General features: G+C 38.2%; 5 protein-coding genes across 5 annotated transcripts; all 5 read left to right on the top strand.

The window, feature by feature from the left end:
- Window positions 1-3,006: 3,006 nt before the first annotated feature.
- Window positions 3,007-11,161, top strand: LOC107326561 (vomeronasal type-2 receptor 26-like). Its single transcript, XM_088143957.1, has 5 exons — window positions 3,007-3,270; window positions 4,759-5,613; window positions 7,071-7,298; window positions 9,655-9,781; window positions 10,260-11,161. The coding sequence occupies exons 2-5, from the start codon at window positions 4,957-4,959 to the stop codon at window positions 11,159-11,161; spliced, it is 1,914 nt and encodes a 637-aa protein (XP_088000083.1). The 5' UTR covers window positions 3,007-3,270; window positions 4,759-4,956.
- A 23,824-nt stretch (window positions 11,162-34,985) lies between these two features.
- LOC148215257 (vomeronasal type-2 receptor 26-like) lies at window positions 34,986-41,683 on the top strand. The gene is made up of 5 exons (XM_088143958.1): window positions 34,986-35,129; window positions 36,828-37,688; window positions 38,233-38,337; window positions 39,197-39,323; window positions 40,758-41,683. The coding sequence occupies exons 1-5, from the start codon at window positions 34,986-34,988 to the stop codon at window positions 41,681-41,683; spliced, it is 2,163 nt and encodes a 720-aa protein (XP_088000084.1).
- A 4,964-nt stretch (window positions 41,684-46,647) lies between these two features.
- On the top strand, window positions 46,648-62,627 carry LOC148215258 (vomeronasal type-2 receptor 26-like). The gene is made up of 6 exons (XM_088143959.1): window positions 46,648-46,865; window positions 47,646-47,937; window positions 49,037-49,894; window positions 53,749-53,875; window positions 55,859-56,390; window positions 62,252-62,627. Exons 1-6 carry the CDS (start codon window positions 46,648-46,650, stop codon window positions 62,625-62,627), a joined length of 2,403 nt encoding a protein of 800 aa, XP_088000085.1.
- A 6,364-nt stretch (window positions 62,628-68,991) lies between these two features.
- LOC148215259 (vomeronasal type-2 receptor 26-like) lies at window positions 68,992-77,099 on the top strand. The gene is made up of 5 exons (XM_088143960.1): window positions 68,992-69,279; window positions 70,489-71,349; window positions 73,765-73,992; window positions 74,613-74,739; window positions 76,198-77,099. Exons 1-5 carry the CDS (start codon window positions 68,992-68,994, stop codon window positions 77,097-77,099), a joined length of 2,406 nt encoding a protein of 801 aa, XP_088000086.1.
- A 9,010-nt stretch (window positions 77,100-86,109) lies between these two features.
- LOC148215260 (vomeronasal type-2 receptor 26-like) lies at window positions 86,110-94,099 on the top strand. The gene is made up of 5 exons (XM_088143961.1): window positions 86,110-86,342; window positions 87,474-87,765; window positions 88,968-89,828; window positions 92,723-92,849; window positions 93,189-94,099. The coding sequence occupies exons 1-5, from the start codon at window positions 86,110-86,112 to the stop codon at window positions 94,097-94,099; spliced, it is 2,424 nt and encodes an 807-aa protein (XP_088000087.1).
- Window positions 94,100-107,903: the final 13,804 nt, after the last annotated feature.

A 107,903-nucleotide genomic window follows, 5' to 3' on the forward strand; every position in this document is an offset into this window, starting at 1 on the left:
CAAATACGTACATACAGATTCATACAATATATATACAAGTCCATTTCCTTGATGCCACAGTAGAACTACACAATGGACAAAAGGACACCATGTTATGCAGGAATCCTATACATTGCCATGCATACCTACATGCTTTCAGCTTCCATCGAGAACACACCACTAAATATATCATCTATAGCCAGGCTACATCCTACAACTGCATTTGTTCTGGCCCACTTGAGAGAGATACTATACTCAGTTGGTAGAATCCAAGCAAGCATTCAAGAGACTGAGCTACCTACCCAACAAAATCAACAGACAAATCAATAGATCCAGATTAATTCTAGGGAGGACCTATTAAAAGACAGATCACACAAAAAAAAAAAAAAAAAACCAGAACAATGAATATCACCAGTTGTTACCTACAGCTCACTGCTCAGGTCACTAACACATTATTAATAACCTACAGCCAGTACAATACAAATGCAATGACACTGCACTTTCTCAGACCCATACTTGTGTACAGACAACTATCCAGCTTGTGATATATGGCACCATCAGCCAGCAATGCTCCTCTAGATTCCACATCAACAGACCAGACTTTGTGCGAATGAATGAATGAATATATCTCTAACTCTATCTCTATCTCTATCTCTATCTCTATCTCTATCTCTATCTCTATCTCTATCTCTATCTCTATCTCTATCTCTCTATCTCTCTATCTCTATCTCTCTATCTCTCTATCTCTCTATCTCTCTCTCTATCTATCTATCTATCTATCTATCTATCTATCTATCTATCTATCTATCTATCTATCTTTTGCACAAAGTTTGGTCTGTTGATGTAGAATCCAGAGGGGTATTGCTGGCTGATGGTAGCATATATCACATTAGAGGAAGAGCCTCTAAAATCACCTCTAATCTTATGTGTGAATTTGTCAGGGCCTGTGATGGTGCTCTTGGTGCAAATGTGGGAGCAAAGTAGACATCTGGGTTTGTTGCAGGGACTGCTTCAAAATTTGCTTCAAGCTGGGTAGTTTCATGGATAGAAACTCCTTTTTTGAGTATTATGAAAATTATAACTCAGGTTATCTTGAGACACAGGAGACAAAACTATTTTGCTGCTATGATTGTCTTTCAAGTACAGAAATGAGAGAAAACATCATAGAATGTAAAGTGTTTCTACGAACATGAATTGCACCATTTCTCCACATTAAGATTCTCAGTACTGGATATTCTACATTTTCTTTTCTCACAATTATAATGATTTTAGGATGAATCATAGACACATTCCCATTGCCAGAATGCATAGTAGGGATGTTTACATTATAAGAACCAGGTGTTTGGGAAATCTGCATAGGAGAACAAATGTGGATTTTCCAGTCCTGAAAAAAATGGCAAAAATATGACTGAATGGAGTAATAAGTTAATAATGATGACACCAACAAGAAGTGGATTTAGACAAATCCAGTTCATAATAAGAAAGACAAGCAAGTTGGTAGGTAGATAGAAAAGTGGATTATAGATAGATAGATAGATAGATAGATAGATAGATAGATAGATAGATAGATAGATAGATAGATGGGTTACAATACAGGAAATGCTAAACCTTTTGGAGGTTGTAGTATTTTACTTTTGACATCATCCAAAATGTTGTCTTTGTATGTGTAGGTGGATGTGTAATGCAGTGTGTTTTTTTTAAAAAAAACATTTTTTTTCCACACTGAAGGGTTCTTTTAAAATTCTTATCATTGGGGGATTTATCTTTCCCTGATCCACAGCACATGAAACATTTCCATTGTTTCTTCTTTAAGGTGAGACTGAATGAAAAACTGTGAGTATGTGATTATCTACTGTACCTTGTAATTATCCAATTAGACATGATTATCTTCACTTCTTTTCCAAATCCTTGAGAGTGGAAAACATGAACAAAGACAAAGGATGTTATTAATATTCCCCCAAACATTCAGAGCTGGGGTTGCAGGCAGACAAGTGTTTGTCCCTTTGATCATTGATACGTTACATTGTCCAGTTTGCTCTTCAAAACAGTTGAAAGAATTATGGCGCACTCTGCGATTTGGAAATATGTACTTGCCAAAGTGGAAACAGGTTCTTTTGTATACAGAAGGAAGACTTTCAGGCAATATGGTGGTATTTATTGTTTCATTATTAGTATCAATGCCTGGGTGATGTGTAAGGTCCATAATCATAATTGCAATATTAGTAAACCTCTCCCTATTTTTCATAAGTACATTCAATCTGGAGATCTCAGAATTGCTGGCATTATTTCTCAGCTGTATGTCTTTTCCAGCCCTGTTACTTTCATTCAACATCCTTCTTTGGAACTTCTTGATGATTTGGGGTAAGTCTTGTATTTTTACCCTAGTGTTGAGTCAAATGATTCTCAAGGCTATCACCACTACAGCTATCATCACCCAGTAAAACACAAGGTGCCTTAATCTTTTTAACCATTTTCTTAACCATTAACATTCTGATGTGGAAACTCTGTCAATGCTGGCATTCTTCTGTTGAATGAATGAATGAATGAATGAATGAATGAATGAATGAATGAATGGTACCAAACCACCTTGATAATAATGTTTATGAAATAACCACTAAGGAGAAACAATCAAGGACTCAGATTATGTTTGATTTAAATTTATGTATAGGTCTAGGATTAGCTAAGATCAGCTATGATTTCTTTTTTTCATTATTGGTATCTTAACTCTTAGTTCCCATCCACTATTATGAAGCTGGTTTGTGATAGTATGAATTCTATATACTGTACATATACAATGCAAATTATATTTACTAAAACAAAGTCAATGCTTGCTGGTTCAGAAAAGTCCAAAGGCAAGGGGCTTTTGCATTTATTTGGGTGATAATCAAATAGCATATTTTTATATAATTTATTAAATGCTCAGTATTAAAGTGAATTTAAGCATAAATTCAGGAAATACTTTTGGAGCCATTTGCTTTAAAAACAGCATGCAGTTTTCATTGCAGAGTATTGTTTCAGAGTTACCAACACATCCTGGCCTTAGTTTTTGCTATAAAGGAGATCAATGAAAATCCCCAGATTTTACCCAATGTCACCATGGGATTCAACATCTATAATAGCTACTTCAGTCCAAGCTGGACCTACCTTGCCTCAATGGAGCTTCTCTTTGCTGAAAATGGATTCATCCCTAATTTTAAGTGTGGTGTCCAAAACAATCCAGCTGCAGTCATTGGTGGACCTGACATCTGTCTCCACATGGCAACCATATTGGGCATCTACAAAGTTCCCCAGGTAAAGTGTGCTGATGACACGTAAGAACTGAACAAGCCATTTTCTATTCTTGTGATTATTTTGATGCAATTTTCTGGTTGAGGGTTGGGAAAGGGTATGATTTAACAAGAAAGCCTATATTATGCTGGAAGAAGAAATTCTTGATTAAAATTATACATAAACTTTCCAATTTGTTGAAGCATACTTGTAATTTGCATTCATTTACAGATATGGACATTACCTGGTCTTTGTTTTAGGCTTCATCCATCTAATGGCTTCACTTCAGAATCCATTTCTGGATCACAAAGTAATGCTTCATTTTAGTCTGAAGGTCTCTGCTTGAAGTTATGAGTGATTCTTCCCAAATGCAAACATTTCCTTTAAAGCTAAAAGATGTCCATTTTTAGGAAAAAGCTCTCAGACTTTTGATTGACTTTTGATTGGTTGCGTAATCAGTGTTCACACTTGGCAAGGAGGTGAATCTTTGTGAAACCAGAAGACAGGTTGCTATATATTAATATTTGTATATTTATTTATTTTATTTATTTATATTTCAAATTTAGATACTGCCCATCTCACAAAAAGTGACTCTGGGTGGTTCACAATAATATATTTAAGTGTTATCCTGCTGCATTCAATTACCAAAAGTCTTGGTCATTCAGAGAATTTTGGAGCAGTGTGGTAAAAGTCATGTTCAAAGTGTGCAAGAATATCAACCTAAGCACACAATCAGAAATTCCATGATTAATTTTTTGTTGGCACAGGATGTCCAATCTGGATCTAGGCCGTGTTGCATGGGGTTTTAAGCCTTTGAACCTTCACTACATTCTTATGCTTATTGTGTTCTTTGCAGAAAAGGTTTCCATTCATTATTAATGGGAACTTATTCCCAATGCAAAAGCCTTAATGCATCTGTAATTCCAGGGCTGTGATTTGAAAGATCCCCTGAAATTTGCTATTTATTTTTCAAAAGACACTTATGCAATTGTTAAGGTTTTTTTTTTAATTTATTTAAGCCAATAGGCTTTAGTTCTTGTTCAGATATTTTCTACAATACATTCATAATGCTCTCATGTTCGCAATATATGGAAAAAAGTTGAAATAGTCCAGTTTGTTGATAATCACTATAGACACACATGGAATCCATGATTCATCCCAACTGATATTTGAAAATAGGCATTATAATTTAGAAAGTGTAACACTCTTCAGGGACTCAGTCTGGTGTAATGGTTAAGGCACTGGGCTAGAAATTGGGAGACCATGAGTTCTAGCCCCATCTTAGGTGCAAAGCCAGATGGGTGACCTTGGGCCAGTCTCTCTTGCTCACCCGCCGGAAGCAGGCAATGGCAAACTACTTTTGAAATCTTGCCAAGAAAACTGCAGGAACTTGTCCGGGCAGTCACCAGGAGTTAACAATGACTCAGAGGCACAATTTAAAAAAAAAAGACACCACTATTCAGGATGAAAAATAGCCTTAAATTGTTCATTCTTCCCTTTCACTTTTTGTAGCTGACATATGGGTCTGCCCCAGCCATGGATAAAGAGACCCAAGGTGTTTTTTTTCAAAAAATGTTTCCCGATGTGTACCACCAAAACAAAGGTATCCTCCAGGTACTGCTGCATTTTAAGTGGATCTGGATTGGCATTCTTGCTGTGAATGATGACAAAGGAGAGAAAATTGTAGAGGTTGTGCTCACCATGTAGTCCATGAATGGCATCTGCTTTGATTTTGTAAAAGAGTTCCCAAATATAGCTTTTTACAGTGACTTTACGGATGTGATGGATGAAGCATACAAAACCTACTATATCATTGTGAAGAGCACAGCCAAGGTGATAGTCTTATATGGTGCAATGGAGTCCATGACCTTTTTGAAAACAATAGTGCAGTATTCAGAAGTGGAGAATATATCAGTGGAGACAAAGGTCTGGATCATGACTGCTGAAATGGATTTCACAACCATTTCTCTTCAAAGAGATTGGGATGTAAATTTCCTCCGAGGTGCTTTATCCTTTGCAGTTCATTCAAAGGAGGTGCCAGGCTTCCGGGAATTTCTTCTAATCAGAAATCCCACCATAGCAGAACATGATGGGTTTCTAAGGAATTTCTGGGAGCATGCATTCAGGTGTTTGTTTCACAACCCTGATCCAGATAATCAATATGGCACAATCTGTACAAGAAGGGAGAAGATGGCAACCCTTCCTGCATCTGTGTTTGAACTTAGCACATCTGGCCACAGCTACAATGTATACAATGCTGTCTATGCTGTAGCACATGCTTTGGAGTCAATGCATTCATCAAAAATCAATCACAACAGTATTGTGGGTGGAAGAAAGCAGAAGCTTCAGAACCAACCATTGTGGCAGGTAATGTTCAGAGCAGAGATACGCAGGAGATTTGCAAGTTTAGTCTGTAGGCCACATAGAAGGCTCATTCGAAAGGCGCCATGTCTACCACCAATTGCATTCTTGCAGCATCTTAGGATCACAGAGGACATAAGAAGCAGTTGTATATTAACATTATGTATCATAGTTCTACACCATAATCTCCTTATATAGATTAGACCCTTGGTTTGGTCAAATTTTGAGAGAAACAATAGAAGACATCCTCTGCATTTATAACATCTCCAGTGCCCTCCAAACAAAGAATATGTCAGGATTTTCTTTCTCATGGGAAAGGATTCATCCCGTTATCTTTACAACAATAACAAATAATATTTTGGCTATAGAGATCATGTGAAAAACACCTGTTATTGTGTGTTGTGTATTGTGCTATTTACTGCCACCTATTGGCGTGTGTATGCTAGGTATCCAGTGGGGGTGGCATAGAGCTATAATACAAGGAGAGGAAAATGTTCAACCTCTCAGAGTAGTTGTTAGTTGTTTTAGTGTTAGCCACTATGTAAGTTGTATGGGCTACGTAGTTGTAACAAATTACCAAGTAGTGTACCTCTTCTCTAAGAGTTTGTAGCTAGAGATTTTGTTAAGCTTGTGTTGCTAATAAGTCTTGGATGCTACAATATAATGAGAAGATGTGTTTTTCTTTATATTTTGTATGATATTTGCATTTTATGGAATTTTGCATTTTTATCAATAAACACCAGTTAGTATATATTTTCTGACTGGATTTCTTTGGGAAACAAGAAATGGACATTGCATTGTGTTTGCTTTCATGGCTAATATTTTCCTGGAGTTTTTGCTGTGCTCTGCACAAACAGGAGTGTTTGTGATTATCACTCTGCACGACAGAATATCCTGATGCTGATTGCTACATATGGCTCACACACACTGAAGGAGAAAATGAACTCATAGTAATAAGGGCACATCATTACTTAAAATCTTGGAAATTGATGCTACAGTGCTAGAGCTCTTCATGACCCTGCTAGAGATGGTGTCCTATAGTCAGGTATTCATATTCTCATATTATTTTCATATTCAATATTCTTCACTATTGCTCAGAAAAGCAACAATACAAACCCCATGAATACTTACTGAGAAGGATACCTGCTGGTAACAAATACGTCCCTCTAAGAACATAGTTTCAAAGTCATCAAGGGAGGAAAAACATTTTTAACAATCAGGATACCCACTTTCCTCATGTACTAATACTAACATCTTCCAAGGCCTTACTTGGTATTACAGAACAATACATTAAAATATATGTGTACATATCTGTTCATGTGTTTGAAAGACTCACAGGTTAATAATGAAATATGATGGAACAATCTAATAGACTGAATCCATATGAAACAGATTCTGACCAGAAATAGAATGATGAATGATTATTACATATTTTATCTTCTCCCTCTCTCTTTTCAACTTAGCTTCATCCTTTCCTGAGAAGGGTCTCCTTCAACAACAGTGCTGGAGAAAAGATTTCATTTGACGAAGATGGGAAACTAATTGGTGGATTTGATATTAATAAGTGGGTCACATTCCCAAACCGATCATTTTTTAGGATCCAGATTGGTTGGGTAGATCCTATGGCTTCCCCAGATAAGTTCTTCAACATTTCTGAGGATTCCATCATGTGGCCAAAAAGCTTTAACCAGGTGGGGTCTGACTAGTTGTGTTGTCTTTCATTTAAACAACATTAAAACATTCTGGATTGAAATATGTTTCTTAGCCCCTTTTCTGGGACAAGCAAATATTTAAATTTCTCTGAAGGGTGGTTTTTTTTTTTTTGATGGCTATGATTTCCTAGGAACAGAAAATGATTCCTACATATCTCATGTTTGTAGATAGATACCAAGCATTTTATAAATTACTACAATTTACATGATCAAAAAAGCTTAGTCATGGATTCCGAAACCTTGGTTTTGAAATTTAGGCTGCAATCTTATATATTGGTTTTCCTCAAACTATTATCTCCTATATATTCAGATTAGTGTCCCCTATACATGTCAGCATGTAGGTCCCACCATCCCTTTTCAACTCGGCCACGGTCTTCCTGGATGGGAATGATGCATAATATTCTCCAATCCATCTAGATCAATGTTTTTTGAACTTGCAACTGGCTGGGGAATTCTGGGAGTTGAAGTCTACATATCTTAAAGTTGCCAAGTTCAAAAAACACTGATCTAGAGAGAACTAGGTTGGGAAATGTTCCTTTAAAGCATACTTGGAAGTAACACAGTGAGTCTTGTTTCTTGGTCAAAATATACATGATTGTTTTGTAAGTTGTCACCTCACAAATAGTACTTTATAGCAGTTTCTTTCTTTGAATTCATTCTCAGGCTGCCATTCTATCAATGCATAAAAGGCAAAAATCAGAGTAGATAATGGAACTTTGATTTTAGAAATAAACAGGAAACCAGAGATGTATGAAGACCTGAAGAGGTGCTTTGTTTCAATGAAACCTCAAATGAAACTTCCCTTCAGACAGCTCAAAGAAACAGAATGTCCCCTCACTTGTAAGAGCAAAGCCAAGTGACCATGTATTTTACCTTCTCTGTTGGGAGGCTCCTCTCAGCCTTCTTCCCCAGAACTTCAATGTCAGGAACAGCTGAAATTCCTTTCACCTTCTGCCTCCTTGCTTCTGGCTGAGGTGCTTCCAGGCTTGGTGGCTTCAGCAAGTGTGCACTGAAGGTGACTACTCTGGAGGTCTCTCACTGTGTGTTGATGGTCTTCTAGGCTGGCCTGCTTTGGCAAACCATGCAGGATTGTCTGCAGCATGAACTAAGGGCAGCCAGCTTGGAACCCCTTTAGTATCTGCTGACATTCTTCCAGGTTGGATACTTTGGTGTGAACTGCAGGCAACCCATAACATGCACTTAAGCCACTCAGGATAGAGCCACCTCTGGCCTGGTCCCCAAGCTTTGGTCAGGTCTGCAAAAGGGTGTTGCTTGCCTTCTCCTCATCATGCTCTACATGTATAAGCCATTGGAAGGAGGTGAGAAACATTTCTCCATTACTTGGCAAAGGCTCTGATCAGTGCTGCAAAGGAGATATCATTTGTCCAAAGCTTGGCCTCCTTCATGGCACTGGCCAGAACTTTTGGTCATCTCTCTGAACCTTAGTCTTCCAGGCTAGTCAGCTCCATAGTGTGGATTAATCCAAAAGTGCACCAAGATAGAAACTCTTCAGTCAGTCAGTATTGAGGAAGAAGGTTGAGAGAAGGCTTCTTTTTCAGCACCGACCCACAATCATTTGATACTATCCAAATGCTTCATTGATCCCAATCAGGTGACCTCTTCACATCAGAAAAGTGAATAATGTCACCTCCATGCCTCAAAAGGCTTCACTGAAGCAAATCTACATGGCTTCTGATAGGACTACTATAATACAAAGAAAGTCTTTTCCCACTACAAAATCAATTACAAATAAAAATGTTTGCAAATATAAAGGTAAAGAAGGAAAACCGAATGGCAAAGTATACACAGTATTGTAGCTGCATCAACCTGGGAGGTTATATGCATAGTCCAAGTGGGCTTAGCCACAGCAGTAGCCTCAGGATGGGTCAATATGTGCAAAATGGTGGTCATGAAATAATGATTAAAGCACTGCCTCTTTGTACATGCATGGCACATTGATGCAGATACAAAAGGAGGGGGGCAACAGATAATGCTGCTTAGTAATTTGGCAGCTGAGCAGGTGCTAAGAATCTTCTTCTCTCTAGTAGAGGATCTCAGCTGCAAAGATCAACTGCATTCAGTTGATAGAAATCCAAGGATAAAGAACTACTTGGCCTCAGGAGCCATCTAAAGAAACTTTGGGGGAAAAGATTCCAAGAAGCGTGGATATTCTATCACACCGTTGCAGATCAAGTATTCTTTTCCAATGATGTCTTTATTGTAGTTCAACAGTGATCATTACTCCATGTCTAAGCTTTTAATTCTCCAGCAAAATAGACATTGCTTAAATACTTTTTAAAAAATGTTAACAATATTCCCCTTAATTTCTGGATAGGCACATCCCATTTCTTTGTGTAATGATCCTTGCCAAACAGGGTATAGCAAGATGAAGAAGGAAGAGAAACCATTTTGCTGCTATGATTGCCATCCATGTCCAGAAGGGAAAATTTCAGATAAAGAAGGTAAATGTTTTCGAGAAATAATGGGACAAGCTACCATACGAACAGGGTTATTTATTTATTTGGATTATTTATATGCCTATCTATCTCACACAAGTGACTCTGGGTGGTGTACAAGGATTAAAAATACATCCTTCCATAAACAACATACAGTATGTGTGTTAATTTTCTCGCACTTAAAGCTGTTTACAGTGAAAAGGATTGTGAAAATACACTGCATGCAGATTTATACCCAAGAATGATATACAAATAATATATATTATTTGATATTCAATATAGAATGGGTAAAGGATATGGGCCAAGGTTTCTGGCCCTAGATTTTTCTCTGTGAGTATGGCTTCATATTAAAATGGTTAAATATTCAATGTCACTATTGATATTAGTTTCTCTCTCAGAATTGTGCAACTCTCTCAGAACTGTGCAACACTAAGAGTTGATGACTGAATGGCATTGTACACAGAATTGCTGTTTTCTTTTTCAGATATGGAAGACTGTTCTCAGTGTCCAGAAGGTCATTATCCAAACCATGACAAAGATGCATGCATTCCAAAATGCATAACTTTCTTATCCTATGAAGAACCCATGGGGATCAGTTTGGCTGTTTGCGCTTTTTCCTTTTCTTTTATGACAACACTGGTGCTTGGGATCTTCATTAAACACAAAGACACTCCCATCGTCAAAGCCAACAACCGGAATCTCACCTACACTCTCCTTGTTTCCCTCCTCCTCTCTTTCCTTTGTGTGTTTCTGTTTATTGGGAGACCTAATAAAATTGTGTGTCTCCTTCAACAACCAGCTTTTGGAATCATCTTCTCCACGGCAGTTTCTTCTGTGTTGGCCAAAACCTTTGTGGTGGTTCTAGCTTTCATGGCCACCAAGCCTGGATCTAGAATGAGGAAATGGGTAGGAAAAGGAATGGACACTTTCATTGTTCTTTTTTGTTCCCTTGTTCAAACCACTATTTGTATATTATGGTTGGCAATTTTCCCACCATATCCAGATTTTGATATGCACTCAATGTCTGAAGAAGTCATAATAGATTGCAGTGAAGGATCAGCCACCATGTTCTACTGTGTTTTGGGCTTTATGGGTTTTCTGGCCATGGTCAGCTTCTCTGCTGCTTTTCTAGCTAGGAAGTTACCGGACAGTTTCAATGAAGCCAAATTTATCACCTTCAGCATGTTGGTCTTCTGCAGTGTTTGGTTATGCTTTATTCCAACCTATCTAAGCACAAGGGGAAAATATATGATAGTCGTGGAGATCTTCTCCATGATCTCCTCCAGTGCTGGCTTATTGGTGTGCATCTTTTTCCCCAAGTGTTTTATCATTGTGATGAGATCCGAACTGAACAATAAGCATCAGCTAATGAAAAGAAAGTTTTAAAAGTCAGCTATGTCAATCTCAAATCATTTATATACACTCAAAAATTGTGGACATATTTACAAGCAGTTCTTCTATAAAATTGTGATTTTAGGTTGAATTGAGGAAATAGGGAGCCTTCTCACTTATGGTTCCCATTTCTTCTGTTAGTTCCAACTCTTATCATTTAGTACTACAATTTCCTTCCTTCTGTCCTTCCTTCCTTCCGTCCATTTGGCACATGTCAAGAATTCTTATCCATAAAAGGAATACAGGTTTTATTAATTTAGTCAGCTGAGTTTCATGATTTGCAATTTTAACAATAGCATTTTTTAAAAAAAGTATTCCAAAAATTATATTGGTACAATTCTTGATATTTTAAATTATTACCCTAATCCAATTATCTCAATGAAAAGGCAAATCTTTAGTAAGTCAGTGTGGGATAGTAGTTAAATTGTTGGCTAAGACCAGGAAAATCCAGGTTCAAATTTATCCATAGACACAGAATCTTACTGAATGACCAGCCATGCTTCTCAAGCCAACTTACCTTACATGGATGTGAAGAAAAATTGGAAGCGGGAATGCAATCTATAGCATGTTGAGGGCCTGGAGGCAATCTAACTAGTAAATAAATAAGTCCTTTCTTAAACAGTGGCATAAAAAGAAAAAAGGCCTCACGAAAGACCTTTCCTGAATCAACTGCTGAATGGCGATGAGAAGTAGAGACATCTGTCTGTTAGTCAGATGCAAAGTAACTTCCTTCATGCCTTCTCCTACCAAGCTGGCCTAGAAGATGGACAGGTAGAGTCAGGTTAGAAGCTTCTGGGTGATGTTTTTTTCATAAAAGCAAGTGCACCTGCAGCAACAGTCCACAATTTACTGCATTCCATCACTGAAAGGATATAAAATATTGCATTAGTTTCCTACTGGCCTCCATGTCTCTTACTGGCTTGGAGACATTTCTGATGCATACATTCACTGCTGCTTTACCCTGTCAACCCCTGTATGGTCCTTGCCTGGCCTATTTTTTTCTGCAATAATTAAGACAATTCTTCCCAAAAGGGAATGTCAGAAATGAAGAAAGAAAGGGAAACATCCTCTTTCTATTATTTACAACTTCCTCTTCTTATTTTCTATTTTCCTTTCTTCAAGTTTTCTTTCCCATTCTTTCATACCTTCTTCCAAGATCATCTTGCTGTGGAGTTGGGAGAGAGAAGATGAATTCTATATATCATTGAAATAAAGACTTTAAATGGTTCATTTATTAGTTAGCTAAAAGCAGTTGCTGTATGAATTAGGAGTTGAAAAATAGGTTAGAAGTGGAGTGTTTGGTTAGTTTTGTCCTCATCCTCCTCTCTCTCTCTCTCTCTCTCTCTCTGTGTGTGTGTGTGTGTGTGTGTGTCCATGCTTTAAAACAATTTATACAGTGGTGCTTAAAAGTTTGTGAACCCTTTTCAACATTCAATAGTTCTTCATAAATATGACCTAAATTATTATCTCTTCTCTACATGTCCTAAAACTAGATAAAGAGAAGCCAATTTGACAAATGAGTCAAAAACATTATATTTTTTCATTTATTCATTGAGGAAAATGATCCAGTGCTACATATTTGGATGTAGCAAAACTACACGAACCTCTGAAATTATCAAATCATTTGAAAGGGAAATTAGTGTCAGATGTTTCAATCAATAGGATGATAATCAGGTGTAAGTGTGGAAGGTCCTGCCTTATTTAAAGAACAGAATTCTGAGTATTCACTATCAAAGTCTGATCTTCACATCACAGGTATGTGTAAGTGCGTCATGGCTTGAACAAAGGAGATTTCTGAGAAACTCTGAAAAAGAGTTGTTGATGCTCACCAGGCTGAGAAAGGTTACAAAATTATTTCCAAAGAGTTTGGACTCCACCAGTCCACTGTCAGGCAGATTGTGTACAAATGGAGGCAATTCAACACCATTGTTACCCTTCCCAGAAGTGGTTGACCAACTAAGATCACACCAAGTGTAAGGTATGTAATGCTCTGGGAGGTACCAAATAATGCAGGGTAATGTCTAAGGAACTAAAAATCCTCTCATACATGTCAGTGCTCATGAGACCACCATCAGAAGAACATGGAACAACAAAGCTATGTGTAGCATGGTTGCAAGGGGAAAGCCACCACTCACCAAAAATAAAATTGCTGCCCATCTACAGTTTGCAAAAGACAGTATGGATAAGCTAAAAGGCTATTGGAACAATGTTCTGTGGATGGATGAGACCAAAATGGCTTGGCTTGGCTCTGCCATCTGGCCTGGGGCGGGGAGGGAGGATGTCAGAAATGGGGTTAGCTAGCCCCTTAGCGGCCTGGTGTGGCCTCTATCGGCCTCTTGGATCTTTTAATGTCTTTTTTTATCTCTGTAAGTGTGGTTCTTTTATAACTTTGAATCATGTATTTATGATCTTAATTTGATGTAAGCTGCCCAGAGTCCCCCATTGTGGGGAGATGGGCGGGGACAAGTCCACTAAATAAATAAAATAAATAAATAAAATAGAACTTTTTAGCTTGAATGAAAAGCATTATTTTTGGTGAAAGGCAAACATTGCATTCCAGCGTAAGAACTTTATTCCATCTGCAGTAGTGGCAGTATCATGATTTGGAAGTGCTTTGCTGCCTCTGGACCAGGATGGCTTGCCATCATTTATAGAACTCTGAATCCTGAATTGTACCAGCAAATTCTACAAGAAAATATCAGGGGTATCTGTCCATGAACTGAAGCTCAAGAGAAAGTGGGTCATGTAGCTAGACAGCAACCCAAAACATGCAAGTTGTACAATCAAAGAATGGTTAAAGCAGAGAAAGTTAATGTTTTGGAGTGCCCAAGTCCAAGTTTTGACCTTAATTCTATAGAAATGTTGTAGAAGGACCTGAAGCAGACAGTTCATGCAAGGAAGCCCACCAACATCCCTGAGTTGAAGCTGTTCTGTAAGGAGGAATGGGCTAAAATTCCTCCAAGATGATGTGTGTGGTTGATCAACAGTTATTGGAAACATTTAGTTGCAATTATTGCTGCCCAAGGGAGGCACACCAGTTACTGAAAGCAAAGGTTCTTATACTTTTGCCACACACAAATATGTAGCTTTGGATCATTTTTCTCAATAAATCAATGAACAAGTATAATGTTTTTGGCTCATTTGTTTAATTGGGTTCTCTTTCTTTAGTTTTAGGACTTGTATGGAGAAGAGTTCACATTTTAGTCCATGCCAGCTTGAAGGCAAATTTGCTTTTACGTTTGTCTTGTAACATTTAAAATAACCAAAATAATCAAGTTTATATCTTGAAAAGCTCAGTACAGTTAGATTTGGTCAGTATTTGGACGGAAGACAACCAGAAAGTCCATGTAAAGTAGCTTAGATTGAGCAGTCTAACAATTCCAGAAGAAGACAATGAAAGCCCACTTAAAAATTGTTGCAAAGAAAATTATCCAGTTGTGCCTACGTAATCATAAGAAGTAAAGTTTGACTGTAAAGAAATGTTAACTATACCTTATATATACTATACCTCTTTCTGTATTTGTATTTCTCTCTCTCTCTCTCTCTTTCTCTCTCTCTCTCTTTCTCTCTCTCAAGTGTGTGTATCTAGGCAGAGTTTCCTAATTTTAATTAAATTTTCTTGATATGGATCACTGCCTATTGTGTCAGGGGAACCTGACATGTTTTCTTTTGAGTAGTGGTAAACTTTTTCTCAGTTGAAGAGCTCAAATCTCTGGGTAGGTTATTATCTCAACTATAATTAAACATTGGTTACCTATTTTCTCTTCCAAACCCATGGGATTCTGAGGCAAATGGAGAAACTGACCCTGAAGGATGCTATTAATATTCCCCATGGCATTCCAACCCATGACTGAAGCCCCAAAGCTCTGTGGGTTGATTCGATAGTATGTTGCACTATTTCTGCCTAAAAAACATCTGAAGAAATCAGGTCAGTCTGATCTGCTTGGAGACATTCAAGGATCATGTTGCAGACAGGGGCATTTGTATGAAGAAAAAAGACTTTTATGAAAGATGCTAGCATTCATAGAGTCACTGCTGATATTAATGCCTTTAGTGGTGTGCAAAGATCCTAGTGTTCAATGTGAACTTGATGAGCCTCTTCCTATTTGTCATACATATCATCAGCTTGGAGATGTTAGCATTGCTGGTATTTTTTCTGTGTTCTTTACATTTTCTAATCCCATTGATTTTGGTCAACATCCTTCCAAAGAACTTCAGGATGGACTTATGTAAATATATCATTTATTTTCAAGTTCTCTACCCTGCTGTTCAATCTCACAATGCTTTAACTGTTTCCCCAGAAGCTGTAATAATGAAAGCTACAGAAACACCCTTCTCAAAAACAGGTTGCTTTGATCTATTTTCCAGCTAAATTTCACTTTCCTAAGTGAAGTGGAATGATTCTATCATTGTAAGTAATTCAGGGCAAAGGCCCAAACTCCACTTTAAGAAATGACATCCAATTGTCTCTAAAGTTATAATGTGGATTCAGATGAATTTATGTAAATGCGATAACTATTAACATTTGTGAGACCTAAATTAGTATGATTAACTTTTTTCAATTGATTTTATTGGTATCAAATGAAGTTACTTTCTTCTACATATATGAGAAATATGGGCATTTCTCACATTTCTCATGTTTTAAAAAATGATGCTTCCAACCTCAAGCCTGTGTTTGTCTTGCATTAAAGAGAGAGAGAAAGAAAGAGAGAGATTCTGGAGTGGTATATACATAATTCCATTTTACTAGGCCAATTCAAGGATCATAGCTGAATACTAAATGTATTGCACTAGAATACTTCAACAAATTATAGTATAGAAATATTACAAATGCCATAATCTGAAGCAGGTGCTTCTTAATGTAATTTTTGTTTCAGAATATTGTTTCAGAGTTACCAGCACATTCTGGCCATTGTGTTTGCTCTCAAGGAGATCAATGAAAATACCAAGATTCTACCCAATGTCACGCTTGGCTTCCACATTTATAATAGCAATTTTAGTCCAAGTTGGACTTACCTTGCCTCAATGGAGCTTCTCTTCACCCAGGGCAGATTCGTCCCTAACTACAAGTGTGGGGTCCCAAAAAATCTGGCTGCAGTCATTGGGGGGCCTGACATCTGCGTCCACATGTCAACTCTACTATGCATCTACAAAGTGCCTCAGGTAAGGTGTGCTGAAAATGTATGCCACTACCTGAACAAGCCCATAATGTTACTTAACACAATCAGGATAGTTAATACTGATAGTTCAGCCGTCTGATAGTACTCATTAAGGAAACCTTAATGATGGCAAATGGTCCATGTTGAGGAATTGAACCCAGTTACCCCACAATCAGCCTTCTCTTGAAATTCAGTGAACATTTATGAACATAGATAAAAACATAGAATCAAAGTAGTGAAACAATTTCTTTGGCAAATAGCAAAGATACCTCAATTTCTAACGCTCTAATTGGAGCAAACTCTCAATATAGTTTCAGATTCCAAATACAAAGTAGTAGGTAATCAACAATAGAAAAAGGGAACGTACAAACATTGACTGAATGAGAATGTGAGGAGGCTTCAAATTGGAGACAGAAATATTTGCTGAAGATCAAGTTGTATTTTGAAACTATCAGGTTTCCTAAGCATCCCATTAAATGAAATAGTAGAAAGAGTGCAATAGTAAACTGGATGTACATTACAAAATATACAAAATAAATAAATAAATAAATGCAAAAGATGGATGAACCCAGCAAGTCAAAGCTCTGGGATTCCATATCCTGCCCTTCCTGGTAAAAGTAACTGAATTCTAAACCTTGGAAATTTCCCTTTCCTACTATCACAGCAGCATTGTTTATTCCTCCAAGAGGGAAGCATACAGTTCTGGCCTCTTTAAGTGGGATGCAAGTTGGGGTTTTTCTGGGGGGAAAAAACCCCCAGGACATTTGTCTTGGATAGGTTTCCATAAGCATTTCTTTCTCTCAGCTGGTAGTGTCTAAGAGAGAGGTTGGGGATCCCTGGACATTCATTAATGCTGGAGTGCATTAGCACAGAATCATGAGTATGGATAACTCTGATAATCTGATAGTGGACATGCTTGACAAATGTAAATATTCTCCAATACCACATAATAAATTAAGGTTCAGTTTTAGCCTTTCCTTTTCCAAAAAGGTCATCTTAACATTTCTTGTGAATTATGAGACTGAGATTTTCCCTCAAAGCATATCCCTAAAAGAAAAGCTGGGCTGAATTTCAGGTGAAGCTTAGAAATAAGCAAGTAAGATTTGGGGAAAGTTTCACACCTGAAGGTCAAGGATACATAAAATGCAAACACATGTGTACATTTTGATAGACTCACACAGACCTTCTTTATTGCCTATGTTTTTGCTTTCTTTAGTTGACATATGGCTCTGCTCCAGTCATGGATAAAGCAACTCAAGCTGTTTTTGTCCAACAAATGTTTCCAGATGAATCCCACCAACATAAGGGCCTCCTCCAGCTATTGCTGTATTTTAGGTGGACGTGGATTGGTGTTCTGGCTGTGAATGATGACAACGGAGAGAAATTTGTACAGGATGTGCTCCCCATGTTTTCCCAGTATGGCATCTGCTTTGATTTCATATCAAAGTTCCTAAATGTAGCTTTTTACAGTGACTTTATTGATGTGATGGATGAAGGACTCCAAGTATACCGAGTTATCATGAACAGCACAGCCAGCGTGATTGTCTTGTACAGTGAAATTCAATCCATATCAGCTTTGAGAACATTCCTCCAGTTTTCCGAAGTGGAAGATGCACCAAAGAAGGCAAAAATCTGGGTTACAACAGCTTAGACAGATTACACCTCAGTTTCCTTTCACAGAACTTGGGACATTAATTTCCTGCAAGGTGCTTTGTCCTTTGCAGTTCACAGAAAGGAGGTCCCAGACTTCTCAAAATTTCTTGAAAGCATCAATCCAATCAATAACCAACATGATCACTTTAGGGACGATTTCTGGGAACAGGCATTCAACTGTTTCTTTCCCAGTTCTAAAACAGAGATGCCATCTGAGAGAAAGTGTACGGGAGAGGAAAAACTTGTAACCCTTCCTACCTATATCTTTGAATCACACATGAGTGGTCAAAGCTACAATACTTACAATGCAGTGGCACATGCTTTGCAATCTATGCATTTGTCCAAATCCAGGAAAACAATATTAAAAGAAGGAAGGCAACAGTTTCAGAATCAAGAGTTGTGGCAAGTATGAACTTAGAAAATTATTTTAGAAAATTATCTTCTAAATTACTACATTCCCCCCCCCCCGAAATTAAATAAGACTATCTTTCTGTAACTCAGATCATTATACTGTAACTTTTACTGTGGAATGAAAGGTAAAATATATTGGATGTGTTCCTTTTACTTTCTCTGATTGTTGTACTAGTTGCTAGTCTTGTTTTCTATTGGAAAATGGCCCAGTAAATGGGAGTGAATGCAACAAAATAAACAAACAAACAAACAAATAAAACAAAACCACACCTTGAGTTTGTAATTTATGGATATGACCTACTGAATCCATGGAAAGGGTTGATTCATCTGATCATTTCAAATCATGAAGTGTGCTTAGGGTGGTTTCTTCATGTGCAATGGGAGGGTAGTTTACCTTATTACCACCCTAAAGTTCTTGAACTAATTGACAGAATTATGAAAGTATTCCAGCACTGTCTGCATAGAGTAGAACAGAGATGTGTCTTCCAGCAAGTTTTGGGGAGTGAAAGTTTGTGTTGAGAAGATGGCCCGCCATGGAGCTGACATAGAAATTGAATAAGGGTGGGGCCAATATGCAGCCTTGCTGGATGCCTTTCTCAGTTCCAATGGCATTGGTGAGATGACTGTGGGGGTTACATCTTACTTTGAGTGAGGTCCCTTCATGAAACATACATATTAGATGAAGTAAACATCAGTCAGTCAAGGAGGCCTCCAGTTTTTCCCATAGTTTAGCTTGGGATATGGAATTAAAAGCTGCTTTGAAGTCTGTGAAAGTGAAGGAGGCTGTGTTGTGGGTGTCAGGTTCGGTCAGCACGGGGCTTCGGGGAAGCTCGCAGCCAGACCACGCGAACTCCACCGGCGGTAGCTAGCGAGGAAAAGAGGAACTGAAAGCGCCGCTAATTAATGGGCCACCTGCGCCCAGCCAAACAGGAAAACCACAGCGGAAGCTTTAACTATACACTGATAACGGCGCGAGCCAACAATGAACGGGGCCGCAGGCAGCGAAACAAGATCGCCACCCAGCACAGAACCCTCGGGCTTGCACGTAACGGGGAGGGACCAACCCAAGCCGGAGGGGACTGCCAATCAAGGACAATGGACCCTGACCGAACCTGCCATCATGGACAATCAAGAGGGATTATTGGGGGGCCGATAATCCGCAGCGGTAACGCAATCGCGGGGCGGAAAAAAGCGCGGGAAGGGGGGAATATAACGAGTGATGCAATTGTACCAAGCCAGTCCTGGCTTTGCTTGTGACTGCTACGTTACGCATGAGTAAACCTCTTTTGTGAACCACACGTGTCACGGGAGTTTCTCTGTCGAATGGGGCAAACCTTACATAAAGCCAGGACTCACCATTAGCGCTACCCGGTACCACCGAGGAGCGTTTCCCTTTCTAATACAGGCATGACCAGTGACGAGGAATCCATGGGTCAGCTGGAGCACGAGGAACCCAGGCTCAAGGAAGGACGGTCAGAGCCACCCGGGAGCGACGGGACAGCGGCCAGGGCCGGGTACCCTCCAACCAAGCGGTGGTCGATGTGCGTGAACCAAGGGCCAGACAGCTCAGGCATCACGATGACCCGGGGTTCGGGGCCCCGGAACCGCGAGTGGGACGAGAAGCTCGCCCGACTAGAGGAGAGGGTCGAGCGGCGCCTAGACGCCGTGGAGGCGATGCTCCAGACCTTGCTACAGAGAGTGGGACCATCGGCAGTGAGCGATGGCACGAGCAACAGGGGTGGCAGTCTGGCACCCCAGGCGGCACCGCCCACGATGCCCCGGTCGGTGGACCGACGGGCGGCGGACGCCCTGAGACTTCGAGGCATCACCGGGAAGTTCTCAGTGGACCCTGAACAGCTGCCGCATGTTTTGACGCACATCAGGGGTTTTATGCAGAGGGGTGGTCACCTATTCGCTAGGGATGAGGATAGAGTATCCTACGTGGCCGAGCTGTTAGACGGCCAAGCAGCTAGCTGGGTGATCGGACTATAGGACGCCAACGCGGCGGAACTGCGGAGTTTCCCGGACTTCATGCAGGCGCTCCGGGACAGATTCGAGGACACATTGAGCGCCAAGCAGGCTGAGGACGACATCCTGCAGTTCAGACAGCGGGACAAGTCGGTATCGGAGTACGCCCTGGAGTTCCGGAGGTTGGTAGAGAAGCTCACGGACTGGCCGGAGTCCATGAGGGTGAAGTATTTTAAGAGGGGGCTCAATCCAGAGATCCTGGAGTGGGCACTGGGACGGGATGACCCGTCCACAGTGAAAGATTGGATCTGGCTGGCCAGAACGGCGGAGTCGGTGTGGCAGCAGATTCAACAAAGCGCGAGGCGACGGGACCAGACGAGGGACCGGCCAAGGGAGAGACCCCCAGAGGAAAGGCGGAGCAGTCGGCGGCAGTCCACCGGGGGGCGAGAGGTGACCAGAACCCCGAACCTGTGCTTCCGGTGTGGAGGCAGAGGCCACCGAGTGGCGCAGTGCCCGACGAAGCGGGAAGGAGCCTCACCATGGCCCGAAGTCAAGCCCCCGCGTCCTACCGGGAAAAGGGCCGGCGACCGACCGCGGAAGAGTGCAGTGGTGGCGGTGACCGAAAGAGGACGGCGGGGGTGGTCGACCCCGGAGACGGCGTCCTCCGGAGAGGACTCGGAGCCGGCGGGAAACAAGGTGCGCTCGCACTGAACGGCGTCCCAGTGCGAGCAGGGGAACCGAGGCGCGCAGACCCAATCGGGGATGAGGACTGCCCTCCGTTCTGGGTGAGGATACACATCCGGGGGGTGAGATCCAGAGGGGAGGCACAGCTGCGGGCGCTGCTGGATTCAGGCTGCACCCACTGCTTGATGCACCCAGCTGTGGTCTCGGGACTCGGACTATAGCTGAGGCACCTCCGGGAGCCCATTGCATTCAGCCAGCTAGACGGCACGCTGGCGGGGGGGGCCAGCTCAGTATTACACCGAGCCGGTCCAGATGACGATCGGGAGCCACCGGGAAGAACTAAGATTTGCGGTGGTGCTCGGCTTGGCGTAGCTGCGGCGACGGAACCCACGGGTCGACTGGACGGCGGAGGCAGTGCGATTTGGGGTCGGCAGGCCGGCAGAGTGCGAGAGCAGAGGGGACCGGGCCGTGGCAACGGGTGCGACCGCAACCACAGACGGTCAAGTGGAGGATCCGAGACACAGGGAGGCGGGGCGAGAGCAGACGGGGCCCAAGACCCGGGCGGCAACAGCAGCAACAGCAGTGCCGGAACCCCGGAGACTCGCAACGATCCCGAGGCGTGGGGAGGCAGCGGCGACTGGCGGAACAACTGCAAAACGAGAGACAGAGTCCGGGGAACCCATGATGAGCGGCGGAATCGCGAGGCAATATCGAGACCTGGCGGCGGTGTTCGGGGAAAAGGAGTCCGACCAGCTCCCTCCACACCGACCCAGTGATTGCCCCATCGAGTTAGAGCCAGGGGCAACGCTGCCCAAACCGAAAATGTACTCCTTGTCAATGAGGATGATGGGGCTCTGCGGGAGTTCATAGACAAGAACCTAGTGCGGGGATTCATCCAACCCGCGAAGTCACCATTAGCGGCCCCGGTACTATTCCGGGAGAAGAAGGATGGCTCGCTCCGGATGTGCATGGACTACCGGGGGCTGAACGTAATCAGCACCGAGTACAAATACCCCCTCCCCCTGATGAAGGACTTAATGTCGCACCTATCTAAGGGGAGGGTGTTCCCAAACTGGACTTGCGCGAAGCTTACTTTAGGGTCAGGATCCGCGCTAAAGATGAGTGGAAAACGGCGTTGAACACGCCGCTCGGAAGCTACCAGTTTTCCGTGATGCTGTTTGGATTAAAAGGGGCCCTGGGGGTGTTTATGCAGCTAATAAACTAGGTGCTGCATGACCTACTCTACCGGGGCGTCCTGGTCTACCTGGACGACATCCTCATCTACACCGAAACCCTGGCGGAGCACGTGAGCCTGGTGCGCACGGTGCTCCAGAGACTGCTGAAGGTGCAGCTGTACATGAAGCTATCAAAATGCGAGTTTCATCGGGAGCAGCTAGACTACCTCGGCTACCGGATATCCAGTCGGGGAATTGAGATGGATTATTGAGATGGATTAAGAGGGATTATTGGGGGGCCGATAATCCGCAGCGGTAACGCGATCGCGGGGCAGAAAAAAGCGTGGGAAGGGGGGAATATAACGAGTGATGCAATTGTACCAAGCCAGTCCTGGCTTTGCTTGTGACTGCTACGTTACGCATGAGTAAACTTCTTTTGTGAACCACACGTGTCACGGGAGTTTCTCTGTCGAATGGGGCAAACCTTACAGTGGGAGGAGTATTTTTCAATGAGATGTTGGAGTACTAGGCACTGATCAATAGGGGATTGGCTTTCTCAAAGCCAGCTTGCTTCTCTGCAAGTAAGTTTTCTTGTTTCAGCAAGTCCAGGAATTTCCATTGCAGATGTCTTACATAAGGTTTGCTGATTGTGTTGAGAAGACTGATTGGTCTGTAATTAGCAGGATCATCCTTTTCCCCTTTTTACATATAGAGACAATGATTGCAAGACCCCAATCCTTGGGACTTGGTCATAGGTGTTGATGCAGGTAAAGAGTGAGGCCAGAGTGGGGGCCTAGAAGCCCAAGTTGTTTTCAATGGCTTCTGGAGGGATTAGGTCTTCTCCTGGGCCCTTCCCTGGTCTTAGTTGAGCAACAAGATTCTTGATTTCTGTCTGTGTCACTGGAGCCCACAGTGGCAGATTTTCTATAGTTTGGCTAGGATGTCCATTTCCAACAGAGATGTCCATATAGAGTGCCTAAAAATATGCCTCCCAGGTCCTTGGGAGGATGTGACCATCCACCATGGATGGTCCATTGCTTTGGGAGCTTGATGTGATAGGCCAGAAAGAGACTGAGTCATTGGATTTGATTGTACATTGGCTATGTACAGTTGTTTTTCATGACTCCCTTTTTCTTGATGCCAGTAGTTGTTTGTAGCATCTCTTCTGCTAGAGGAGATCCTGTGCAGCTGTCAGTTTAGTATTGGATAGAAAAACCTGGTAAGTGGCAAAAAGAGCTTTTTTGGCACTAACACAGTCCTTGTCAAACCATGGCTTTGAGTGGTGCTGTTGTTGCTTCACGGGTGCACTGTTACTACAAGTTAGTTGCTGGTGGAGCTCTTGGATAAGGGAGTTATAGTTCTCCAAGCTGTCAGGGCAGACTGAAGGCTCTGTAGGTGATCTGAGGCCAGTAGCTCGGTTATAATTTGATTTAGATGGGAAATTTGCAACATTTGATTTCTGATCTTTTGAGCAAGCAATAAGATTATCTTCCTGTAACTCAAATCCATTATACTGTAAATTTTACTCTGTAATGAAAGATAAAATATATTGGATGTGTTCTTTTACGTTGTCTGTTGTGATTGTTGTACTAATTGCTGGTCTTATTCTCCGTTGGAAAATGGCCCAATAAATGGGAGTGAATGCTACAAAAAATAAAACAAAACCACATCTTGAGATGGTAGTTTATAGATATGATTTACTGAATCCATGGAAAAGGTTGATTCATCTGATCATTTCAAATCATGAAGCATACTTAGGATGTTTTTTTCCTGTGCAATGGGAGGGTAGTTTACCTTATTACCACTCCTAAAGGTCTTGAACTAATTGACAGAATGATGAGCAAATGGGATGGAACATGTCATCAGAATAAATTATCCTGACAGTGATTGTCAAAAGCATGGAAATAACCATCCCTTATGAATGTTTTCCCTCCCTCCCTCCCTCCCTCCCTCCCTCCCTCCCTCCCTCTAATTTAGATTCATTCATTTCTGAGAAGCATCTCATTCAACAACAGCGTTGGTGAAAGGATTTCATTTGACAGAAATGGAGAATTCATGGGTGGATTTGATATCATCAACTGGATCACATTCCCAAACCAGTCCTTTCTTCGGGTCAAAGTTGGAGTGGTAGATCCCACAGCTCCACAAGACAAGTTCTTCAATATCTCTGTAGATTCCATCACATGGCCAATAGGCTTTCATCAGGTTACATGTGACAACATCTTTCTCTCTCTGTTTAACTAGCATTCTTTTTTTTCTAACTGATAATAGTTCCATAGCATCATCCCTGAGATAACCTAGGCACAAATGCATGGGGAAAGGAAGAAAATACCTGTTAGGGATACCGAAGTTTGAAGTATTTAATATAGAATTTTTCACCCTCTCTCTCACACTAATTCTTGGCCCAAGATTTTGAAATGTACGGTCCTTGCTACTAAATTTCTTCAATCTAGTGATTTCTAAATGAAGATTACAGTGCCATCATCCCTTTCCAGCACTGAGATGATCTATTGAGGAAGGGGATGATGATTATAACTATACATGACTAGAAGTCCATAGATGCCTACAGTTGTAGATGTGTAATGAAACAGTACCAATAGAAGAGAATATGTGTAGCTCAGGGTTGAACTGTGGAGTCCTTGGGGTTCTCTGAACTTGGTTGTTTTCTTGCAAATGTTTCGTTACCCGGCTAGGTAACATCTTCAGTGCTAGAGTGGAATGGGGTTTGCTCTCTGTTTATATACAGTGGCATGCCCTTACAGTGTTGATGGGGGTGTGGGTTTTGTTTTGTTTTTTCCTCTAGTAGTTCCTTGATTAGGGTATTGTTTACTACTTGATTGTATGTCTGGTATTAATCTCTGATTATCTGGGTGATGATTGCTGGTGAGGAGATGTTCTGGCCTTTTGTTTTGCTTTTTATTGTCTCTTTTGAATAGTGTGTAGATGTTGTTTATCTATGTGCCTGTTGATGGCTGCCTTGTCAGAATACCAAGCTTCCAGGAATTCCCTCACATTTTTGGATTTAGCTTGGTCTAAGATGCTGACAGTTTCCCAGCTGAAACTATGGTTAAGTCTGTCCATGTGTTGTGAGATTAAGGAATTTTCATCACGTGTTTTGACTGCTAGTTGGTGTTCATGGGTGCACTCTGCTAGCCTTCTGCCTGTCTGTCCTACATAGTGGTTGTTACAGTCCTTACACTGTATGTTGTAGATGACTCCTGTTTTTTCTTCTTGTTCTACTGGGTCTTTTGGCTTGCTTAAGATGTTTTGGAGGATGGTTTTTATGTTTTTTATGCTTTTGTTTGTTTATGTATGTTTGTGTTTGCTGTAAAAAAATAAAAAACTTAAAAAAAAAGATGTTTTGGAGGGCTTTAGTTGGTTTGTGTGCTACAGAGATGTCAAGTCGTTGTAAAACATTTTGGATGTTTTATGTGTTTTAGATGTATTTATAGCTTTAATGTTTTTTGTAAGTCACCCAGAGTCCCCTATTGTGGGGGAGATGGGCAGCGGAGAAATCCAATAAAATAAATAAATAAATAGCCTGTTGGTAGTTTTTGAGACATTTCTCATGTATGGCAGTGTTATCCTTTTCATAGCTTGTGTTGGTTGTGTTGTAGTAGGTTGAGTGGTCAGACACTTTTAATGAAACAGTTTTAATGAAACAGTTTCAGACCAATTACCTCTCAGAATGTCTTCCTACAATTTAAAATTGTTTATCAATCCCTTTTTAATCTGTTGATTCCCCAGTAAGAGTATTTCTCCAAGCACTTCCTTTCCCCTCTATATCTTAAAATATTCCTCTTTATTTATGTATAGGCACCTTTTTCTTTGTGTAATGATCCTTGTGAGGCAGGACACAGCAAGGCCAAGAAAGAAGGGGAGCCGTTTTGCTGCTATGATTGTCTTCTGTGTCCAGAGGGGAAAATATCAAAGGAAAAGGGTAGGAAGATTCTAAATATAAAGGCACTAAGCCATTTGGTATAACTGTGTTAAACACACCTCTGTTGCATTCTTTTTCAGATACGGATGACTGCTCTCCATGTCCTGAAGATTATTATCCAAACTCTGAAAGAAATATATGCATTCCAAAGCGTATCACTTTTTTGTCCTATGAAGAACCCATGGGGATCAGTCTCACTGTTCTTTCACTTTGTTTTTCTTTTATGACAACTTTAGTAGTTACAATCTTCATTAAACACAAAGAGACTCCCATTGTCAAAGCCAACAACCGGAATCTCACCTACATTCTTCTTGTTTCACTCCTTCTCTCTTTTCTTTGTGTGTTTCTATTTATTGGGAGACCTGATGAGATTGTGTGTCTCCTTCGACAACCAGCTTTTGGCCTCATCTTTTCTGTGGCAGTCTCTTGTGTATTGGCCAAAACCTTTGTTGTGGTTCTAGCATTCATGGCCACCAAACCTGGTTCAAGAATGAGGAAATGGGTGGGTGGAAGAATAGTCAGTTTCATTCTTTTTTCCTGCTCCCTTATTCAAGCCAGCCTTTGTGCTGCATGGCTGATAATGTCCCCACCATACCCAGATTTTGATGTGCACTCAATGTCTGAAGAAGTCATGATGGAGTGCAGTGAGGATCAGTCACTATGTTCTACTGTGTCTTGGGCTTTATGGGTTTCCTGGCCATGGTTAGCTTCTCTGCTGCTTTTCTAGCTAGGAAGTTACCGGACAGTTTCAACGAGGCCAAATTTATCACCTTCAGCATGTTGGTCTTCTGCAGTGTTTGGCTGTGTTTTGTTCCAACGTATCTAAGCACCAGAGGAAAATATATGTTGGCTGTGGAGGTCTTCTCCATGATCTCCTCCAGTGCTGGCTTACTGGTGTGTATCTTCTTTCCCAAATCTTTTATCATTGTGATAAGACCTGAACTGAACAATAAGCATCAGCTGATGAAAAGAAGGATTTAAAAATCTGTTTGCCTCCAACCCTTTGCATGTACAAGTCAGAGAATTTTTCCCAGTATACATTTAAGCTGGAAAGCGGAATTCAATTTTTCTGTTGTTGTTCTGCCCTATGGAGCCACCTACCCCCGATATGTGCATGGACCTAATCCTTTTTGCCTTCAAGACCTGCATTGTCTTCCATGTGTTAGCCCTCAGATATTAGGATGTGTTTGGTCATGAGTTTGTTATATGGTATCTTGGGTTTTTTCTTTGTATTGTATTATTTTGACTTTGGTTATAATTTTGATTTTTTTGTAGATTGGTGGCTAGCTGCCCAGAGTTATGTATTTAAGAAGGGGATGATATAAATGTTATAAATAAATAAATAAAGCCACAAATTGATTTATCGATACCTTTCAGTATGGGGACATGAGGAAGTGGAGGAGTTACTAGCTCTTTTTATAGACCTATGTGTTTTTTCCTTCTTTATTTGATTTGTTACAACAATGAGCTATACACAGCAGTCATTCACATAATTCGATTTAATGTGAATAATAAGTTTAACTTTACTGATTGGGATTTATTCATATGTACATACACAGAAGCCTTTCATTTCAACAAAGATGCCTATGTATTTTTCCTGAAAAAAATCAGACACTGGAAATTCTCAGGTACATATTGTGTGATGTGGTCACCCACAAAGAGGGAGGTAAATTGAAAAGATCTTCCAGTTGGCCACCTGGCTGACCTTCCATCTTCTGCTCTGTAACTGGGACCAGGAAATCTCTGGCAAAGAAATTTCTGATAACTCCAAAGCCACTCCATCCAAAGTACAATACATTTTAGTATCAGATTTACATCTTGGTCCCTTTCTAATAAATTTGTTATAGTGTGCTCATCAAAGAGAAAAGCATGCTCTGTGGTCATAGGACCAAACTCTGTTTTAGCAGGTTCGATGAGGAAATGAGAAGCAGGGTGTCTCTCTACCCCAAACACTTGTATAGATTTCCCTGAGGTATGAGGGTCAGAGAAAAGAAGTTGTAAAACAAAATATGTTGCATCAGGTATCAATTAAGAAGTTTTCTGGCCAGAGACGGGTACACGTAGTAAAGGACCACTTTGATCAAGAGTTATAAAAATGCATTCTTTGCTAGTGGAATGGGGGTCCCAGCCTTCCTAATAGAACAGAGCAAGGCTGAAGATTTGCTCTAGAGCGTTGCATTCAAGTGATGGTGGTGGAGTAGTATAAGTCTGAAAATGTGTTGCTGGGAATTTGGGTAAAAAAATTGGCACTTAAATATCGCATCTACTTTCTAGGCAGTAAGGTTTCCAAGGTCAAGGTTTCTTACCGTAAAAACAGCCAGAGACAGGAGTCTCAATCTCCAGTGCTTAGTTTCCTCATCTATTATTAGGACAGAAACTATTAGGACAGAGAGTTTTTGACTCTCTAAAGCTGATAGGCCATTACAATCAATCTGGGCTTTTAGGCTACCACTTTCCTTTCTGCTACCAACCTCTCCCAGGTGTGGGTACCCATTTTCACTACAGCTTCCAACTCTCAAGTTGTCCTGTGCAGAACTGCTTCCTTTAATTCAGTATGTGCATTAGCAACATACTCGGAATGAATGACTGGGTTGATAGCAGAGAGGTTGATAGCAGAGTAACACTGGAGAGCAGTTCATAAGTTGGTTTGGTAAACACCAAGGTATTCCTCCAGTCCTTGGATGACCTTCTGAACTTTACAGCAGTTGGGTTGATCAGGTGCCATGGCTCTAATAGACTCAAAAATATGATTTTGATAGTCATAGCATCTTTCTTTTAGAGCTGGACATCATGTCCTGGGTTTTGTAGGTAGCAAGCTGGATGAAATGGAATGGAAATATTTAAATTCACTTCCCAATCTTGACTCATTGATATTCCCTCCCCCCCCACACACACACACTGCAGTCAGTCTATTGATTGGACCTTACAGATATCTGTGGCTCATTGACCAATAAAAAACATGTAGTTCTTTCCTTCTTTCCTATCCTTTACTCATGCACCATATACATCACTCACAATGGGACAACATAATTTACCTCATTATTGGTTAGTAACATATTACATACATAAGGGGAAAAAAACATACCTATGATCGAGATTTATTTGTTTGTTTGTTTATTTGTTTATTTAAAACATTTCTATGGCCACCTATCTGAAAGCCCAACTCTGGCAGCTTACGACCCCAAAATAAAACAACATGTAGAATAATAACAACAAAAGAAACAATAAAACCAGCAAAACCAAAAACCAAAAAACCAGGCACTATAACCGCACTTCCCTGAAGCAACTCCCAAACTTCTCTTCCCACTCTAACCTCATCCGATCCCAATGCTTGGGGGAAGAGCCAGTTCTTAAGTGCTTTTCTGTGGGTTAAAAGGCTGGGGACCTGTCAGGCCTTGGGAGGTGGGGTTTTCCATAAGGCAGGGGCTGCATCCAGAGTCATATCCCCAGACCCTGGGTGAGCCAAAACCCCAAACCCATTCCGTCTTGCCGGGGTTGATTTGAAGTTGGTTCCTTCCTGTCCAGTCTCAGATCACAACCATTGCCCCCAGGCCTCTACTTCAGCCCCAGTCCTGCTGCTACCACCTCCGAGGACTGCCTCTCAGGCCCTGCGCCTTAGAAGCTTTCTGAAGGCCTTCTGCAGCATCATAAAAATGGGGCACACTATTTGAAGAATGGTGCGAGCAACCTCAGGAAGAAGGCCTGGTGCATCATATAAGGCTGGGCCAGGCACGCCTTGTCAGTAGTAGGAAGAAGATGGCTGAGGTCAGCTGGGTGCAGCAGGGCCTGCAGGGTGCAGGGCAGCAGAGGCGGTGGGTTCTTTGCTCTGGGGTGCTGGATTGGGTGGCCATGGCACAGGGCTTGAGGCTGCATTCCTTGGCAGCAGCAGCACTGAGGTTGAAATAGAGGTCTGGGGCAATGGCTTCTGGCTCCCCACCAGCTCCCCCTCCCCACACTCCCCTACCCCCAGAGCAAAGGGACTCATTCCAACACCTGTAATGGGTCATAGGAATAACCTTGAGGAAGAGGGGAAAGAACTGCAACCAAGGCAACAGTCAGATAAAAGAAATTTGAGTCCAGGACAGAAATGTAATTTGATTAAGCTCTCAGACATGACCCTCCTTAGTTCTCAGGAATGGAAAGGCAGGGGTACGGGGAAATATTTTCAGACTTGCAAGATTCTGTTACTGTAATCCTAAAATAAAGTACTATTAGTATTCATAACTCTGGCATCCTAGTCCTGTCAACCATGCAGGGCTGACAATACTCACAAACAAACAAAAACAGGCAGGCACCACTCTGGTTAATGGTCCTTCCACCTAGTGTTAAGCGCCTCCACTGGGGCAGCTCTCCCTCCGTCAATCAAGCCACAATCTCCTTCCCATCCAAATCAGCCCTTCCCCCCAGACACCCTGCTTTTAGTCAGGTAATGGGGTGAAGCCTCACACCCAATGGGCTCTGCAGGCAAAGCCCCTCTCCTCCCCCATCTCTCACACAATGGTCAAAGAGAGCAAGAAATTCAAGCAGCAATGGTTCAGAATTCTACTCTTTTCTTGCACCTAATATCTTGCCAGGTTTCCAGAGCTTCTACCCCCTTGGATTCTTATATACCTCCTGAAGCCTGGGAAGTGCATTTTCAGAGGATGTATGAAGATCCCTCTAGTGAGTCCTCAACGCAAAAGAGGACTTACCTGAGTGGCTCCTGGTATCTGCATCTGAAATTAAGTCCCTGATTGGTCAACTCAGGAGGGCAAAGGTCCCTGGACCTGACCTTATTCCCCCAGAACTATTGAAGAATAACATAGAGTGGTGGGCTCCAATCCCGGCTTAGCTCTTCACCAATATTGATACCACTGCAAGCATTCCTGAGAACTGGGGCCTTGCAATTATAGTTCTGATCTTTAAGAAGGGAAAGAGAGATGACCCTGCTAACTACAGGCCAATTAACCTGCTAAATATAATGAGCAAACTTTATGTTAAGTGCCTCCATGATAAACTTAAAGACGGGCTGGATCAGGAAAATCTGATAGTGGAAGAGCAGGCTGGCTTTAGAGAAGGTAGAGGCACCATCGATCAATGTTTGCTTGATTGACAGCACTTGATTGAAAAATATTCAACCAACCATGTGGTATGATTGTATACTGTCTTTATAGATCTTAAGGCAGCCTTTGATTCTGTATCTAGGACCAAATTATGGGAGAAGCTGGAAGCCTCATCAACCGACCATAGGCTTCTCTATTAATCCAAGCCCTACGCACTAATACGACTCTTAAGGTTAGGTGCAATATGCAAGGGTTTCTCTTGAAGCCAGTTAAACTCAAAAGAAGGTAAAACAGGTTTGCCCCCCTGCTTTTCAATTTTTATATCAATGGTATGGTGACGTGTCTAAATAATCCAAATTTCCATCCCCTTAAACTAGTGGATCGCAGCATTGTCCAGCTGCTTTATGCAGACAACACTGTAGCTCTTTACAAAACACCAATAAGTCTTAAAAGAGCTCTGAGAACTGGTCCAATACTGCAACAATGATCATTTAGAAATAAACTATCAAAAAACCAAGATTATGGCATTTGCCAAAAGGGCGAATCTCCGTTCATGGAACGTTAATGGCCATAGAATAGAACAAGTGACTTGCTTTAGGTATTTAGTAGTAGTCATGCATGCCACTGACTCAAGGAAAGCCCAGTGTGAATATGCTGCTCTACTGGACAAAGATCTGCCAATACCATCCTCAAATTTTTCCGCTCCAAGGGAGGATATTATGTTCTAGCCGCACTTAAGCCTGAAACTTTTCAGGCTAAGCCACTAGCCCAGCTCCTTTATGGGACCTTGGTTGACCCCCCCAGCTTTTTGTTTCACCTCCTTGGAGAGAGTACATCTAAATTCATCAGAGCAGCCCCCCAGATGCCTCACTGTGTCTCCAATGCACATTTACATCTGGAGACAGGTATGATAAAAGTTGATTCAAGAGTGTGTTTAGCTTCTATAAACCATTGGTTAAAGCTTAAATTTTACCCTCAAGGCCTAGCGCCATTAATTCTCCAGGACAATTTCCAATCCACATGGATCAAGGCTGTTGAATCCAAACTTTTAAATCTAGAGTACTCTCTCTCCTTGGTTCTTAAGATGAAATATGATCAGGCAAAACAAACCTTGAAGCAAAGGATAAAGGATGCGAAGTGGCAAGTAGATCTAGGGAAGGCCCCAGCCTTCCTGTCACCAGTTCACAACAGATACATTGTCATGGCTGCCAGCTTCCTTACAAAGCCATTGGAAAGCTTTCTTTCTTGCCCGATGTCACGCTCTCCCCTCTGCAGTATTGGATGGTAAATATAAAAAAATACCATTGGCTGAAAGGCTGTGCCCCTGTGATTTCAGAGGAGTGGAAACTACAGAACATGTTATTTGTTGCTTCTTTTACAGAAGCGTTTGAACCAGATTCATCCTACCTCTGATTAGTAGATATCCTGGTTGCTCAGATTCAGCCTATGACCAGATGCTGCTCATAGACGGACTGCCTTCTGTTACAGTTCAAGTGGCTAAGTTTTGTGCAGCAGCATGGAAGATCCACTGGACCCTGATCAGCCAATGTTCCACTAGCTAAATTCATTCTATGTAACAGAAATTCACTTAAATTTTAGATATTATCACTTTTTGGTAATTTTAGATGTCATTATACTTTGTATAATTTTAGTGTCTATTTCATAATTTAAATATAGACTATATCCTGGACCTCACTCATTAGCTAGTTAGGTTGTTTTATAAATGTATTTTAACTTTACCTTAAATTTTATTTCATTTACCCTCTATTAAGATATATATTCACAGAGTGCTCTGCTTGTACTGGTCCACAACTGTAATAAATAAATAGCATTGCATTGCATTATGCCAGCATAATTTCCCATCAACTCAAGGAGGGATGGATGGCACTTCAACTCGATAGTGGAAAAGGCCCTGAGCATATGATTGCTAATGTATCTTTCTTGCAATTTTATAATGAAAGATGATTAATATATTCCTGTAACATCTCATAGGGCCTGTAATCCTGAACAGTTGGTTATTTTTGTGGCAATTATTCAGTTAACCCCAATTACTTTTGCTTCATCTCCAAGTCTCAAGGGAGCTTTATTAACCATCAGCAAAACTGAAACCTAAGACAGAACATTGTTATTTTTTTTCTGTATAATGTAAAGAAGGAATATATATATATATTTCTTGGTGTTGCTCTTTAATGCATTATAAGGGTGTCATAAACCAACCAAGTGGTCATTCCAGTCAAGCTGTGTTATTCAGGCAAGAATTTATTAAAGGAAAAAAGAGGACAGATGAAAGATGCAAAGATGGAAATATATCATGCAAATTAATGAAGTTTCTGTACTCGTACTGGACTTAATGCTGTTGTCGGGCATACTCTGTGAGATTCCTAACATGAACTGCATTGTCAGTGATCCTGTCCCAATTCTACATAAATACTATCAATCAGGAGATGTCATTGTGGCTGGTATTTTGTCTCAGATCTATATATTTTCAAACACAATAAACTTTCATGAAAAGCCTTCTACTGACCTTTTCTATGATGCTGAGTAAGATGCTCATGTATCTAAAACTTCAATTATTCAGAAATTGTGTTCTGTGGATTGGTACTGGTTCCAGGGAATGGATAAAGAATATTTTGTCTTGTGTAATACCAACCCACCCTTCCTTCCTTCCTTCTTCAGAAATGTATTGTATTACCCCTTTTTCCATAAAGACTGAAACTGTTTAAGGACATCTTGGTTGTAAAGGTCTATTCAATAATTCATTAGGTATAAACAGATTCTATTCAATCTCATTCATATGGATGAATTCATAATTCTGATATTTAGTATGATTTGGCAGGTCAAATTCTCAGTTCACTTTGGAGGAATCTTTACGAATCACATATAATAAAATATTGTTTTCTACTGTATTCCTAGCCTGTTGCATGAGGATGAGATATTAATGAAATAATAATTATTTTTAAATAAAGTTTCACCAAGGATAGTCATAAATCCATTTTGGGTTTTTTTGTTTTTTGGGGGGGATTGAAATCTTTCTTACAGCAATTTTTTTTCACTAATGAAGCATCCCTTTTTACTTCAGGATTCCCTTATTCCTTAAAAATAATTAGAGTAATTTAGTTGCATGGCTAAATAAATTTATTACTGAGTAATGAAATGCCTGTATATTTGTGAAAATAACAATTTTCCCAATTTTTAAAAAAATCTTTCATCTAGTCATTTATGCTGAGACTTAAAGTTGTTCTGATTTTCACTGTTTCTAAAATGAATATCAACAGATTGAATTTATTACCAATAATTTCCTGGAACTTCAATTATTTATAATAATATACTGCTTAGTTGTTTCAGTCTTGCAAGATTTCTGTGGCCAGGAGAAACTTTGTTTAGATTCAGTCATGATGATGATGATGATGATGATGATGATGATGATGATGATGATGATGGAGGATAAATTTTAATTGATGAGCTTAATTAAGGAGGGGAGAACAACCTGGCGGATGTGACCCCTGAATTTATCTGATGTAATCATCTGATGGTAGAAATGAGTACGATATGTTCAAAGCTATGAGTTGAACTAAACTATCTTGCAGTTCTTTTTCTGAAACCAATGTGTTCAAATCAGCATGTAATTTTCATTTCAGGGTGGTGACTCAGCTCTACCAACACATTTTGTCTTTGGTATTTGCTGTAAAGGAGATCAATGAAAATCCCCAGATTCTGCCCAATCTCACTCTGGGCTTCCATAACTATAACAGTCATTTTATAGCAAGCTGGACATATCATGCCTCGATGGAACTCTTCTCCACACAAGGCAAGTTCATCGCTAACTACAAGTGTGATACAGAGAACAATCCAGTGTCAGTCATTGGAGGACCTAATTCAGAAATCTGTATCCACATGGGACCTATCCTGTCCATTTACAAGATTCCACAAGTAAGATTTTCCTCCTATGTTTTAAATCTATATCTATCTATCTATCTATCTATCTATCTATCTATCTATCTATCTATCTATCTATCTTATCTATCTATCTATCTCACACTGAGACATGCATAGACACATAAACAAAGAGAGGTAGTTTTGTGAATTGGAAATTTAAAAATGACATTTGGGTGGGTGTTTTCATAGACATAAAGAGGAACATCATGTTTTTATGCTAAGAACAAATTGTTTTCAAATACATGTCTCTTTGAGCGGAATTGGATGACATGGATGCTTCTCCTTTAAGTTCAAATTCTCCCCCATTTGGAACAAATAGGATAGGAAAGGATGCAGCAATTCCCGTTCTCTTTACTATGAACTGTTAATGAAAACCTCCAGAGAACATAGATTTGCCTTTAGTGAGAAATTAGCAAATCTGTAAAATAGTGGGGGAATATTTTTGTTTTTATACATACATGCAAACAAAACCATGACATTATTGCTTTTCAGCATATGCAATGTTATACTGACTGAACTCCATCCCAAATAATTTCATGACTTCCATTTTAATTCAGTTCAATCTGTTGGAGATTCTTTGTTTATTCCTCTTTATCTACTTCCAAAGTATTTTTTTTTTTACATTTCTGTTGTATGTTCTCATTGATTACATTCAAACTATCACCACTGTAATTTGTCATTTATTCTTGAGTCTCTGTATGACTAAATCACTTTTTACCAAAAGAAGAGAATCGTTTTATCAATATTATCAAAGGAATTTTAATTTTAATTTTGTCAATATTATCAATAGAAGAGCATCATAAATAACTTTTTCTGTACTCGCTAATCTTGTTCTCACCCATCCATACTTATCACCAGGCAGAATAACTTCTTTCTTTATATTGCAGTCATTCAAAAAGTTGCACAACTTTCCACAAAACATAAGTCTACATTATGACCATTCACTGGAGGGTAACATGCAGTTATCACCAACCTATGGATTGCTTTTTGGAATATCTCAATAATAACATCAAAGACACCAATTTATATGTTCTGACATATATTTTATCCTTTCCATTCATAATTAAATTTATGCCTTCAGTTCCCCAAATATATCCATCAACTGCATAAAATCAGTCTATCTTCTTTCAGCTCCATTCTTTTTTCTTTTAGTTTCAGTGATAAACAACCTATTTATTTATTTCATATGTTAATTCACACTCTTTATGGCAAGCTACTCTTACATTCCAAGGTCTAATCTTTTATGTGCTGGGATCATCACAAGATGGTCCTATATATATTGACCACTGTTGGCTTTGGTTAATCAATGCATATTTGGGATACTTGTTGTTTGTAATCAGGATAAAGCACATTTGCCTTAAAGACCAGTGTAATTAAGCATTTTGATTTGGGGATGTTTTTCTAAAAACATGAACAGCTAATGTTCTCTTATGGCATGTGTAATGAAAGATATACCATCAAGGGAAAAATGTCCCTTGTTTATTCAAACATAATACCAGTGTTTTCATTCACTGTTCAATACCAGTAATAACAAGACATCTGTTCCTCAGCACATTTAGTCTACAGAACTTGATTTCGCAATCTTTTTCATGTAAGAAAGAAATGATATCTTGGTCACACTCATTGGGGAAAAAAAATAAAAATTTATGTAGATATTAATACTATAACACATTTTCCCTTTATTTGCTATAGTTCACTTATGGCTCTGCTTTTGAGATGAATAAGAAAACTCAGGCTATTTTCTATCACCAAATGTTTCCAGATGTACACAGACAATATAATGGGATTCTCCAGTTACTGTTGCATTTCCAGTGGACATGGATTGGGGTATTATATGACAATGATAACAATGGAGAGAGATTTGTTCAGGATGCACTTCCTATATTTTCTCAAAGAGGAATCTGCTTTGATTATATTGAAAGATTCCCTGTAATTACCTCAGTTAGTGACATTGATAAGATGGTGACAGAGGGGTTAAATATGTATGGTATTGGAATTGAAAGCATTGCTAATGTATCCATTGTTTATGGTGAAATTGAGACCATGATATTTCTCAGAATGTTTCCCACCATATTAAAATATGAGGATGTATCAATGAAGGCAAAAGGAAGGGTTTTCTTTATGACAGCTCAGATGGATTTCACATCATTCCCCTTTCAAAAGAATGAAGACATAGACTTCCTTCATGGTGCCCTGTCCTTAGCAATTCATTCAAAGGAGGTACTGAGATTTACTGAATTTCTTCAATTGATAAATTTTACCTTTGAAATAGAAGATGGCTTCATTCAGGTTTTCTGGGAAGAGGCCTTTGGATGTTTCTTGTCCGGGTCCACGAGAGACAGGGAAGCAAGGGTTCCCTGCACTGGTGGGGAGAAACTGGACAATCTTCCAGCATCTGTGTTTGAAATGAGCATGACTTCCCATAGCTACAGCATCTACAATGCAATCTATGCTGTGGCATATGCTTTGCACAATATGCTTTCATTTAAATTAAAAAAGACTGCAAGTGTCCATGAAGCAACCCAAAGCCTACTGGCTCAACACCTGTGGGAGGTAATGTCTTGGACAAACTGATTTCAGTTAGGTCAGTAGGTCTCAGGGGAGAGATTCTAGACTAAGGAGAAAAGCATTGTTTTGACTTGCACTTCCTTTGTATTTGAGGACCATTTCATAAAATAGCTCATGTGGTTTAAAATTTCCAAAGTAAATGTGGGCTGAGTGGAAATGGAAAGCTGATTCACAACTGTGGCTGGCAAGGTGGTCTGTTACATACGGTTGCCAGTGAAACATCAGGAAATCTCTTGTCTAGAGCATGGTCACTAACTCTGAAGCCCAACACTGCCCAACAGATACCATCTGTGAAAATCTACACCAGTTTATTGATTCCCAGATTGTCAGGTGAACACCTTTCTCACAGCAGTATGATGTGCCTTCCTAAATAGGATACATTTTTATTTAACTCTTCCATAGTTGTTCTATAGAGGTTGTAATTGTGAATCTGGTCAGTTCCAAGCAACTTCAGTTTACATGTAGAATGGAAAAGAACAATGTCCTTAAATATATCCCGATAAATTGCAATCTCATCTCTTCTCTTCAGCTCAACCATTTTGTGAGAAGCATCTCATTTAACAACAGTGTTGGAGAAACAGTTTTCTTCAATCAAAATGGAGAAATGGAAACTGGATTTGATATTATCAACTGGGTAATATTCCCAAATCTTTCCTTTCTTAGAGTCAAAGTTGGAGACATACAACCCTTGCCTTTCACAGAAAAAATGTTCACCATTTCAGAGGAAACCATAACCTGGCCAAATTGGTTTAACCAGGTAGGGTCCTGTAAACTTTTACGTTCTATTCAGGAGTTATGAAGATTGAAAGAATATTTTGTTGAAATAACTCTTCTTCAACCATCTCAGACAGTCATCTGAAAATACAGAGAAAAGGTAGAAAGAAATGTCAGATCACAAGACACAGGAGAAAGAATCCAACAATAAATGAAATGTCCAAATATTAAATGTTTCCTTTTACATAGAATATCAGTATGCAGGAACTTCATATTTCAGGACCAGCATATGACCTCTGCTTGCTTAATATGCCCATGCAGGGATGTCATGTTTGTTCGATTGCATTCATTTAAACCATAATTGCCATCCAAAATCATGATTTAGAAATAGTTGGAAGCTATATTTATTCATATGATTTGTTATCAAAAATTGAAGAATTTCTGATTATAAAATTGTGAGAGGAAAATCAATAATAAACAAAATATCCCAAGGAATGCTAATAAAATGCATTCAAAACACCACATTTAAATGGCATTTAATTGATGCTGACATAAGTCAAGTGACTTTTTTCCCCTTCTGACTCACTGCCTATCTGCCTGTCACTCTGTGTATGAACTTCTGGTTACACAAACAATTTTCCCCTAAAGGACTCTGCGTTATAAGTTATCATATACGAATTATTTCTGAATGATTCATACAGTATATGAAAGTACAAGCAGCTGTGGATATTTGCAGATATGCAAGATGGAAAACATCCTTCTCTTTCTTCTATCTATAGACAAAGCCTCTTTCTCTTTGCAATGCCAATTGTCCTCCAGGTTATAGGAAGGCCAAAAAGGAAGGGAAACCATTTTGCTGCTATGATTGCCTTCGTTGTCCAGAAGGGAAGATATCTAATCAGAAGGGTAAGCTTGCTGTTTAGTTTGGATGAAAGAGTGGGTGACACTGAGAAACAGAAGGCTATTGGACAAGGGCATGATGTGACATTCAGATGGCATGGCCCTTTATGGTATGACAAAATTAAAGTTAATGTAGATTTCAAAAATAATTTTATTAGGTATGCCATTTTGAGAATTCGGAATATATATAAATCTAGATTGTGTCAAAAAATACTTTTGTGGCTATCACCACAAGAAGCCTATTATAGAAGAGAAATGGCAATTAAGCAGAAATGGTTAACATTATGGTGACATTTTAGATTTCTACCAGGGTGAATTTAAAATAAGAGCAAAGAGAAGATTTGACATCAGAAGGATATGTGTCAATGGTTTTCACATGTACAGTTAGTAGAAAGATTTAAAGTTGATAAAAAGATATATGGTTCTGAACATGATAACATTGTATTTGAAACTGAATTATGTACTAATGATGAACATCTTATTGTTAAAATATATACATTTTTGTTGAGATTTGAAACAGAAGATGAACAAGTTAAGGACTGTATGATAAAATGGGCTAAAATTTTTGGACATAATATAGAAATAGAACAATGGGAAAAATGTGGAAGAAAGGGTTGAAATTTACATTATGTTATAATCTTAAAGGGAATGTATATAAAATAATGTATTGATGGTATCTGTCACTGGAAAGGCTGTCTAAAATGTATAAAGGGACTTCAAATATATGTTAGAAATGTGAACAACAAGAAGGGACTTTTATCATTTTTGGTGGACATGTAATAAAGCTAAAACAAATTGGATTCAAATGCGTATATAATTCAGAAGATTTTGAAGATTAATATGCAATCAAAACCACAAGACACAGGAGAAAATTTGGGGCTGATGGATGATGCAGGACATTTCTTTTGGGGCTGATGGATAAACAATTGGAAAAATCACATGGTCCTTTGTTTTTATATATGATAACTGCAGCAAGACTTGCATATGCTCAAAGGTGGAAAGACTTGATATAACCTACAATGGAAGAATGGATTGTAAAAAATTGACAGCTTTGATTAGAGAAAAGACATTGGCTAATTTTAATGCTAATTGGAAGCCCCTTATGTATTATTTGTGGGAAACAGAAAAAAAATGAAATTATGATATATGGATATGATGATTAGTAAAATTAATATATTATAGAAAAATAGATGTTAAATTGAAATCTTAGAGTAAGAGTTTAATGTATGTTTTACTTATATGTGCTGTAAAAGAAGTCAAAAGTCTTCTTGAAGAGGAATAATTACCAACTTGTAGTCTGCGATCTCAGCTGATGATCTGCAGAAGTATTCAGGTTGTCCATCACACAGATGTCTTCAGCTAAATTAGATTTGATTATTTCAGTATCATTTCCTAGAACAGCTATATATAGAATAAAACCCTGATTTTCTTTCCCCTCAGACATGGACAACTGCTTTCAATGTTCAGAAGATCACTATTCCAACAAGGCCCAAGATTTCTGCATTGCAAAATATGTAACATTTTTGTCCTATGAAGAATCTTTGGGGACCATCTTCATCAGTTTTATTCTTTCTTTTTCCCTCACTACTATTTTGCTGCTCTGGCTCTTCATTAAACACAATGACACCCCTATTGTGAAAGCCAACAACGAGACCCTCACCTACATCCTTCTCATCTCCCTCCTGCTCTCATTTCTTTGCGCTTTGCTATTTATTGGCCGGCCTCATCAATGGACATGCCTTCTTCGGCAAGTTTTCTTTGGAGTCATCTTCTCTGTGGCAGTTTCTAGCATTTTGGCAAAGACTATCATAGTAATTCTAGCTTTCATGGCTACCAAGCCAGGGTCCAAAATTAGAAAATGGTTGGGGAAGAGACTGGCTCTTTCTATTGTTCTTTCTTGTTTCTTTATTCAAACCATTGTTTGTGTTGTATGGCTATCAATCTCTCCCCCATTCTTAGATGTTGACAAGTATTCCATGCCAAAGGAAATTGTATTGATATGTAATGAAGGGTCAACCATCATGTTCTACTGTGTCCTTGGTTTTATGGGCTTCCTGGCAATTATCAGCTTCACAGTGGCTTTCCTAGTCAGGAGGTTACCTGACACATTTAATGAAGCCAAATTTATTACCTTCAGCATGTTGGTCTTTTGCAGCGTCTGGCTGTCCTTTGTTCCAACATACTTGAGCACAAAGGGGAAATATATGGTGGCCGTGGAGATCTTTTCAATTTTGTGCTCCAGTGGTGGGTTACTGGCTTTTATCTTCCTCCCAAAATGTTACATTATTGTGGTGAGGCCTGATTTAAATAACAAGGAACAGCTAAGAAGGGGAAGGATTGAAGAATTTAAAGTTAGCCATAAGTAAATAGTTTGTATTAAAGTATTTTCATTTATACGTAACAACTTTGCATTTTGAATGGATTGGTTTCTGTGTTTTTAATGTGTAATTTCCCTCCTCTAAAACTGAAATAGAATAAAATTCTGAATTTCATGAAAGACAATCTATGTTAATGTGATTTTGGTTCATTTCTTGCAATTTCTCCTGACCTATAACCAGATATCTGTAAGAAGATAATAACGCTTCTGTCACCTGTTGAAATGTTTGGGAATTATTATTATTATTATTATTATTATTATTATTATTATTATTATTGAAGCAGTAGCACTATTTGGTACATTCTTTTTATTCAACTTTTTTCAAGAATTTGAGAGACTGCAGTGAATTTTATTGGGATGTTCAGCACAATTACTTTAATACTTTGAATCAATACAACTCTTTAAAGAAAAGCAACATTTTAGTGTCGGTGTCATTGATTGAAAGGTGTATTTCTTCTCTTACTTCATATTCATTAAAAAAAAAAGTTGAAAAATAAAGAAGCAAAAATATGCATTCTTGGAATCTGTCTCCTGAATAATACTTCCAAAAAATTTGGCCAAAAATACTGAAATTGTTGATCCTTTGCCAGATTAGTAAGTAATTAGAAGGTAAGGATGCAAGTTCAATTGAAAATGTCCCAATTAAATGTATATAGATTGTACGTATCAATAACATATTACTTTAACTGCAGATGATGTCAGGTGATGATTCTTTCAGCCAACTTGAAATATTCACTTTTCTACACTAAGGCTCTACCGTATCATATCCATCAAAGGGCCTTCAAATTTCTTGCAATGCCAAGACAAAGGATCCAACAATCACTTTTGTTCAAACATTCTTTGAGGAGTCCAGTAAACATAAAGCGTTGTTTTCTGATGGGTTAAGTTCATTCTTAAATCATAAAAGTAACTTCACATTTTCTAATACTTGGACCCATTGATTTTCCAAAATTGCAAAAGAAGTTAAACCTCGGTCATAGTTTTATCACATCTGTCATTTGATTGCATCCTATCACTTTCAAACACTCCATGTAAATTGGACTGGTTCATTCTCTCATATGTAAGGTTTGCTACATTCCGCACTGAACAGACCCTCACGAGGCACAGGCTCAGATGAAAGGTAGTTTATTCAGGCATAATGCGTAGCGGTTACAGACAAAGCCAGGATTGGCATGGCACAGTTCCTTACAATCGTTTTATAGGGCTCCCCCCTTGACCCGCAGTTATCCCTCAGTTCCGCCCCTTGCCCTTGCCCTTGCCCCGGGCTGCCCATCTGTTTGTGGCGATCTTCCTTCCCCTCGCCTTGATCGCAGATTCAGCCGGTTTCTATTGTGTTCTGACCGGCTTCTTTTCTCTCTCCTGCCCTTGCGTTCCTGGGGCTTTTCTTGTGGTGGTTGTTTTAATCTGGGTTTGAATTGCCTGCTGATTGCTGTGCTTCTGGCGTACTGTAAGCCGGAGTTGCCTGGGGCGCCTGGGGAGCTGGCTGCACTACAGTGTTGCCGCTTCTAATTGCCCACCCCTACCAGTAGTTAACTTGTGGTTTCATTGTTTACTTGCCCTGATTACCTTTTGCCTGAGGCCGTGAAACTGACCAACAGCTCTTCGCTGCAGTGTGCGCTATGCTGAATCTGACATCATATTCCTAATCTCCAACACGTTTCTCCTGTGTTTGCTCTTCAGGTTGCTCTTGCTTCAACCACCAAGGCAGGATCTGAATTAGTTGCAAGTCCTCTAATACTAAAAAAAAAATTCATAAACAACTCAGTGAGAAATTCTAGTGCATTACTCTTTTAATCCAAAAAGCCTCAATAGGATGTTTGTCAACGTTGCTTTGTGTCTTCCTTTTCCTTATTTTACTTGTAGTCCAGAAGAAAGAAAAATAATACTTCAGCCTTAATAAAGCCATCATTTCTTGGGGAAAAGAACAAATAAACAAACAAAAACACAAAGTACTTCATAGCCATTGTCTAAATCTGCATAGTGTTAAATCACTGCCTTCTTTCTTACTTTTACTGTAATTAAGACACTTCCTGCTACCCAGATTCCTCTGCGCTCTCTCTCTCTCTCTCTCTCTCTCTCTCTCTAATTAACATCAACCATTATGCACAACATCCATGACAATAGGACAGTAATATGAGGTAAAATTTGTAAATATTGGTCTATCCAATCTAGTCCATTCAGAAGCATTTTCTGAACATAAAATCTTGTCCAAACACAAACATTTTCTGCTTCATTATGGACAGGCCGTGCCACTTTCTGTAATAACAGATTCCATTCAGGATATAGCAAGAGCAAGCTAGAAGGGAAGCCATTTCACTTTCACGGCCACCAAGCCACATTCCAAGATGACCAAATGGGTGGAGGAAAGACTAGGTATGTTCATTGTATCCTGCTGCTTCTTTATTGAAAGTATTATATGTGCTACATGGCTGTCAATCTCTCCCCCATTCCTAGATACTGACACGAGTTCAATGGCAGAAGAAATAGTTCTGGAATATAATGAAGGATCAGTCTTCATGTTCTACTCTGTCTTCGGCTATAGGGGCTTCCTTGCCATTGGCCCCAGTCTCGATGGCAAAGGCAGGTTTTTAGAGCCTTGCAAAAGGCCAGCAGGGTTGGAGCAAGTCTAATTTCTGATGTTCCAGAAACAGGTGCCAGAGCAGAAAAGGCTGTCCTCCTGGGTCCTGACAGATGACACTCTGTTGCAGATGGGACCTGAAGCATGCCTCTCCTGCCAGATCTAACGGGATAGGTAGACACCACTGGGCAGAGACCATCCCATAAGAAACCTGGCTCCAAGCCATGAAGGGCTTTAAAGGTAACCAACAGCACCTTGAATTGCACCTGGAAGCATACTAGTTTCCAATGCAGCTTGTAGAGCAGAGGTGTCACATATGCTGAATGACCAGCACCCATAACTACCCATGCCACCACATTTTGCACCACCTGAAGCCTCCAAATATGCTTCAAGGGTATTCCCATGTAGAACACTTTGCAATAATCCATTCAGGAGGTGATTAAGCCATGAGTGACCATGAGCAGGACTGGTGCATAATGCAAAGCTGTACAAAGGCACTCTAACCATAACTGCCACCTGCTCTTTGAGCAATAGCCACAAGTCCAGATTGTGCACAGGATGTGTCTGGGCCAGTGCAATCCCATCTAGAACAAGAGATGGAAGGTCTCCAGCACCAGGATGTCCTAAGACCCAAAGCCACTTCATCTTACTAGAATTGAGCTGAAGCCTGTTGTTCCCCATCCAGATTGCCACAGCCTCCAGAAACTGAGACAGAACCTCCACAGCATCATTTGGACAACCCAGGGTGGGGATGTATAAGTAGTTATGATCAGCAAACTGATGATGCCTCACCTCAAACTGATGGATGACCTCCCCCAGCAGGATGACCTCCTGTTAACATCATGTAGATGTTAACAGGAGAACAGAGAGCACTGAGCCCAGTAGCAACCCACATAGCAAAGGCTATGGACTGCATCTCTCCTCTATCAACACCAACTGGAACCAGATTTAAAGGAAGAAGGAGAACCAGCACAACACGTGTTGCCTACCCCCAACCCTGGTCCAGAAGAATACCATGAAAGCCACTGAGAGGTCAAGAAGAGCAAGGATGGATGCACCACCCCCATCACGCTCCTACCAGAGATCATTCAATAGTGCAATTAAGGGAAGGTTGGAAACTGGATAAAAATTGTCCAGTACCATTGGATCTGGTGATGGCCACCTGAGGAGGGGGTAGATCAGAACCTCAGTTTGAATTAAGCCTAATGAATTCCTCCACTCTTTGCTAGAGTTGTTAAGACATTTGACTAGGCCCAGGAGATACCAGATTCTCTTAACGATGGATGACTTTGGGGCAGTTATCCTGTCTTGGATCAATCTCCTTACAGTGTGATTGTTGTTGAGAGAAAATGAAGGGAGATAGCCCAGTAAATCACATTGAACGTTATAAAGTTAATAATATATCGAACAAGTAAAGAAACACATAAAGATCACCTGCAATCTTACATATAGCTATATTCGATGAAAACTGATTACGTTCTCGATTGAATACATTTGATGTATTCAATATTATACAATCAAGACTTGGAATCTAAAACTGTACAGAAGCTTATGCACAGGTTCTGTATGCTGCATTTGTTAGCACCTTCTTAAAGAAGCTGTATCTTTTCCAGGGATCACATAGTAGCTATGTGACAGGCACAGTGTGTCCATGTCCATGTTGAAGGATGTTTTTAGAAATAAAATTTAAACATTCTTGATTTACAGTCAAAATCATTATACATATTACCCTGGGGATCCTTAATATTACAATATTAAAATTGCATTAAACATTTGATAAACATTTTAATATTAAAATTGTAATATTAAGAGTCTTATTTCCAGACTTGTCTGAAAGGATAAAATATCCAACATATCCAGTCCAATTTTCAATCTTATTCTTCCCATAATACACAAAGAATTCTACTCTGGAACTCAGAGAAACTGATACCAAAGAAATACTAGTGTGTTATATTTCTTTCTTAAGCTCTTTCTTTCTTGTTTTCTAGAACTTTTGACTATACATTGGTAATATCTCCACTGTAATTACTAATTTAATCAGACTTATTTCAACTTCATCTCTTAATTCCAAGAGAATGCTTGTACCACTCAAACAGGTACAATTATCAAGTAGTTCCCTGAAAATGCTTTCTGTTGGGAAGGATCTAACAGGCTTTCCTATTCATTATTTGGTTTTATCTATAATTCTCAGCTGGTGATTCCTTCTCTACAATTATCCATTTAAACATGATAACTTCTGAATTCCCCACAGATTTCAAATGACTTGCAAGAACCACTAACACAGAAATATAGTACAACAAAATAAAATGATAGGCGAATGAAAGACAGTCCTGGAGGAATGAATTGGCTTAAAGAAAAAAACTGCTTCATTCAGGATGGTGGTATTTGAAGCATTAATTACCATGCTTTTGCCCCGAGTGATGTGCCTGATTCCCAGTGCTAAATGCAGCATCAGTGAGCCTCTGCCTGTTCTTCACCAGCAGTATCAGCCTGGAGACTTTATCGTTGTAGGCATTCTGTCTAAGATCTACATATTCTATACAGTGATGGACTTCAGTGAAGCACCGTCTAGTAATCTCTTTGATGACATCCTGTAATTTTATCTGAAACATAGAGACACATATTCATTTCTAATCTATTCTGAGATAGTTTCCTCATAGCCAGTGAATAACATTCCGAATAATGAGGGGAAAAGGTTATGTATAATCCATATATATTGAGCTGTGACTTCTCACCACATTAACATTTTGTGGGTCCAAGAACTCAGATTTTCAAAGGAAACACTTATGTGTTCCTTTCATAATGTATAGATAATCAATTATATTTCATTCAATACAAACTAATGTTAATTTCACTGGGGCTACTCTGCAAAGGCTTTTAAAAAAGACTGGGGCCTTTATCAAATATCTTATGTACACGTTTCCATATTTTACTATAATGATGGTAAGGATAAAATTGAAAACTGAAGAGATGGAATGAAAAAAAAGTTTGGGTAAATTGTGTTTTCATGGTAGTGTGCAGAAAAATGAACAAGAAAATTATTTTAAGAAATTTTATAAAAACTGTGCTGGCATGTCCTCCAGCACCATGTATTTTAAATACTTCAGGTTCCAAAATGATTTATTTGTGGGAAATTGTATTACAAAAATTGTATTGGGGAGCGAGAGAAATCATTCTTCTAACCAGTATATTTCAAATGTTTTGAGTATTGGGCTTGTAAAAACTGGTCAGATATATCCAGTTTAAGATGATAGTATTTCCCCACAGTCATGTATATGAATGCCAAACCTTTCAAATATGTTGCAATGAAACCTGCTAAGTGTCATATCTTGAACTGAATGCTGTGTGAAATAATATATAATTCTCCTTTCAGAGTGATCACACCAATCTATCAGCAATTCCTAGCTTTGCAATTTTCAGTCAAGGAGATCAATGAAAATCCCCAGATTTTACCTAATCACACCCTGGGCTTCCATATCTATAACAGTTATTTTACTCCAACATGGACCTATCGTGCCTCTTTAGACCTGTTCTCTACCAAGGAGAGATTCATCCCTAACTACAGGTGTGACATGCAGAAAAGACCAATAGCTGCCATAGGGGGACCATCTTCTGCAGTTGGAGCCCACCTGACCACCATCCTGTCCCTCTACAAGATGCCACAGGTGCAATGCCTGTATGGAAAACAGGAGGTTTTGAAGACTTTTGTGTCTTCCTTTCAGTGGTGGGGATTTGTCATGGGGTTGGGTTGGGGGGAAAAGGTTAGGGAATAAATGGGTCCACTGGATCTTGCAAAGTCTTAAGCTTTAAAAAAAAAAATTAAAAATGCACTTTGCTTGGTTTAATTAGTTATATATTAGTAGTAGGTTTTTTTGGGTCTACTTCATCTATTCTTTTTATTGTAAAGTGTTCACCTGTTTCATATGCAATCATTCTTATAGAGTTAGAGCTGCTTAGTCTTGTAATATTCTACCTTAACTGACATTTTTATTTTTATCTCTCTTAAATGTCAATGGTTATTATTGTAATTGTTGTTGTTTTTGTTTTTTAAAACAATCACTTCTCTTACTTGTTGTTTGAAAAGGAAGAAAAGAAAGAAAAATGTGAAAGGAGAAGGAGAAGAAAAGTATATTTTGTAAACTGAATTGTAGAGAAAGAAACCAGATAAAACTGATAGGGTATTTTGGTTTCATAATAGCCACTGGATAATGTCTTCTTAGAGTATAAAAATGTTCTTAGTGGTGAATACACTAGACCACAACAAGCTGCGAGCTAATGGACCACAGAGTCTGTTGAGTATACTTTGTTATCTCTGAAGGTAAAATTATTTCAACATATATCACACTTGATACTAGAGGATGCAATGTAAGTTCTGCTTTATTAATAAAATGCAGATATAACTGTTCCATGAAATATAATCAGGAGGAACTGCATCGATGATCTGATGGAAAGACTACCACTGGATCAACTGCACTGAAGCAGCCCTACCAATGCAGTAACTGACCAATTGTTTCAATGTGTAATTAAATTCTAGATATCTTCTGCTCATTTAGTTCCATTGAAAACTAGATCATTCATAACATCTCAGCAACTTCCCTTAACATTTCCTGAATTCACATGTAAAGTATGGCTAGAACAGAAGTTTGAAATCACAATTAAATCTTCATTACTAATTTGTGGGCTATTATTATATGAAACTTTTTCTTTTCCCAATAAAATTGAAAATGATTCTTCCCCATTTCACTTTTCCATCCATTTCTTCAGTTCATATACGGCTCAACTCCAGAGACAAATGAAAAAGCACAGGCTGTTTCATACCAACAGATGTTCCCAAATGCGAACCATCAATACAATGGAATTCTCCAGTTGATGCTCCACTTCCGCTGGACTTGGATTGGAATGGTGTATACAAATAGTGAGAATGGTGAAAGGTTTGTACAAGATGTGGTTCCCATGTTTTCCCTACGTGGCATCTGTTTTGCTTTCATTAAACCTTTGCCAGCAATGACTTATTCTAATAATATTTTGACTTCTGTGGAAGCTGGGATTGAAACATTCAATGTTGTTATAAGAAGCTCTGCCAATGTAGTGTTAATCCATGGTGACGCTGAAGATATGATTATTTTGAGGATAATCCCCACCATATACCAAATGGAAGATATACCACTATTGGCAAAAGCTAAAGTGTGGGTGCTGACAGCTCAGATGCAGTTCACATCACTTCCCTTTCAAAGGCATGAAGACATAGACTTCCTCCATGGTGCTCTATCCTTTGCAATTCACTCAAAGGAGGTGTTGGGATTCCGGGAGTTTCTTCAGATGGCAAATCCTACCTTTGACAGAGATGATAGCTTTATCAAGCTGTTCTGGAAAAATGCATTTGAGTGTTCATTCTCCAGCTCCATGACAGAGGAGAAAGATGCAGTCGTCTGCTCTGGTGAAGAAAAACTGGAAAACCTTCCTTCATCCTTATTGGAAACGGACATGACCAGCCCCAGCTACAGTGTCTACAATGCGGTCTTTGTGGCAGCACACGCTTTGCATGACATCCAGGCATCCATACTCAGATACCAAGCAGATCAGGAAGCCAGACGAAATCTTCTGAAACAACAGCTATGGAAGGTAAAGTCCTAAGCAAATGAACTAAATTGCAGAGAGCTGACCATATTTGCAAGAAAGTAAGAGAACCTAGATTGGTGAGGATGCGATTTTCCTAAGATTTCTTAGAGCCTAAATATGAACATTTATTGAGACATAAGGTTCTTTCTAACTGTAGCTTTAAAATTATGTATTTTAGTGTGAGTGAGATATATGATAGGTTTTTGTGGTTTAATGATTTTAGGTTTTGATGATTTACTGATTTCATTCCACCTTAAATGAAAACATTAGATTAGCACACTGCCCTTCCATAATGTGAAATGTGTCATAGTTCCCATTACTAAGATATCACAGTTCCCAGCAGTTACCCAGTTCCAAATTCTCTAAAAGGAAATCCATTAAAAAAAAAATGAATACCACTTAATGCTTAAAAATGAAACTGAAATATCTACAGTATTTGTCCTTACCTGCTCCCAAAAAGTTAAGCAGGACCTATTAATTTATTGGATAGGAAACCCCAGGGAAAAACAAGTATTGTCTGGGAACTTGAAAAACAGCTTCTATATTGATAGATTTCATTGATTATGAGACCTCAAGTCATTGTCGACTCTTAGCAACCACATAGACAGATTTTCTCCAGGATGATCTGTCCCTAATCTGGTCTTTCAGGTCTTCTATTGGTGCACCCATTGCCACTGTATCTGAGTCTACCCACCTTGCTTCTGGTCTTCCTCTTCTTCTCTTTCCTTCTACCTTTCCCAGCATTAGAATCTTCTTTAGGGAGCTAGGTTGCCAGATAATGTACAATAATTACTGTATTGACCCCCACAAAAATCTACAGTGCTACTTCCATGAATTCAGAAGGATTTCAGCTTATCTTCAAGGGAATGCATTTTTTGATTTATCAGTTGAAATTTGAGATATTTAGAGCTTCTTATATTTCAGCATTGAAAGTAATTGCAAATTATTCTCCTTACCAAAACATGCTCAATATTCTTATCCACTAATCATTTTAATGCTCTCCCAAAATAAACTGGAAATCAGGAATGTTTTATTCTCTGTTTTTCTTTTTGGAAGTGGTGATTATTCTCAAGACTATACACTAAAATTGCAATGGGTAATCAACTAGCATTACCTTGCCTTCTAGATTTCTTAAAGCTGTTAAAGAGTTTATTCTCTGCATCCTCCGAGAGGAAAGAACAACAATTTTAATGTACTGGATTGTCCACTGTACTCTTTTTGCTTTTTCTTCTTTTTTTAAATTTAGCTCAACCACTTTGTAAGAAGGGCGTCTTTCAATAACAGTGCAGGGGAAAAAATTTCCTTCAATGAAAATGGAGAGTTAGAGGTTGGATTTGATATTATGAACTGGATTGTATTTCCAAATCAGTCTTTTCTGAGAGTCAGAATTGGAGGGATAAATAGCATGGATTCTCAAGAGATAATGTTCTCTTCTTCTGAAGAATCTATTGTGTGGCCTAGGAGATTTAACCAGGTATGGTCCAATTACATTTTAGATTATTTTCCATATTTATTCCACTCGTAAAAAGGTTTACAGATCCAACATCCCACCCACCAGTTACATTCAGAAACAGAATCCTCTATGGCTTTTCTCTCTCCCACCGATTGTCCAGGCCATGTATCATTGTGTGAATGGAGGAATGTGGAGGTGTGAAAAATTGTGGGGGTTATGTGAACTTGATACAAAGAAATGATGGTTTGGGTTCCCATAAGTGACATGCATTGTTTATAATAATTATAATTTGTATTTATTGTCCAAAGACCCAAATTGCAAAATGTAAATATAATTAAAAGTTTGGAATAAGATAAAATAGTTTAACAGATAAAATAAATTCACAAATATTACAAAAAATGTAATCGATGGAGGCGTCTGGAGTTGGGCGGCCAATAAATTTAAAGAATTAACAATAATAAAATAATAAATCATTTAAAAACTCAAACTTACTAATTTATTAATGAAGACCTTGTTTCACAACCATTGTTAAAAATTTGGCTATCACAATTCTAATTTTGGGATTTGGAGAGTAAACTTTTACCATAGTCCCACCTTCAAAGTGCTTCAGTTAAATATTCAAATAGATTTTCCATATTATTATTATTATTATTATTATTATTATTATTATTATTTCTTTTTATCAAGTTCACATAACCCCCACAATTTTTCACACCTCCACATCCCTCCATTCACACAATGACATATGGCTTGGACAATAGATGGGAGAGAAAGAAGCCCTAGAGGGTTTTGTTTCTATTATTATTAGGGAATTGATAGTGCTTAATAAAAGTGGATAAAGTGCCAAATCCAGTCTAAACATCTGGCTCACTGTGCAACCAACTATAATAAAAATAATAATTCTTTAAAAGGGTTCCTATCTGATTCCCCCAGGAACAAGAATTAAGCATGCGTGCAGAAAGAGTTAATGAAATCGCTCTACCCACATTATCTCTTACTTTGGTAATGAAAAAGTTCTAGCAATGCTTGGATTTCCTCATGATATTTCATAGATGGAAGTAAAGGGCCAAGGAAAGATTGGATCAAAGAAATAATGGATCAAGGAAATCCTGATCCAATCAAGTCCTATGCCAAAGCTGCCTCTGAGCCTGAAAGTCTCACTAGGAGCTCATCAATATTCATTTGTGTCTGCCTTTTTCTCCTTTTATATATGGCAACTCTGACCTCCTGCAATAACTTACTGCTCTGGAATATCATAGTCAACCATCCAAAGGAAATTCTGCCACATTTACAGAAAGTTGTATTCCAAAGAAGGGAAAAATACGGCAGCAAAATTATATAACTCTCTCTCTCTCTCTCTCTCTCTCTCTCTCTCTCTCTCTCTCTCTCACACACACACACACACACACACACAGAAAAATAATCCAGATCAGTTGTGAGATGTCAGGGGGACATAGAGAGAGTGCTTTCTATGGTGGTTCCCAATGTGTAGAACATCCTGTCCCCAGGATGTTTTGGGATACTTAAAATGAGACTCATCCACAGTGTTATGCTATCTTTTCTTCCTGTATAGCTACTTTATTCTTGTTTTATTGATTTTGAAACCACCAGGAGCCAATCTTGATTGTGGCGGTATAAAATGTTGTAGATTGAAAAGATGGAACTCAACACTGAAGAAAAAGATCACACTTTATTACAAGCCATGATCACTGGGTTCCAGTTCATAAGAGAAGCAGGAACAAGAACAAAGAACAAAAACAAGAACAAAAGAAGGGGAAGGATTTTGATAGGAGCTGTGACTTGGGGAGCAGGAAATTCTTAGGCTCTGATTTGCTGGTGGGTTTCTAGGGCCACAGAGGGTGGGTCAAATTATTTTTATTTCATGAGATGAGGGAAGCTCACACCTTTGCTGAGGAGAGAGCAGTCTATGGAAATGCTCTTTGTTGCTCATGCTAATGACTGGTGAGAGATGAGGTGTGTGCCCTTAAACTAGAACTGGAAAGTCTGTGATTTTCCACATGGCTACAGTGTTACAAGATCCTTAGTGGGTCTGCTGCTGGACGCTTGCAAAGGCTGAGTCCTGATTGTCTTCTGTTGGTTTTGTCCTGGTGAGTGATGCTTCTTTTCTTCTGGCCTGACTGGATAAAGAGGGCTTTGTTTTGGGGCAGGAAGAGTCTCTTCAGGTCTGATGGGGTTATGTTAAGGAGGGAGGGAAGCTGGGCATGGACCTGATCTTGTTTCTGAGGGCCTGGGAGGGATCCTCCATTTCTGGTTTGCCACAACAAGGTGTAATAACTAAATAAATATACAAATAAATAATGAAGGGTATTATCCAATCAAATGTCAAAAAAAAAATCAAAGAATATTATCCAATCAAAAACATTCTCTTCTTCATAATGGACAGGCCCAACCAATTTCTCTGTGTAATAGCAAGTGCCGTCCAGGATACAGTAAGAAAAAGATAGAATCAAAGCCATTTTGCTGCTATGATTGCCCTCGATGTCCTGATAGGAAGATTGCTAACCAGGAAGGTAAGAGTTGTTGTGCAGAAAGCTGAAAGATTTACTGACATCAGTTCTCAAAGGCATTTCTTCTCTTATTAGCCAAAAACAGATGATGATGGTGATGTTTTAATTCATCAAGGAATGTCACAGTATAAAAAAAGAAACAAAAAGATTCACTGTTGGGTTGTCTGAGTTTGTTTTTCTTGCTGCAGATTTTTCATTATCAGGCTCGGTGACATCATCAATGCATGGGGAGTTATAAACTACATATAGATAGACAGCAAGCTCCGGTTTCCCATGAAGTGATGATGTTACCTAGCCTGGCAATGAAATGTCTGCAGGAAGAGAAGCAAGGTCAGACAGACCCAAGAACCCAACCATTCAGCCTTGAGCTACACGGACAGTATTCTCCCCTATGGCAAAATGAATCCCATCTTTCCCTCGTGTTTTTCAGAAACACGAGTTCCAGCCAGGAATCTCATGGAAATTGCAAATTATCAAAAAAACTATCGAATATAACATATGCACAAGGGATGTGTGTGGAGGGGGAGAAACCCCACAGTTGATATAACTGAAATATTTAGTTCTGTAAACATTACTTAATCTGTGTGCTATTCCTCCTAATTCACCAATAACTGTATGGATAATTTTGCAGAGTCTTCTCCATAATCTGCCCATTTCAATCATTAAATCTTTATATTTTGACTTCTTTTTTCAATTCTATTTCCTTCATTCTGCTCTCCCTTGGCATTGCCCCAGCAACAAAAACTACTCTTTTCAATTATTGTTATAGCTGGTGAATTATGTTCTAGATTGACATCAATATATATAGAAAAATCTCATAAAATTTTAACACCACCATTTCCAACTTCTTCAATTTTGCACAGATGACTATTATTATTATTATTATTATTATTATTATTATTATTATTATTTCTTATTATTCTTCCACTGGTATTTATGGTTGCCTTTACAATGATATAAGTGGGTATGACAATTATGTTTTCTCAACTGTTTTAGAAAAAGAAGTATCAAATTGGTTAAACAAATTAAAATAAAAGCAGAGATGACATTGGACTATTTGATCTTTCTGAACTCCTAAATTGGAAAATCACTCTTAATGTAGTGATTCTTACATTATGAGTTAAGATCCATCACTGAATTTCGGACTTGATTCAAGTGACTATTGGAGCTCATTTACTGTCCAGCTTATCTGCATCTGGTAGCATCATCAGAAAGGATCTATATCTGAATGGTCTTGAGGTGCTGTGAAGAACTTAGTTCTTTAATGTATTTTTCAAAATTAAAAAGAACAGTGCTATAAAATATTCTGTATTTTTTTTGCAATAGGAATAATTATACGTTCTGTCCTCATGAACCCCAGCTGTCAATTAGTGAATTTTGTATCTGTGATATTTATTTAGTAGTCCAAGTGAGATTTCAGGCTAGAAAGCCATGCAGAAACAGAATTGAATTAAATTAGGGCTATACATGAATACAAATAAAATAATATTTTCAAACTACAAATTCAAATTCCAGTTAGGTTTCCAGCTACAAATGCCACAAGTTCACAAACCTACCCATCACAACTGCTTCTTAATATACAAGAAGGAAATGTGATGATTTTGGTTCTGAAGAAACATTTTCAGAGATACTTGGGAATTCCATTTACTTGAAATGCAACATATGTCGTAGATTATTACCTATTTCTGGTGATAGATGTGTATGCAAATTACAGAAATTTGTTTGGTTTTCGATTCTAAGTCAACAATCATCACTTGATGACTGTTATGTTCTCATTTGATTACTCAATGGAATTTCAGAACTACCCTATATCTAAACTAATGATTTATTTTATAGATATGGATGACTGTTTTCATTGTTCAGAAGATCAATACCCAAACAATAGCCAAGATCTGTGTCTCCCAAAAGTTTTAACATTCCTGATGTATGAAGAATTTTGGGGAACTATTTTGGCCAGCTCTGCTCTATTCTGTTCTTTCATTACAGCTGTAGTCCTCTGGATTTTTATTAAACATCAGGATACTCCTCTAGTTAAAGCCAATAACCGGAACCTGACCTACATTCTCCTTGTTGCTCTTTTGTTGTCTTTCCTTTGTGCTTTGCTATTCATTGGCCAGCCATCCAGGGTGACATGTGTCCTTCGTCAAACTGCTTTTGGAGTTATCTTCTCAGTGGCCATTTCTTGTGTTTTAGCCAAAACTGTCCTTGTGGTTCTGGTTTTTATGGCCACTAAGCCTGGGACCAAGATCATCAAATGGGTGGGGAATAAACTTGCCATGTCTGTAGTATTTGGCTGCTCCTTTGTTCAAGGTATTATATGCACTATGTGGCTGACAACTTCACCCCCATTCCCAGATGCTGACATGAATTCATTGGCCGAAGAAATAGTTCTGGGATGTAATGAAGGATCCAACTACATGTTCTACTGTGTCTTGGGCTATACGGGCTTCCTTGCCTTTGTTAGCTTCATGGTGGCTTTCCTAGCAAGGAAATTGCCTGATGCTTTCAATGAAGCCAAGTTTATCACTTTCAGCATGTTGGTCTTCTGTAGTGTTTGGTTGTCCTTTGTCCCAGCGTATCTGAGCACAAAGGGAAAATATACAGTTGCTGTGGAGATCTTCTCCATTATACTCTCTAGTGCTGGGTTACTAATTTGTAACTTTTCTCCTAAATGCTACATCATTATGTTGAGGCCTGATCTGAACAAAAAAGAAAAACTAAGAATATAAAACAATATAAGAATATAAACCTGAATGACCCTTAATCCTTCTGAATTAGTCAATAGTGCCTTAGACATATATTGACTTTCTTTCTTTCTTTCTTTCTTTCTTTCTTTCTTTCTTTCTTTCTTTCTTTCTTTCTTTCTTTCTTTCTTTTTCTTTCTAAATAATTTATATAGCTGCCCATCTCATATAGATGATTCTCACTGACTTATAAAATTAGAACAACAGCCTCACCAGACAACCCCTGGTGCCCAAGAAAACATTGATTCAACTCACCCACAACAACAGCAGAGGTCATCCATCCCCTGACCCAAATGCCTGGTGTTCTTCAATGTCTTGCAAATGGCTAACAGGGTTTGCCTCCTGGGTGATGCTGTTCCATACGGAAGGTGCTGCCACTGAGAAGAAACAACTTCAAGGTCCAACAAGATGACATTGGTTAATAGAAGGGATTTGATAGAGTTAAGCTGTGTGGGACTTATTCCTCAATATACCTGAAAAAGAATTTAGTCTAAATCATCAAGATAATAGAAATAGAGGAAATGAATTGCCTTCCTTGCCATTTCAGTGATATACTCAGCACTGAAACAGCTGTTTTCCTTGTCTTTATTTCTGTTGGTCTCTTTTAGTGCTTTGGAATCTGTACTGTATTTTGGATTTATGCTGCTTATGTAGTGTTGCATGCATAAAGTATAATTAAAATGTAACAAAAGTGATATAATACCTAATTATTCAAACTAGTCTTCCCTTCAGTTCTGTTTCAGAAACCATGCTGGATTATTGCAACTTGATTTCTAGGTTACATCAGTAGTTGTCCATTTGATCTGGATTTTTCCCCCCTGACCATTCCAGGATCATAGGTAGCACAAAATTCTTAACAGAAAATGTGTTCAAGAATTTATACCCCTTCCTAACTTGACTTGGAACATCTCACATCTTAGTACAGTCTTGCAAATGTATACTTTTCAAGTTTCTTTTCCAATACAACTTTTAACTCTTTATTGTCTGGACATTAATTTATCTAGGCAGTCTATTTCTGCTGGCAAATTATACTGTATGTTTTCACAAACAAAGTCAATGAACAATTGAATGTAATAAGCTAAGGCTGAAGGATTGGCTCAGTTCTTTGGGAGCTGAGGTGGTTCTGCTAAGATACCTATTTTGACCTGAAAAACTGGATTTTGCAACACATTAGGAGCCCATGTGTCATTCACAGTGTTCCACTGAAAGGCTTGCTCAGGGAACTCTGGATCATTCTCCAGAGATGGAGCCTTGTTGAGGTCCTCCTGACTCTCAAGCTTCTTCGGGTCACATGCTTAATATGTTTACTCTGTCCAAGAGAATTCACCTGGTGTTGTCTTCATTTATCTGCCCTTTCTGGAAAGCCTCAGCTGTTTTATCCAAGAAATTCTTTTATTTCCTGATATATTGGAATTTAAAATCTGTTTCTTCAAGCCCCTTCACTTTTTCTTCCAATAACGAAACAAGCTGTCAGAAATGTCTGGTGTACCACATCAAAAGCCTTTCCTGTATTCAGCAAAAACACCATTGCAGGGTTTGTTTCTTTGTTTTCCTGAACAGACATCCATCCATCCATCCATCTGTCCGTTCTTATTTATAGGCTGCCAGACTTCTAACTGACTCTGGGCAGCTTGCAACTAAAAACCCAACACAGAACAAATACAACCAACCAGAAAAGCAAAGTACCAAAATAGATCAGACCAAAGCAAAACAAAGTAAAACAAAAAGGGGCTCCATAATCACCCTGTCCCCAAGAACAACCAGATCTTCAATAATTTCCTGAAGGACTTAAGTGTGGGAGCAATACATATATCCAGAATGTCAAGTAGTAATGTAATTTTATCAGACAGTTGGCAACCTTTTGTAAAACTAGATTGTGTAGTATGATTGAATGTAATATTGTCTGTAATCTACTGAATATCTTACTAATACAATTTAATAGGATAATCATCAACACATAGAGATTTTCCCATTTTCATACATTTAATGGGTTCTATAATTATTCCAAGAGATGAAGAGTTAGGATTAAATTTAGGTATATTATAAAACATGGATTAATTTCTTCCTCATTTATATGAGGAAACATTCTTTTTAAAAAAACTTGATTTTTTAAAATCAAAATCAGTATTGGTAGAAATGGCTCACAAAAATCTTTGCTTTATATTGTCCAATGAGTATTCTCTTTCATGTACAACAAGGGAACTGAGCTTCTCTTTATCACTCCTAAAAGCTTTATATCTTTATCACTCTTTAAAAAGCTCTTTATCACTCCTAAAAGCTTTATATAAATTGGGCGTGGGTCACCTTTATACAGACTCAAAAGTTTGTTAACTTGTCCCTCCATATTTTCCTGTTTCACTTTTTTTTTTCTTTTTCCAGGAGGTAGAATTAGTTCGGTAGAAAATATGCACCCTTAGCATAGGTGCAGTTCCAGGAATGGTGACTGTCGTCATATCAGAGGCCTCAGCATAGCAACAAGCCGTGTGGTCTGCAACCAGCTGCACTCTTCTGTAGTCTGTTTCTTCAGCCATTTATCTCTTCTTGCAATGCATGCTTAATTTCTACTATTTACTTTATACTTCTGCTTCCTATTGATCTAAGTCAAGAAGTTGAAAGTGCAGAACAGAGAAACCATCTCCTTCTCACATTGGCTGCACTGGCTATTGGAGCATGTTCCTGAGTTCATCTCAATATGATGGTTATTATTGATGAGGCCCTACATGGCTCAGGGTCTGATATTTATAAAAATAACTATCCAAGAGAGATTGTGCCTGCCCAATCCAGGTGAACACAGAAAGCCCACTGCAGGTCCCCACCTACCAAGACACGTGGAAGGAGACAAGCAGAAAGCAGGCATTATTTATAGAGGTTCCCTTCCATTTAAACAGCTACCCCCAAAAGTAAGGATGGTTTAATTACTATTAAAGAGATCAATGAAAATCCCCAGATTTTACCTAATCATACTTTGGGCTTCTATATCTATAACCGTTATTCTGGTGCAGGTTGGTCTTATCGTGCCTCATTAGAACTGTTCTCTGTTTAGGGGAGGTTCATCCCTAACTACAACTGTGACATGCAAAACAGACCAATAGCTGTCATTGGAGGACCAACCTCTGCTGTTGGGTTTCATATGACAACCCTCCTATCTGTTTACAAGATGCCACAGGTACAATGCTTTTTGGAACATAGGCATTTTATAAGTCTTTCATTCATTTATCCTTTTCCTTATGGGTGTACCTAGAGTATAAAAGTACCATATATGTTGTAACTGGAATAAAGAGGCTGGGCTTAAAAAAAAGAACCTGGGCTTTAAAAGAACTTCCATTCTTGTATTTATGAAACCTTGGATGGGGTGGGGATTTAAGAAAATGAACAGACTAATTACATCTTTGAAACTTTTTACACATTCTTTTTGCTCTTTGTTTTAATGGGGGGAAAAAAACTAGAAATTATGAATGGATGTTTGGAGGCTAAACAATGGAGACATTCTCTTATAATGCTACCTATAAATGTAATAAATAAGTAAATAACCCACGATTTCAGGAATTTGTAGCCCAATAATCATGTACTTAAATACCATTCTGTACGGTTGTGTCTTGGGTTCTTTTTCTATGTTGTTGTTGTCCTTTTCATGGAGGAATATAAATATTTGCAGTATTTGCTCAAGAGAAGTGCTAACTCCTGGTAGCTGTGCTCATTCAAGTGAGATTTCCATATCTTATTGATAAGATGTTCATGAGGATGTTCCTTCCTCCCAATTCCTTGCTTATGAGGAAGAAAACAAAGAAAAAGAGAGAGAAGATGAAATACTTTTGGATTTTTTAAAAAATTTAACTGTATGAAAAGAAACCAAGTGAAACTTGTGAGGAATTTTGCATTGTTAATACATACCGGATAATACATTCTAAATGAATATAATTATAAAAATAATCTGAGTAATGTAACCAAGACCCTCTATTTATTCCCAGTCAGTTTTTGCTATCTGTGTCATAATGAGGACACGTAAATGAACAGGACAAGCTGTGAAATAATTGTTTGTTTGTTTGTTTGTTTGTTTGAATCTGTGATAAGTTGACTATGATAAGTTGACTAAAAAAGATGAATACAAGTTTCTCCCAGAAAGATTTTTTTGGCAGAACTAAAGCTATGTTTTGGAAGCTTAGCTGTGATCTCAGGTTCAAAGTTGACTGTAGGATGGATAGATAAAACCAGAATGCCAAATTATTATATTTAAGGAAACATTGAGAAGTTATTGAGAAGTTCAAAATCTCAGAATGTATATGTATCATAATTGTCTTCCAATGTGATATCACTTGAGTTTATACCAAACTGGATGCCACAGGAATATGGTACCCATATTCTCCTTCACTAACATAGTGAGAAACTGGATCTCACTTCCATCAAACGTTATTTGTTATGTGGATGATTTATTGCCAAATATAGTGTTTATTTTGCTGATGCAGACCTGTCTATTGAGTAAAAGATTGGTTCTTGTATAATTAAATGTATAATTAAATTCCAGGTTTCCTCAACCCATTTGTTCCTGTTAAATTTTAAGTAATTTATCTCCTGAATTCATTCCTATATTTTCATATGTTTTCTTCAGTTCATCTATGGTTCAGCTCCGGAGATGAATACAAAAACACAGGTTGCTTTATATCAACAGATGTTCCCAAATGTTGATCTTCAGTACAAGATAATTCTTCAGTTACTCCTACAATTCAGATGGACATGGATTGGGGTAGTTTATATGGATAATCCCCTTCATGGATCACTACCTTGTTGTGGTGAAGGGGCTTCCATAACTCAGTGAAGCCATGAGGGTGTAGGGCCACCCAAGACGGACAGGTCATGACAGAGAGTTCTGACAAAATGTGGTCCACTGGAGAAGGAAATGGCAACCCACTCCAGTATCCTTGCCAAGAAAACCCCATTGACAATGTTAAAAGGCTATCCAGTAGTAATGTATGGCTGTGAGAGCTGGACCATAAAGAAGGCTGAGCGCCGAAGAATTGATGCCTTTGAACTGTGGTGCTGGAGAAGACTCTTGAGAATCCCCTGGACTGCTAGGAGGTCAAACCAGTCAATCTTAAAGGAAATCAACCCTGATTGCTCATTGGAAGGATCGATAATGAAGCTCAAGCTCAGATACTTTGGTCACCTAATGCGAAGAGAGATCTCTTTGGAGAAGACCCTGATGCTGGGAAAGATTGAAGGCAAAAGGAGAAGAGGACAGCAGAGGATGAGATGGTTAGATAGCATCACTGAAGCAATGAGCATGACACTGAGCAAACTCAGGGAGGCAGTGAAGGACAGGAAGGCGTAGCGCAATATGGTTCATGGGGTCACGAAGAGTCGGACAGGACTTAACGACTGAACAGCAATATGGATAATGACAATGGTGAAAAGTTTGTACATGATGTGGTTCCCATGTTTTCCCAGAGAGGTATCTGCTTTGCTTTCATTGAAAATTCACCCACTGTTACTTATTCCAATGACATTATTGATACAGCGGAAGCTGGGATTAAAATGTTCAATGTTATCATGAGGAGCACTGCTAATGTGGTGATAATTCATGGTGAAATTGATGACATGATAGTTTTGAGACTATTTCCTGTTGTGTCAAAATTGGAAGGAGTACCACTATTGACAAAAGTTACGGTGTGGGTTATGACAGCACAGATGGATTTCATGTCACTTCCCTTTCAAAGAAATTAGGACGTAGACTTTCTCCATGGTGCTCTATCCCTTTCAATTCACTCAAAGAAGGTGTTAGGATTCCAGGAATTTCTTCAGATGAGAAAGCCTGCTTTGACAAAGATTATAGGTTTATCAAGCTCTTCTGGACAAGTGTATTTGAATGCTCATTCTCCAACTCCATGATAGATGAGGAAGATGGAATCCTCTGCACTGGAGAGGAGAAACTGGAGACTCTTCCCACACCTGTGTTTGAAATGGACATGACTGGCCACAGCTACAGCGCAATATGTACAATGCAGTCTACGTGGTAGCACATGCTTTGCATACAATGCTCTCATCTGCATTCAGATTCAGAGCAGAAAACCGTGAAGCCAAACTGAACGTAATGGAAAAGCAGTTTTGGAAGGTAAAATCTTGAGGAACAAAATCCAAAGTGTCTGCCATTTCTTGAGGAAGAGTCTGGTTAGAATCAAAAAGCCCCCTTTTTTTATTCATCCAAAAATCATTTTCTCTTTAACTCTGTTGAACTGAAGTTACTTTTAAATTAGATTAATGAGCTGTATATTGATATGAGATAGAAGGCACAATAACTTGGGATTACTAAATTTGTTTTAATTGAGAAATTAATTTTTCCTCATATTGTAATATTATATGTATGTTCTTCCTAGCTTCCAAAACTGATACATTTTAATTCCTTACATTTCAATTCTTTCTAACTGAATTTTTAATTGCAACTTTGTCCCTCCAAAATATATTGCCCAATAGTCTTATCCATACAGTCATTTTTATATTTTGTACACACACTGGAAATCACAAGTTAAACAAATGAACAGCCTCATATTGTAATCTGCTGCTATCCTGAAAAGCACACACTAATTTCCAGTAAAATGTATTGACTAATATTGCAGCGCTTGCTAGTTTTCTTAAATCTTTTAAAGGATTTAATAACGGAATCCTTCAAAATAAAGAAAGCATGTTCCTTTTGTACCTTTTAATGAATTTCTCTTCTTTTCATTTTTTAAAAAACAAAGCTCAATCACTTTGTGACAAGGATCTCATTCAACAATGGCATAGGGGGAAAAGTTTCCTTTAACCAGAATGGAGAGTTGGAGGTGGGATTTGATATTATGAACTGGATCACTTTTCCCAACCAGTCTTTCTTGAGAATCAGAGTTGGAGGAATAAACCTGATGGATTCCCAAGGAGAAATGTTCTCTACTTCTGAAGAATTTATTGCGTGGCCTAGGAGGTTTAACGAGGTATGGTACAATTTCATTTCTGTAATTATTCCATTAGGGAGATCAATAAGAGGTCTGAAGAACTACTCAACAGTTGCATTCTGAATCAGAATTTTTCATGTTCTGTATCGAAAAACTGGCCGGACCATGGACCATTCCTAACTATGGAAAATCATTTGCTGAATGTGTGCTAGTGTGTTTTCCAGCCAGAGAATGGATTGATATGAGAGAAAGGAGCAGTGTTGGTATGTAAGTTTGGGAAATGAGGGTAAAAAAAACACTTTGGAGTTCCATTAAAAACATGCATCACACAAATGTTAAAACAGTCTTTGCAATGTGATAATCTGATTCCATGTCACAGTTCTTTCTGATCCCCAAAGAACAGGTGCTTTTAATTTTGTTGCTGTAATAAGAGAAAAGGTGCCCGCAGGGTCAAACCAGCTCCTCCTCTGAGGTCCTTCAGTTCTGAGGCAACCATGCCTGTGAGTGAACAGCAACTGGAAGTTTAGGTCTCCTTGCTGCCACCCCCTTCCCTATAAACCGGTTTTTCCCTTCCCCACCAGCCCACTGGGGAACCAGGAGAGGATTGAAGGGGACATCCTCATCCCATTCTGGGTCTGGCTGAATAGAGAAAGGGAAACCAAAGAAAAAATTGGGAGTCTGTAGCTGAGCGAAGCTGAGGCAGTTGCTAGGAGGCAACTGGTCAATTCCAGGATTTGTTTAATCATAATAAAAAAATATTATTAAAGGTGCCAAAATAAGATAAATTTCTACTCACACAACACACAATTAAAAAGATAAAACACACACACACACACACACCCATTTCTAACTCAATGTTCAACCTTGCCTGAGGTAACCCCGTCACACTGGACTTCAGCCAACTTCCTCACAAAAGGTGCCCAAAACTCTTCCCGCCAAAACCTGAGAAAACCTCCTTCTTCTCTTCTATTGGCTGTTAGGGGTCAGGTGACTCCCTTTGGGCACATCAGGCAGGCTTGTTCTTGAAAAGGCTGGCTGCTCCTCACTATAGATGTATATGGTTTCAGTTGCAGTCCATTGTATTTTGCTGTTCTTTTATTCAAGTTATGATTTGTACTACATGGCTGACAACCTCTCCCCCATTCCCAGATGATGACATGAATTCCATAACAGAAGTCATCTTGGAATGTAACGAAGGATCAGTCTTCATGTTCTATTGTGTCTTGGGCTTTATGGGCTTCCTTGCCGTTGTCAGTTTCATAGTGGCCTACTGAAACTCTGGGCTCTCTGCTTCAGTCAGTATTGCATCTTAACTGCAGGTATTGCATTCACTTCCAATAGTTACCAAATACAATACAAGTGCTGGTATTAACCTATATGGTTAGGTTAGGATACAAGCTATGGATACATAGCTTGTATCCAGCGTATCTTTTGCACTGCCTCCTTCTTGGGGATTGGGGCAGCTTGTCTGTTCTTTACCAGAGGGAAGGTGAAAAGTTCCCTTAACCCAGAAGAAAAAGAGGTAAGAAGTGGAGACAGTGTTCCTCAAACAAGTTCCTTTAAGCCTGGCCCCACAGTGGTCATTTTCAGAAGTGGAGCCAGTGGTTGGGGGGGGGGGGTTGTTGTTTTTTTGACAATGTTTTAAATGTAACATCTAAAGCTGGTTCTCCACTTTACCTGGTTTTCTGCTACATTTTTTTAATTGATTGTATTCCAGTTTGAATCAGGCTTGTATTATATTCTATTCATGTATTTTAACCACCTATGGTTTTTATAGTTTAGCAGTTACTGTCCCTGCTCAGGGCCTTGATTCTATAGGCATTTAATAACAAATTGTTGTTAATTATTCTATAGGCATTTAATAACAAATTGTTATGATAACAAGAGTGCTTGTTACATCTGATGGGAATATTCAGGGTCATTATTATTATTATTATTATTATTATTATTATTATTATTATTCATACTGCTATTAGTTAAAGTAGTATGGAGCTCGAGTAGTATGGCCTCTGGTGAGTCAGTTTTAGGTTTTGTTTTGTTTTTTTCTATTATTCAGTTGAAGATTCTCCAGATTTCTCTAAATACATGCACATGCACAGAGAGAGAGAGAGAGAGATGCAGAGAGACAGAGGGATTTATTTTCTTAATCTTTCTCTAATATGCAGAAAACACTGTTGTGAAACTCAGGACTTAATAGAGATGCTTTTTCTGTTCTGTTCTGTTCTGTTCTTTCCTTTTTTATTTTAAATTAATGCTCTTTTTTTCTAACAATCTTACTGGAATGATGGCCATGGTACTGTCCTCAATAATTACACCTTTCTTATACTATTGCTATTATAGTGGAGACAACCAGGGCTGAGATGTGAATAATATGTTGTTTTCTCTGTGGTTCCCTAGGACTTTTAATTCTGAATTAGACATTTCTCCACTGTAATTACCAACATATTTCTCAACTACATGTTCTAATCCCAAAGGACGTCTTCTACCCACCATGACATCTGCCATTTCTCCTTTATTTTTTGTTACTGTATTTCACTGGAAAAGCATAAACAATATTTCTATTGAAATATAACCATGATGTTTTCTCATTCACGATTCATTTCATCTGTAATTCTGAGCTAGTTATTCATCTCTGCAATTAACAAATACCTGTGCAAGAATCACTATTTTAGAAATGCAACACAACAAAACAAAAGAATCTGAGAAAGTGCAAAGCAACATTCCATTGACTATTTCCACTTGGGGATATTTACAGTTAGGCTCCTGAACTTGAATAATTGTCATTGACAACTAGTAACACACTGACCAAGGCTGTAAGATGTGAATTTCAAGAAGGAACTGCTTCATTCAGGATGATGGTACTGGAAGCCATATTTTCAGTGATTGTGGCCCAGGTAGTATGTAAGATTCCCAATCCTAAATGCAGCATCAGTGACCCTCTGCCTTTTCTTCACAAGGAATACAAACCAGGAGACCTCAACATTGTAGGCATTCTATCTAAGATCTACATATTTTATAACATGATGGACTACAATGAACTACCCTCTAGTAATCTTTTTTATGACATTATGTAAGTTTATTTTAGCATTCAGAGGTACAGAGGGAGAGAAAATGATGTCTAATATTACTTGATATAGATTCCTCATTGAATAGAAGTAGCATCCTATCCAGGTATATAAGGAAGGAAAGATATAAGATAAATAAATGTATCTAATAAAGATATAAAGCTAAATGCAGGTGATTGTCCATCAATATACAGTATAGGTCTGTGGGTTTGAATCTTAGGCATTCAAAGAATAATCTTGGATTGAATTGATCTGGTTATGTGTCAACAAGTCAGTGTCAACTTCTAGTGACCATAAAGATAGTGACCTAGAGATAGACTGCTCCAGGATGATCTGTCCCCAACCTGTTCATTCAGATCTTCCAACAATGCACCCATCACTACTATAATTAAGTCTATCCACCTTGCTACTGGACATCTTTTTCTTTTTCCTTCCACCTTTCCAAGCATTATACACTTCTCAAAAGTGGTAAGTCTTCACATAATTTCTCCAGACTATGATAATCTGAGTCTGATCATTTGTGCCTTGAGTGAGAATTCTGGATTGAAATATTTTATAACCCATTTGTTTGCTTAGCTGCCCATGGGATTCTCAGAAGTCTTCTAAAACACCAAATTTCAAAAAGCATTAATTCTCTTTCTTGCTTGCTTCTCCAAATTCCAATTCTGACTGACAAATTGTCTTAGAAGGAAAACCATTCCTTGTAGGTATGGACATGTCATGGCATCTGAATATTTTCCCCATGGCCTTCATTGCTATTTCACCAAGTTTCTTTTCTGAGACATATTTCTTGATCTGTGGTTCCTTTAGGCAGAAACTATCTACCACTTTCTTATCTTCACTGTCAGTTTGAAGGCTGATTGTTGGAATTATTGTAATTAGTTTTGTCTTCCTTACATTAAATCTTAATCCTATTTTTTTTTTCAATGTGCTCTTTGAGTTTCATTACTAGAGCTTACAGGTCATTTGTATTTTAAGCTATTAGAATAGTGATGTCACCATAGTGGAGGTTGTTGCTGTTTATTCCTCTAATTTTAAAACTCACTTATTTTCTTCCAATTCATCTTCCCTGAATCTATATTTAGCATCTAGTTTGAAAAAATAATGGGAGAATATAAAGCTTTGTCTCATTTCTTTGCTGACCTGGAGTCACTGTTTCACCATGTCCTGTCTAGACTATGACATCCTAACTTGTCTATAGGTTTGTCATGAGGATGAAATGTTCTGGGATCCCCATTGTCCTAAGCACATTCCATACAATCAGCACAATTAAATGTCTTCCGATAATCAATGAAGCACATACTGCCTTTTGCGGATATTCTTTTGGTTTCTCAATTATCTAGGATGCATCAGCAATCATTGTTTCCTCAGCCTTTTATAAAACCATCTTGAATATCTGGCATCTCCCTTTACATGTTGGATGCCAATCTGCATTGGATAATCTTAGGCATTATTTTGCTAGCAAGTGAAATTAAGTATATTGTTTATACACCCTATTAATTCTCTTTTCTTTGGTATTGGTATGTAGCCAGACCTCTTCCAATCTGTTGCCCATTGTGTAATTCTCCAGATTTCCTGTTACAAATCCTTCTTCTGTTGCTTGCCATATGTCTCTAGTTAATTCTATCAATTCCTGTACCTTCCTGAATTTGTAATGACCAGAGTAGTGATCTAACTTCCTCTTCTATTACTAGAGATTTGGTAGGTAGGGAATTTCTTCTAAGGGATCTTAGAGGCTGACACCTCTACAGCCCAGAATTTCAATATATTCCTTTCATCTATTTTTTTTTAAATCTTCTTTGAATCCATTTACTATCTGTCCATTTGTATCATTTAGCATAGCAATTCGAGGTTGGAATCTTCTTTTGCATTCGGAGATTTTTGCAAAGACTTTCTGTTCCTGTTTCCACCTTTGATGTCTTTACAAATGTCATTGTAATATTACTTCTTGCCTCTTCTAACAGCTGACTGAAACCTTTGGTTAAGTTCCTTCCTGAGATTGTTGTTTCTTGGCTTTGGCTTCGTTTCTGTTCTTAGTAATTTCTACTGTCTGTTCTGACATCCTTTTTGCTTTCCTGTTCCTTGATCTTTAGCAGTCTCTTTTCACATTCATCTTTAGCAGCTGATTTTCCTGAGGAAACTTGAGACCAGAAGAATTTCTTGGATAGTGAAAGAAATCAATCTCTTAATAAAAGTTTTCAAATATTGTAAAAAAAAAAAAAAAAGTGAGCAAAGTCTGATTGAATGTGAAAATAATTGTTGATGATCACGTATATTCATAAAATCCTTTTCATTTTCTGAAAAGAAATATTCCAAGAAAGAATTATTCTGAAAGAAATATTCCAAGTGTGGAATTATGAAGTGAGTGCTGTGTATTTACTTTTAGGGTCATGACACCCCTCTACCAGCAGTTCCTGGCTTTGCAATTTGCAATCAAGGAGGTCAATGAAGATCTGCATATTTTACCCAATCACACCTTGGGCTTCCATATCTATAATAGTTATTTTACGTCAATTGGGACCTATCGTGCCTCGCTGGAACTCTTTTCTGCTCAGAGCAGATTCACTCCTAACTACAGCTGTGACCAGCAGAACAGACCAATAGCTGTCATTGGAGGACCAACATCTGCAGTTCAGGCCCATATGACCACCATCTTGTCTCCCTATAAAATACCACAGGTACAATGCTTGCATGGAATATAGGTATTTTGCATGGGTTTCATTCATACATGGAATCCTTTTTTTAATGGGTGTATTTATGGTACAGAAATTAATAGTCTTACGACCACAACAAATAACATGTAGGTGTGTATTAATGATGTATGCATCTCTTGTACTGTAGACAGAGTGATTCAGTGAGTCATTGTAGTGCAGCGGTTAAGATGCTGGATTAGACATGGGAAGACACAGATTACAGTCCCCCCTGAGGTACAGAAGCAAGTTGGGTGATTATGAGCCAGTCATTCTCTCTCATATTGGGAAGTTGAAAAACATCTACTTACAAACCCATAATGGAGCAACATGGAAGTTTGCAGTCCATATCCTTTAAGAAAGGAGTTTTCCTCCTCCTCCTCCTCCTCCTCCTCCTCCTCCTCCTCCTCCTCCTCCTCCTCCTCTTCCTCTTCTTGTTATTGTGATCATTGCTAGTGTTAGAGTTATTATTATACAACTAAAGAGAAAGAACGGTGAGATAGTGGTATATTTTTTTCATACATGTGACAAACAGAACAAAAAAAAAATTTCAAGCAGATCGACAAATTTTCATTAAAAAATGAATAAAAACACAGCATATTTTGATAACATGGAATTTAGTCCAAGAGAAAACTAAAACTGTCTTTTAGGAGCAGCTGAATTGTAATTTCAGGTACAAAACCAAGCCCTGGGGTAGATGAATGAATGAATCAACAGGAAGAGACTAGCAGATGTGAAAGATGAGGATTCAGAGCTTCAAAACATAAACAGAATAATCTATTGTCTCAGAAGGTAGCACATTTTCAGCAGATAGCTCAGTGGGTACCACACAGTATGAATTAAGTTCTTCTTTACTAATATGATGTGAAATAGATCACCTCCATAAAATATAAACTGCATGCAACTGCATTTGTTGGTAATGCAGTTCTGCAAATACTTTCTCCCAAAATATAATTGGATTCCAGGTATTCTTGGCCCTCTTATTCCTAGTAAATTATGAAAGATTCATAAAATCTAGAAGCAATGCTGAGATTAGTTTTAATGTTTTTCAAATTCTTATTTGAAATGTGTATTTAAACTTCAAACAGCCATTGGTTCTTAAATTCTAGTTTCAGTCCATTCAGTCCTATAAGGAAATGTCACCACATACAGTCCCTATTTTTTCATCTGTCCCATATTTCCATGTGTTCTCTTCAGCTCATCTATGGCTCAACTCCAGAAATGGATACAAAAACACAGGCTGTTGTATACCAGCTGATGTTCCCAAATGTGGGCCATCAGTACAAGGGAATTCTTCAGTTATTGCTGCACTTCAGGTGGACTTGGATTGGGATGGTATATACAAATAATGATTATGGTGAAAAGTTTATACAGGATATGGCTCCATTGTTTTCTCGGAATGGCATCTGCTTTGCTTTCAGTGAAAGATTCCCAGCAATCACTTATTCCAATAATATTTTGTCTGCAGTGGAAGCTGGGTTTGAAATGTACAATGTTGTTATGGGAAGCACTGTTAATGTAGTGATGGTTTTTTGTGAAATTGAGGACATGATTCTTCTGAGAATGTTTCCCACCCTATCGAAATACGAAGAAAAACCACTATGGAGAAGAGTCAAGGTATGGGTTATGACAACTCAGATGGATTTCACCTCACTTCCCTTTCAAAGAAATGAGGAGATAGATTTCCTCCATGGTGCTCTGTCCTTTTCAATTCACTCAAAGGAAGTAGGGAGATTCCAGAAATTTCTTCAGACGAGAAACCCTGCCTTGGAAAAAGAAAGTAGCTTTATGAGGCTTTTCTGGGAAAATGCATTTGAATGTTCATTCTCCAGGTCCATAATGGATCAGGAACATAGGACTATCTGCACTGGGGAAGAAAAGCTTGACAGTCTCCCTACATCTGTTTTTGAAATGGACATGACTGGCCACAGCTACACTGTCTACAATGCAGTCTACGTAGTGGCACATACATTGCATGACTTCCAGTTATCGCTTTCCAAATATAGAACTGAAGAGCATGAAGTCAAACAGAACCTTCTGAAACAAGCACTCTGGAAGGTAATGTCCTGAGCAAACAAAGAGGAGAGGGCTCACCATATCCACATTGTAATAAAATCTAGATTGTGTAGGACATTGCTCCAGTAACAATTTTTAGAAGCTGTAAGTTCATTTTGTTCATTTATCTGTAAGCATTTCCTTTCTTCCTTTGTCTTCTCAAATGTATTTGTGCTTTCTTTGCCTGAAAGGATATACTTAGGTAGGTGATAGCTTTGCCCACCCCCCTCCCCATGTGTCTCCTGTAATAAAGCCTCTTGCTTGTTAATGCTGGTTCCTTAGTCATTGCTCATATTAGATTCTCTTAAGCTAGAGAATAAAAGAAAATACTGAAAGATACCATGGAATTCTCAAATGATGATGTGGGGTAGAAATCCCACATCTTAAGACTGGAACCTTATGCAGAGAAATCCCACTAATTTTAAAGTTGAAGGAAGAGTATTTTGCACAGATAAGACCATGGCAAGGCATTTTTAGTAGAAGGTCAGAAGAGAGTGATGGAAAATCCTGGGCCATCGAACACAATATTTCCTTCCTAATGGTGGACGGAAAATCCCAGTAGCTCTGGATGGGAATTTTAGAGAAAGCCCTCCATATTCTGCAAATGACAGAGGAAAATGTGATTGGCTTTTCTTATTGCAAATAATTTCTCAAAAGGAGGCATCAGGAACTGAGGCTACAATACAAAAGGGGAACAAACAAATATGTCTAGCTTGAATATGGTTTATGTTGTGCTTAACAAGGGGTTCTTAACATATTGGTAAACAGTGGAGAATAATTAGATTGTCTGGCTGATTTTTGGTTGATCCCAGAAAGATAAGCAAAAAGGTTATACCTGGTTACTTGGTGGATGGGGAATCAGTTGGATACCTTAGCACTGTAAGTTAGACTAAGAAGTCAAAAATCCACATTTCTACTGTTTCAGAGAATACTTCTACTGATGTGTCGATTAATTCCTAAGGAGATGAGCTTGTCTTCAAAGGGGCTTAACCTTCTTCTCTGCAGGAAACATTTTAATTATTACTATTTTTTATCTGTTCAATCGTGTCTGATTCTTGGAGACTGCCTGGACAAGTTCCTGCAGTTTTCTTGGCAAGGTTTTTCAGAAGTGGCTTGCCATTGCCTCCTTCCTAGGGCTGAGAAAAAGTTAAGACTGGTCCAAGTTCACCCAGCTGACTTTGTGCCTAGGCAGGACTGGAATTCATGGTCTCCTGGTTTCTAGCCTGATGCCTTTACCACTACACCAAGCTGTCTCTCTGAATTTAATGACATATGCAAATATGTCTTCCTAGTTAACTGGGTTCAACACTTTTTTCTACTAAACATGTTATTACCTCCTAACACTTTGAAAATCATGACTTTTTTTTATTCCCGGTTTTATGTTCTACATGTTTCTCAGTCTTGTAGCTCTTTTACTGTTTAAAAGTCTCTGTCATATTTTTCACTGTGTTTTGAAGATATAATTGTCCCAAATAATATTTACAATTTGACAGTCTATGAATTTGCAATGCGTGTTACTGACTAGGATTACAGTGCTTACTGACCTTCTTAAAATTTCATGGATTATATACAGTTCAGGGTCTCTAAAAATAATTTAAGTAAATAAACTGTATCCTTCAGAATAGTAATTTAAGTAATTTATTTAATCAAGGGGATCTCCAGTTAAGGTTGAAAGGAATATTCAACCAAATAGACCGGCACTTCCTGCTGCATTTTAATCTTTGTGTTGAGCTCATTCTAACTGTAATTTTTAAACGTTTGCCCTGACTATGGCAGGAAGTATGGAGAGCAGAAGACAGTATAGCAGAAGGAAGATTTCCTTCCCACATTACCATTTCCAAGAATACTTCTACTGATGGGTCTATCACTTCCTAAGAAGATGACATTGTCTTCAAAAGGGCTTAACTTCCTTGTTTGTAGGAAACATTTTAATCATATACATAATTTCAAATTTGTCTCCTTGATTAACTGGACTAAACATTCTTAGCTACTAATAACATGATCTCCAAACACACTGGAAATCATGATTTTTTAAAAACTCTCTGATTTAATCTCAGTCATGTACCTCTTTCACTATCTGAAACTTTTGATTGTATATTTCACTGTGTTTAAAAAAAAAAAATTGTTCCAAAGAGTGTGCATGATTTGGCATCCTATGGATTGCCAGTGTGTCTTATTGACTAGGATTAGAGTGCTCACTAGTCTTCTTCAAAGTTCATGGATTAAATCTATAGGTGTGGTTGCTAAGAATCAACAATGATTTGATGGCACATAATCAATCAATATAGAGATGGGCAGCTCTATAAATAATTTAAATCAATAAATTAATAAACTGTAATCAAAGCAGAAAAAAAATATATTTTTTCTATATTCTGATGAATGACTACTGTACTCCTTTTCTTTTACTTTGCAATTAAGCTCAACTACTTTATGAGAAGAATCTCATTCAACAACAGTGCAGGAGAAAAAATTTCCTTCAACCAGTATGGAGAGTTAGAAGTTGGATTTGATATTATAAATTGGATCACTTTTTCAAACCAGTCTTTCCTGAAAGTCAAAGTTGGAAGGATAGACCTGATAGATTCCCAAGAAGAGATGCTTACCATTGATAAGGATGATATTGTATGGCCACGGAGGTTTAACCAGGTATGGTCTAACCATCTCCCAACTATATCCTATTAGGAATCCACTACTGAAAATACTCAAAAGCAACTGACCCTTTCAGCAAGTACATTCAGAAAGAGAAATCCTGCTGCAATCTCTCTCTTTCTCTCTCTCTCTCACTCTCTCTATCTCCCACTGTCTTTCAAATATTGTCTAACTGATGTGGCTACCAGCATTAGGACATATTTCTGCTTGCACATCTGTTGGGGATATCTCAGTGTATCTTTGTATGAATGCAGGGATGGGAATATGTGAGAAGGGAAACAGATGGTTTTGTTTAGATATGGTTTGAAGAAAACCTGGTGTGGGCTGCCACAAGAGGCTCGAGGGCCAAATATCCCCAAACATTCACATAGATTTTGCAACATACTTTGTGTAACAGTTGTATTCTGATCCCCCAAGAATAAGAATTATGTACAGTATCTGGACAATCATAGTAGACGCTACATTATTATCCCATGAATCCCTCAGTGAATAAATGGGACACAACCTCTACATGGTATATTGTTAAATATAACATGTTTCTGCACATTGGAAGGTATACTTAGTATTTATCTTGCTGTTGTTTAGAGAAATGCAGTCTCTCCTTTCATTACACACAGGCCCAGCCACTTTCTCAGTGTAACAACAAGTGCCCTCCAGGATATAGTAAGAGCAAAATAGAAGGGAAGCCATTTTGCTGCTACGATTGCCTTCGATGTCCAGAGGGAAAAATGGCTAACCAGGAAGGTAAGAATTCTCATCTGCAAAGCCTGTAGGTATAGTCAATTGAAACACATTAATATTCCTCCTTTTCCAATGCAAAAAAAATAATAAAAAATCACATTTTTTAAAGAGGTGACAGTGGTTGTTCCTACTTTTCTACATCTGGTACAGGTCAGAGAAATGGAAACTAACTTCAAATAAAAGAAGCAATTGTGTTTAAATTTTTGGATTCAGTGACTAAGTGATCTTTCTAAATTCCTTACTGGAGTGATCTGATCCCAACTCCCTCCAAATAAGTGATTAGCAGATATGTGTAAGACCCATCTCCCGGTTTCAGACAATCTTCAGTGGAGGTTTACAATCCTGTTCCTCTCCTGCTGATTTGAATCTAGTAGCTAATCATCAGCATGAATTTCAGTGTAAGGGATAGAAAGGGCCCATGGGGAACTCGGAAAGCTTAACTTCCTTTTAATAATAATGAAATAGATTTTTAAAATTAAACGATTCCAGTAAATATTCCACTTGGTTTTTGTTTTGTTTTTTGACAAAAAATAAAGAATAGAAGATGGCATAGCTGACAAAATCTAGACAGGAACAAAAAAGAAACAAGACCCACATAATCGAAAGGGGGCTTCAGTCATCCTCAACAAGGCCTGGGTGAACAGTCAGGTCTTCAAGACCTTTGAAGCAACTGCAGGAATGGGGCCATCTAGACCTCAGGGGGCACCTCATTCCAGAAGTGAGGATTCTGCTGTAGAGAAAGTGTGCTTCCAGTGTCCCAATAGGTGGCATTTCATCAAAGGAACCCAGAGACCGCCAGGCCTGCAGGATTCAATCAACCAGGCAGATACTATGATTCTGTATTGTGTCTGCATGAACAAACTAAAGTGTTTGAATGGCTGTACATAACTGACAGCCTCACAAAGCATACTACAGTATAGAAAACTATGCAAGGGAAAAAAAAGAAAACAACAACAATGAATTCATAATGGTTTATCTATCACCATCATCCTCAGTCCTCTGGGGAAAGAAAGAAAGACATTTCTTGTCAAGATCCTAAAATCCATGTCATCCATAAGAATGAACAGATGCTCTTTTTGATTTTCAGGTTTTGAGTTTTCATGAATAAACTCCCAAGTCCCTCTTTTTCTGTTCTTCTTTTAATGACACTATTGATCCTCCCCCCCGGGAAAATCAATCTATCTATCTATCTATCTATCTATCTATCTATCTATCTATCTATCTATCTATCTATCTATCTATCTTTAGTTTATTTGGAGTAAAACATTAAGTATCCTATTTATGGAGCATTCCACTTACTTTAATGGCAAAAGTCCTCTTAGCCAATTGGCCATTTCTGGTAACAGAATGTTGGAGGCAGACCTTTGAGCAGCATATAAATGGCAAACATTTTGAATTCTTTTGATGATTTCAGTGCAACTTCAGGAATATAAAATTCTGACCTAATATTTTCTTTTCTAGACATGGACGACTGTGTTCAGTGTTCAGAAGATAAGTACCCAAACAAGAATCAGAACTCCTGTATCCCCAAAGTTATCATATTTCTGATGTATGAAGAAAAACTGGGGACCATTTTGGCTAGTTCCACTGTTTGTGGTTCTTTCTTCACAGTAGTAGTTATTTGGATCTTTATTAAGAATAAGGACACTCCTCTAGTTAAAGCCAACAACCAGAGTCTCACCTACACTCTCCTCATTACTCTCCTATTGTGTTTTCTTTGTGCTTTGTTATTCATTGGCCAGCCTTCCAAGGTCACATGTGTCCTTCGTCAAACTGCATTTGGTATCATCTTCTCAGTGGCCATCTCTTGTGTTCTGGCCAAAACCATTATTGTGGTTGTAGCTTTCATGGCCACCAAGCCAGGGTCCAAGATGACTAAATGGGTTGGGAAAAGACTAGGCATTTCCATAGTATTTTGCTGCTCTTTTATTCAAGTTATGATTTGTACTACATGGCTGACAACCTCTCCCCCATTCCCAAATGATGACATGAATTCCATAACAGAAGAAATCATCTTGGAATGTAATGAAGGATCAGTCTTCATGTTCTACTGTGTCTTTGGCTTCATGGGCTTCCTTGCGATTATCAGTTTCATAGTGGCTTTCCTAGCAAGAAGATTGCCTAACACTTTCAATGAAGCCAAGCATATTACCTTCAGCATGTTGATCTTTTGCTGTGTGTGGGTATCTTTTGTTCCAACATATCTGAGCACAAAAGGGAAATATATGGTTGCTGTGGAGATCTTCTCCATTATAGCCTCCAGTGCTGCATTGCTGATTTGTATCTTTTCTCCTAAATGCTTTATCATTGTTTTGAGACCTGACCTGAACAAGAAAAAGCAGCTAACAAGGATAAAGCAGTAGAAGACTATGGATGGCCCTTTAATTATTTTTAATCATTTATAATCCTATACCCATGCACCTGAAGAAAGCCTACTAAACTCTGGGATCTTATTCCAGGTACTGCGTTCACCTCCAGTAGTTACCAAGTACAATACAAAGTGCTGATATTAAATTAAGGTATTCCAGTAAATATTCCACTTGTTTTTTGGGTTATTTTGTTTGTTTGTTTTGTTTTGGAATAAAAATAAAGAATAGAAGATGGCACAGATGACAAAATCTGGACAGGAACAAAAAGGAAACAAGACTCACACAATCCAAAGGGGACTTCAGTCATCCTCAACAAGGCCTGGATGAACAGTCAGGTCTTCAGGGACCTTTGAAGCAACAGGAGGGTTGGGGCCATCTGGATCTCAGGGGCACCTCATTCCAGAAGGCAGGTGCTGCTGTAGAGAAAGTGTGCTTCCAGTGTCCCAATAGGTGGCATTTCATGAAAGGAACCCAGAGCCCAAACATCTTAAGTGACATTAATAGAGAAAATCTTATCCCTGTGCTTTCAGGTACCTTCTTTGGGGAGTCCAAAACACTTTATATACAACTTTTTGATGAATCAACTTTCATCTCACGTCTATCAATATTAATTTCACCTTTTTAAGGACATGATACCAGTGCTTCTTTTGAAATAGGATAAAGATCACATTTATCCTGTTCTTCTGTCTATTTGGTCTATGTTTGATAGCACATAATCATTCTGACTGCACCATTGTAGCCATCACATCAAAGTTTATGGTATTCCTTTCCTGCCCTATTTCAAATGTATCTCAGAAGGCCACTGATTGCTGAAGATGCCAAAACGACAGATTTGCTAAGCAAAATTATATATTTCAATTTAATTTTCAGCAAACACTTGCCAACTTTGAAGTGAATGAATTCATCACAGACTCATAAAAATATCTATAGTATAGAAATGTATTCATGTATAAAACATTATGGGTAATCTTAACCAAATTTTGGGGTCATCCAACCTACAGGCCCCATGTATGGGGAAACATCCAGGTTTCAAGGGTTTAGAAACCAGTAGGAGGATCAGGACCAAACAAATTTCAGGGGGGATGATGTTCCAAAAGGTAGGTGCTATGACAGATTATCAATGACATGTAATCAAAGAAGAGAAATCAGAAATCAGATCCTATGTTAATGAGAACTGAGGCTATGATAACTTTACTTTGGGGCATCAGGAAGCTGGCTTGGGGGCAAGATTTAAGAAATGCATTCTGGACTCAAAAAGGGCTTCTTATCACTCCTGCACTTCACTGAGAAGTAGAAGGGAAAAGTTGTTCCTTGGATGAATTGCATGGTTGCAAAGAAAGTATCCTTCCAAGCCCATGGTTCCGATTTCTATGTACTGCAACCCTGGCTCTTCATACGGAGACAATTAGAGTCATGGATCACTCTAAACATCCTCCATTCCAAGATGTTGTGGGTAGGAATGACTACTTGAAATGGCTGCTTTGGGTGGTATTTTACTTTCTTAGCTATTGCTGAAGCCTTTTTGACCTCTTGCAACCCCAGTGAGAAGAAATAGAGATGGCTTCTGCTGAGATGATAAACAAGTTTTCTTCTCTATTAGCTCCTAGAACCTGCAATTTGAAAGATGGTTATATTATCACATAAAGTGGGAAATTTGTGCTTTATTTCTAAATCCCAAAAGAGTAGCTTTGTCTACTTACAGGACTATCTACAAGCCCAGTTATTTCATGTGTCATTCAAGAAGGACCTGGAGACCACTTTTTTTGTCTCAGCTACTCCATCCTGGTTGTATTATTTGACGAATATCTCAGTGAAACATAAAGCAAGGACTGGGGAAATGGGCTAAAGGAAAATAAAAAATGATTCCAAGGAAGTTAATGACTTTTTTGGCATTGATTTCATTTTTTATGTGTTTGGTAGTCTGCAAGATTCCCAACCTCAAGTGCCACATTGCTGAGCCTCTTCCTATTCTTCATAAATATTATCAGTCAGGAGATGCTGTCATCGGAGCCATCATGTCTCAAATCTACATATTTTCAAACACAGTAACTTTCCAAGAATGTCCTTCTACTGAACTTGTTCATGATACTGCGTAAGATGGATGTGTAATTCGACACAAACATGCACACAGAAACATATGTATCTCTGTATATCCCTATATTATTATTTCATCTAGCTCTAGAGAACATCTAAGTCTAGATAGACTTGGATTAGTGTTTTGTCCAGGGGATGGACTTCTATTTAAGATAAGATGGAGGGCAATATACTGATGCAATCTGATTCAGAATTGGGAGTGAGAAAAACAGCATAATCATTTTGTTATCTAGGATGACCTAACCTAGATAAAAATATATAATGGTGTGGGCTGTTTTTTATTAGAATGCTACGGCTTGGATATCATAAACAGATGTATTAAAACCTTGGCTTTTCTAATAGCCCCTGAGCCAAGGGGATTTGTGATCCCTATTTGATGGTTCTTATTTAAATATTTGTCTATTCCCTTACATGCTTTCAGTCTTGGATTTGGTCCAATATTGTATTTGCAACTTAAACAAACAAACTGATATACACTCCCATGGTTCATTTGATTATGTAGCTCTAAAGATTGAAAATGAAGATGATGTTTGCTGCTACTAATATTAGTAGTAATACAGAGTTCCAAGGAAACCTATGCTTCAGCTTCTGAGGTATTTGCCTCAGATTTTTTTTTTAAGTTTTCAATAAGCTTTTTTAAAAAATTAGAATGGAGTGAAATTTACAAAACAACTGTATAGCTATGAAAATCTTGCTAAATTTCATTCAAATCCATCCAGAGTTCATTTTTAAAAATTATATTCCCAGTACTGTATTAGTTCAGATCCTGGAGAACATTTGCGACAAATTTCAGACAGAGAATTTGAGGGATTTCTGGGCAAAAGAAAGGGATGAAGTGGAAAATATTCATGACTGAGTTTGGGAAATGGTGTAACATACTGTATAACAATTTTCACATCTTTACTTTAAAAGAAAACTTACTCCTTAGCCTGTCAGACAGGGGAAACAGTCACAGAATATTTCCTTCCTTCATTATTAAGAAGCTAACCTTCCTAGATTATTAATCACTCATGTCTAATACGGTCACTAATATTAAATCCCCCAAAGTGCATTCAATAAAGTAACAGAAATAGAATGGAAAAATGCTTTCATAAATCAGAATGTTTTCTTCTTATATAACAAGATTCACACATATCAAAATGTCTATATTTCTGTTCAAAATGTAATTTCACAAGTCTTTTTTCCCTAAAACTAAAATTTAGAGTAATGTTGACTATCTTTAAGACTGATGACATGGAGAGGTATGATTTTTTCATCAGTCATTGACATTTATCATTAAAAGCAATACATGGTAGACAGTAATACTGTACCTTACATATCTTATTTTTGTAATACTAATAGAACCAGAATAACGCATTAATGTGTCCAGCTCATATATTACTAAACTATAGTTATTAATGCATAATAAAAGAAAAGCAACTATTTAGCTAGATAACATGAACTACATAAATCATCCTTGATTTTTAGGATGATGAGCAGTGGCATCTTTGCAGCGTTTTCACAAACTGGACAATAGAACTCCAGAATACTGGGAGGAGTTTAAATGGAGAAAACTCTGGGTACATGTTTGTGGCTATTATCTTTCAAAAGACCATCATAGTATTTCATGTAACATTTATTCATAATTACAAAATATATTTAGTGGTCATATATTGAAGTCTATGTCATACCTCAATCTAATTTAGCAAAGTATGCACTTCTCATTTCAGAGTTATGACTGCAATGGACTGGAAGAGCTGGAGACACTTCCTTCATCTGGTTTTTGGGTTTGATGAGTGATTTATTTTATAATTAGAGAAATACTTAGTATTAATCTGTTTTATATTATTTGTTGATGTAGATATGTATGGGAATCTTTTAAATATTAGGGTAAGAGGTGAATATATTTTATATTTATACCTGTACCAAAGAAAGTTGGAAGTTACTCTCTTTACTTTTTTTCTTCTGTATATTTTTCTTTTGTAATTTTTTTTCTTCTTGTCTTTTTATCTTTCACTGAAATTTAATGAAATTCTTTTGAAAAAAAACAAAAAAGTAAAGAAAAAAACAGAAATACAGAAAAAGAATGACTTCCAACTTTTTTTGCAGCAGATATAAGTAAAACATACATTAAACTCTTACTCTAAGATTTCAACTTAACGTCCCTTTTTTCTGTAATCTATTAATTTTACTAATCATCAAATCCATGTATCATAATTTCATTTTATTTCTGTTTCCCACAAAAAGTCCAAAGAGGGTTTCCAGTTAGTATTAAAATTATCCAATGTCTTTTGTCTAATCAAAGCTGTCGATTTTGCCATCTTCGCTAGATCCATCACCTTTACAATCCATTCTTCCATCGTAGGTAACAGCAAGTCTTTCTATCTTTGAGCATATAAAAACTGCACTGCAGTTTTATATATAAAAACAAAATTCCATGAGGTTTTTCCAATTGTTTATCCATCAGCTGCAAAAGAAATGTCTCTGGTGTCGATTGTATTTTTCTTTTTTTTGTCTGCGCTCAGTCATTACTGACCCTGCAGTGACTGCTTGGACGAGTCCTTGCACTTTTCAAGGCAAATGTTTCGGAAGTGGTTTGCCAGAGCCTCCTTCCTAGAGCAGAGCCCAGCTGGTGAGAGCAGGAGGCGGGGTTTCTGTTGCTTCACGCCCTTTTCGGGCGAGTGCGGTTTCGCGCTTACCGGCAGCTGCTCCCGACTCCTGTGCAAGTGCCGCCAGCATTTTTCCTCCCACCGGAGTGAGAGTACCCATTTATCTACTCACGTGAGTTTTCGACCTGTTGGGTTGACAGGAACTGGGGAGGAAACAGGAGCTCACCCTGTTTGGCGTGAAGGCTGGACTCGAACCGCCGAAGCGTCAGCCATTTCTGGCCGGCAACTTTCAGCATCATTAAGCCGCTGCGCCACCGTGTCCCCCTGTCGATTGTATATTAATCTTCAAAATCTTCTGAATTAGTATGTGTATTTGAGTCCAAAGTTTTTTTTAGCTTTATTACATGTCCACCAAAAATGATAAATAGTCCCTTCTTGTTCACATTTCCAATGTTTATTTGAAATCCCTTTATACATTTTTGTCAATCTTTCCTGTGACAAATACCATTGATACATCATTTTATAAAAATTCTCTTTAAATTTATAATCTCCAGGTCTTCCCAAAATTTATAGTCCCCCCAAAAATGAGAAAAATACCAAGAGAAATACTTATCTGCTATAAATATAATGGGTGATTTAAAGCCAATTTAATCATATTATGGATTTTATCCTAAAACATGGCAATAGTAGGTCAAGTTAAGACTATACAAATTGATGTTCCAACATTAAAATTTCATCTCCAGCACCAAGATGTTTGGATCTAATCCTTACTACAACTCTCCAAAAATAAAGGGGGGAGAGAGAGACAGAGAGAGAGAGAGAGAGACAGAGAGAGAGAGAGAGAGAGAGAGAGAGGAAAGAAATAAAACACTTAGCTAAGGTTAACAATTAGGAATTTGTAAATAAAAGCTGAAGGATAAACAGTTTAGCAGCCTGAAATGGTTAGCAGACTGTTTCAGTGATTAAATCTAGAAAGTTGTCAGTCTACCAAGAGATTTTCAGTGGGCATGCAAGATAGTAAGAAAAGTTTGAGGTTTTTTTAGGAATGTGTTATGGTAATTGTTTTCCATGTTTGAAAACATAGATATCTGTAGTCATTTTGATGAGTTATTTTTATTTTTTTCATTTTCTATTAATGATATACATCATGTAAACAAATAATAATAATAATAATAATAATAATAATAATCTATTGCTATACTGGGTTATGGTAGGATTGAGGAAAAATAATTGGAAAAAAATACGAAATAGTGGGACTTGCAGATCAAAGCTGAACAACTATGCAAAAAGAAATCCATTGTTATACCAATTGTGACTGAAGCCCTCAGAGCAATACCTAAAGGATTCCCTTGATATCTGGAAATATTTAATTTATTGAACCTGAACACCCTAATTTTACAAAAATCAGCCTGCTTGGAACTGCCTATATTCTTAGACACTACCTTAATAATTCTTAGGTCCTTGGTTAGGACTGGAATTATTAACTTTCCACCAGTCTTAGACTATGAATCTAACTATAGATTACTCAACAACAACAACAACAACAACAAATCAGCAAAAAAGGATGGATAAAAGGGACATATATTGAATCCAATTATTAACATCACTAGAATAAATTTTTCTTGCTGCTGAGCTCCAGACTTGATAAAGTCAATGCTCTTCATTACAATGTAGCATCTAGAAACTATAGCACTTTGATGCATAAAACCAAAAAAATGGATCTGATATGCAGACGACATCTTTGTCATAATAAAAAAGGAATAACTACACATGAAACAATCAGCAACTTCTTCAAAGGAATAAAATTCACAAGAGAAGGAGATAAACATTTGCACACTATTCCAAAGAGACAATACAAAGGAAGAAAAAAGACTAGAACACTTCCTCACTAGCAACCAACACCAAAATAAGCAGGGATTAACACCAGGATTAACACCAGACAAACAATCTAGCAGTAAACAATACCCTAACCAAGGAGCTACAACTCAGACAAACAATCCAGCAGTAAACAACAGCCTAATCTAGCAGCTACCAAGGAAAAAAGCAACTCTCTCACCACTACTGACAGGGCAATCTACTGTATATAAAAAGAGAAAAAAAACCACTCCCTTCTAGCACTGAAGAAGTTACCTCGATGGGCAACAAAATGTCTGCAAGAAAACAACCAAGATCAGAGAACCCCAAGGACTCTACAGTTCAACTCTGAGTTACATATATTCTCTTCTATTGGTACACCTTTTTACTTTTGAATCTGAAGCACTGTACAGCCCTAGTTTCAGGCATCCATGCTTTGGGTAGGAATTCAAATTCAGCATTAGGACATACAGTTTAAATGCTGTATGTCCGAGATTTTAAAATCCTAGCCATGTTTGTGCAAACAAAGGGGGAACATTTTCAAAACTTGCTTCAGGCTTTGCTCCTCATTTTGGCAGTACAAGCCCCAGTGCACAGGGCATCTACAGGGAACCACCAAGAATCTTTGTGATATAAGGATTAAAAATTAAATAAATAAATAAATAAATTTAATTAAAGGATGTGGTTTATGTGTTTCTTGCCCAACCTAAAACCCTAAAATGAAATAATTAAATCCTGGGGGACATCGTGTCCAGCTGTTCAAGGTTTTGGTGATTGTATTACCACACATTTTAAGAATTCTTGCTTTAAGGTAACATCATGTTCTTAACATCCAGCTGTTCTTCAAATCCCTGAAAAATAGACACGGAGGATAACTCTCTTTCTGTACTATGCAGTCCTATTGCTCTTTCAACCTTTCCCCCCACCCCTATTTACAATACCAGAGAATCTTGAACTGGTTTAATTACAACATGTCCATGAAGTATATGTGAACATCCTGCTTGTCACTCTACAACTGTCCAGCAGCCTGCAGCCTCTATAGTTTCTGACATATTAATTAAATATCAAGGTAAAAGGTCAAAAGGAAATCCTTCCTAGAAGTCAGGAAAACTTTGAAATATGAAAGTTTCAGATGTTGCCACCTCCAGCAATAAAGGAAACTCAAAAAGGCCATCAATTAAATTAAGGGAAAAATGCCCTTGAGAATTAAATAGAAAAGCAAAAGTCTCATTTCCAAGTAAAACAAAATCTTTCAAGGCAGGATTTGGCACAACCCTTATTTTGGAGTACTTCAGTTATGAAAAACTGGACCACTGAACAAATTCTATGCTGCTGAAAAATTATGAACAGTGTAATTACTCTGCACCAGTTTAATAGCAGATCTGTGTATCTTCAACAATAATTGAATTTCCAAATCAGTCTGTAAGTATAAAACTGGCCAACCCACTAACCAGCAACAGCTGATATTATGAAAACTTGTTTCCCTAATCTGAACAGAAGCCCACAGCAAAACTCAGTGAAGCTGACCTCAAATGCAAGAAACTTTGCAGAGCAGAGGTGAACTTTCTGGGGAGTGGATGACAGCTATATTACCTACATTACTTTCTTTGGGGGTGGGGGACTGGGGGAGCCAGGGCAAAATATGTACAACTGTACTACATGTACTTTATCAGAAAGGCTGAGATTTTGTTTTTCCTCTTTCTCATGGTGGGGAGAGGGAATGTGTTTTTATTGTAACTATGAGAAACAATATCAGGCGATTCTAGCCTTGAAAGAGAAGGCAATTTGACTTCAGACTTTGAGCAATTACTGTTAAAAGGGGGTTGGGGGTGTAAAAAAGGTCTTTGGGCATGTGTAATCCTTTTACCTTAATTTGGCCAACACAGGTATAGAGTATTACCTATCATTTGACATATTAGCCCATTTTGCTTTAAATTCTGAAACAATAATAGCAAAAATCTCTTCTTTTCCTATTCCAAATACAGGAAAGCTCTAATTCTTTCTTAAGTTCTCATTAAGAACTCTTCTCTTGCTGTCCATATGTATAAGCTTGCAATTTTAAAAGGCTTTGAGATTTTTTTTAATGAGAAGTGCCATAGAAATGCTTTAAATGAATACAATTTAAATAACTTAAAGCCTTTCTGTACTCCTTGCTGTCACACAGAGTTGTGAAAAACATGTTTTCCTATTCAGAGAACCTCTTTCCTAAGATCTTTGATGCCAGGCTGGTAATTTTTCCACTGTAATTATCACCTCCTAATCCCAGGAGAGCTTCTGTAGCTGGTAGTACAGGTAGAACTATCCACTTCTATATTTCTGAGCTATAGTGATTGCTCTTCAGGGACTGGTTAATAGATCATTTCTACTGCCCAGTGAAAGCTATGCTACCAACCAAGTAGCTGTTTCAATCAAGCCATGCTACCTAAAGAAGGACGATGTTGGGACAGGTGAATTGGCCTTCAGCAAGAATGGTTTTATTCAGGACAGTGGTTTTTGTAGCTTTTCTTTTAGTGTTTTTGCCCCGAGTGGTGTGCATGATTCCCAGTGCTAAATGCAGCATCAGTGACCCTCTGCCTTTTCTTCACAAGCAATATCAGGAAGGAGATCTCATTGTTGTGGACATTTTGTCTCAGATCTACATCTTTTATGCAATGATAAACTTCATAGAACGTCCCTCCAAGAAGCTCTTTGAGGACATCGTGTAAGGTCTTTCAACAACAGCCACACACACACACAAAACCTATTGATTTTATCAAGGGGACGTATTTATAGATTCATGCTAGCTTTGCTTTTATTGAAGCAAAGTTTTATATATATAGTATCAACTCTTCTTTTGCTGAAGAGCATCTGTTTATGATTCCTCCTCCTCCTCCTCTGCCACCTTCATCATCAGCTCCTCATGTTCCTTTTTTATCACATTGTCCTTTTCCCTGAGAAGAAATATTTGATTACTTTTCACATTTTGCCATAATTCAATAATAGCACAAATAGAAATGTGTATTTAGGGGAGAGGCAGGGAAACATCACCAAGGTAAAAGGAAATACTTAGCTGACATGTGAGAATATATGATGCTCTGATGTGAAAATGTTTCTATTGTCAGATTACTCTATGTATGGCAAAACATATTCATAAACACATGAAACTGGAATGGGCCATGCTGACTACTGAGTTCAACCCTCTGCTTCACTGCAGGAAACTAGTCAGTGCAGATGGAGGTCTTCTATGGTGTGCTACGAAAACAACTTTTGTCCCAGTTTCTCTTCCCTTAAAAAAAGAGAGAAAGGCCAAAAAAATAAAGAAAAAAAAAGCTATAGTTCCATGAATCTAGTTTCCCATCAAGAGATGCATTTGTGGGTATAGCTCTATACATCCCAGTACTTCTCCATACATTTAAAAGCGGATCCCTCACTAGTGACTATGCAGAATGTTTTAATGTTTGCTTTGGTAGAACAGGCTAGAGTAGATGAAGGCCCAGTAAACTGTGCACGGATTTTATACTGAACTCATTCTTCCCCACTCATCAGTACCATTTTGGAGACCATCAGTAAGGAAGTTATTCCAAAATACAGAGAGAAAGATTAGTACGCTGGGGAAAACATTCACTGGAAGAATTGGTTGCAAAAATCAATCTTAGATGAATAGTCTTAAATTGTTTTTCAAAAATGCTATGAGTATCAAGCTTATGGATCTAGAAAAGTCATCACAGTGTGAACAATATTTTGTCATGTTCATGTAGGTTGACAGTGTGAAATATTACACTGAACTCAATTATACCATGTATCATCGTTTGAACTGAATTTGTTGTGATACAGTGTATAATTCTCATTTCAGGTTTATGACTCCTCTCTACCAACACATCCTGGCCCTAGAGTTTGCCATCAAGGAGATCAATGCAAATCCCCGTATTTTATCCAATCACACCCTGGGCTTCCATATCTATAATTCCTATTTCTCTCCAGGTTGGACTTTTCGTGCCTCATTGGAACTCTTCTCTACACAAGGCAGATTCATTCCCAACTACAACTGTGAAATGCAAAACAGACCAATAGCAGTCATTGGAGGCCCAACTTCGGAGGTCTGTCTGCACATGGCTAACATCCTGTCATTGTACAAGATGCCACAGGTATGATGCTCATGAAGTAGGTGGCATAGGAATGAAGAGCATTAGGATTGATGTAAAGACTTTTGGAAGCTGCAAAATATTTGTCCTGTGGCATGCTTATGAAACAGAGTAGAGGATCAATGCTTTGGCCTGCCCCTTTTGGTTTTGGTTTAATCAATACCTCAATTAAAGCCAGAAGTGAAGAGTGAAGCCATCATGGTCTTATATAGTAAACAAACATTAAAAGGGTTGTCAAATAGATGGACAGAATCCTCCTCCTCCTCCTCCATTATTATTATTTATACCACAGCATTTTCATCTGGCGAGGATACATTTGAATGATTAGTGTTGAATGCTGGGACTGCTCACAGACAGTTTCAGACACAGAAAGTGAGCTTGGTTGATTAGTGAATTTCAGTCTTTTTTTCTCTCTCTTTATGTATGATAGACATTGATATTCAATCATAGTCTTTTTAATTAATATTTATTAAAGAAGTCTTTTGCAAAGCAAAAATAATATAAATTTAAAGGAAAAAGTAAAGAAAGGTAAAAGAAAAGTGATAAGTAAATGGGAAAAAAATGAAAGAAAAGGGACAGAAAAGAAGAAAAAGAGAAAAAGAAAAGAAAAAGAAAAAGAAAAATGAGTGAATTCCAATTTTTTTTTTTAAAGCAGTTATAAAGGCATTTATATTTTGCCCTCTCTCTCTCTATAAGGTTACATCCATATTCAGTCATTGTCTATCAAAGTAACTAGAGCTGAAAATGATAATAAAGTAGAATCTGTCAAATACTTTATCTTGAGATATGGGACAGAAAACTCCAATGCTAGGAAATATGTTCCAAATTCTGCTTCACTAAAATCATTTGAGAAGTCTTAATTCCATGAGATATAAACTCATGCAACTGCTTGGAAAAACCGGTCAAACTGTACAATGGATCAGTTTTGCTCATGTCGCTCAGCTGTCTCGTTCTCTACATGCAGTAGAATTACAGATCTACTTGCTTCATTTCTTCAGGTCCTGTTCATTCATAAGGTCATGGGGAAATTCTGAAACTTTCTAGTTCACGAAGACTCCCTAAATACAGTTATGAAATATAACGGGATTCCAAATTGGAAATATGGATTGCAACTTCATTTCTAATCTAGAGCTACAGTATTGAAAGACTGTCACTACCAACAGTTTATCTGAAAATATGTCTTTCTCATTCTTCATTATTTTTAGATCATATATGGGTTTGTTCCAGAAACTGATGTCAAAAATCGGAATGCTTTCTACCAACAGATTTTCCCAAATGCAGAACATCAGTACAAGCTTATTGTCAAACTACTGCTTCATTTCAAATGGACATGGATTGGTGCATATACTGTAAATAATGAGAATGGTGAGAGGTTTGTGCAAAATGTGGTTCCCATGTTTGCCAAGAGAGGCATCTGCTTTGCCTTCATTGAAAAATTCCCCAGAAGTACTTATTCCAATGGCCTGGTTGATTCACTGGAAGAGGGGAGTAAAATATATTATGAAGTTATGAGCAGCATTGTTAATGTTGTGGTCCTTCATGGTGAAACTGATCACATAATACTTCTAAGAGTACTTTCCAACAGGTTGAAAGATGATAATGTACCATTATGGAAGAAAGGTAAAATCTGGATTATGACAGCCCAGATGGATTTCACATCAGTTCCCTTTATAAGAAATATTGACCTAGTCTTCCTCCATGGTGCTCTATCCTTTGCAATTCACTCAGAGAAGATATTGGGATTCCAGGAATTTCTTCAGTCAAGAAACCCTATCTTGAAAAAAGAAGATAGCCTTTTCAAGGTCTTCTGGAGAACTGCATTTGAATGTTCATTCCCCATCAACATGATTGACAAGGAAGGTGAGGCCCTCTGCAATGGAGAGGAGAAACTGGATACACTTCCTACATCTGTCTTTGAAATGCAGATGACTGGCCACAGCTACAGCATCTACAATGCAGCCTATGTGGTAGCACATGCTTTGCGTGACTTATATTCATCTATAACAAAGTACAGAGCAGGTGAACATGAAACCAAACTGAATCTTCTGAAGCAACCACTGTGGAAGGTAATGTCCTAAGCAATCAAACTATGGTGGCTTCACCATATCTGTACTGATTGTTGGTGGGTCAGTAGAAAGACCAAATTTGGATGATGAAGAAAGTCATTATTCCAAGATTAGTTAGAACCTGTGTGTCATATTTTGAAATTATGCGAAATATAATTTTCTTTTTTAGAATTTAATCTTTTATTCTGGTTCCTTCCCTCATTTTGACTGGTAAGAATTGAGAAAGATCATTTCAATATATTTTCCTGTTTCCTTTTTCCTGCTTTCTCTACTGCTGCTATCTCAGGTACCCACTTTGATAAACGACCTCTGAGACTCAGGGATTACTGAATTTGGAAGGGAACCTGGGACCCTCTTGATTAGTCTTAAAACTCATAAGGTTTCATACTGTGCTGTATTTTTCATTCCATTTAGGGGGTCATCTGAAAAGAAGGGTAAAGTTATGAAGTGGTCTAAAGCTCTATCTTCATATTCCTCACTGGGGGCAGAGAGGAGGTGCTTTTCCTTGTAAATACAGTACATGAACTGTCTGAAGACTTTCTCACCTACAAATGCAGACATGCACCCACAGCCACACAGAAGAAGATGTTACATGTAATTCACACAACTCATAACCATGATCCTCTGGACATTCAAAGACACCACCCTCAAAATAATTCAAACTTGATTCCGTGAAGAAGTCCCAGATATGGATCTCCACACACAGATTTTGTCCTTGGAATGATTGTGTTGGTCACGTTAAATATGTGGGAACAGAAACTCCTGTGGTTAGGATTATATGCAAGACACAAGTAGTGCACGAGTGACAGTTCATTGGTCACAAGTTCATGAGGCAAAAAGAAACTCTCTTGTGCCTCCATGATTTTTTTTTCTTTTTTTAAATTTATGGTCAGTTAATAGGCCCTTATTTTCTAGGGATTTTTTTAAAGACTTTTTAATCTCGACTTTATTACTTTACAAGTAACTCAAGGCGGTGTATATACCTAAAATTTTCCTCCTCCTATTTTCACCTCAACAACAACCCTGTGAGATGTGTTGGGCTGAGAGAGAGTGACTGGCCCAAAATGACCCAGCTGGCTTTCACAGGACTAGAACTCACAGTCTCCATTTGTTTAATGGAGAAAACAGGAGTCACAAAGTAGTTACAGCTAATGTGCTATGAAAGAATTGTCAGTTACTTTGGATAGAGATGTGGTCTTTGCTGATTCATCAGAGCTGAGTTTCCTTTGAGGGGCTAAGATTTAAAACCTCTCTTTGTAAAAAGAACAACAGTTCCATCTCTTCACCATCACTGAATTGCCCTGCTCAATATCTTTATCCTCTTTAAATTGGACTGGAATTTATAATTTTTATTATCTATTTTTCTGTTATTTATCTATATTTCTTTTAGATGGAATATGGTTCCATATTTTGTTTTCTGGATGCATTTTAATCATAATAATGGCCTATTGGGCAATGCTAAGTATTAATGCCATTGTAACGTCACCAACTATCCTTCATAACACTTTTTAAAAGTTTATTATGTATATACTTCCAAGAGGGAAAGGAATATTGTTCTTCATCCTGATAAATAACTCTGCTTCTTTTCCAATGCAGCTCAACCAGTATGTGAGAAGTGTCTCATTTAACAATAGTGCTGGGGAAAAAGTTTCCTTCAACCAAAATGGAGAGTTAGAGACTGGATTTGATATTATGAACTGGATCACATTTTCAAATCTATCTTTCCTGAGAATCAAGGTTGGAAGGACAGTCCCCATGGATTCCCAAGAGGAAATGTTAAGCATTGATGACACTATTGTATGGCCACACAGCTTTAACCAGGTATCATTCATTCACATTTTGACCTACGTCCAGTCATCATTTCACTGTTTTGAAAACTATCTTCAATCCCAGATCCACATTCAGAGACAGAGTGTTACACTTGAAGATTTTCCAGCCCATCTGGTTTGGCTTAGCAAATCTTTCCACTAGAGACCCAACAGGTATGTGTTAGTGTCAGGGAAGAGATGGGAGATCTGAGAAACCAGCACAGGTTTGTTGATTCAGAATTCAAATGAAAGGAAAAGGTTTCAGAAAGAGCCATGCAAAAGATGTGCCAAATGAACACCTGGACAATCTGACTCTTGTCCCAAGTGATCTTTCTGAGGGTAAAATAATTTTGTCTATCCACCCTTTGAGACAAAAAGCACTCCCTCCACCTTTGCCCCGGCCCTCCAGTATTCATCAGCATTTCTGCTTTATCCTCTTTTTTCCTGCACATTCCTCCACCTATCACAAGCTTCGTCCTAATAAACCAAATTTGCCAAATGTTATATTGGAACTGACAATCCCAAAATGGGACATCACAGAAAACACAGAAGAATAAAACAGAAAAAAAGTACTGAATACAAAAAGAGTAATTTCTTCATCTGTCAATGCCACCTATGGTCATTAAAACTCTTTTTTACACGTAATTTTAATTTCAGAAAAATTCAGAGATAAAAGATAAACATCAAATGATATAAAGTGAGATTAAAGAAAAGGAAAAAAAAGAAGAAAGAGTAATGAGAAGTGAAAAAGTAAAAAAAAATGGGAAAAGACATACAAATAGAAATAATAAAAGATACATAAAAAAGTGATTTCTGATCTTTACAGCAATTACAAACAAACTTATTCTCTCTCTTCCCTCATTAAAATTAGACCATTGGCCATTAAAATTCTGAGTTAATGCAAGAGCTTATTGAGATCTCTCTTCTGCTGAAATTGCTTCTTGATAAAAGCATCTTTCTCCATCTCCTATTATTGACACAACACGTGGCGGTAGGGAAGCAGACTGGATGGACAGTCCCTGATACGCTGGCAGCAGATAAAAACTTGCCAAAGACAACCCATTCTCTCCTTTTATTTGTGGATAGGCCCAGCCACTTTCTCTGTGTAATGGGAAGTGCCATTCAGGTTACAGTAAGAGCAAGATAGAAGGGAAGCCATTTTGCTGCTATGATTGTCTTCAATGTCCACAGGGCAAGATCTCCAACCAGGAGGGTAAGATGTAATTTTACAATTTTTTCACTTGAACGACACCTAAATGAACCTCTGAGTAAATAATGTGCCTGAAAAATTTAGAAAGCAGTGCCAAAGATTAACTATTCAGCTTGGCAAATTGGTCCAATGCAACATAGATGCAAATAAATATATTGTAAAGATTTTAAGATTTAATTACAAGCAGTGCATCCCTAAGCAAATCATTTTGCAACGGTAAGGTTATGGCAACGATACTAACACATTTGATTTTCAGATATTAAACAGAACTCTCTTTGAACATTGTATTATTCCATTTTGATTATTTGTGTGTAATTAGTAGAGTGCTATTTTATTTCCTAGACTTGGATGACTGTTTTCAGTGTGCAGAAGATCAGTATCCCAATGAGAAGCAGGATTTGTGTCTCCCCAAAGTTATAACATTCTTGAAGTATGAAGAAACTTTGGGGACTATTTTGGCCAGTTCAGCTCTTCTCTTTTCTTGGGTCACAATTGGAGTCCTTTGGATCTTTATTAAGCATCAGGATAGTCCCATAGTCAAAGCCAACAACCGGAACCTCACGTATGCTCTCCTTATTGCTCTCCTGTTATCATTTCTTTGTACTTTGCTATTCATTGGGCAACCTGACAAGGTGACATGTGTCCTTCGTCAAATGGCCTTTGGGATCATCTTCTCAGTGGCTATTTCTTGTGTTTTGGCTAAAACCATCATTGTGGTTCTGGCTTTCATGGCCACCAAGCCAGGGTCCAAGATGACCAAATGGGTGGGGAGAAGATTAGCCATGTCTATTGTGTTGGGCTGCTCATTTATTCAAGGAATTATTTGTGCGACATGGCTGACAACCTCTCCCCCATTCCCAGATGCTGACATGAATTCAGTGGCAGAAGAAATAGTTCTGGTGTGTAACGAAGGATCTGCCTTCATGTTCTACTGTGTCTTGGGCTTTATGGGCTTCCTTGCCATTATCAGCTTTACAGTGGCTTTCCTTGCAAGGAAATTGCCTGATGCTTTCAATGAAGCCAAGTTTATCACCTTCAGCATGTTGGTCTTCTGCAGTGTTTGGCTGTCCTTTGTTCCAACATATCTGAGCACAAAAGGAAAATATATGGTTGCTGTGGAGATCTTCTCCATGATAGCTTCTAGTGCTGGGTTACTGATTTGTATCTTTTTTCCCAAATGTTATATCATAGTGTTGAGGCCTGATATGAACAAGAAAGATCAACTAAGAAGACAAAACAACAGAACAGCATAAAATAGTATGAAGAGAATTAATAGTTCATGTTATCTTTGGGAGGGCAGAAACTTTCAAAGATATAATAAATAGCACTTATCAAGAGGTAACCTCTTAGGAATTCTCCAGAGTTACATTCCAGTATATATGAAACTAATGTATTGTAACCGTTATACAATTATTTTAATTCTGTTCAGTTGAATACAATCTTTAAAAGAAAAAAGAAAAAAACTTTTCAGAACTGTTCTTTTTTAAAAAAAACATTCTAGTGAATATATTGAATATGCAATAGATATGTCATTAATACCAACAGTAACAGCTTCAGAAACTAATAGGATTGGAGTGGTAAAAGCAAATCCAAAAATTCAAAATAAAATTCATGCCTATGATTTGACCCTACATGTACACCTTTCAAGCCATAGAAGTGCAATGGGGACAACAAAAGTGATACAGCTTTTATATAAATGGCTAGACTCTTTAAAAAAAATGATAAATGTTGGGCTAAAGAGAATGTCTTGATTTTGAACAATGACTAGAAAATTCAGAAACTTGTATCAGACTTCAAGGTGAACATGAACAGCCACACCAGTTCCTAATTCTCCAGCTGAGAATTTGAATTACCATATAATACCATAATAAACAATAATTAGAAAACTAGTTCAACTTATTGGTGCAAAATATCTGGTTCCCAGTGTTGCTTAAGTACATTTTCCACATTTCTTTTTCTACCAGCCATTCTTAAAGCATTACTGGGAATTTTAGTAAAATCTGGGGAACCATATATTATGAATCCTTGATTTTTCCAATTTCCAGTTGTAGTTTTAAAATAGAAAGAAGAAATGAAATGAAATAATGAAATGAAATGTTACAGGAAGATCCATCAAGATGTCTCCAATAATGCAAATCTGTGCCGTTGCACTGTAGTATTTCTTCTGTTTTTAATTTTCCTTGCACTGGCCAGATCAACTTCAATTTTTCCAGAAGAGTTGATCTCCAGTGTATTGATCTTTGATACCTGAATGCTTCAAAGCTTTTTATAGCTGCCTGGAGTACTGCATTTCTTGTTCAGTCAGGCTGTGGAAGTCTCTGAATGATGCTTTAATGTCTACCTGAGCTGAAGTTCTGATTCTATGAATCATACCATAAGACCTACTTCAAAGCAATAAATGAAATCAGGTGCTTTCAGAGCACTTACTTTATGGATTTTTGCAACCTGCTTGTATAATTGATAGTGTTTCTATCACTTTGGGGGTTCTTTGCCATTCACTTCCAAATATGGAGGTGGTTGAATAGCATGATAGGTTCTCTGTTGTTGAATATTTTTCTGGACAGTGGGTTTGACCACCTCATTAAACTCACTGCTTATCAGCTGTTTTAGGTCTAAAGCTAATTTTTTTTCCTGCTCCATTCACTTGGCCAATTCACAGCTTTTTTTACTGCAGGGAATCATAATTCTTATACTGACTTTTGTTTAATCTTATGATAATGGAATGACACAAAATGGGACAAGGCCTTACTAATCTATTCAGGAGTTTACCTATCTCCTTGCATTGTGTATAACTGTCAGCCATAACCCACTGCTTCTAGTGATGGTGATGGTGGGTGTGGAGGAAACTTTCCCATTAAAAGTCCAAATTTACCAATCAACCATACCAACCCATCTGGCACAACAACAAAACCCAATGATCGGGGAGAGCAAAGCCCAATCTTCCACAAGAGGAAGTCTGCAGTCAGATCTTCAATGTCATGACGAACCTGGCCCAGCAGGAAAAATATCTGGAAAAGTAAAACAGTGCTTCATAAATGGTTTTAATGTTCTTATTGTTGAGGTTGTTCCTAATTAATTTGTATATTTGCTTCAACTGTATGTATGTCCTTTCCTTCTGGATGAATCTCCAAATCAGAGAAATCTGTACTGGCATAAATGTGCTGTTCTGACACTGGATTTCTGTCACTGACACTGACATGAGGCATTTCTCCATTTTTTAAATACTTGTAATTAAATAAATAAACAAAAATCCCCTTAATATGGATATGATAGGGTGCATTAGGCGGACAATTACAGCGAAGGAAGACCTCTAATGTAGTGGCGATCTACAGTAAAGAAAGGAACATTGACCTAATAAAAGATGGATTCAGTAGTAGCCAAAGGACAGTTATTTATTATCATCATCATCTGTTTAATGAGGTATCCTGCTGAGTATTGAAGTTTCTCAGCTGTTTAAAATAAAAACAAATTTCAGACTGCTATTTAAAAAATTATATTAACAAATGAAATAATGAAAAATAATGTATGTAATTTTTACAATTAACAATTAAATTTAAAACTTAAAAGCCTGTTCAGAAAACATTGTCTGAGACTTTTCACAAGCTAATAAACATGTTGGGCCTCCCAAATCTTCAGGGCACTTCTTCAAAAGAACTTCAGTGACATCAGAGAATGTTCACCCTTGAATAACGGTCAAATGAGCTCATGGCAACTGTGGATATATTGTCAGATTATCTCAAGAAGTGTTGAGGTGCATATACAAAAAACTCTACCACCTTCCCTGCACTTTGACTGTGTGGGCTTTGAAGTTAAGAGCCAACCCTTGGGATTTCAACTGGAAATTAATTTTCCACCAGCATAAAGCTTCAGTTTAAATGCTATATGTCCTCATTCCATTTATTTCTTTTAGTACTGCTCATAACCTTCTGAGTGTCTTATACTTGACAGATACAATAAGAAGACTAAAATATACACTATAGCTACATGACTACCCATAAACCACATAACAATCCCAACAATCATGAAAATGAAGTCAGGGAAATCTGCAGTGGAGAAGACAAGTGACTGTTCTTAGGTATGTTTTTGAAATGAGCATGACTAAAGACTAGGTGGCAGTTGGATCAAAAGATGTCCATTTAATGTTGGGCAGGGATCCTGTCAATCTCCCAGCAGCCGCCTATCACCAAGAACACTACATTCTCACACACTCATTAATCAGATGTATTGAAAAGACTCTTTGGACAAGGTTGTAATGCTGGAAAATGTGGAAGGAAAGGGAAGAATAGGATGACCAACAGTAAGGTGGAAGGACTCAGCTACAGTGGTGATGAGTGCAGTGTTGGGAGACCTAAAAGAACAAGTTAGGGACAGACTGTTATGCAAAAAAATCAATCTATGCAGTCGCTAGGAGTCGAGAATGACTTAATGGCACATAATCAATCAATCCTAACCCTTAAAAAGAGAAAAGGGGTCAATTTACAAAATCTTGGCAACTGGATACATTTAGTCCAGCACCCCACTTATCTCTTAGTTAGGGTGGGGATTCCTTGATATTCTTGCTAACTGCCTGTTTATGAGGTGGAGAGGTTGCTACCCACTTTCCTAATTAATGAGGAATATGCAACTATTCTGAACTTGCAGGGAATTCAATCATCTCTTACAACAGAGATATAAGTTATAGGTGCCAACAGATTTGTCTGCCTGTTTGTTTTTTTGCAAAACTTTGGCCCATTTTGAAAGATGTGCAAACGTTACCTTTTACAAAATTCTATACCTTCTTTGATGTTAACATTAAATTTAAAAGTTTTGTTTTCAGTTTTCCATGACTTGTTAAAGATCGTTATATACCTGGGACAGTTAACTGTAGAGATCTGATAAATCTTCCTTTATTCTTTTTTCTTTTTCTTTTTGTGAGACTCATAGATCAACAACAGTACACTTAAGATTCTCTTCACTATAATTTTCCACTCAAGCACAATGACTTCTACAACTCCCTAGAGAATCCAAATAATAGATAGCAAAACATTGAGCTAAGACTAATACCTGTTATCAATATCCATTCTGACTTAGGACACAGACAGGCAATGTTTTATCTGTTTGATTATATTTATTATTAAGGCCAGACATCCTATAAATTTTTTCAAGCCAACGTGTCCAACTCAACAAGACAGGTATATGCGACAGGAAATCTTGAAGAAACGTCTTCATTTCAGATAGTAATGTTTGTGGTATCAATACTAGTGATCCTGAGGTTTGAAGAAGCCTGTAACAGTCCTCCTGTGAAATGCCCTACAAGTCTCCCTCTTTCTATTCTTCACAAGGATTACCATCCGGGTGACTTTATCATTGGTGGCATTCTCTCTCAGATCTATCTATTGTCGACTCCAGGAACCTTTGAAAGAAATCCTTCCTTTGATGTGTTTGACAATATCATGTAAGGCCATATTATATCTCCTTGCACAGCCCTGTCTAATTCTCTCTCTCTTTCTCTCTCTCTCTCTCAATAATTTTTATTAAAAGAAGATTTTACAAAGATTTAAAAAACTACAGAAACATAGAAGAAGAAATAGAAAAATAAAGAGATTATAAACATTTAAAGACAGCCAGAGTTAATCCTGAACGCAGACTGATTCACAGAGATAGAATTTCCATCAATTATACTTTATTTCCAGGGGTAAATATTTAAATATGTTTTAATTAAAATAGGCATATATTTGTTTTCCTTTGTTTTTAGCTATTAAGACCATTAAATCAGTCTTATAATCTGCATTCTAATTCATTCTACTACCATGTTATGGTTTAGCAAAGATTTATACTGACTTTTAAGATATTAGTAACATTAGCTGAGTATTTAGCAGTGGAGATTTATCTGATACTGATAAATGGCTTGCAGTTTTCTTTTGCATCCAAGCATCCCTCTTTGAACCAGCTTGCTATCCTTTGAGGTTTACAATTTCTTGGATTTTTTTGCACTCAGAGAATTTTGCAAAGGGGTTCGTGTGTGTATTTGCTTAAAAGACTTATTAAAGAAATTCAACTTCAATCATTTGGAAGTCTCTTCAATTTTCCACCACTGGAGAAGTAAAAACTAGTAGCTTTAATATTCAGTCTGTTACAAAACATGGACACTTTTTTGAAATGATAACTAAGGAGGCATGAACATTGAAAGATTCAGGAACAAATGGTCGTGCTCAGAAGAATTACTGACAAAGAACTGCTAATACAGGAAAGGAGTAATTAGTAATACAGGGGGAAAAACCTAAATTGTCTTGGCTAGCTAGAACTGATGCCATCAGAATGAACATTTTACACAAACTCAAAACTTTTTCAAATGATTCCAATACATGTTGATAACAAGATATTAAGTGATTGGTATAAATAGGTAATGAGCTACATATAGTCTAATAAAAGAGCAGGATTAAATTCAAGGTTCTACAAGATTTGAAAGAACAAGATGGATTAATGCTTCTAAAAATTACAATGAGAATTCTTTGCTGTGGATCTCAGAGTGGATGCTATCATTTATGGCTTGGTTACATCTAAGAAAGGGGTAAGGCTTCCAGATGGTTTGAATAAATATCTCTGAATCAACAAAATCCAGAAAAAAATAATTTATAAGCAATCAAGTAATAATTATAATAATATTCTGAATATGTGCAATAAATACAGAAAAAAAAAATCCAGATCTCTATCCCTTTGTATTACCATTAAATATTTATTTTTAGGAAGAGGAAAGTTGCAAGAAATTTGTACCATGTAGAACCAGTCATTTGTTTACATTGCAATGTCTAATTATTAATAAGGATATCTTCTCATTGCAGAGTAATAACTCAGAACTACCAGCATATGCTGGCCTTGCAATTTGCTATTGAGACCATTAACGGAAGTCCAAGAATCTTACCTAATGCCTCGCTGGGCTTCCATGTGTTGAACAGCAATTTTCGGGCCAAGTGGACTTACCTTGCCTCACTGGAACTTCTCTCCACACGAGGCAAGCTTATCCCTAACTACAAGTGTGATGTTCAGACTAATATAGCAGCGGTTATTGGGGGACCTAATGCTGATGTGTGTCTCTTCATGGCAATCATTTTGTCCATCTACAAGATTCCACAGGTGAGTTGTCCTCATGCAATACTGTTAAGCAGGCAATACTTTTGAGATATGGCTTTGATACCATTAGGGAGAATGGATGGAACTAAGAGAGACAGGTCCTGTTCAAAACCAAACCCTGTTGAAGGGACCTGTCTCTCTCTCTACTGCTGAGACTGGCTTATGAAAAGGAAATTGTGTGTGTAGTATTTCAGAGACTTTGCACTTCCAAAGATTACCACCCATGTATAACAATTAAGGAAACCTGCACATGTCTGAGTGAGAACAGAGCAGAACATTTTGGGCATGCTCCCTGTCCCTTGTAGCTCTCAGAGGTGGAGGCAGGCTCAGTCCAAGAATAGGTGTCAGCTACTGCTCTAGTGATACCAATTTCTGTCTTTTTTTTTTTTCTCCTTGTGATAGCTTTAGTTAAGAGTTACATTAAAAAGGGCCTAAACTGGACAGTGTGATCTTCAGAATGAATAGAAACATTAACACAAATGATTATACTGAGATCATATGAAAAGTCCATTCAAGCTTTCAATTAGCATAAAGGTTTTAGATGCCTCCACGTGCATCAGTGTGGAAGAATTTCAGTTCTTCCATTCCTTATGGATGAATACGAGATTACTTGGGGTTTATGTTACTGATCATGTACTGAGGAAAGTTTCTTCTGTTTATTTCAAAGTAGGTAAATCCATGGCCATTATATTGAGAAACCCCAAAGTATCACTGAATTTGAATGAAGTCTACTGGAAAAAAATTAATGCTTGGGGACATGCCTAGAAATTTAGAAACGGTGAAAGTACTCAGATTAATTGTACTGGAAATATCTCAGAAACATGTCCTTCTTGACTGTTTGCTATATTCTTTAGCTGGCATATGGGTCCGCACCAGTGATGAGTGACATATACCAAAGAGTTTTCCTTCGCCAGATATTTCCAGAGATTAACCTACAATATAAGGGGATCCTCCAACTACTGCTCTATTTCCAGTGGACGTGGATTGGAGTGATTTTCATTACTGATGGGAGTGGGCAGAGATTTGCAGAAAATGAGCTGCCCATATTTGCCCAGGGAGGTATCTGCTTTGATTATATAAAAACATTTCCACAAGTAAACTTTTCCACTGAAATATCTGAAATTGTTGCGGAGGGAGAGAAAACTACTAGAACGATTATGGGAGCGACTGCTAATGTAGTCGTTGTACATGGTGAAATTCAAACTATGGTGGTTTTAAGGGTAATGCTTCATATGTGTGAATTTGAGGAGATCCTAGTGAAACCCATAGTATGGATTTTCGTAGCCCAGATGGATTTCACCTCAATGTCTTTTCAACGGAGCTGGCCCTTGGACTTCATGCATGGTGCACTCTCCTTTGCAGTTCACAGTGAGGAAGTGCTGGGATTCCATCAGTTCCTTCAGCACTGGAAGCTCACATCTAAAGAGGAAGATGGCTTTTCCAGGGATTTCTGGAAAGAGGCATTTCAGTGTTCTTTCTCCAATGCTGCTGGAGAAACAATGGCAGAAGAACTCTGCACTGGAGAGGAGAACCTGGAGCATCTTCCTGGGTCAGTTTTTGAAATGAGCATGACCAGCCACAGCTACAGCATCTATAATGCTGTCCATGTAGTGGCAGAAGCTTTGCACACTATGCACTCTGTGAAAAAAGGAGCAAGGCGAGATAAGCAAAGACAGAAGCTTCTCAGTCAACAACCTTGGCAGGTAGTTTGCTGAGATTAATAATGCAGGAGAACTCCTGTACACACATGTCTGGAAGCTCCAGGCACTTGAACACGGTGGTAGAAATTCTGACAATACTACAGAATTTTAGACATTCAGACATCAGCTGTTTCTTGGCTGCTATTTCACACCCAGTTCACAGGATTGCCTTAAAAGAGTATTGAAGTTGACTAGTCATTCTTGATAATAGGAACTAAGATAATGAGCAGCTTCATTCCTTTTAAGTTTTTCCTTTTAAGGTTTTTCTTTTCTTTTAACTTCATTGCATGGTCTGGCTAGATAGATGAACAGGGAAGCCTTGCATAAAGTTGCTCATCTGCTAGCAAACTACTGCATCTTGACAGGTTTCCCTTTTCACAATATATTGAGTTAACTTTGCCCTAACTTTTGGATGGAGGAATGAGATTTAATGCTTATTGTCTTTTATTTTATTTGTGAAATATTTATTGTGACCTACCTGGATGGAAAAGGGTACGATCGACTATGAATCTTTAATTGTTCCTGGCACCGAAGGAACATGCATTCTCCTAGAAAGCAAGGGAAATAATTATTCTAGAGATTCAATTAGTATCCTGTAGCCAGAGTAGGAAATTCCATTTGCTTAAAGTAAGTGACCCAGCCTAGAAGTAATCCCATACAATCCAGGGCAACAATTACTGCAAACAAAATTAGGATTCCCTAGTTCAGCAGCAATAGAATTTCCAAAAGGAAAGCTGGAAGAATTAATTGAAATTGGCTATTTGAACTATCTGGGATAAATCTGTGTGCCAGACTATTTCTTTTTACAGAAAGTATGCCTTTAAGATTCAATTTGATTGTAACTGAATTTATTTAATATGATGATGATGATGATGATGATGATGATGATGATGATGATGATGATGATTTCCTGCTCTCATTTTCATGCAGCTTCACCACTACCTGGGAAGTGTTTCATTTAACAACAGTGTTGGAGAAATGCTTTCCTTTACTTCAAAAGGGGAACTAATGGCAGGATTTGATATTATCAATTGGGTCATATTTCCAAATCAGTCCTTCATTAGAGTCAAAGTTGGAAGAATGGCACCACAGAATGCCCCTGGCAAAGTTTTCACCATTTCTGAAGATGCAATCACATGGCCCAGGGCTTTTAATCAGGTAGGGCTCATACTAAGATGTGTCAATCATTTTCCCACCATGTATTTATGGATGTTCTGCATCTCATTTCTTCCCATTCCACCATTTAATTTTTTTTTTTCATGTTCTTAATTTAATTTCTGAATTACACTATCTGCCTTTAGCATGCTTTATTGAAGACTTGTTGCAGTGCAAGGGTTTAGAGTGGGGATCAACAAATATTTGGGATATTTCTGTATTGAAAGAAAAGAGTTAATAGCCAGATGCAACTGCCCTCCAAGTTTGTCAAAGTCACCTTATGTGTATAATTATACAATCCAGTGAAATGTAAGCAAGCGGTCCGTTTTTTTGTTCCAGCTTAGGAATTTGCTAAGATACATATCTGAAGGGGGAAAAAGAGTGACATCTCTTGGCTACTTGTTAAATCAAATACATTTCTCCAGGGGGAAGATGAAACTTCCTTAAGGGGTTCTTGACAAATGTGCTCATCACCTCCTCACTACTTTGAATTTCTTTCATTGCACAGCTATTGTTATATAAGATTCTCCTCTCCTGTTTCTGGACAGGGACACCCTCTTTCTCTGTGTAACGCCCGTTGCGATTCTGGTTACAGTCGGACTAAGATTGAAGGGAAACCGTTTTGCTGCTACAATTGCCGTCGATGCCCAGAGGGGAAGATTTCTAATCCAAAGAGTAAGAATTGCTGTAGCAAAATGTATTCAAGCACAACGTGTCAGGTTCATATCATCCCCTATGTCTTGAGGAGTCACTAAAAAGGGTTGATTGAAGACTGAATATTTTGGAAGATCATGGAGTTTGAAAAGCAACTTGTGCGTCTTACTTTCTTTTCAGTTTCACCACATTCACATTGCTTAGAAAGAGCTATAAGTATTAGTGGGAGAGGGCAGAAGGCAGAAAATGCACCTTAATGTCATGACACAAAAGGCAACTTAGATACTTGCGTCAGACCTTGGGACACGAACGTTGCAGCTTCACTCATGTGTCTTTCGTTATTTTGGTGACTGTGGGGCACCTTTATTTGATGCCCACCTTGACAGTTAGAGCCAGGAATATACCAGGACAAAAATTAAAAATATTAGATAAAGTGAAATGAGATGTAGAATCTGGATTGATTGTATCCATTTATATTGATAGAAAGAAAGCAAAGAATAAGCAAAGCTATTTTAGACACTTAAATGAAAAGGAAAAAGAACACCAATATTTGATGATAACCCAAAGATAATGATTTATTCAGGGTCCTCTTAATGTGACCCTATGATCTGTATTGTTGCTCTTTATTGCCACATTTCCTTTTCACGACTGAGACTTACGTACACTAAATTATTATACATTTGTTATACATACAGCTGCGGTCTATTAAATAGCTTCTTCTCCCCCCCCCTTTTTTTTAACAGATGTGGATGACTGTTTTCAATGTCCGGATGATGAGCATCCCAACACGGACCATAACCTGTGTCTCCCAAAAGCTATTAGCTTCCTGAAATTTGAAGAACTTTTGGGAATTATGCTCACTGTTTTTGCCCTTTTCTTTTCTTTCCTTACTGCTTTGGTGTTTCACCTCTTCATTAAGCATAGGGAGACTCCCATTGTCAAGGCCAACAACCGGAACCTCAGCTATGTTCTCCTCATTTCCCTCTTGCTTGCTTTCCTTTGCACTTTGCTCTTCATTGGACAACCCACAAAGCTTATGTGTCTCCTTCGACAAACAGCTTTTGGCATCATCTTCTCAATAGCCGTTTCTTCAATATTGGCCAAGACCATCGTTGTAGTCCTCGCCTTCATGGCCACCACACCAGGACCTGGGATGAGAAAATGGTCTGGGAAGCATCTGGCCAGCTCCATTGTTCTTTCCTTCTCCTTTATTCAAGCCTTGATTTGCAGTGTGTGGTTGGTAACTGCACCCCCCTTTCCAGATGTTGACATGCACTCCCTGATGGAAGAAATTATCCTGGAGTGTAACGAAGGGTCTGTCACCATGTTTTACAGTGTCCTGGGATTTCTGGGATTTCTGGCTACCATCAGCTTCACGGTGGCGTTCCTGGCCAGGAACCTGCCTGACAGTTTCAATGAAGCCAAGTTTATCACCTTCAGCATGTTGGTCTTCTGCAGTGTCTGGGTGTCCTTTGTTCCAACTTACTTAAGCACAAAAGGGAAATACATGGTGGCTGTGGAGATCTTTTCCATCTTGGCCTCCAGTGCTGGCTTATTGGTCTGCATCTTTTCCCCGAAAATTTACATTCTTGTGCTGAGGCCTGAGCTGAACAGCAGGAAGCACCTAAGGAGGAAATAACAGGAAAAATGCTCTTAGTGAATACCTTACCCCAAAAGATTCTACCATCCTGTTAGATCCTCAAGAGAGGTACTATGCTGGGTGCTATCAGCACAAGATGTAGGGTAATGTTTCAGGAGAAAGACCTTTGATGCCTTTGTGGCTTTGCATTGTGGGGATGAAGATGGCCTCCTTTTATTATAGATGTTTTATTATTTTTGTGATGCATAGGTTATTGTAACATTCCATTTTTACAACCCTTGTACACCAAGCAAGGTGGTAAGATTGGGGGAGTATGGAAATTATGTAAATAAATAAATAAATAAATAAATAAATAAATAAATAAATAAATAAATGTTAAAAATGTATCTGTCAGCTAAGTATCCACTGTTCGAAGGAAGCTGGCCATTGTGATGCCATATGATGTAAGAGGTTATACTGTATGTGTGTGTCAGATCAACATTCTCCATTTTATTAATGTGTAGTCACATTATCCCTGACATTGTCTCCTTTTATTTATTTGCATTTAGTTAGCAGATTAGCAGAGTGGATAGTAGCTTATACCTCTATCATCTGGCAGATTATGGGAGTTTAGTTTACGTAGATTCCTGTCGCAAGATGTCTTTGATCTATTCTTTTGTTATAGTTATAAAGTTTTTTTTTTAATCTTTAAGTAGTTATAGTTTATATTACCATGAACTAATAAAAGAAGAATGGGGAAAAGAAAACATGCCTACAGTACCAATGCCTAGGTAAGGAAGTCATGTTGTACCACACTGGATGGCGACCTGGTGTTTTCCTTCAGATCCCATTTTACAACTTGGAGTTCAATCTGCCTCTCTGATACACTCTGATAGGAAGGATTCACTCTGGGTTCCTTCTCTGAAACAATGTCATCTTGTGACCTATCCTTTGGAATAACCTCCGAGATACAGTTGGCCCTGACACTGCAGGCCTTTAGAAAGGCAGTTAAGGCCTAGCCTTTTCCTCAGAACCTTGGGTCAGGATGAGCAGAGTTTTCAATGGATCATAGCTTCTGATAGCCATTAATGGATTTTTTTTGTTGTTAGTTGCAAGTATACTTTTCTTTGGTAGATACAGTATATATACACATACATACATACATTCTGGGAAGTGTACAGAACTTCTCTATCTCTCTATCTCCCATCTATCTATATCTGAGTTCTGTACAATTCCCGGAGTCAAAGTCATCGTGTTCGAGCTGAGTGGCTAAATTAAAAGTAATAACAAAATAATTAAAATAACATACAGTATCCCCATCCCCACCCCCCCTTTTTTCCCTGTGGTTTCCAAAGGGGCCACTTCATCTGCCTTCATTTTTTCTATGCTTATGAATAGGTAGCATTTCACCTAGAAGAGCTAATACTGTATAATTAGTATATATATACAGTACAAGGAGATAGTTTAATGAGTTGGTCAAATTCATTGGCTAGTTATTCATGCAAACAGTGGATAACTCATGACACTATTGAATACTCTTCCTGCAAGATCCAAGTATGGGTATCAGAGTCTAACTACTCCAGAATTGGGGGAAAACCATTAAATCGTTGAGCGGATTGAAATATTATACAGCTCTAGAAAAGGTCCCTACTTGGCTGGCTTCAGCGCTTGATTAATAGAATCAAAGAATTGGAGCATAAAGCAGGAACTATTGGTTGAACAGAGGCATCCTTCAAAGATACCTAAAGCTGAACTTTACACAGAAGACATAAGTCTGGGTAAACAAAAAGAGCTTGGAAGAATCCAAGGAAAATATCCCATATGAACTCTGCTCAATGATCAAAACTGGATCTGGTCAGGTGACGGTGGGTAGAGAAAAGGTGAAGCATTATTGTTGAGCCATCTTGATCCATTTTCCTGTCCAGACCGTTTATTTGATTTATTTCCTATTTTTATGGTAATAATAGCCATCTTTCCAATCCAGCCAGACGCACACACCTCGTTGCCCAAAATACTCATCTGGGCATGGTTCTACCCTAGGGATGGCAAAGCTCATATTCCAGAGTACTCCACACACATTGTCAGATTCCAAAGCTCCAAAGAATACCACCTCTGGGGTTGAGGAGTGTAAAATCTTCTCTGATGTTGATTGAGTAACTGGCTAATGAGTTTGATCCACTCACTAAACTATCTGCTTGACACAGCTCTTCTGGTTGCAATGCTATATTTTCTTTTTGTTACTTATTATAGTGGAATCCAACAAAAATGACTTCAAGAATGACTTGTATATGTTGTGGAGCACACAGTTAATGAAGTTAGGGAAAGTGGCCACTTTGGAGGGCAGACTCATAGGAGAGCCATTGCTTCATGCAGCAACATTTTGTTCCCACCTTCAACCATCCTGCTCACAGAAATCCAGATGAGAAGAACAAAAAAGTGCATAAGTAGCATAGTGGAGAGTGCCTAAGACAAGTTGGTGGGTTATGACTATGATACACTAAGAGGGTCAAAGGTTCTGGTGTAGAACATCATAGGACATCACACTGTGTCATTGACAGAATTGTCAATGGAAAGTTTTCTAAAGTTGTCATTAGACATAAGGTTTTTTTTCTTTTCTTGCTGTCAGTAATTATATCTTCTCTATCTCTTGCCATGACAGTGAGGAAGAACAGAGATCATGACTGCTGTGGTGAAAAACATTTATTTTTTAACATGGAAAGTCTCCTATGACTCTGATTCTGAATTGATGACTATTCTGCTGTAATTATCAATTCACACATAATTATTCAACTTCACCTCTTTGCCCTGGAGACTTGCCATAACCATAAAGACAGGAAGAAATATATTTAATGAAGGATA

The sequence above is a fragment of the Python bivittatus genome, unplaced genomic scaffold (genome assembly GCF_059951505.1).
Source record: "Python bivittatus isolate LINGU-HERP-01145 unplaced genomic scaffold, Pbiv_v1 ctg000430_np1212, whole genome shotgun sequence".
Taxonomy (NCBI): Eukaryota; Metazoa; Chordata; class Lepidosauria; order Squamata; family Pythonidae; genus Python; species Python bivittatus.

Excerpts from the sequence above, each read along its gene's own strand:
- LOC107326561 (XM_088143957.1), top strand. The coding sequence starts at position 4,957 with ATGAATGGCATCTGCTTTGATTTTGTAAAAGAGTTCCCAAATATAGCT. Across the intron at positions 7,299-9,654 it reads GGCCAAAAAGCTTTAACCAG|GCACATCCCATTTCTTTGTG; the intron begins GTGGGGTCTGAC and ends ATTTCTGGATAG. Across the intron at positions 9,782-10,259 it reads GAAAATTTCAGATAAAGAAG|ATATGGAAGACTGTTCTCAG; the intron begins GTAAATGTTTTC and ends TTTCTTTTTCAG.
- LOC148215257 (XM_088143958.1), top strand. The coding sequence starts at position 34,986 with ATGGAACTCTTCTCCACACAAGGCAAGTTCATCGCTAACTACAAGTGT. Across the intron at positions 35,130-36,827 it reads CCATTTACAAGATTCCACAA|TTCACTTATGGCTCTGCTTT; the intron begins GTAAGATTTTCC and ends TATTTGCTATAG. Across the intron at positions 38,338-39,196 it reads GATTTGATATTATCAACTGG|ACAAAGCCTCTTTCTCTTTG; the intron begins GTAATATTCCCA and ends TTCTATCTATAG.
- LOC148215258 (XM_088143959.1), top strand. The coding sequence starts at position 46,648 with ATGGTGGTATTTGAAGCATTAATTACCATGCTTTTGCCCCGAGTGATG. Across the intron at positions 47,938-49,036 it reads CCCTCTACAAGATGCCACAG|TTCATATACGGCTCAACTCC; the intron begins GTGCAATGCCTG and ends CCATTTCTTCAG. Across the intron at positions 49,895-53,748 it reads TGAAACAACAGCTATGGAAG|GCCCAACCAATTTCTCTGTG; the intron begins GTAAAGTCCTAA and ends CATAATGGACAG.
- LOC148215259 (XM_088143960.1), top strand. The coding sequence starts at position 68,992 with ATGACACCCCTCTACCAGCAGTTCCTGGCTTTGCAATTTGCAATCAAG. Across the intron at positions 71,350-73,764 it reads TGAAACAAGCACTCTGGAAG|CTCAACTACTTTATGAGAAG; the intron begins GTAATGTCCTGA and ends TTTGCAATTAAG. Across the intron at positions 73,993-74,612 it reads GGCCACGGAGGTTTAACCAG|GCCCAGCCACTTTCTCAGTG; the intron begins GTATGGTCTAAC and ends CATTACACACAG.
- LOC148215260 (XM_088143961.1), top strand. The coding sequence starts at position 86,110 with ATGGTTTTATTCAGGACAGTGGTTTTTGTAGCTTTTCTTTTAGTGTTT. Across the intron at positions 86,343-87,473 it reads AAGCTCTTTGAGGACATCGT|GTTTATGACTCCTCTCTACC; the intron begins GTAAGGTCTTTC and ends TTCTCATTTCAG. Across the intron at positions 89,829-92,722 it reads TGAAGCAACCACTGTGGAAG|GCCCAGCCACTTTCTCTGTG; the intron begins GTAATGTCCTAA and ends ATTTGTGGATAG.